This window comes from Nothobranchius furzeri, chromosome 8 (genome assembly GCF_043380555.1).
Source record: "Nothobranchius furzeri strain GRZ-AD chromosome 8, NfurGRZ-RIMD1, whole genome shotgun sequence".
Classification (NCBI taxonomy): domain Eukaryota; kingdom Metazoa; phylum Chordata; class Actinopteri; order Cyprinodontiformes; family Nothobranchiidae; genus Nothobranchius; species Nothobranchius furzeri.
In genome coordinates, this window is record NC_091748.1 from 67,692,282 (window position 1) to 67,823,011 (window position 130,730).

General features: G+C 41.4%; 2 protein-coding genes and 2 long non-coding RNA genes across 6 annotated transcripts; 2 read left to right on the forward strand and 2 right to left on the reverse strand.

Annotated features, from left to right (window-relative positions):
• Positions 1 to 10,077: 10,077 nt before the first annotated feature.
• On the forward strand, positions 10,078 to 96,366 carry anos1b (anosmin 1b). Its single transcript, XM_015970958.3, has 15 exons — positions 10,078 to 10,476; positions 48,331 to 48,378; positions 64,463 to 64,525; positions 65,133 to 65,340; positions 68,276 to 68,460; positions 70,439 to 70,568; positions 74,722 to 74,815; positions 75,389 to 75,584; positions 84,312 to 84,450; positions 86,475 to 86,666; positions 87,747 to 87,841; positions 89,140 to 89,308; positions 89,480 to 89,703; positions 95,579 to 95,722; positions 95,831 to 96,366. The coding sequence occupies exons 1-14, from the start codon at positions 10,300 to 10,302 to the stop codon at positions 95,717 to 95,719; spliced, it is 2,061 nt and encodes a 686-aa protein (XP_015826444.3). The 5' UTR covers positions 10,078 to 10,299; the 3' UTR covers positions 95,720 to 95,722; positions 95,831 to 96,366.
• LOC139071573 (uncharacterized) lies at positions 30,974 to 32,522 on the reverse strand. Of its 2 annotated transcripts, none has more exons than XR_011521418.1 (5): positions 32,483 to 32,522; positions 32,283 to 32,385; positions 32,055 to 32,199; positions 31,517 to 31,641; positions 30,974 to 31,192 (listed from the first exon to the last, which is right to left on the reverse strand). It is a non-coding gene; the product is annotated as an uncharacterized lncRNA (long non-coding RNA). The 2 variants fall into 2 exon arrangements; XR_011521417.1 differs by lacking the exon at positions 32,483 to 32,522 and adding an exon at positions 32,447 to 32,482.
• On the reverse strand, positions 32,836 to 33,338 carry LOC139071574 (uncharacterized). Its single transcript, XR_011521419.1, has 3 exons — positions 33,248 to 33,338; positions 33,120 to 33,161; positions 32,836 to 33,040 (listed from the first exon to the last, which is right to left on the reverse strand). It is a non-coding gene; the product is annotated as an uncharacterized lncRNA (long non-coding RNA).
• A 5,866-nt stretch (positions 96,367 to 102,232) lies between the features above and the next one.
• On the forward strand, positions 102,233 to 113,345 carry LOC107392895 (uncharacterized). Of its 2 annotated transcripts, XM_070554254.1 has the most exons (10): positions 102,233 to 103,825; positions 105,151 to 105,256; positions 106,307 to 106,454; positions 107,913 to 107,960; positions 108,078 to 108,155; positions 108,252 to 108,389; positions 109,992 to 110,075; positions 112,787 to 112,837; positions 112,939 to 113,087; positions 113,169 to 113,345. In XM_070554254.1, the coding sequence occupies exons 1-9, from the start codon at positions 102,430 to 102,432 to the stop codon at positions 113,047 to 113,049; spliced, it is 2,160 nt and encodes a 719-aa protein (XP_070410355.1). In that variant the 5' UTR covers positions 102,233 to 102,429; the 3' UTR covers positions 113,050 to 113,087; positions 113,169 to 113,345. The 2 variants fall into 2 exon arrangements, with proteins under 2 accessions (XP_070410355.1, XP_070410354.1); XM_070554253.1 differs by having other exon boundaries at positions 112,939 to 113,227.
• Positions 113,346 to 130,730: the final 17,385 nt, after the last annotated feature.

The window sequence follows — 130,730 nt, forward strand, 5'->3', positions numbered from 1 at the left end:
GGAAACAGTCGAGGTCACCTGAGTAGAAAGAGTGGAGGTCAGGTGGCTTAGCCACTCTAACACTGTCAGGACTGAAAACACGGACCTCGGTTTTAGAGTTGTTCAGATGGAGGAAGTTTCCAGCCAGCCATTCTGATGTTGAGAAGACAACCGAGCAGAGATTTAGAGAAGTCGGTGGACTTAAGAGCGAAGTAGATTTGACAATCATCTGCATATACGTTGTCCGTTCAGAACCCATCACTGTCACATTTATGAAAGTGTAACCCGGTGTAAAACCATTACACAATTAGAATGAATATTGAAATATAAATGGAAATTTACAAAACAGTTAAAACAGGATAAAAGAACAAATAAGATAAATAGAAATCTAAACATTCATACATTCATAGTTTAAAAAAAAAGAAAAGAAAAAACAAACTTGTTGAAAATAGTCAAATAAGAAAAGCTAAAATCGAGTAAATAGAAAGTTCCAGTAAAATTCAGGTAGCAACTGACTAACCAATCACGTGGCTAGCCAGCTATCACATCAGCCAATAGAATTTAGCACTTTCTGCTGCTCGCTGCGCAGCTTTCACTTGCCTTCAGACCATCGACATTAATATAATGGACATCGCCTTTCCATAGACTCCAATATCACTTTTTTGAGGCCAAATGGGAGGTGGCCACCACCCCCATTTTGACCGTGTCACAGGTTCCGTCAAGACCAGACAATTCCATAAAAGGGAAGAGAGGAGGAACTGAGGGTGGGGCTGTAAGGCTGGGATCAACTGACGACACCCGGTTGAACTAGCTACAAGCTAACCTGAAGCTAACCCAAAGCTAACGCGGAGGTGGGAGCTAAGCTAACGGAGGTAGCAACCTAGCTACAACCGGAGTTAACTGTGCACAACACCAGAGCTTCTGAGTCAGAGATACGCCGGGCTGACCGCTGGGTAAAACCGGGTGGAACACAGAGGTCTCCGAGACCTCCACAAGCTGGCAGCCACACAGCAGACAAGCACTGCTGCGATCTGAGATTCGCAGAGCTGTGAATTGAAGATTCTTGTTCCAGTTCTGGATGGCGAGCCCCAGTCCAAACGAACCATCAAGCCGGTGATTAACTGGTCCGTCACTCACCTGAACTCGACTTCAACCCAAGATCTGACTGACAAGGATTTCATGAACATTTATCAAGCTGACTGACTGAACAAACACAGATGGTGACATTTCATTTTACTTTATTTTATTTCACAAAGTGCTTTGTTATATCTTAAGTGGTTTATAAATGCTGGTAATAGACCGTTGTTATACTTACCTTGCTTGGTCCATGTTGTCACTCCACCACTTGCTCCTCAGAATCTAGAATCTTTTGATCTGGTCCACTCGGTGTTAAACGGCAAAGATTTTCATGTGAACCACCTCTAGTAAAATAACTGAGGTTACAAAAGCCTTTCATGGAACTCACTGAAAGTTAAGCCTGATTCATGCTTCTCTGTCTGCGTCAGTGCGGAGACACGCAACGTCCTTGCGGGCCTGCCGGAGAGCTCCGCAAGGACGGACGGAGTCGAGCTCTCTTTTCTAAACATCCGTCAGTCGAGACGGACAACGCTAGCTTGTGATTGGTCAGGACACCGCTGTTGTCTACAGCGCCACCATTGCGCCCTCAAAAACATAAAGAGAGCCGAGGATAACAAGCGGCAGACACGGAGAAGCTTGAAGAATACCTCGCTAAAAAACTCTAAAAACGTGAACGTTTAATTCTCCAGTGACTGGAGGAGTGAAAAGATGCGCAGCAGGCGTTTTATTTGTGGACGGAAATGACAGGAAACGTGGGTTTAGAGGTGGCGAGCGCATGAAGAGGTGGAGGAGAATGAGAGACAAATTTGTCCGTGTTAAAAAGTCTCTTATATACAAAAAACACTTTATAAACACACTATCTTGGACCGGATACATGACAGGATACCACAGAACAGCGCTACGCCCTCTGTTGTCCTGCCGGGGAATTGCTTTGCAACGCTCCCCAGGAGACGGAGAAGTACGAGAGCAAAACGCTTTCATCAATCCGTGCGTGTCTGTCCCTTGTGGAGCTGACGGAGAAGCATGAACCAGGCTTTAGACGCCAATTTCATTGGCTGCATTTTATTTTTTGATGTATTCATTCTGATCTTCCCACTTATTTGAAAATTTTGTTCGTCCCAGTCATCCCAGAGCATCATACTCCATCTAATGATCAGCCGTCATTTGTTATTCCCCGGTTGAGAAAAGTGGAGAGACATAGCTTTTGTGTTAAAGCTACTTGTGACCGGAATTAGTTACCTTCAAACTTGAGGTTCATTCCTTCAATTTGTTTATTTAGAAATTCTTTGAGCATTTAATGCCTATTTGTGATTGTTTTGCAGTCATTGCCTACTTTGGACACATCTGTATGTGTATACTGGGTCTGTTTATATTGTTATATTTACTCAAGATGACCCTAGCTAATATTATTGGTCAGTCATAGCTTAAGACTTTTTTTTTCTCCCCCTCTCTGTTTGTTTTAATTTGTGGTCATGGTGTGACTATGTCAATTACTCTGCTGTCTTATCTGCCATTTTGTTGTATGATGTGAGGACTCACTCGAAAATTAGATGCCACGTCTCAAGTGGTTTCTTTCCTCATAAAATATAAGTCAATAAATAAATAAAATGATAAGAAACCACATGCCATCCAAACAATTCTCCTAAGGGCAAAATATACATAACAGTAACGGGCCGATGATGGAACCTTGAGGGACCCCCCAGGGAAGGAGGACCAACTGGGATGAATAGTCATCCAGTCCATCCATCCTCAGCCTGAGATAATGGAGGTGTGGTGTGAGAATGTGTGAGGAGGGTCAGATGAGTGTGTCTCATGCTTAATGTGTGAGAGTTGGTAGTTCTGTTAACACTCCTTTTAGTTTTGTGATTGTAACATCAACTTGCCCAGGGACTACAGGTGAAAATTAGGGTTAAATTAGCATCTCTGGGGTTTAGATGTAAAAACTTGAATTCTTTCTTTCATGTTTTTTAAATGAAAGTGTTAAAACACTAGCCGTTAGCTTATCAATCTTGCAAGATGTAAAAAAGTTATGATTTTTATAGAAACACACTTCAACTTGTCCCAATTATCGCTCTGAAGAAGTTCTTCACTTGGATGACATCAGCAACCACATAACTTTGTTCAGAAATGTCTACAAAACCCCACAATTCATCAGCTCCACATTTCCACAGAGAACCGAGAACAGCTCCTGGTGACACTTCTCCTGGCTCAAGTGCTGAAATTTAGAAAGCTGTTTAAATGTGTGACTTGATGTAATTTTAAGAATTAAATTTTAAGAATTGTCCAAAAGCAAAGTTTGAAACAACAACAGACAAAACATTTTAAGAAGTTTTCAATACTCCTAGCAATGGTGTGATATTTTAATGAAATGATCAGTGCAGTATAACAATTGTGCAATCTTTTATCTCCTTTAGTGAGTGTGTTCTTTGGACAAATGCCTGAAACCTATTTTAGTTGAAGACTTTACCAAAAATCAGACGACTACCAGATGAGTTGTGAGTAGCACCAGCTGCAACGGATAATCTCTGACCACTTCCGTAATTGTGGACAGGAATCATAACATGTCGGGATTGCAACTGGAACAGCTAAATACGGCGGGATTCATCAGATGATACACGCTGGATTAGATCTACGACATGTTAAATACACAATAATTATATTTAAAATTGGAAACAGACTCCCAGTTCTGGATTCCAAGGAGACATTTCCCTTTGTTGGGTTTACTTTTGAGGAAGTGAAATTATTTGGTATGATGAAGATCAGTGTCATCATTAGTGGGGTTAAAGGTAGACAATCCTCTGTTAGAGACAGGAAGCTAAACTTTCCATGTGAGCATTGATTAAGTATATCTTGGTCATGATGCTTTGCATTTTATTTGAATTTTCTGTTTGGAAGGCAGCTGCATGGTGGTGCTGTTGTCTCGCAGAACGAAGGTTGTCGGTTTGAATCTTGGCTGCATTTTTTTCACAGAATTGGCATTTTCTCCAAGTGTGTGTGTGTGTGTGTGTGTGTGTGTGTGTGTGTGTGTGTGTGTGTGTGTGTGTGTGTGTGTGTGTGTGTGTGTGTTTGTGTGTGTGCGTGTGTGCGTGTAGACCTGTCCAGAGTGTTCACTCACCTCTCTCTGGCTGCTGAAGATGGACACCAGCTCCCCTGTAGCCCTGTTGAGGAATAATGCTCAAATGGCTGTAAAAATGAGAAGGTTTTCTGGGAGTTTAAAATAAGCTGTTTTAACTGGACGAGGAAATGAGGATGAAAACGCTCACCATGGTGGTTTCAGCTTCTGTCAAGATGTCTTGGTCTGTCTGCGTATCCCTCATGTGTCTCCTTGAGTGCTCCATCCTCCTCTAAGGATCCCCTTATGTGTCTGCTTGTGCTCCTCATGTGTCCCCTGGTCTGCAGCCCCTCCAGATTATCCCTCCCAGGTCATGTGCTCCTTTAGTCTCCCATAGTCACCCCTCTGCAGTTTTTTCTATAGGTCCATCTTTTCATTTAATTAGTCTCTTTAGTGTGTTTCTTTCCCCCACCAGTTTTTGTAGTTTTCCTTCCCCCTTAGAATATTAGTTATTTTGCTTGCTCTTCTTGTCTTTAGGTTTTTGCTCTTAGGTTATGTTAGTTTCCTCTCCCTGATTAGTTAATTGCTTTCACTTGGTTTCTCTCCCCACGCACCTGCAGCTTATCTTCCTCTCCTCATTCCCCAGTGTATTTAACCCTGTCTGCATCTCTGTTTGTTGTTGGGTCATTGTTTGTGTCACCCTTGTCTCGTTCTCCTCTCTAGATTTTGGTTTTTGTCATTGGGACTGTTTGATTTTTGTTTTTAGCTCCCTGCCTTTATTTTGGATTTATTCTTCAGTAAAGGAGTTTTCTTATTTCTCCACCCTGTTGTCATCTGGAATCTCTGCATCTTTGGGTCCTAACCTCCTCTTGGCTCCCAACGTGACACAAGACTTTCACATTGCTTGTCAGGTCTGAGATACGACATTGCCCTGATTTCTAATTTCTTCATCCCTCTTTGTCTCTCGTTATTGAGTTCTCCACGAAGACCCTGAAACATTTGGCTTCAATCAGCTGGCAGATTTAGACTGACAACATATGCTTACCATCGAGAGTCTTTGAGTGTATACGTGTGTGTGTGTGTGTGTGTGTGTTAGCACTGATTTTAAGTTTTCTAATTCCAATGTTTGCTCACATGAATACAGGATCAGTTTCCTTGCTGCACACAACTTACTCCTTGTAAAATGTGAAATATTTGCTACATACAACCATGGAAAGTGCATAAAATCAACATAAACTGGCATTCAAACTAAACATAAAAAATGATTTTGGTTCATTTAGCTTTCCAGAGCTGGAAAAAGATAAATAAAATAAAAATAAACTAAGCAAAAGACATATCCCATTATTTGGAACTTGCGGGTCACTTTCATTCATAGTTTTATCATAAATGCATCATAAAATGGGTTCTTTTATTTTGAACTTCCAGTGTTTTCATTCCTATTCTGCACAGTATCGTGCATTTGTTAGGGTACAAAATATTTAACTCATTTTTTAATTCTTATCTTTATTTTATACATAATTTTTGCATGTATGGCATTACAAAGTTCTAAATTATGTATTTCTATTCTATTCTATTCTGTCCAAAGTGAAATGGTTTTGCCCAAAAAAAACTTTGGAACTAATACTTTTTCCTGTCTTACAGCAGAGAGTTGTTATTTTTTTCAAAATTTTTTATTTTTAATTTGATCCTATTCATTATTTTTAAGGTATGATAACTGGTTAAATAAATCATTGATATGTCTGATCTGATTAGCTGAAATCCCACGTTTTAGATCTGGATTAACAAGCCAAGTCAGACAAATTGACCTACAGTATGGGTGCCTTTCCGTATTAAACAGAACAAAAAGTCTGGTTTTCACTAAAGGGCCAATAACAATTCTGCCAGCACTTCTTAAATATTTATATGACTCCATTTCCCCTAAATCAAAACCTAGGTGACTCTGTCTACTTCTGGTTGCCAGCAGAGATTACTTTTTTTCCGGGGGTACTGTTTCATGTAAACAAACAGGTCTTTCAGCTTCGTGTCTCAAGCATCTCGACTTGGCTCCTTGTCACAAAAACTCCACTTGGCTCTGATGTTGCTGTCAAAAAGAGTTAGTCACTCCTGGCTCTGTGACAAAAACATTTCTCAACACATTCCTCGAGCCACTTTCCTATTAATAAATGGCCTTCATTAGTCAAAAAATCACATTTGGAGAGAGCTCCCATATAGAGAGGGCAGTTTGTTTTTCATGATAAAACTGGGAAAGTTTAAATGTGCCTGAGACTAAAGTAAGAATTTTGTTTGAGGTGTTGAAATCCTCTGCAAATTGGAATGATTGAAAACAAGTTTAGTAAAGATAGATGATAATAGTGAGATAAGTGAAATTGCTTGTAATATGAGTTGATTTTAGTAATTTCTTTCCCCATTTTTGAACAATCTCACTACCAAAGAGCTGCCACCTGCTCTCACCAGCAATCAGAGTTTATGGATGAGTGCCAAAGACGAGCCTAACAGTTTCACTCCCACAGGTGGAGCAGTATAGCTTCTGCTATATTCACAGAAATAAACAATAAAGGATGTAGAAGAATCTGCTTCTAGACCTGCAGAAAAAAACAAGAAAAAAGGGATGCACACAAAAATACAACAGAACTAAAATACCACTGCACCAACCACATGAGGCTGTACAACAGTAACAATTGTAGCTGAAAAGCACACTGTAATAATTTATAGTGCATTTAGTGCCAACCACAGCCATGGGTTATGTGTTAAAAATGCCCAACTCCATACTTGTGAGAGCACCATGTGAGCAACTACGTGCATACACGTTCTTGGTTTCTCTATAGGAGTGTCCAGTAGTGAGTGTGAGGGGTCACAGACCTGCCCACAAAGACCCGTGGAAGATGGAGGAGTTCCAAGCCCCAGAGAGACAGAGGTCTCCCCTGGAGTGCAGAGACCCCAGGGAGGCTGCTGTTGGAGAAGCCCCAACTCCCCAGAGGATCACCTCGGGGGGCCAGCAGCTGCGCCAGAGGCTCAGGAGATAATAATGGCAAGCCCCCAGGCCCACCCACAGCTGCCTACTCCAGGGAAGCCCGAGCCCAGAACTCAGCGGCTTGGGACCCAAGGGCGTCCAACCCCAGCGGAGAACCGACAAACCTCAGGGATCCGGACTCCAGGAGTGAGCAGGCAGATGGCAAAAACTTCCAGCCCCAGACACGGGAGCTGCGAATGAACATGAATGTAATTTATTAAGGAGAATAGAATAGGTGTTCCCTGGGGGGCAGTGGGGTGGCCAACAGTTTTATGGGAGTGTTCTTGGCCCCCCTGGCCACACCTTGGGAGCGCCACTGCTCTGGTAGTATCGCCTGATATTTTTCCCTTCCAGTTTCAAACTTTGAACTTTGACTAAACTGCTTTTCTGATCTAAAACATGACAAACATTGCACACCAGATATTTAGGAGAGCATGTAATACGATGAGCTTACTGAAACTATGCTGAAAGTAATACTTCTGATGACAGCAGGAATGATGAATGTGAAAATGAAGATGCCAGAAGCACAGATGAAGACGATCAACTAGCTGGAAGAGTCGAAAAATGAGGGCACAATTGTTTCCTATGCAAGAAAATTAAAGGAGAGAAAAGTATCATTCATTCCACAGGTGACATAAGATTTCAGCGTATGAAAGTAGAGGTTAATGATAATTAGTGGGGTGGAGGTGAAGAGGTGGTGGTGATTTGAGGATATTGAAATTATATATGATCAAATATAACATTTCAGACACAAAATGTGTTGTAAGAGCTTCAAAAACATGCTTGTAAAGATGAAAAAAGTTGAAAATGCATGTTTGACAGGATATCTATCTATCTATCTATCTATCTATCTATCTATCTATCTATCTATCTATCTATCTATCTAACTATCTATCTATCTATCTATCTATCTATCTATCTATCTATCTATCTATCTATCTATCTATCTATCTATCTATCTATCTATCTATCTATCTATCTGTCTGTCTGTCTGTCTGTCTGTCTGTCTGTCTGTCTATCGAGAGAGATATGACACTGCAAAGACCATCGTGGGAGGACAAACCCCTGCATGAGATGTATCACCGACAGATAACTGAAGTGCCTGATATCAAGAAGTCCTACCAATGGCTAGAAAGAGCTATTCTGAAGGACAGTACAGAGGCACTCATCATGGCTGCACAGATGCACCTGAGACAATCCACCACATAACTGCAGGGTGTAAGATGCTGGCAGGGAAAGCATACATGGAGCACCACAACCAAGTGGCTGGCATCGTGTACAGAAACATCTGTACAGGGCATGGACTGGAAGCCCCAAGGTCAAAGTGTGAAACACCTAGGTGGTGGATGAGTGTGTGCGTGTGTGTGTCGTGGAGGAGAGAGCCAAGCTCCTGTGGGACTTCCAGGTCCAGACTGACAAAATGGTGATGGAGAACCAACCGGACATTGTGTTGGTGGACAAACAACAGAGGACAGCTGTTGTGGTTGATGTGGCAATACCAAGTGATGGAAACATCAGATAAAGGAACATGAGAAACTAGAGAGGTACCAGGGCCTCAAAGAAGAACTCAAGAAAGCCTGGAGAGTGAAGACATCGTTGGTACTTGTGGTCATTAGGGCACTCACGACATTAACCCCCAAACTGGAGGAGTGGCTAAAGCAGAGCCCAGCAAACATCAGACATCTCAGTCCAGAAAAGCGCAGTTTTAGGAACCGCTGGGATACTGCAGAACCCTCAAGCTCCCAGGCCTCTGGTAGAGAACCTGAGCTTGGAAGGATGAGATCACCTGCAGAGGGTGAGATGGGGATTTTTTTTTACATGAAACATTTATTTATTTATTCGTTGCTTAAAAAATATCTTCGGTCCTACAAGTCCAGGAAAGCTAGTTGAAATTAACAATGCTTAACAAACAACATCTGAGGTCATCCGTTAAAGGGGAGGGGAGCTGTTGGGAGATTTAGGACAGCTGAGCTGATTATTTGATTGGAAACAGGTGAGGGAGGAATGAACAGTAAGGGGTTAACTGAGGGAATAAATTTCAACCAAAGTTGAAAATAAACAGTTATTTAAAAAAATAGCTGAACAAACACAAAATCCAGCACCACAAGAGACAAATGATAGATATTTTTAAGTAAAACATTCCACCATAATGACTCAATCAATGTGATTTAAGTGAATAAATTATACCATTTCATACCTGGATCTTGTCTCTACTTGCATGAAATTCAGTCATTAGGGTTTTGCATTACCCTGCGTTTCAGGTCTGCTCTTGGGACCTAATGGTTTATTGTACAACTTTTTGGGGGGAGGGCAGATGAGCCCAGTGAAAATTACTCCCAGTGGTAACTATGGGAGACTTTAGTCTGTAGTTGTGCATTTCCTTGCTTCTTCACTCTGTCATGCATCCAACACAGTTACATCAAATTGAGAAACACAAACCTTCCAGTTTCAAGCAGTTATTTTATGTATTGTTTCAAATTAAATTAAATTCAATTGTTTTAGAATTTTAAAACTGTATAATTTGCCTCAAAAATATGTACAAGGACTATTGGGATTTATACATTTATAATGGTGAGCCTCACTGACATTTATTTTTAAATTGTGATTTATCAAATACATTATTTATGAAATTATATTTTAAAATATGACTTCAGAATATATGTCTTGATTAAAGAAGATGCATGTAAGGTTTCAGTGAACATGAATGTGATTTAATGAGGGGGCTAGTGGGGTGGCCAACAATTTTTTCTGTGATTGCCCAAACCCCAGCTGGCCACCCCTTGGGGGCGCCACTGCCAATGGTTCTGACCCTGTCCAGAGCCTGATGATGTTGATCCTAAAATACCAAGTAAACAGATTAAATGGAGCGGACGGGGGCGGAGATGATGAGCCCATGGCAGCTGCATAAATGATGGGAGCGATGCTTCAGTCCCAGTGATGACGATAATCAGCTAGACTGAGTGGTACGTAAGAACTCCGCGTGGGTGCAGCACCGGTGGTGGGAGTGTCCGCGAGGAGCCGCTCCACACCCAGCTCACGCGCTCAGTTGGGTTCATAAACTCACCAGGTCGTGAGCGCGAGAGCAGAACGCAGAGTGAACCGTGCGCGAGGAGGAAACGAGTGCGGAGTTTAATTAGCGTAGTAGCTTTGTTGTTGTTTTGAAAACAAACTCGCGGGAGTAATGTGTATTTCTCGGGCCGGTTTGGTGCTGCTCTGCGCGGTGTTAGTGGTGGCACTTGCGCGCAGGAGTTCACCGGAACCGGAGGATGTTCAGGACAAAATCAACAGCGCCAGATGCTCATCCAGGTGCCTCAGTCTGCACATGACCCAGCTAACAGCCGCCTTCAGACACATCCAGGTAAAGAAACAAAACAAAAAACCACCTCAGTCAACAGCTCCATGACCACCATGTAAAAGGGAAAGTGATCAGTAATTTCACACGACTCTCCTTTGTTTAATAGTTGTTTTATTTTGATAGATCATTATTAAAAACTGCAGAAAATAATTTAACGTGTGTAAAAACGATTCCGGTGATCCTTTTTAGTCAGTTGCTGACTGTTTCTAACTGAACTGAATAAATAATAAACTCCTATAAAGGTCTCATGGTGTTCAGAAACAGATGAATATGCAAAAAAAATACGAAACACATAAAACACGTTTAATGTATTTTTTTCTTGCACAAAAATCAAATTGAACGGAATTCTATGAATTCTGGCGTCTTTGGTTTTGAAACTTTAGCATCTGACCTATAAAATGATAAAACCAGATTCGTGAGTAAACTACAAACTGTACTTAAAAAGGGGCATAATAAGAACAGAAACAGCTGCAATCTATTATATATTAATTTATGGATATTGTATTTGGTCCATACATAAATATTTACATTCTATTACACTGTAAGAAATGAAATGTTGAATTTATTTAACCAAGTTATGTCAGCTGGTTCCACTAAACCTAGTTGCTTAATTCTAAAGAGTAATAGACAATTTTATGTTTAAAGTAAATGTATATCACTCTTTAGGCAACTAGGTGTAGTGGAACATGTTGACATAACTTGACTTCACTGACTGGTTAGCGCGCGTGGCTTTCACCCGGGAGTCTGGGGATCGAATCCCGCCCGGGCCCTCGTTTCTCCACCTTGCCACATTACGTTAACTCAACATTTAATTCTTTAGAATGTAGGGTTAATTTTTCAGTTTTCTGTGAGTCGCATTGGGGTCCCAACCCCAGATTTAAGAACAATTGTAATATGCTGTAATGTGGTAAATGTGAAAGTGTTGGTTTTCTTTCTATTATCTGTGATAATTTATTTTCTAAACATGCTACAAGGTCTTTACTGAAGCATTACTTTGTTGTATCATATTTCACAGTGCATTTTTGATCAGCTGCATCAGCGAAACGTGCTTCATTATGCACACTGGGCAATAATCCCATCACAAGCAGCACTTAATCCCTAAATTATTAATCAGAGAAACCCCAAGCCTGCACTCGCTGTTTGCTACACAGTTTACATCAGGATGTTTGGGCGAAAATATTTTGATGTTGCTCAGATCCCAGTTCTATACTTGGGCAAAAGATACACCCCAAAATGGTTGCTTGATGATTTTTAATAGTTCACAGAATTGCTCATCTCACAGAAATAGTTCGCCCATGCACTGTGCCCTTTGAAGTGAGGAATGCCAGATTAACAGGGACATTAGGACGTTACCAAGTTTGAAAAACCACTTATCGTTAACGGCTTCAACATGTGCATGCTGTGTAGTGGGTGGGAAAGTCATTACCCACAGAGTTTGGCCCCACTGGCTCTGAGGTGTGTGGATGAAAGTGTGTGTGTGTGTTGCTTTGTGTAAAACTTTGGTCTGGTCCTTGTCCCTCCAGAGTAGACTCAAACACCTGTGTGCCGGATAATAGGGGTGGCCCCTGGATGCCTTTGTAACATTGAGTAGATGCATATGGTAGAGTTTCTTAGAGTGGAGATGTGAGAAGAACATTTGGTTTAAAATTTATGAAGTGAAGAGTAGTAGGCAAGCGAGGGAAACACATACCTGCTAATCGGTTGGTGGCAAACAGACCAGACATAAATCATCAGACTGGATTACGTTTTTTAAAAGCAAACAACATGTTTTGATTTAATAAACGGACCTTGTACTTTCACGGCATATTTTATGGAGAAACATTCTCAAACTAAAGACAGAGAATATTTACCTTGTTTCAATTTTCAAAACTCAGTCTTAAAGTGACAGTGTGTATTTTTCATCTTTGGTAAGTTCTTGCTGTCTAGTTTCTAATTCCATTTTTACTTCTTTTTTTAAACCCAGAAACTTTTTTTTTACCTTGCTAACAGTTTCGTTTGCCGGCTGCAAAACTTCCTCAGAGCGGACGCTGATGGTGGTGTCACGTCCTACTGCGTTTATCCACGGGCAGCAGAGGGCGTTGTCGCCCTCTGCTGCCCGCTCTCCTCTCACCGATGATGCAGTCCCATGCACGATCCAATGCGAGAAAACCATATAATGGACTGGGACAACACAAGGATCATAAACACAGAACAACAGAAATACAAAAGATGGATAAGGGAAGCTATAGATATAAGGAGACGTGGATGTGGGACCATGAACCGAGATGATGGAGTTTCCACATTGGATCGTGCATGGGACTGCATCATCGGGTGAGGGGAGAGCGGGCAGCAGAGGGCGACAACGTCCTCTGCTGCCCGAGGGATAAACGAAGTAGGAAGTGACGCCACCATCAGCGTCAGCTCTGAGGAAGTTTTGCAGTCGGCAAACAAAACTGTCAGCAAGGTAAAAAAAAAAAAACTTTTCTGTGTTAAAAAAAAAAGAACTAAAAATGGAAGTGTGTATTTTTCTTGGCGATAGGGGGGTAGTAGTTACCCAAATCATTGCAAGCAAGTAGGATTTTTGGTTGGATTAAGACCTTACCAACGGATACCCATTAGGGTCAAAAAGCCCTGGGAAGTGCAAACCTCAGCAAAATGACAAGCATATCAGACTCCCTTTCATCACTGGCAGCAAGTGAAGAGGTAAATGTGTAAAATGACAACATTTATTAATGGTGAAAATTTTGTAACCATTTGTTGCAAATCAGTAAATGCATTTTGTCCTCATGGGCTCCCGTAGAAGGAATCATGGCATTTAATATGGCATCAAACAGAGACTTAGACCCGATCCCATGTATTTTAGACCTGACTTTTGTGGTTATATGTTACAAAGCCACCAATATTTTTCAACAACTGGGCATTGTTTAATTCATTTTAACAACATTTCGATGGGTATTTCCAGAGATTAATGGTAAAAACTACACATTGTCTCTTTAATGTTTTAAGAAATACAAAGCATTTCCTGGGTGCGAAAAAAATCCAAATATGGTGTCAGTGAAATAGCTTCTTACATCCCCGGCTCTCTAGGAGAGATGAGGAGGGGAGTAATAAAAGTAATGTGTGGGTGAAATAATAATCAACGTGCTGTGTCACTTAAAAAACAAAGATTTTTATTACAAAACACGGGATATTTACAAAGAACCTAAAAACTATACTATATACAAAACCGAAGGAGCAATATTCAAAAAGGAGATAACGTAAAGCGCCAACCCAGAAGGGGATGGGGATAGACAACCGAGAATATTAATATTTATGAAAAAGGGGAGATCCTAATTCAAAGTCAAAATGCCGGTCCGAAGTCTAGATGCCAAATTGTCAAATCCTATTATCCAATTTCCAAAAGAGTATACCGAAGATAGTGAACGTACCAAATGTTATCAATAGAAGCGACCAAGGAGAAGAGAATAGTGTAAACGCCCCCTGCTTCGCAGAGCTCTGTGCAATAGGAAACTGAGCGCCGACCAGAACTAACCAATAGCGTTAGACTACCGCTTACTTGCTTAAAATTTAAGGAATACCTCAGCTGATGCAGAGTTGATGAACTTTTCATGGACAAGTACGTCTCTAAAATATAAATATATGAGAACACAACATAACATTAGAATAATACTCGTAAAACAACGTGTTTTAGCCATGGTTTTAGCTCTGTTTGTCGGCTACAGAAGCGCATTTATAAACAGAAACATGAAGTCGCCATCTTAAAAAACAGAAGGAGTGTGATATGCTTGTCAGCCACTAGATAGTGCCATCGGATAAGAGAAATACCCTGGAAAGAACCTTTAAGTACCTCTATCTGCTCTTGAATCAAAGAAAAGCCCAAGTCTAAATAGTTAAAAGTTTATGCCAACGTTGTTTCAAACAAGCCGTAGCCATCCAAGTTTGTTTTGACTCAGTAGTGTCCGCGGTAAGGTGTTTCCTGTTTTCAGTGTTGCACTATGTGTAGCTGTTCGGTGTTTGTGGCTCGCTAAAATTGATTAAATTTCTTTGTACTAGAATATCTCTGAGTTATTGTAGCACATAAGCACGCTAAAACACACATTTTCTGTTGTTCCACCCAGCTTTTAGAGAACCATTTGAGTTCGCATGCAGTTTATTTGGTGTTCAACGGGTTGCTCGTCCAGTTAGCTTAGCCTCAGCATGGCTATGGCTACTTCTGTCTCTGGCTGTGTCCGAATCCAGGGGTAGGATGCTTGTGAGTGCCCATTTTGAGGTCGATGACGTCAAAGCGCAGCGACGAGTACTGTCCGAATTCCAAGAATCCTCATTCTCGCGTCCTCAAACGCGTCCTCGCTCCACCCACATTTCGAGGATGGGTCTGATGGATCCTCACAGGAGCAAGGGTATCCCAGCATGCTTTGCGCGCCGGCCGCTGGACTCGACACTCGCAACAACGGCGGACGGAGTGGGACAGCAGTACAGCTTAAAATGTAAGTTAGTAAAAAAAAATAGCAGTCAAAAAAATGAAATACGTGTTTGGGCACTTTTGGTTGTTTTTATATAAGATCTAATACCGCAAATTGTTTTTTTCTTCATGTAATTTAAGGCTAAAACATGCCCCACCGAAAACAGCTTGAATGTGTAATAGGAAAAACCCACCGTAAACTAGCTTGATCCCAGCAGGCTTTTTAAAAGAAAATAGCGGTAGAAAACTAAGCTGAACGCGGTTCTGTTTATAGACATTCTTCGTTTGTATAAGTACATTTTAAGCAGAAATCAGCGAGAACGAGCTTGTATGGTGGTCCCGTCATAATTCCCGTGTGTGTGTGTTTATTTAGCGAATAAAGCTTCTCATCATTTGTTTTAAGGTTAACACCCCACCGTAAACTTGCATGACAGTCTAATAGGAAAAAACTCACCGTAAAAGAGCTTGCATCTTATGTAATCATGTAACGAACGCCAAAAATAACGAAAACTAAGTTTAATGTTTATTTAAGTTAATTTGTAAGAAACCACATTACTGATTTAATGTTTTTAATTTCATTTTAGGCGAAAAAAAACACAGAACACAATTTTCCTCTCCCATGTTGATAAATTAAAATATTGTTTATTGCATGTTTTATCAACTATGATTTATAATCTGACTTTGTTCTTCTATTCCTCTCTATTCTCATCCAGAACCAGTACCTTTAAGGAGCATCTGTAATTTCATTATGCCCACAGTGTTCTCTGTTGTTAAATGACAATAAAGCCTTGTAATCCTAATTCCCTTTGTCTGTAGGACTGCTAGTATCCAGGGTCAGGAGAGGGAGTCAGCGGAAAGCCCACTGCTGAAACCTGGCCCTGGTTTGTCCCCATGGACGAGGTGTTGGGACAGAGGCCTTCCACTATGCCTCCTGTCCTTATTGCTTCCATTCCCGAGGACACTCCAGGGCCAAGTGCAGCAGTGGGTGAGACAGAGGACAGGGAGAGTGGTGGAAGGAAGCCGGACTCCTCATCAGGGAGAAAAAGGAGAAGGGCTGATGAGCTCCTTGACCTGATCAGGGAGGACATGAGACAACAGAGGGAAGCGGAGGAGAGGAGAGAAAGAAGGATGGACAGATTTTTAGCATTGATGGAAAGGATGGCAGAGAAATGGGTTTTTTTTCTTTTAGTTTCTTCTGGTTCAGGTTCAATATATGTGTTTGAATGTTTTTGTTATTTGTTTAAATGTAATAAAATTTCTATTAATTGATAACTCTTTTTTGATCATTAACAGTTTTATTATTCAGTTTTTAACAAGTAACAACATAATAAATAAATTGTAAGGGAACACTGTAAGGAATAAAAGTAAAGATAAAAGTAAAATATACACAGTAAACTTGGAAAGCAGGGAGTCTTTGGTGGTGTTGCTAAATCTACTAAACATGGATCATTGAGGTGGATGGAGTGCAGGAACCGAGATCCGTGGCTGAACGTTTCTGGTTGGCAAGTGGAACATCAGACAGAGTGGTCTGCAGAGGGTGCTTCTGGATGCCTCATCTCACTGTCCACTGCATCGTCCATCAAAAGGGTTTGCTGGGCTGGCTCAATCGACGGCTGTCACATCACTAACATTCAGATATATGCAAAAAAGGAGATCATGAGTATAATACTTGTAACTCTAGCAGATAACAGGACTAAATGATTTTTAAACTTTAAATACAAAGGCCGGTGACGTTTATTGAGCCGTCGCAGCTCCTCAAAAACCACAAATAAGGTGAAATATTGCTGTGGATCCATTTCCAACGTCGCTACTAGCTTGTTAGCCTGTTTGCCGCCGTCACGGTAGCTAGGCAACTGGACCTGGGGGCGGGAATAAAAACGAGGCTGTACTGTCCGAATTCAGAGCCGCTGACTTCCGGTTTTAGCGGTCTAGCAAGGACCAGGCCTTGCTAGACCGGCGAGGACCCGTACTCACAAGCATCCTACCCCTGGATTCGGACACAGCCTCTGCTTGTTCGTCTCCTATCTCTTGCTCTCTGTGTCAGATGTTTAGTTACTCCTTTGCCTCCTTTAGCGATAATGGTACGTGCAATAAATGTATCACTTTTGTAGATTCTGAGGTGAGGGTGTCAGAATTGGAGGCCCGGCTCCACGCTGTTGAAAAGCCTGTAGATAGCCGTAGCTACTTAGCTAGCATGGGGCTAACCAGATCAGAACCCCTCCATAGCGGTTCTCCAGCAGAACCCGAGCAGCCGGGACCTCATGCCACTGGGTGATGGTACGTAGGAAGCATAGAACCCAGCCCGTGGGACACCACCAACCTGTGCACATTTCTAGCAAATTTTTCCTGCTCAGTGACGTAACCACTGACGAGCCGACTCTGATCATTGGCAGCTCCACATTCAGAAACGTGGCATTAGAGACTCCAGAAACCATAGTTAAATGTTTACCTGGGGCCAGAGCGGGCGACATTAAATCTTGCCTGAAACTGCTGGCTAAGGATATGCGCAATTACAGTAAGATTGTTATTCACGCTGGTGGTAACAACACCCAGTTACGCCAATTGGAGGTCACTAAAATTAATGTTGCTTCACTGTGTAAGTTTGCCAAAACCATGTCAGACTCTGTAATTTTCTCTAGCCCCCTGCCTGATCGAACCAGTGACGACATGTTTAGCCGCATGCTGTCCTTCAACCGCTGGTTGTCTAGGTGGTGTCCTGAAAACAACGTGGGCTACATTGATAATTGTAAAACTTTTTGGAGAAAACCTGGTCTGATGCAAAGAGACGGCATCCACCCCTCTTTGGATGGAGCAGCTCTTCTTTCTAGGAACATGGCCAATTTTATTAGTCCTCCATGACAACCCAGAGTCCAGACCAGGAAGTAGAGTCGTAGTTTAACACATCTCCTCTGCAGTTTCAGTGCTGTTACCCACCCACTACCCCAATGAGACAATGTCGTGCCCACGGCCAAACCATGTGCTGACTTATGGCATAGAGTGTGGGGAAAATAACGATATTTCCACATAATCCAGTCCCCTCGGACCACTTTTTGATAACCTTTGAGTTTTTTATAACTGAGTTCTCGAGATTTGTAAGCAAAATTCACTATAGCCGTTGCATCTTTTAAATCAACTCTTCCATCTTTACTATCTTCAGCATCTTAGAGGAATGTAGCAGAGGGCAATATTGTCATTTCTAGCCCTTCACAAATTGATAATTTAGTTCATAATGTTACTTCTTCTTTACGTGTGGCATTAGATGATGTTGCCCTTTTAAAAAAGAAGGTAACTAGGGACAGGAAGTTGTTCTCCCTGGTTTAATTCTCATTTACGAACTTTAAAACAACACTCTAGAAAATTGGAGAGAACACCTAGACAACCAGCGGTTGAAGGACAGCATTTGGCTCGACACACCAGGAGGAGTCCTACTTATCCTGGAAAAATAGCTTTATAAAAATAAGCTTCGACAAGCTAGAACTGCTTATGTTTCATCGCTATTTGAGGAGAATATGAATAATCCTACATTTCTTTTCAGTACAGTTGCCAAACTTACACAGAATCATAGCTCTGAACCATCTATTCCTTTAGCCCTCAGCAGCAATGACTTCATGGGATTTTTTACAAGTAAAGTTAATTCTTTTAGAAACAAAATTATTAGCGTCCTCCCTAATGCGATTTCTTCTTCCTCAGTAAGTGAGGTAGCATCAGAAGTAACTGTAGAACCTCATCTGTTTTTGAACCGTTTTCATCCAGTTGAGCTTTCAGAGTTATCAAAAATATTAGCTTCATCTAAACCTTCAACTTGTATTTTAGATCCAATCCCAACCAACTTATTTAAAGATGCATTTCCTTTGGTTACTGCCCCCATTCTAGATATAATCAATCTATTCTTAGTAAATGGATACGTACCACAGTATTTGAAGGTTGTTGTAATCAAAAGTTTACTTAAACCTTCTCTGGATCCAGATGACCCAATGAATTATAGACCAATATCTAACCTTCCATTTTTATCCAAAGTCCTTGAGAAAATAGTGGTCAACCAAGTATGTGAGCATTGGAACACTAATGATCTGTTTGAGGAATTTCAGTCTGGTTTTAGAGAGTATCACAGCACTGAAACTGCATTAGTGAAAGTTACAAATGATATTCTTATGGCCACAGATAAGAATCTTGTGTCTGTTCTAGTCTTGTTAGATCTCAGTGCTGCTGTTGACACAGTTGATCACAATGTTCTTTTAGAAAGGCTTGAACATGTTGTAGGGATCAAAGGAACAGTGCCAGGCTGATTTAAATCCTACCTGTCTTGATAGATTTCATTTTGTAAATGTACATGACAAATCTTCATACTCCAGGGAGGGTTATTTGTGGAGTACCACAGGGTTCAGTGCTTCAACCAATTCTTTTTACTATATATATGCTCCCAATTGTTAAAATCATTAGACAGCATGGGATAAACGTCCACTGTTATGCTGACAATACTCCGTTATATCTATCCATTAACCCTGATTAACCTAATCGGTTAGTTAGATTACAGGCTTGTCTTGAAGACATAAAAAAATGGATGACTAAACTTTCTGCTTTTAAATCAAGACAAGACTGAATATCTCATCTTTGGACCTGAAATTCAGTAAAGGAAATTGCTTAGTCAATCACCTGACCTGAATGGTATTAAATTAATCTCAGAGAACAAAGTAAAGGAAACTTGGTATTATCTTTGACCAGGACATGCTATTCAAATCCCAAGTTAATCAAGTTTGTAGGATTTCCTTTTGCCACCTTCAGAATATTGCTAAGATTATAAACATCCTTTCCAGGAGTGATGCTGAAAAACTAGTTCATGCATTTATTACATCAAGACTGGATTACTGTAATTCATTACTCTCAGGAAGTCCACAGAATGTAGTTAAAAGTCTTCAGCTTGTCCAAAATGCTGCAGCTAGAGTTCTGATGAGAATTAAAAAGAGAGATCATATATTTCCTGTCTTAGCTTCCCTACATTGGCTGCCTGTTAAATTCAGAATAGATTTTAAGATCCTCCTTCTCACAAATAAAGCTCTTAATAATCAAGCTCCATCATACATCAGTGATCTGATTGTTCCATACGTTCCTAACCGAGCACTTCGCTCTCAGACTGCAGGTTTACTGGTGGTTCCCAGAATATCTAAAAATATTATGGGAGGCAGATCTTTTAGCTATCAGGCTCCTCTCCTGTGGAACCAGCTCCCAGCTTTAGTCCATGAGGCAGACACCTTGTCTACTTTTAAGACTAGTCTTAAAACATTTTTATTTGATAGGGCCTATGGTTAAAATCTGATGTTAGCCCAGATCCGGACAAGTGGGGGAGTAGAGGGAGGTGGAGTGTACAGTCGGTAAAGACGGCTGTCCCTTTCCCTGCCTCCAACATGCTTCCATCTAAAAGGCTAGGTTATCTAGAGTTATCTCTGTAGTTATGCTTCTATAGGCTTAGACTGCTGGAGGACATACTGACCACTTTCCACACTCGACTTTCTTCTACAATTTGCTCTTTAACTGTATTATTTTCTGCTATTTCAGGTGTTAACTTTATTTTTTCTCTAAGTGTTTTTCTCCCCAGAAGAAGCTACAATGATGTTCTGCTGAGCTGTGGTGCCCTCATGGTGAGGGCCATCGGCTTGAACACTGTTGCTAACCACTTAAACATTCTCCCTCTCATAATAATAACATTTTACTTTCCTTGACGTTGGATGTGCTACTACTAGTTTACCTGTTTAATTATAGATTCACTAGGATAAATACAATAAAGTTTATCTCTCACCAAATAGAATATTTACGAATGTAAACACTACTTGGTATATATGTTGTGTGTGTGTTGGGGGGGGGGGGGGGGGGGGGGGGGGTTGGTGTCTGCGCGTGTCTGCTCTGTCTTCTTGATCCCCAGTGAGTCATGGCAGATGACTGCTTATGCTGAGCCAGGATCCTTTGGAGGTTTCTTCCTGTTAACAGGGAGTTTTCCTCTCCATTGTCGCTAAATGCTTGCTTAGTATGAGGATTGCTGTAAAATGATGCAATTTGCTGGGTTCCTTATATAGGAAATTTTTTTTTTCTGATTGGCTGTGGGAAGTGCCTTGAGACGACTCTTGTCGTGATTTGGCGTTATATAAATAAACTTGAATTGAATTGAATCTTGGTTGTTCCACTCCGTCACATCATCCCACCCACCAAAGTGCTTTGATTGGCACGCCACCAGACTGGTCAGGGCTGTGGAGGTCCCAATGGAGTGTGGCTAAATAGACACGCAGAGAAAAACCCTTTTGTTTCTGCTACTGTCCATCTAGATTTCTAGGCAAATAGCTTATCTCTGTCACACAGACATTTACTTTCTAAAATAAACATTTAAATGTAGTTATTTTAACAAATAGTGTGGTTTCTGGAGCAAAAACTCCAACTTTTAAGCATCCAGCAAAGAGTTGCTTGGTTTTACAATGAAAAATAAAAGTTTTTTTCATGAACCATTTCAGTTATTTGTCAAGCGAAGCTTCCACTACTTGACCCGTCCATCAGAGTCCAGGTCCCAGGGGTAGCCAGCCAGCACAGCTAAGCCCACATATCAAACCAAAATCAAATTTAATGCATTGTTAAATGAACATCTTCAGATTATGAACTGGACGATATTTGTCTCTGTACTTTTGAGAGAACTGAACGGCTGCACACATTGCTTTGTACTGGGCAGCACAACAAACTGGCAAAACTACATGTGAATGCTGTTCTCGAACACTTTGTCCATTAGCCATAAAAATCACACATCTGGAGTGATAAACAGTTCAGGAAACATCAATTATTTATTTAAGATGTCCTCAATCAACAGACTGAAATAATTTTTAGGAAACGGATTCTAATTGTTTTTCTCCTTTTTTTCAGTCAGATTCTGAAATAAAGATCTTTTGAGTCCCAACTCATGGTTTACGTCCACATGTGCAAACTAGTTAAAACCTTTCATCACACAACAATTTGGGCCAACATATTCTAAAAGTCCCCACAGATGGACTCCTATTAGAAGGAAATAAAAATGAGATCTTCTCTCATAGCCTTTACAAAACAATCCTACAGGTTTTTAGGCTGCAGACTGGCAGTGTAAGGAAATATTGATGCACTGAAATATCTCAGTATTTTGTGATATGATACTGGTTCCGTATTTAAAATTAGTGTATGGAATTTTTGATTGAGAATTTACATGCGAACATCAACATTTTTGTGCGTGGTGCAACTCCGACCGCTAGGTGGCAGCAGTTTTCACCGCCTTCATTCTGACGGAACAATGAGATCTTGCGATAACACTGGATGTATTGTAGTAGCATCAGGACTGACTTTTCCTATTAAATTCCATCTTGAAAATTGAAAACAGCATGTGATACTGGATCTGTCGGTGGAGTCAAAACTAGAACGTTCTAGTTGGAAGGCATAGTGTGCAGTCATTTAAAGAGGGCCTACACTCGTTATATCAATACATCTGCTGTCATCAACTAATGCCTTGTGAGTAGTTCTTAGTGGAGAAGACCTCTGGCGCTCCTGTTTTAGGAAGTAGAAGTGAACCATGTATTAATGAAGTTCATGCGTTGGTAAAAACAAACTAAAGTAGGTTTCTTCTTAAACAGACAAGTTTCTTAGTGAAACAATCTTTCCTTGTCTGTCAGGCAAAGAAGGATTGTTTCTCTAATATTCTTGTCTTTATAAGAAGAAACCTATTTTGTTAGAAGTGATCTGGACAAGAGGGGGGTAGAAAACGGCACAATTTGGAGTCATACCAATTCATTTTCATGATATGTGAACATCTTGACTCTGATTGGCTAACAGCAACACGACTACCACCGATTTTGCTCTGCAAAGCTGATGTTTTAACTCCACAAACAACACAAGCCTGAAGGAGTTTTGCCATGTTTTGGAGTTGCTAATGCTAATGGTTAGCTTTAAACTAGCCAAGAGGTGCTCTGCTCTCTCCTGGAAGCTATATCAACAACATCCTCCCCCGTCGTGAATCAAGATGGGTGAGTCCATGAATGCTAATTTACAGTTTGATGTAGATCTGTGCGGCTTTTTCTGACCCAAGCGTTTCTCTGCCTACTTTGTGTCGGCAGCTAATGCAGGAAATTGGGTAGAAGACTATTGTCATGTTCAGCCTGCTTGTGAAACTCAGTGACTGATCATATTTCAAAAAGAACAAGTATTATACATTTCTCAGTGAACTTCCTCTTTAAGAAAATTATTTAGAGCATAATAATTTAACTATCATGCAAAGACCATGCTATGTGATTTATTTTTAGCAAAGGCACTGCTTGAGTCTGCACAATTCTCTGCTCACCTGTCTTGATTACTCTGCAGCATCACATATGGTATGCATCAAAGATACACCACTGTATTGATTTCATCACAGCGTAAAATGGTAATTTGGTACATTTAATCAAAGGGCAGCGACATTAAGGGAAATTAGTGACTCAGAATCTCATTTTAGGTTTCCGAGAGGCAGACAAGTCTCTGTGTATATTTGTAAAGAGTCCTTCTAGCCACATCCTGGAGGATTTCATTCCCTTTTATAGAGCAGCTTACAGAACACACAGAGTGACTGATGTGTGGGATAGATGTGTGTTTGAATAAAAATAAAGAATAAAAAACAAATCCCATTTGATGGCAGATTCAACCACAGCAACATCAGTGAGGCCAAACAGCTTTGTCCTCCTCTTGTCACCCACACAGTAAGATAAAAACACACACATAGCTTCCTCTGGCTTCATGTGGGTGAGCCCTGTGCTTTTGGCTCCTTCTCTCCATCAGTGTGTGTGTGTGTGTGTGTAGCCACTAGAATGTGAATCACCAGTTTTCTATTTACACCTCTTTCTGCTGCGTCTCTGGGTTTTCCACTACTTTCCTGTGTATGGTGTAATAGTGTAATTATAGCGCTTTTGTGTGCGAGAGAGTGCACATGTGTATATGTTGTCATGGTCCCAAATTCCTCCTTGATGTAAACTGCTAAGAAAAAGAAACAAAAAATCCCAACTTTGCTTTTGGAGTTGGATCTATTTTTTTTGGGATGCAGCAGATTAGATGAGACATACTTGTGGTGGTGAGCTGATTTAAGTTTAAAGACTGAGAAGAAGGCTAGTGCAAAGTTGAATGATCTGTGTGTGAATATGTGTGTGTGTGTGTGTGTGTGTGTGCACTATTCTGCGGTAGGTAACTCTTATCAGTCCTGAGGTCAGTTACACTCTGACAAAAAGACTACGGCTCGGTCAGGTTGCACGGGGGACAGACGTGGAGATGGAAGCAGATAGACAAACCCAGTCAGGCATAAAGATGAGCGAAGGGGAGGAATGGTGGGAGACCAGACAGGTAGATGGACTGATATGGTGTCAGATTTCCGCCAAAACCCGTGCAAGCGTAGCCAAAACCCGTGCACGCGTATTGTGCACATCGCGCGTGCGAACGGGACTCGCGCGTGGAGGTTAGAACCTCATGAGTGAAAATATACATGGCGAGGAGGTCATTTGTACACTGAGAGGGAGCAAACTGTGTCTGTGAGCGCACAAGGATGTGCACAAGTGACAAACCTCGTTGGCCAACGAGCACACGGCAGAGGAAAACATGCGCGCGGCAGCCTCACTGCGTGCTCGGTGCGGCAGCCTCACTGCACGTGTGGCAGCCTTTCTGCGCGCTCGGTTTCTGATTCTGCTCGCTCGGCTGTTGGGAGTTTTGGCACTCTGGAGGCGTGGAAGAATTAAAGTGCCAGAAACTGAGCAGTTGAACTTTCAATTTGAGAGCAGAATTTCATATCAAGAGACCATCTTTTTAATTTCAGAATACTATTTTATATTATTGCTCTCAAAACTTGTAATGCTTGCGCTCAAAATGTCTGCTCTCTTTCAAATTCACTCTGTTCTCCTTCAAATCTTTGTTTTTGCGCTCAGATTTAACCTTCTTACACTGGTATTGTCTTCTCATGTGACAACTTTTTCTCTACACGGATCAAAACTCCTCCCACAAGTCTGTCCCCTGCTCTCACGGATCTTGTCTGCTCTCGCTCAAAACTTAGAAGTACAATCTCCTAGCAACCGCTCAGCCAATAGAAAGACTTGTGGGACTGGGCGGGAACAAACCTCTTTGGGGTGCGCTCGTTTTGCGCTCTGTGGATTTTCCTGTGTGGCTGCCGCATCTGCGCACTAACAGCCTGGCTAATACCCGCTCTGATCTGGAGCGAGAGTTTCACCTGCACCAGCAAAATGGACCAGAACCAACAAGACGCTCAAGTAAGTTATTTTTCAAGGCTACTAGCTGCAGTTTATTCCATACAATTGTTTTGTTATGCTACTTTTTACGACTCCTCGCATTTAATATTGCAACAGGGGCACATAGCTAGGTGGATTAGGTTATTCACTATAGCTACAACTTTCATAAAATGGCCTCAGCAGATTTGAGTTTTACCCTAACATATCACTCGTCCCCAATGCTAGCTCTGGACCTAGTGTAGATGTTTTTTGTTTAGTATTCCCACCTTTGTTTTTAATAGTTAGCTCTTTGGACATTACAGTAGTTATTCGTTAGCGTTTACTCCATGAACATTGTTTCCTCATCTAACTGCTAACTATCAAAATGTGTTTCATCCATCGACATAAATATATCCCAATGTTTTTCTCGCGCTGTAATGAACAAGATGGGTCATCAAAGTAAGAGAATGTTATTAAAAAGTGGAACTCGTTATAATTGAACGATGGAAAATTTTGACCAAAGCCGTAGGAGAAAACCGTTTTTGATAGGGAAACACATTTTGACACAACACCTGCCCTGACTGGCGCGTCAGCTAGCTTTCAATCTGTTTGTATGTTTCTGAAAATATTAATGCTATGTTAAGTGAGTGTAATCCAGTAGTAATTTCCCCAACAAAATAACAATTTCTATTTTTGCTCAATTCCTGCCTCCTTCCATTTCATTTTGCACTTGCATTATTTCTTTTTGTAATCCTGTCAAACCTAGCCGCTGGTCTTTAAACATAATGAGCCTAACTTACTAATACTGAGTCTGGGGTTACATAAGCAGTAACAAAACAAAAACAGTTTCTGTTTCTAAGTCTCAGCAATGAGTAAGGTTGTATTTCTGGTGTAAGCGAACTAACATTTGTTTTCTGTGAAATGCGCGAAATGTTGTATTACACAGTCTGTGGTACCATGATGCAGCACAATTCACTGTTGCATGTTAAACCACAGAAGATGTAGAGGAAAATGAATGTAATGGCTGAGGTGGAGGACCTGTAATGACACCAGAAAATAAGAAAATGTGTAAAAGCTTTATTAAAAGTTTAGTCCTGAAATTCTCATGGTAATCCAGGGAAGCAGGTTGGTGCATGGTCAGGGAACAGGCGTGGGTCAGGGCCAGATAAACAGCAGGTTCCATCCCAGCTCCAACCAGAGAGTGCTGCTGTTGTGTCCTTGGGCAAGACACTTAACCAACTTTGCCTGCTGTTGGTGGTCGGAGGGACCGGTGGTGCCAGTGTTCAGCAGGCCCGCCTCTGTCAGTGTGCCCCAGGGCAGCTGTAGCTACTATCTGGCTTATCACCACTGTAAGCATGTGAAAAGGGTGTGGCTGTTGTGTAAAGTGCTTTGTAGGCCTTGGACTTGATAAATTTCAATAAATGTGCAAGCCAATTACAATTTTTTTCAATTTGTAGGTGTTTCCCATTTGCTGTATAACCAAATACAACTTTTTCTGTGTTTTTTGTTGTATTTCTTTAGACTGGTTCCATCCGAGAAGTTACGAGAAACCTTATGGATTTACTGAATGCTCATCTACAAGCAGAGGGCCCGCAACAAACACCAACTGTGCCACAGCGCACAACACCAGCGACAACACCTTAACAGACTATCCCTCGGTCTACAGTTCATCAAGAAATGTCAAGGTAAGTTAAGTGTAGAAATGTAAATATTTGACATCTGCATTGGTCTATTCAGTGGTTTGAAATTAAATTATTCCAATGATGCTTTATTATTCATCTTAGAAAGAGGCTTTCTGCAATTGACTGTATTTTTTTTTTTACATAGTGAAATTAAATTCTGAAATAATGTAAGCAGTGTAGTATAGGCTACAGCTAGGGCTGGGCAATATATAGATATTTTAAAATTATAAATATAATTTTAAACGAGAAACAAGATGACTTTGTATTGATATGACTAGTCAAGCCACATAAGCTAGCAACTAGCTTGCTCCGTCTGTAAGCGGTCATTTCATGTATTCTCACAAATCTGCTCAATCAGAAAACCTCTGGGTCAATGTTCTGCCCTAAACTTTGCATTTGGCTTCATGGTTTTTAATTATTTGGGGATATTCGTTCATGTTTCATCAAGCCTGTTCACTGTGGTTACCAACGGAGTTCTGTTTACCCCTCCCTCCCTCGTGTAATTGGGAAACCACTACAGAGAGCCGGAGTGGCCAAATTACCTCAAACATGTTGTAATGGCTTCAACTGTAAACGTTAGGGTTAACATTTAATTTTGAAGGTGAGTTCAGCGCTAAAAGTTTTTCTGGTTCCGTTTTTTTGATGCTTTGCTATGGTCGGGGCTCAGCCACGTGAGTTCGGAATAGAACGGGTGGTTTCTTGTTCACATGTGATTCCCAGGACTTCTCAGGAATGCGGAAATCCCCGAGCATGTGGGCGGCGGTAAAGACGCGCGGAAGAAGTCTGCGGTGTCCGCCTATGCTAAACAATAATTCCTCATCAAACCGCTGCACCAACACACACTGCGCTTCTCTAATAATCTGCTCTCCTCTAATCCTTCCTACTTCAGCGCTGTAGTGTCCTCCGCTGCAGACGTGTCCTTATAACCGCTGCTACACACACACACACTGCTGTCCTCCTCTGCTGCGGAGCGGGTGACAGCAGCTCAGTGCTTCATGTGGGCTAAACAGCAACCAGGATGAAAAGTAATCGCATATGCGGAAACCCCCCGGTGTTTGATCCAACTCCCCAATAGGAGGCGGTAGGTGTGAGTTTCAGCTGCCAATCAGTCCATAGTGTCTGCTCGGCACCAGCCGGACCTCCGAGGGAAGTAGTCTGGAAAAAAAAGTCTCCTTAGAACGAAATACACACATGTGAGCCATATGCGAACAAAACATTTGGTTCCGAACGCATCCATGCCGACCCAGATGTGAAAGCGGCTTAAGTGAGGGAAAATACTAACATGGGACGACTGTGAGAATAAGGAGTAAAATAGTTTAGTTTTAAAAATAGTTTCCAGCTCAAAACAGGAGACTTGACAGGTGTGATCCTGGAATTGTGGATGAAGTCTGTCAGTGAAGCTCTTGGGATCACAGCTCCACCTCTCAGTTCAGACTCCACAGAGCTCCTAGTGTGTGAGTTCTTGTTCTCTTCTGTACTTTTAACGTTAACGCAGGAGAGTGTTTGCTGTTGTATTTCAGTTATAATGTGAACAACCACACAAAACATTAAATTTACTCAAAAATTCTGAATGGATTTTTAAGACCTGCCGTGTGAACGTAGCCTTAAGCCTGATTCATGCTTCTCCGTCTGCGTCAGTGCGGAGACACGCGACGTCCTTGCGTGCCTGCCGGAGAGCTCCGCAAGGACGGACGGAGTAAAGCTCTCTTTTCTAAACAGCCGTCAGTCGAGACAGACAACGCAAGCTTGTGATTGGTCAGGATGCCGCTGTTGTTTACAGCGCCGCCATTGCACCCTCAAAAACATAAAGAGAGCCGAGGATAACAAGCAGCAGACACGGAGCAGCTTGAAGAATACCTTGCGAAAAAACTCTAAAAACATGAACTTTTAGTTCCCCCGTGACTGGAGGAGAGAGAAGATGCGCAGCAAGCGTTTTATTTGTGGACGGAAATGACAGGAAACGTGGGTTTAGAGGTGGCGAGCACATGGAGGTGGAGGAGAATGAGAGACAAATATGTCCGTGTTAAAAGTCTCTTATATACACAAAAAATACAATATAAACACATTATCTTGGACCGATACATGACAGGATACCACAGAACAGCGCTACGCCCTCTGTTGTCCTGCCGAGGAATTGCTTTGCAACACTCTCCAGGAGACGGAGAAGTATGAGAGCAAAACACTTCCGTCAATCCGTGCGTGTCTGTCCCTTGCGGAGCTGACGGAGAAGCATGAACCAGGCTTTAGACAGCATGTTTCTCTGTACATAAGCCGTACCATAGACATCATTGGCTGCTGGAGAGTAACTGCTTCACCGCCATATTGAGTAGGTTTCTAACTCCAAAACCCAATTTGAATCCAGTCATTGGAGCAACTATGCCTGTTTTTGTGCAGCTCACAGTTCCAACAACCAGCAGTTACATCTGCCTGTAAGCTTTGTTTGTTAATAAAGTTATATAAAAATAAAAAAAACTGTTACGTCACGATCTCCTTGCGTTCTACAGGAAGTTTAAAAAATTATTTCAATAAAGATTGAAACACAAACATGAAGCTAAATGAGGAGCTCTATGAACATACTGAATGCCGCTTTAAAAGATACTGAATGTGAAATATGGCATTTCTCTACTGCTGACTGATGAAAGGGAGTCCGATGTGCCTGTTGTCATTTTGCAGGAGGTTGAACGATCTGACAAGGTAGTTAGCCCGTAAAAAAATTGTGCTGCAACACTCCCAGTGCTTTTTTTGGTGGCCTTTACGGCTATTCATTGGTAGGCTCATCACGGAACACAAAAATGTAGCTTGTTTGTTATGATTTAGGTACGTACTGCCCCCTAGTGGCAGAAAACTACAGACTGTCGCTTAAAGAAATAGCATAAAATGGCCAGGGATGCAATTCAATATATATTCTCTTCCACGGTTTTAAAATTTTGAAATAATTATCTATCGATCGATTAGATTTTTTTAAATTAATATGCTTTTATTCATCAACCAGCCCTAAAACCTACTAAAGGTTAAACATTTTAAATTGCAAACTGTACTTAATTACGGTGATGCAAGTAAATGACAATTACACCCCTGCAAAATAGTAAAAGTTCTAAATCAAAACCATTTTGAATTTTTGTTATTCTTGTCCCTGCTATTTGTAATTTTTTTTAAATCTAATTTTGACATATAGTAATCCTGCACAACAATGTGATAATTTGGTTTCTATTAAAATTTAGGAAATTTTGCTTATTTGTTGACAAATTGCAGCTCAATATAGAAACATCATCATTGTTCTCTTGTTGTAATGTCAGGATTTCCAAGAGCCAGACATCGACTGGGATGTTGCTGCAGAGTACAGCCCAGATGTGGACGGTGCTGCTGTGGTCCCGGAGTTCGACAGTCCCCTCACTGAAGAGCAGCATGCTGAACTGCATCCATGCTTTCGTTCTTTTTTAAACACAGAAACAGTTTTGTTTACCTGTTAGTAGCTACAGTTTCGCCGACGGCTGCCGGCTTCTTCAGGCTGACGCTGTTGGTGGCGCGTCACTTCCTTCTCCGTTTATCTGCGGGCAGTTGTCTCTGCTGCCCGCAGATAAACGGAGAAGGAAGTGACGCGCCACCAACAGCGTCAGCCTGAAGAAGCCGGCAGCCGTCGGCGAAACTGTAGCTACTAACAGGTAAACAAAACTGTTTCTGTGTTTAAAAAAGAACGAAAGCATGGATTTAGAAAGACACAGCAAGAACACACCTAAGATGCTGAACTGCAGTTGCTACTGGCACAAAATTGGGAGCGTTCAAACACTAAGGAACTTTTATCTATTGTGCAGAGAATATGTTAATGCTGCTTTGTCAGATTAATGTGTACTTGAAATAAAAAATCAAGAGATCAGTTCCAGTGCTTTTATTAATGTTACAAAAGAAATACATAACATGTATTTGAAATGGCAATAAGCCTAACTTTATGGATTCATGTAACAATGTCGCTTTCTAGCTCCAAAACATTACATTATTTAACAAAACCATGTGTCTTTTTGGATTCAAAGTTAAATTTGAACCATTATACAGTAACCTGAACCCAGAACAGTGGCCATCTTGTTTTCACTTAATGTCTGCTAAAATCAAATCTATCACAGACTGCCTGAGTAAGCTGACTTTCAAAGTCAGTGTATGTAGTAACGTGCCATGTAGGTAAGGTGATTAAGTGTGGTCCATACCGGGTGGTACTGTCGTGATCAACATTTAGTTATCTTGTAAAATTCTCTTTCTGTGTCTGTTAGTGGCAAATGTGCCTGGCCTGAAACCCACTGAAAAAAATCCTTGCACTGACAACTGCTTTGCTCCACAGCCATCTGATGGGCTCCCATCTTGGTCATCTGTTCCTGAAGGGTGAAAAAAAAATCAGTGTGTCACTAACATGATTGAGGTACTGATTACCTCTCTGTAATTAAGGTGTAATGGCTAAATCAGTTTCAAAACAAATATATTTATAATTTATTTTTAAATTTTTTTTATTTGATGGGGGATTGAGTGAAACACAATGGTCTCTCTGACACTTCAAAATTTTCTCAATCAATCAATTTTTATTTATGTAACACCTTCCACTGCCTTTGCAGGAGCCCAAGGCACTGAACATAACAATTTTAAAAAGAGCTAAGCATTATGAGCAGTAAAAGTGGAATAATCCTGCATGGTTCTGTGGCTACCTCCTTCTTCCAGGTTTTGCAAGAGGTCCTGCAAAAAGTTGATCATGTCCACTTCCTTTGTGTCTTACTGATCCATTGTCACTGTACTGAGGAGCCAGTGCCTCCACAACGAAGTCTGCATCCACCTACAAAAGACGTTTTTAAAAATACTGTGAATTAAAAAGATAAAACTGTTAGGGCTGCTTCTGCTTATCCTGCAGAGCTAAATTAATATAAGAAAATGAAGATGTATACCACTAAAAATATGTAAAACTTCATTGCCATGATATTAGAATAAAAAATACATCTGATAGCTTCCTTAAAGAAAACTTAAAATTGCTGTCAGTAAAAAAAATGATAGCTGTAAAAAATAAATTGGGGCAAACATTGTTAAACAAACAGATTATTGTACTTGTGAATCGATTTGATTCTTAGTATTTTTATAAGAATCGATTAGAACTGTTGATGGAACAAAAACAGCTTCAGCTTCTCTGCATTTCCTATATGTTTTTGTAATGGACATATTTTTTTTGCAGAGGCCTAAAGAATTTGTACTTACCTGTTTAAGGTTCCCAGGAAGAAAGAGGGGCTGAAGTGCCTGGTGGTGTTGTGGCAACAGCTCATCCAAACCCTAGATGGCCAGTCCTTCTCTAAGCTGACTTAGCATCGGTATGAGTCTCATCACCGAATGCAAACTGATGGCCCTAGTAAAAAGAATAATGAACTTGTAATAACTCAATTTTCAAAAATTGCATGACTTGTTTAATGCTACATTAACATAGCCTACTCAATGATGGCCCTTTTGCAATTGCTGTGAATTGACCAGTGTAGCCACATGCTACAATGGCATCAGAAAGGTCTGTCAGTGCGTCTTCTTCGGCACGTTCGACCTTCAATCAGAAACACTTGTTAGTACAATTTACAGAAAATAAATTATTCTGTTTAATTTACCTCCTGAATCAGGTTCTGGATTGCCGTATCAGTTACCTCTGGCACATCTTCATTTGTTATTTGTCCATGACGCAAGAAACGGTAAGACCAAGTAGAAAAGAAATTCGGTGCTGGTCCTGCTTGAACCAAGCTGGTGGCAATGATCTCCCCACAGATCCTGAACACAAAACAAGCCAAGTTACACTGCAGAGCAGCATCATACTGTACATACCTGTATCTGTTTTCCTGGTAGTAAGAGATACTATATTTGGGGTTTTGCCTTTGCATGAAACTCCAAATAAGTTCAACTCAAGGCCTCGCATCATTTCTATTGGGAAAAAAGAAATGACAGTTTGCCATTTTCAACTATATTCAAAGTTGGTATGTTGACATTAGCAAGGAATACATACCAGTTAGGAACTCTCGGCGTAGTGCTCCTTCATCAATGTCGTGTTCTCCAATAAAGGAAACAATTAGCTGGTTTTTGGGGGAAGCCTGCTTCTGTCTGGCCCGCTGTTTCAGACCTTTCTGGTAAAGGTCGTCCCTTGTCACATTATGTTAAAGGTTTTAGTGTTGTCAACTCTTTCTTGTAGGAACTTCAGGATGTCTGATAAGCTATTGACAACAACATTGTGTTTATTATTATTTATTTTAAAACCTACACATTAACACAAATGTTTGTAAAAATTCTAACCAGATTAAGTGCTTGGAAGAGTCATCCACATCCAGTATGATGCTGTTCAGATGTGGAAACAAACAAAAAAAAAAAGATTAAACTCTCATAACATATTGTGTACAACGTGCATGGGTAAAAACATGCACCTGTCCTCTTCCTCCTTCACCACAAAAGCTGGCATGCAGTTGTATAGACTCCTGAGTAAATTCTTATCACACAATGGACAGGAAACCTATTAAAGACATTTTTTTAAATCAGTGACCAACAATCATTGTTAAGTAAACAATAATGATTAACATGAAATGTAATTAAAATATTCTGTATATTGCTAACGTGCATGTTTGAAGTTTGATTTAAAGGGATATTCCACCCTAAGTGAAAATTTGTCTACTGTCTAAATTGGCTCCTGCAAATGTGTTACTTCTTACTTTTCATTTGCAGTCAACATGTTTATTGAGCTCAACAGGAATAGCTGGTATCATAATTTAGTAATTTTACAGTTTTGCACACAAAATGCTACTACCTCCCATTAAGTTACATGGTTTATTCTCATCTAAAGCAGACAGACTGCTGGCAGATAAGAATTACTGCGCTGGTTAAAACAATCCTTTTTCATTCACTTATCCAACTCTGGGGAATACGGCACTAGAAAACATTTTTGGATCTTTCCCTGACACATATCTAGCCCCTCATAACTCGATCCCCAGTTCCTGGATAAAACACCGGACATTTTATTCCATGTAGGACCCTAATCCACCTAGCTATGTGCCCCTGTTGCAATATTAAATGTGAGGAGTCGTAAAAAGTAGCATAACAAAACAATTTTATGGAATAAACTGCAGCTAGTAGCCTTGAAAAATAACTTACTTGAGCGTCTTGTTGGTTCTGGTCCATTTTGCTGGTGCAGGTGAAACTCTCGCTCCAGATCAGAGCGGGTATTAGCCAGGCTGTTAGTGCGCAGATGCGGCAGCCACACAGGAAAATCCACAGAGCGCAAAACGAGCGCACCCCAAAGAGGTTTGTTCCCGCCCAGTCCCACAAGTCTTTCTATTGGCTGAGCGGTTGCTAGGAGATTGTACTTCTAAGTTTTGAGCGAGAGCAGACAAGATCCGTGAGAGCAGGGGACAGACTTGTGGGAGGAGTTTTGATCCGTGTAGAGAAAAAGTTGTCACATGAGAAGACAATACCAGTGTAAGAAGGTTAAATCTGAGCGCAAAAACAAAGATTTGAAGGAGAACAGAGTGAATTTGAAAGAGAGCAGACATTTTGAGCGCAAGCATTACAAGTTTTGAGAGCAATAATATAAAATAGTATTCTGAAATTAAAAAGATGGTCTCTTGATATGAAATTCTGCTCTCAAATTGAAAGTTCAACTGCTCAGTTTCTGGCACTTTAATTCTTCCACGCCTCCAGAGTGCCAAAACTCCCAACAGCCGAGCGAGCAGAATCGGAAACCGAGCACGCAGAAAGGCTGCCACACGTGCAGTGAGGCTGCCGCACCGAGCGCGCAGTGAGGCTGCCGCGCGCATGTTTTCCTCTGCCGTGTGCTCGTTGGCCAACGAGCGCACGCAGGTTTGTCACTTGTGCACATCCTTGTGCGCTCACAGACACAGTTTGCTCCCTCTCAGTGTACAAATGACCTCCTCGCCATGTATATTTTCACTCATGAGGTTCTAACCTCCACGCGCGAGTCCCGTTCGCACGCGCGATGTGCACAATACGCGTGCACGGGTTTTGGCTACGCTTGCACGGGTTTTGGCGGAAACCTGACACCATAGACTGACAAGTGTGACAGATGTACTTGAGAACAGACAAGCTGGCAAAAGGATTCAGAGACCACATCAGTGGACAGACAGGTAAGCAGGGAGACCGGCATGGAGGTGAGTGATGGCAGAAGACAAAAGTGTGGCATTCACCAAAGTCCCCTGCAGTCATTGATCAGTAAAACCACAGAGGTGTAGAAATGACTCACCTGAAACCAGGTGAAAATCACAGCTGGAGGTCTGTCTTTGTTCATTTAGATACAGAATGAAAGATGGAGAGTAAGAATAAAAACTATATTGGCCTTCCCGTATTACTTATGTTGCTGTCTGTCATGCAGTCATTACTGGTGTGACACAGTGCAAATGAAATAGAAGTTGATGAATCCACACACATGCACAGGATCGGTACTGAGATGAGGGAGTGAACAGCACAGTGAAATGGCCTGTTCTGTAGAGTCATGTCATTTTTCACTCTGAATGTTTCTTTCAGTGTGTTGCTTTAACCCCAGTCTACCGAGGGAGACAATTTATCATTGCAATTGTTTTCCTGCCAGCTCTATTATTGGTTTCTTTGCTCTAAGGGGTTCTAATTTGCCGATATTTTTAAAAATGGTCTGCTTTCCTTTGCGAATAAAACAGAAACAATGAAAGGGCTGCATTTTATTTAAAAAAATATATATATATATATATTTTTTGTGGTCAGATTTAGATTTTAAATAAAATTTTAAAAAAATCTCATCAGAAGTAAAGGTTTAAATATTTTCTTTTAACTATTTCTCAATATCTGAGTATTTTCTTTCAACATGGGTCAAGTATTGTAGGGCATTATACACTTCCTGGCCAAAAAAATAAGTCACCTCCTGGATTTAACTAAGCAAATAGGTACGAGCGTCCTATTGCATAAAAGAAAGAAATAAAATGATCTTTTATATAGCACCTCTAAAGATAAAAATCACGAGGTGCTTCACAAGAACAAAAACATTCAAAAGATAAAAAAGATTAAAAATGAGATTAAAAATATGGTTAAAATGAGAAAAACTAAACGTGATTAAAAATGTAAGGAAAGGAAAAGGGGAAATCAGTGGATCCCGGAAAAGGCGTAGTTGGTAGGAAAAAAATCTAAATCGGCCGACTTCCGTAAATAACACGTGCTGACTGATTTCCGATCTACTCCTTTTAGAGCCGATCATACCAGCCGATCGTTAACTGCAGCCGACAGAGAACCTGTGTGTAGCTGCAGCATCACGCCTCCCTTACCCACATGCGCGCAGCTGCAAAAGTGTTGTTTTTACTCCGTCGGTGAGAGTGATGCAAAAGCTCCTTAAAATGTGTCAACACAGCAGACTTAATAAGACTATGAATAAACAAACTGCTTGGAGAGAGGGTTACAACCCTTTCCACTTACTGAACTGCCCTTCTAAATAAAACTAACACATGACATTACTCTCGTATAATTACCCCTTAAAACTGTTAAAATAAAGAAATATCATTAATAATAATAATGTTAATGATAATAAATCTCACAATGCACACATTTGTGAGATTTTTTGCTTTCCTGCACTATTTAGAGTGTTTAGAGCTTTTAATGTTATAAATCTGTTTGTTACCGATAGCAGCTACATTTAAGTGTTTCAGTTTTCTTTTTGAATGAATCATTGTGATGCTTCATGTTTCAGCATGTAGGTGTATATTCTCAGTCATCCTGGACATGATCATCTTAAGAGATTTAATTGAAAACATCTGGACTTTTCTGGTTATTACCTCTCATCCGAGAGACATTTTCAGCTCTAAACCTTGGATTGTGAGCAGGAGGCTTAGAAGTTGTGGTCTTATCTTATCCTCAAGGCCTTTGTCTGTCTGTGTGTGCTGGGTGCACGGCTGCTTCTGCATTTCTCTGGAAACTGAAATTCACTTAAATGGATCTCATCAGCTGGTCTCTCAACGCGATTGGTAAAATTTTTTCAACGATGAGAACGGGAGGAGGGTCTCCTGGATGTCCTGCCGGGAGCCACCCAGTTGGACACATCATGGACTCCTGGAAACAGTGGAACTTGATTTGCCTTTCTCAGCTGTCTGTGGAAGACTCCGAAGATGTGTGGATATTCGTGGTGTTGGTGTGAGGTTTCCTGCTCATTGGCCTTGGAGGCTACCTGGCTTACCGGAAAATTAACGAGCTGCTGAGGAATATTGGCCTGATCGCGGAGCTCAGAGATGGTTTGCACTTCGCTGTGAATTCACAGACTCAAATAATTGTCAAGATGAATCGTAAGCTTGGGACTTTGGCGGAGATTCATTCTTTGGCACAAAAGATGGATGCCAGCAAGGAGAAAGTGGACGAATCAGCATGGATTGGGATAGATTAACGTCCATTATTGGGATTTTGAGAGGTTGAGGACCAACAAACTAAGACAGAGAGGAAATTATCTCTGTCTGGACCAAAAACAATTTCTAATCGGAATCTGGCGTCCTTGAGCCTGCAAAGCTACAACGAAAACTCCCCCCTCAGAAGATATGTGGAATGTGCCGTCGCTATGGCAACTCAACTCTGTCTCCTTTCCCAGCCTAGGCATGACAGCGGGAAGGCCGCTGAAATGTTCCAGGGTCACTGCAACCCTCCAACCCTCAAGGCTCCTCCCCCCATCCACACTGAGGTGACATGCGCTGCTTCATCGTGGCTGCAGGAACTGAAATGGGGATATTCCCAACCCACCACCCCTCCTAGTGGACACTTATGTTGTGTAATGTCTGAAGTCTGTTGCATATCTGTCTGAGGTGTTTTTTTGCTGAGCAAAGCTGCCCTCCTGGTGGGAGGGTAACTCTGAAGTGCCTTTTTTCCCTCCACCTGAACCAATCCTAATGTAAGCCTTTTATATCTATTAAGGTAGCGCGACTCAGGGTTGCGAATGACCACAGTCACCAATTCTTGTCATGTGTCTTGCCCATGTATGTCTGATCTCTGAATTGTGTGTACTGAAACTCTAATTTCCCTCTTGGATTAATAAAGTATCTTTGATTGATTGATTGAAAAACAAACAAACTAATTGTGCTGCAAGTCTTTTTTTTCTCTTTAAAAAAATAAAAAAATATTTTTCTAAATCAATACAGGCCATTTAAAGTGATTTTATTGTTCCTTTATTCCCAGTTCATGTAGCCTGTTGAACTCATTATGACTTCATAGAAAATCTATGGCCAATCCATGTGATCGGTATCGGTATTCTGCACTCTTGGAAATCGGTATCGTGATCGGCAGCAAAAAACCTGATCAGAGCATCCCTACCTATTGCCAGGGAAAATACACACCATCAGTAAAAACAACCATGTTAAAAGACACCTTTCCTGGTCGTGTAAAAGATGTTAGTCTGTTTGAGAAGGGTCAGATCATCGGCATGCATCAAGCAAAGAAAACATGATAAATGACCCACACCCATGGCGCCTTTTAGAGTCAGATGACTCCAAAGTGCTTTACACTACAGTGTATCATTCATCCATTCATACACACATTCACACACTGATGGTGATGAGCTACATCGTAGTCACTGCTGCCCTGGGACACACTGACAGAGGTGAGGCTTCCGAGCGCGAGCGCCACCAACACTAGCAGGTGGGTTAAGGTTGGTTAAGTGTCTTGGCCAAGGACACAACAGCAGAAATCTCTGCTGGGAGCCAGGATTGAACCTGCAACCTTCAGATTACTGGACAACCCACTGTACTTCTTGAGCTACTGCTGCCCTAAACATCAAAGGAGATTGCAAAAACTACTAAAATTGGGTTAATAACTGTCCAATGCATTATTAAAAACAGTAAGGAAAGTGGGGACCCCATTGTCTTTGAGGAAGAAATGTGGGTGGAAAAAAACCATGAATGATTGTGTTACGCGGTCACTTAAACTTTTGGTCAAATCAAACAAAAAAAAAAAACAACAGTAGAACTCAGGGCTATGTTTAATCGTGGAAGTTAGACCATTTCCACACGCGCAATGCGAAGGGAACTCAAGGGATTGGGAATGAAAAGCTGTGTAGCTGTAAAAGAAAACCACTAATCAGTGAGGTAAACCAGAAATAAATCTTCTATTTGCTAGGGAGCATAAAGATTTGACTCTGGAGCAGAAGGTCATGTGGTTTGATGAGTCCAGATGGACCCTGTCCCATAGTGATGGGTGCATCAGGGTAAGAAGAGAGGCAGATGAAGTGATGCACCCATATTGTACAAGCCTGTTGGGGCAGTGCTATGGTTGGTGCAGATGGTCAGGTCTAGGTTCAGACTCCCAGAATGAGGTCAGCTGACTACCTGAAAATACTGAATAACCAGGTAATTCCATCTTCCCTGATGGCACAGGCATATTCCAACATGACAATGCCAGGATTCATCGGGCTCTAATAGTGAAAGAGTGGTTCAGGGAGCATGAGACATAATTTTCACACATGGATTGGCCACCACAGAGTCCAGACCTTAAGCCCATTGAGAATTTTTGAGATGTGCTGGAGAATGCTTTGTGTAGCGATCAGACTCTACCATCATCAATGCAAGATCTTAGTGAAACATTGATGCAACACTGGATGGAAATAAAAATTGTGACATTGCAGAAGATTATGAAAAAAGTGCCACAGTGAATGCACACAGTAATCAAAACTGAAGGTGGTTCAATTAAATTTAAGAGTGTGTGACCCATTTTTTTTGGCTGGGCTGTGCATTTGTTTTATGACTTTTGTTTGACTGCTTTCTCTAATAGGAACACACTTTTTTTTTATCTGGCTAAGCAGCAAAACAAATAAATAAATAAATAAACAACTAATCAAACAACTTGGCTAACGTTGTATAAAAGTAATGAATGAAAATAAGATATTTGGTATTTGTGTCTTTGATTTTTAGGGGCCTCTTGTCAGTAGGCAGCTAATTTTCTGTATTTGCAGACTGCCTAACTTGCGTTAAGCCTGTGCCATTCCAGATTGTCAGCTGCAAAGTAACATATTGTGGCAAACAAACATGTTGCCTTTAAGCATTAATGAAAAAACATTTCATTTTACGCAAAACTGTAAAACTTGCCTAATAGGCTGCTAATTTTTAACCACAGAGAGTGTTTCAGGCAGAAAGCCAGATGCAGCAGTAATGGTGTGAGGAGGCTTAGGCTTTTCAGGATTGTTTACTCGCTGTGACATTTGTTATTCATAGGATGTGGAGCGCCACAAAACTATCATAGCACTAACACAGTAAGGAAATGCTCATATAAACCAATTAGTGGGCTTCTGACTAGAATATCCTCTCCTAAATGTGGTATTTTTGGGAAAAGACGTTACATTATGTTAAGTGGAGGTTAGTCACAACCTGACACACACACACACACACACACACACACACACACACACACACACACACACACACACACACACACACACACACACACACACACACACACACACACACACACACATCTGTCTTTCTATCATAGTGGGGACCCTCCATTGACTTCAATTCATTTTTGTGATTCCACTATGCCTAACCCTAACCCTAACCCTAACCAGTGCTGATCTATTCCTAACCCTAACCTTAACTAAAACTTAATTTACACCATTCCTCTTACTGGTATAGTAAGCTTCTGGTAAGCTTCTAAAAGAAGTGAGGACCCAAAAAAATGTCCTCACTTTGAAAAATGTCCTGACATTGTAGGGAAAAGGATCAAAGTGTTCCTCAATATGTAGTATGTACAAGAACACACACACACACACACACACACACACTGTATGTGCGCTCCTGGTCATCTGGGTATGATTAGCAGAAGTAATGCATCGTGTTAAATAGACTTTCTACTGCACCTCACTACAAACACTGACCACAACACACTCCTGTGCACACACGCTTTTATCACTGCACCTGCAAGAAGTGTGAATTATATCTATTTCTCTTTTAAATACAGAAGGTTACGTGGAGCTGTGTGTGTGCACATTACTCTTGAGTGTGTGTGTGTGTGGTTGTTTATGTCGTTGGCTAATATCAGGTTGTTTTTCTTAACGAATGATTGCTGTCGACTCGGCAGCCATCAGAGACATATGGAAGTCCTTTAGTGCAAGTGCTCCTTACTCAACCGGTCCGCTCTGTTTCTGATGACTCTCCTGTGACAGATTTCTCCTGCAGTTTTGAGAACTAACAAAGAAACCCAAGACCCAGTGTTTTTAGTATCATCATTGTACATTTTACCCATTGAAAAATCATTCATCACATCATATACTTTATATATATCTATTGATAAACATGTGGTGCAATAGAAAAAAAACTGATCAATAAAAACTTTGATAAAAAGTTTCTTTTTTTATTCATTAAAGCCCATAGCTTCATACTAAAGTCAGTATTTACTCCCAACAATCAAAAACACCGACCCAGGCAAGCGCCGTCACAAAGCCCTCCCCTCCCAAATCTTAGCAGAGCAGGAGACTTAAACAAGATGTTACAGCAAGGAGAGACGGAGGAAATTGCTCCAAAAAAGGTTACAGTAGTTCACCAACCTGGAAATATTTGATTTTTACAAGTCTGACAAAAAACAAATAACGATCCTTTGTAAAAAATGTGCAGAGAATCACTAACCAAGATTGGTAACACAACCAACGTGTTTTATCATAAAGCATTGACATAACATGGTCAGGGCTACTCTAAAAACATTTTATACATTTTTTTTAATAGTTAATAATAACTGTTAAGTCATTCACTGCCAGCAGTTTTCTGAACAGAAAGCCTCTGACTGACAGTGCTTTAGAACATTTTTACAGTTTTTTGCATTATGAAGAATCAGCGTGTTTCCAGCCTTTTCCGTTGTTTCACAATCCGTTGTTGAAGCTTTTACAGTTTGCGCCTCGCTTAAGGCATAGCAGCACTCCAAAACGATGTCCTAAATCATGGAGATATTGTCTGCTTCCTGATTAATGATTAAAGTCCCATAGTTGTTACACACACTGGCGTGGTGAAAATTGTCCTCTACATTTGACCCATCCCCATTGGGAGTGGTGAGCTGCAGACACGGCCACGCTTGGGAACTAATTGGCGGTTTAACCCCCCAATAACCTCTTAAAGCTGAGTGTCAAGCGAGGAGGTATTGGGTCCCATTTTGATAAAGCCTTTGGTATGACCCGACCGGGATTTGATCTCCGATCTCCCAGTCCCAAAGCGGACACTCTACCACTAGGCCACTGAGCTAGTATGATCACGTGACGTGACACACACAGGTGAAAATCCCAGTTAAAAAACACATTTGACAACTTTAGTCCTATGCTGAGGGACTTTTGTTATATGGGGAGAAATTTAGGGACATGAGAAATCTACACGTGGTTTATCATTCTATAGGTGACTTGGATGTCAAAAAGATGTTTGCGTTGTTCTTGATGAATAAAGGCAGCCTGGATTGTCTAATATAGCATACCAGAAGCCTGTGTAGTCTCTGACCTGCTTTCTATGAAGATTAGTAATGTTGTAATGGCCACGGAGAAATTGTTCTGTGAAAAGCTGGTATAACATGTCATAGGCATAGACACGCCCCCCCTTCCATTTGTATATCCCAAATTACTTCAATGTCGACAAAATATAAATATTGGTCACGGTAATGCCAACCGCAGAACAACACATGTCCGAGTCACTGCTAACACTAGCTGAGATACTGTTAATGCTAGCCTGAGTTGCTGCTAATGCTATCCAGGGCTACTACAAACACTTGCCCATGCTATGATTAACTCATTCGCTGCCGGCCGTTTCCTGATCGGTAAAGCCCTTCGCTGCCAGCGTTTCTCACAGTTTTTACTGCTTTTTTTAAGAGTCACAGAACGTTGCGCGCTAGGATGATGTCGACCCCAAAACAACCAAAACAAAGCGGAGACTCTCCTCTTATATTAGGAAGAATCAGCGCGTTTCGAGCTTTATCCATTCTTTCATAATCCGTTGTTGAATTGTGATCGGCAGAAGCTTTTCCGTTTCGCGCCTCACTTTTTTTACAGCAGCGGCCCAAAACGATCTCCTAACACAGGGATTTTCTGCTTTATGATCACATGACATGTGACGTATTCGGATGAAGATCGGCTTTAGAACTGAGATATTTGTTCTCACGGGGCGGGAGCTCGTTCCGATGCCCACACAGTAAAAAAATGCAAATGACTACTTTAGTCGTCATTGGCAGTGAACGGTTGGATTTAAAATGACAACTTTAGTCATTAATGGCAGTGAATGAGTTAAGGCTAGCCCAAGTTACTGCTAATGCTAGCCTGGACTTGTACACAGAGTTTTTAGCTTCAGGCAGTATAGAGCCATTGGGGTAAACTGGCCAGTCAACACACAGCTCATTTATTATTCATTTTCTAGCCTAGTGGGTGGGGCAAACCAGTCTTTCCAATGTAGGGCTTTATAATGGAGTTGTGTTTGACCATTTATCAGGTCTCTTAAGCATTTTGAACCCCAACAAAATTTTATATTCTATATAAAGGCTCAAAGAGTTGTTGTAGGACACCTATTATTCTGTTATAGGTGAAGTTACACTTGTAAATGCCAACATCCAACAATAAAATTAAATATCAACAATATTGAACACTAGCATTTGTGTTCCCATTACTTCAAGTCTTCTCCCTTTTCCTGTTTATTAATTCATTTTTTCCCCATCCCATCTGTTCCTTAGTGCTTCCTCGCAGTCTCTTATTTCCAACTTCGTTTCTCTTCTTACAGCTTCCTTCTGCCAATCCTCTCCATCTTTTCTTCTCTGATTCTTCTTTTTTTGCTTGTGCAGCTGCGTCACCACACACACACACACACACACACACTGAGATCCTACAAATTCCCATTCTGACCACTGTTTCATAGCCATAAGGTAGACAGACTCGTTTACACTGCTGTAATTGTTCCTGACAGCCGATATGTCCCATGAAAGTAATTGGGATGAATGAGGATACATATGTGAGCATTAATGTGCATCGGGAGCTGATGCACAGTGACTGAGACCAGAGGAATTTAATGGCAAAGAAAGCAAAAAGAAAGAGTGTGAAGCAGAAGATGAGGATGTGAGGCCAGCAGGGGGAGAAACGATCAGTGCTCTATCTCCTCTGTGAAAATCTGGAGATGTTTAACTGGCTTTTACACTGTCTTCAGTTCTTTGACTATACAGTTTATCATCACCATCATTTTAAAGTCCTCTCTAGTAATTTTTATAAGAGATGACAGAAATGTGCAGAGTTAAAGGGTCCAAATGAAAGACAGGGGGAGTGGCAGAGTGGCCCAAGAAGGATAGTATGGTTGAGTAGCTTTAGAAGAATGAGGAGGGAACGTGATCTCTGTGCTTGTGTAACTCAGATCTTCTTCCTGTTGTTCCTCCATCTCTCTGCTGGTTGAAGATAAATAATGGACCCAGCCTGATCAGCACGACAGTGACGAATGACACTGCCAACATCACAGCACTTTTAAAAGAGACATATTTCATAAGCTGACATATTTTTCTGAGATCTTAATGAAAAATCTGTGAGATGCTGTAATGAAAACATGACTGGGTCATAGTACCAAGGCACTTGTATTCTGTCTTTTTCAGTTTTAGGTTGCAGCCACTCAACCTTTCTCTTTGGTGATGTGTTTCTCTTCTGAGAAGAGTCTAAAAAAATTGTAGGCAAATTGACAAACTTGCCTTCTAGAGGCTGCTGGTGAATTTCCCTTTTAAAAATCTAAATCAAATTAATCAACTTTAGTTCATATGTGGCAAGACCATTGGGGCATTTAAAGGTTCTACTTGTTAAAAACATCAAAGTGGGAAAAATAAAATGCATCAGCTGAGATGTAAAACATAAAACACTCATTCTATTATTAAGTAATGTGAATCATTTAACTGCTGACAAAAAAACTGTAATAAATACACAGAAAACTGCTGTTCAAAGTTGCAAATAATAGACACCATCCAGTGCAACCAAGTTAGCTGACTTTTATATCACAAAATGACTGAGAAACAATTCTAATATAAATAAAGGGGGGGGGGGATAGATTTCTGTGGTCTTTTTTAAATTTTACTCCCATTGCATCCTTCCCCACAGATTACTGTGCAGGGGTCTCATTTATCAAACATTGCGTAAAATCGTTACTGAAACCGTACTTAAGCTCAGCAAAAAAATGTACTGAAGCCAAGAAGGTTTGTGACTTATTAAACACGGAGTACGCACAGCTGCACGCAATCTCCGCTTCATAAATCGGAGACTAACGAGAGTGTTTCTCAGCTGCATTTTAGTCACATCCCACCCTCACCACGCCCACTTACTGCCATAAATAGTCAATGCAAAGTGCCTTGTGGATCTCATGCATATACATAAGCCGGCTGTTGCAGCGCTCCGCCAATGACGATGGCGACCGTAGAGCAAGGCAGATCAAGGAAGCGCAATTTCACAGAAGCAGAAATTCAGGTGCCTGTGGGTGAGGTGGAGAAATGAAAGGACGTGCTGTTGCAAAACAAATAAGAGAAAATCCACGGAGTGGCACAGCGCTGCTGAAGCCATCAATGTTGAGAATTCTTCAGAGAGATCTGTGGCAGGTATAAAAAAAAAGGTCCAATCAGGGTTCGATCCCCAGACTCCCAGGTGAAAGTCACGCGTGCTAACCAGTCAGCCAAACAGAGATCTCCCTTGTCCAAGTAGCCAGGGCGCATGATCTATCGGGTGACAGTGACAGGACAAACACTGTCATAGACGCATGACTTTCTGTCTCAATCTGTCCCCCTGTCCGTATTCTGCGCTTCAGGCTGTGTGTGTGTGTATGTGCGTGCTTGTGTGTGTGAGTGTGCGCGCATGTGTGTGTACGCGTGTGTGTGTGTGTGCATGTGGGGTTCTTGTTCTGTGTGAAAACGAAGTAGTACAAGTGATAATGCTGCAGGATTTCATAATTTTATCCTTCTCAGCAGCAGCACTGCAGGTGCTCTCCATGTCCAAAATGTGCATAAGCCAGGTCCTTAGTCAACTTAAAGTTGCACACATTTTTCCGCTAAGTTTTCTTTCATAAATCCCAAAGTTTGCGTGGAAAGTAGCTCACGCAGTCTTCCGACCCCGTTTTGTGCGTAAGCAATCTTGATAAATCAGGCCACTGTTCATTAGGGGTGTAACTGTGATTCTCCACTGCATTCTCATCTATCTCTTCAGCTGCTTTAGCTCTAGCTTGAGTCTTATCTCTTGTAACAAGTGGCACAGATTACCATTTAAGCCAAAGGTGTCTGTGGCATTTACAGTGATGTCATTTTGAAATTAGAGGTTAGTTATAGCATTGGTAACAACCACTCTTCGATTTCAGGAAAATAGCTGAGACCGTTAGGTTTTGCCGTCAGAGAGCACAGAAGTTATGTATTTTTGCATATAAAGTCTTTAATTTTCTCAATTTATATTTAGAGCGCAGATTAATCATTACTGGTTGACCTTTCTTAGAAGTGCCTCATAGTTAAGTCCTTCTTAAACTTCAGTACAAGTCCTTAACCCACCCACAAGCTGGAAATTAGTTGCTACAGTTTTTATCCTTCACATGATGCTAATAATGCAATTTTTATGTTGGATCTTGAGTGAAAGAGTTCATTCAAAGACTTCTTGAAAATAAAACCCTTAACATTTTACCCAAGCACATTTACTCTATTCTAAATTCATAATCCTCATCATACAATGATGATGATGAATCCCAAATTCTTGCTAAAGAACAAAGGCTGTGGAAAAAAAGGTGTGAGCATGCATCTTTGGGTGTGGAAAAAGATTTGCCTGCTTCAGACTAAATACAGCTCACCCAGGAGAGGGTTTAAGAGCCGTTAAGGCGGCTTATCCAGCGCTCACACACACACACTCTCACTGGAGTCTCATAAATCTGAAGGCTCACACACATGACAACAGACCAACACAAATGTGCACACAAAAGGATTCTAATAGTTGTTTTGATGTTGCATCATGGCATCATGGTTGTGCTGATTAAGACATACCAATTCAGAGAGAATGGCAGGTCTAGCAACATGCACAACTGACCAACAGTCTCAGCATAGGAAGTTAAAAAAGAGCAAGTTGGGTTTTCAGTGATCATTTTAAAGCATTATCCTCAAAAGATACATTAAAACTCAGGTTCTACCAAAAAGAATAAAAAAGAAAAAGAGAATGTAGATGTGGGAGTGTTGTTGGGATTTTAGTATTCATGTTAGTCATGTTACACAGGCTTTTAAAATAACTGGTTAACTGGTTAGTGTTAAGCTTGGTTTATGCTTGACGCATTTACTTTCCGCTTGGTGATGCGGCTCACGGATGGAACGCGATTCACAACTTGCAGCGTTTATGGTTCATGCGGCTTGTCTCTGCGGTGAGCCAATATTCTCCCAAGCTGTAGGGGGCAGCATGGAGCTCTACGGCATGCATCCAACACTACACCATAGTAGAAGTAAAAATTACTGTTGTTTACAACATGGCATTCCAGCATTTATAACAGCGTCCTCGTCTTTTCCGACAGTGCGAGCTATTTCTCTCCAAGAATTATTAACAACATGTTGATCACGGTGATCTTTGAGAGCTGTATCATACAAATGTCTGTATTTACGAACCTCTGCCATACTAGTTCTTGCCAGTCCGCCATGTTTTTCCGCGTCCACCGTCCGCGTGGTTAGAAAATTTCCTAGGTGCAGCCTGTGTGAGAAGGTGCTCCCCTGTCTACTGTGTGATGGAGGGGGTGCTGGTCATTGTCCATGATGGATAATCATCTCCACCTCATCTCCACCATGGAGACAACTAATTGGGACAACTTGCACACATGGGCACATACTGTGTGCTATAGCCCACCCAATCAAATGGCTTCCCTTTTAAAAATAAAAATAAAATAAAAAGCTTGCCCATTTTTATTAGGCCCGGCTGAAAATTAGTTTATGAGTTTGGACATTGGACAAATGAGCCACACTACCAGTGGCCGCCAAATACTTTTGTCCTATAAGTTTTTGTCCATTTTGCCCAGACCATGCTCTGCATGACATGAATACACATGTATATAATGTATAGGTAATAAATGTGATTGTTTTCAAAGTAAGAACATTTCATAGAGTTGTATTGGTTTGTTGTAATTTGTACTTGGTATTTCTGTCCATGTGCTTTTGAGATGATGTCTCATCCTGTCAAGGTGGTTATGGCAGCCATGTTTATTGATAGCTTTGAGTCACTTACCATTTAACACACATAAACCAAGATTTCACAATGTGACGTGATCTCTGTCTGAATCTGCAGCCACAAAACAGTTGATTTTAAACATTTTCAGAGTATAAATATAGAAATGATAGAAAGGTTGTTGGTATGTTTGACCACATATTTTGCCCTGGACGTATAATTTGGTCAGTGACCTTTCATGTAAAATTATTATTATGATTTTTTAGTCTGCTCTCGTGTTAGTAGTCTCATTTTAAAATACATCAAATGCTAGAAATGTATTCTGTGTTCTTTAAAAATATATTCATTTATTTTTTTCTCTTTCAGAGTGACCAAGTGTTGGTTTGGTGTGAGAACCACAGACGCTGCACTCAGGTAATTACAATATGTAACTACTGCATGTTATCAGCGATAACCACAACCTCAGACCAATGACCAATGACCTGTTTCCTTTTCACAAGTTAAAGGATGAATGTGGAACAGTTTAATAAAAAAACTATGTTTTATAAAAATAATACCTCCACAGGGCATTTAGATGTGTGCAGAATGAAGGTACAGTATTTGCTTTAAAAGCTATTTTTATTTTGAGGGGCAGGGCACTGGGTTTATGTTTACATCTACCAGCCAATAGAGGGCGCCATTGCAGGTTGCCAAACTGTCCGCTCGGCATAGCGAGGTTGGCACTGTGGGAAATGGTCAAGCAGCTGCTTCTGAGCCCAGAAGATGTCATTATCGTTCTCAGAAGAGGAGCATTCATAACAGATCTACAATCAGAGTGAGTTCAGGTGAAGCCTACAACAGATGGATCCAAATAAAAAAAATTCACATTTCGGCAGCAAACCTGGTATCCCAATGGCTGGAAACCTTGTTCTATTGCTGCAACTACAACTTGCACACACTAGATGTCACTTTGGCATTCGTGTTCCATATTCCACCTTTAATTAAAGCAACCATACAAAAGCATGACTCCAATTAGGGGTGCACTGATTGCAGTTTTTGGCTGATCACCGATCTTGAGTAAACCTGACTTGCCAATACCGATTTCGTCTTAACTAAAAGCAGATTAAGGTTTCAATATCCTTTTACTGTGAAAACCAATATGAATACTCATGAAACAATACCAGTTTCAACTGTACATGAGGTAATGTTCCCAGAACATATTTAGCATTGCTGTTTGAACTACAAAATCATATTTGTTCCTTTAGACTTTCATTTTTCTAATTTTGAAAACAAAACTTTTGTACCTTTTTTGACACACTTGTCCAAAAAAGTATTCTAAAGCAATGATTTGCTTAAACATTAACTAGGAGTGCACCGATTGCAGTTTTTGGTCGATCACCGATCTTGGAAAAAAAAAAAAAAAACGAGATCGGGGCCCATAGATCTGTTGGCTGACAGATTGGTGCACCCCTAGTGACAAAGCAAACAAATAGGAATGCACATTTTTTATCATTCAACTGTTGTTTACATTCATATAAACGCTTGCTGGAATGCCCAGTGTAGTATCGTGCTGGTGATGCAGCATCTGATGTTGGCAGAATCGGTGCCTAGTCTTTTCTGATAATGGCTTCCAGGTAAGATGCATCAGCAGGACTAATCTGACAAAGTTGATGTCTGAAAGCCTGCCGCACACAAGAGCAAACTGCTGAGCTAACAGTCATTCGAGGCCATTTGTTCAGCAGATGCCTCGTTGTGCGTGCCTAATTTCTCTGCCTCACGAGACACTGAGATGAAAATCAAATCGGTTTGATATTTTTTGCCTCACGGGGGTCAAAAACTCACTGTGTGCACACTACATAAGCTGCCGGCTAAGGTGAAATATTCTAGTGGCCACTTAAAGTGCATTCTCTGCTTACATGATTCAAAGCTGGCAGCCCCTGTCTGCATGTCAGCAAAATACCTAACCCTTTTTAAATCTGATTTATTATCTATTGCATATTGGAATATTCCGTCTAACTTGTTATTAATGTGTTACCTGGACTTCCTGTCTAGGTTCAGAATTATTTAGAAGCTTAATTCCAGATGAAAAGAGTCTTATTTTACCTTGTTCTATATTTTTGAAACTTGGCTACAAATTCACATGGCAGCTGAATAAAGAAAAAGGTAGATGTAGGCAGAGCTAGAGCTGTTCAGCACACACTCAGTGTGTGTGTGTGTGTGTGTGTGTGTGTGTGTGTGTGTGTGTGTGTGTGTGTGTGTGTGTGCATTTATATTAGGGTCAGCAGGGGTTAATGTCAACAGCAGCCAACAGCACACCACCCCCAGAGATCTCCACCACCAGATCGTTGCAGGGAATATCACACAGACTAAAACATCAGACATCCACTTTCAGCTATTCTTACCCCCAACCACCTCAAACCAAAAGCAGGAATCTAAACAGAGCCTCTGACCTCAAACTAACTTCAATCCATACTTTCTTTTCACAGGATCTGAAAAAGAAAACGATTATCTGCTTTAATACTGTCTCTTATACCATGTTTGTTATCAGAGCCTAAAAGTCACCGCCCTGCTGTCCAAAGAAAGTTACGGCAGGCCAGATTAGCTCAGTCTTCTGTCGTCGAGGGGTCTTGCCATTTGTTGGACTTCACTCATGGTTGCAAATGGAATAAAAGTGTTTACATGAGCAGGTCTCATTAAAAGTTTTTAGATGGATTATATTTGTCGAGATGGAGCCACTAAAAGCAGTAACTCATAAACCCAAACCTGTAAAATTTCACCTATAATTAGCATTATTGTGAACAGACAGTTGGATTCGAATGTGTTATAATTGGTTTACTCTAAGAAATGAGCCATGAATGTGAGTCATACTTAGCAGGGAATCAAAATCTGGCACAGCAAAGATTTTACTTGCTGCTCTTAAGTGCACACACGTGCAACTTAATTCTGACTTTTACCCTGAAAAGAGAAACAGTATGTGCTGTAAATGCTGCATTCCCTGTTTGTTTGAATTTTTTAACAGAACAACCAGCAGGTGTGGTTGCAGCCCTTGGTGATGCACCTGTTCTTGCAATTCAAAATGTCTTCTGTGAAATAGGCCAGTTATCCATTAATTCTATAAACAATAAAACATTGGTGGCCAACATCCCTTTTTTCTTGCATGCAAAATAGAAGATGTACCTTACATACCATGTATGTGTGAGAAAAGGTTTAAAAGATTTGTGTCTCACATCAAAGTTAAAGTCCCTGAAATGGCAAAAACCAGACCTTTGATATTCATAATCAGTGGTGAGGATTTGAAATCTTTGGGTGACTTTTGCCAATTCAATCTTTTAGGGCCATAGTTAAAAGCGGCCCTAGAGTTCAAAGCCACATTTACTATGTTGTTGTTGAATGTAGGCAGCTTGGGGTGCCTAATGTACACCCCAAAAGCATATGCCATTTTTCCAATGTAAATCAGTAATGTGACAAAACCCACCTTGCCTGCTGGTGGTGGTCGGAGGGACCGGTGGCACCAGCAGCCTCACCTCTTGTCAGTGTGGCTATAATGTAGCTCATCACCAGCAACATGTGAATGGGTGAATGATACACTGCAGTGCAAAGTGTTTTGGAGTCCTCTGACTCTGAAATGTGCTATATGGAGTCTAAGTAATGCCGATATATTTCCAGACCGTGGGTCCCTGGAAAAACGAAAAAAAATTAATGCAAGTCAATGGGGCTAAAACCTCTATTTTCTATTCCCGTTTGTTTTGTGCCACAGATTTCACATATGATGACCACAAATTGTAAAGATGCATTCTGATGCAAAGAAAGCGCTTATTTTCAAACAGGGTCAAAGGTTTCTCCTGTTTCTTTGCCTGAGCAAACCAAACTAGTTACCTCTATGAAGTCATCTGCATGCCCCCTCGTCATCTTACCCTTATCTTTGTATAGACATGCTTTTCAGTCCATCGGTCCAACCGTGCTCTTATGCTAAATGTTTCTCTGGTTTCTGGTCAGGTCCCTGCTTAGTTTAAGAATGCTGTAATCCACCTGATTCTTAGAAAACCAAGTCGACTCCTCTCTCCATAGCAGCTTCAGACTCATCTCTAAACTTCCGTTCATCTCCAAGATCTTGGAGAAGGTTGTGGCTAAACAACTCACAGCTGCTCTTGATGAACATGACAGTTTCCAGCCAAGTTTTCATAGAGCTCATTCTACTGAAACAGCTCTTCTCAGGGTCTCTAATGACCTTCTGAGTCACAGTGATGCAGGGGACTGTTCTGTTCTGGTCCTGCTGGACCTGACTGCAGCCTTTGACACTGTTGACCATCACCTGCTACTGGAGAGGCTGAGAGACTGGGTAGACCTATCAGGAACTGCTCTGGAGTGGTTCTCCTACTGAAAGCATCAGTGGTGCGGAACTGCTTCAAATAGAATCCATTATAGTCTATGGAGTGTTTCAAATCAGCAGCGACGCTCCAATTTCCAGGCGCCTCCCAGAAGCGGCACGCCGCGCCGCTAAAGATAAGACCGGGTTCTATTTTTGCAGCGTGCTGCTTCTGGGATGCATTAATTTCTGCACTTAACATAGGGCTAGACGGGAAAACACACGGTTTCAATGTAAAATCACCAGCATATTTCAAAATAAAAGTACTGCAGTGATTAAATTTCATATATATGAAGCTTACATGTGACCCGACAACTTATTTACTCACAGCATCGTTCCAGAACTGCAGCAGTGTGTTTTCATGGCTTTATTCTTGGCAGTAGAGAGGAACAACATCATATATGGCATCAAATGGCAATACCAAACTTGATTTCCTTCTTTTTGGTTTAATGGCGGATTGCATAAACAAATGGTGACCTGAAGTCTCGAGGGATAATGTGATCTCACGAGTCCAGTGAAGAGCAGAGAGGAAGCCGTGTCACTGCTAAGACTCTCCCAGTGTGAAAAGGAGCACTTTGAAGTTTGCGAGTAAACCGTTCCTCTTCCTTTTGTGCTGCCGATGCTTCCAGTGTGAAACCGGCATTAAACTATTTAAAAACCTGGATGGCTGGGAGCGTTCTACAGCCGAATGAAGATAAGACTGAGATCCTCATCTGTGCCCCAGACAAGCTGGTTCCCAAAGTCAGAGACCCTCTCAGTCAGCTTTCTTCTCACACCAAACCCTCTGTCAGGAATCTTGGTGTGACCTTTGACCCAGCTCTCACCCGGGATTCTCATGTCAATTCTCTTGTTCGCTCTTCCTTCTTCCATCTCAGGAACATTTTTAAGTTGAGTCCCATTCAGTCCCGGTCTGAACTTGAGACAGTTATCCACTCCTTCATCTCCTCATGCTTAGACTACTGCAACTCTCTTTTCACGTGTCTGAGCAGAACCTCCCTGAACCGTCTACAGGTGGTTCAGAATGCCTGTGTTCGGCTTCTGACCAAATTATCAAAACACCCTCACATCACCCCGCTTCTCCTCCAGCTTCACTGGCAGCCAGTCAACTTCAAAGTCCATTTCAACAACTTGGTTCTGGTTTTTAGGGCCTTACACGGACAAGAACCTTCATACATTGGTGATCTTCTCAGTCCCTACACCACATTGGTGATCTTCTCAGTCCCTACACCCCCAGCAGGTCCCTGAGCTCCAGTGACCAAAGCCTACTGGTTGTGCAGTGCACCAGGCTAAAGACCAGAGGTGACAGATCATTTGCTGCTGTGGCCCCCAGACTCTGGAACTCTCTCCCCCTGAGCCTGAGATCAGTGGACTCAGTGGACTCCTTTAAAAAGCAGCTGAAAACTCAGCTGTTCAAGCTGGCTTTTATGTGACCTTCATCACTACCCTCTCCTTATTCTGCTCTTTCTACCAACTCCACCTTTCCCGGGACACACTGATTTCCCTTTTTCCATTTCTTTACATTTTTAATCACATATTTTTTTTCTCATTTAACCATGTTTTTAATCATTTTTCAAAAATCTTTTTTATATTTAGAATTTTTTGTTCTTGTGAAGCGCCTCGTGATTTATTTTCTTTCTTTCTTTCTTTCTTTCTTTCTTTCTTTCTTTCTTTCTTTCTTTCTTTCTTTCTTTCTTTCTTTCTTTCTTTCTTTCTTTCTTTCTTTCTTTCTTTCTTTCTGTCTTTCTTTCTTTCTTTCTTTCTTTCTTTCACGGAAGCAAAACGTTCTGCGAGCATCCCACCCGCCATGGCTGGAAATGTTTTTTAATTGGAAACACTGTCGAAACACATCATTACTTTTCATTAAAATGTGCAATTCTGGACGTAAGACAAAGTGGGTTAGAAAATAACAATTTTAGCCCCGTTGACTTGCATTTGTTTTTTCGTTCTTCGGGGGACCCATGAGCCGATCTGAAAGGGAGTTCTCTAAACAAGTGTGGAATATTTATCATTTAATGGCAGCTGAGATATGGTTCATTCTGAGAAAAGCTTATTTAACAATCGACATATATATACTGGACAATTCATGTCCATTGCCTCTGTTTCTGACTCTAAATAAGAGTTGCCACTACCGCCATTTTGACTGTGTCACATGTCCCATCACATCCAGACAATGTAGCAGCTTAGCTAACCCAAGAAGCTAAGCATGGGCTCTGGGGACCGGGGTAGGCCACCAGCTCGGCAGACTGGTTGCCGTGCGAGGCTGCAGTCATGCTGGTCGCCTGTGGAGATCTAATACGGACCAGGACTGTTAACTTACAAGCAAAGCCACAGACTGCTGCAATCGTAGCCGGGCCTCGTGGCCTTTTACATCAGCTCTTGCTCAATTGTCGGAGATCAATGGGACATTAGCTACATGCTAACCCAAAGCTAACAGAGTTTTTAGCAAGAAAAAAACAGTAGAGCGATTCCAAAGTAAAGGCACGTCCGGCCTGTTTAGTAACAAAATCATTACTAGGTAAGCCGACCAAGGCTATCAGGCTTTGCTCGTCCATTGTGGTCAAAGAACTGTGAGTCCATCACTGTGTTGACATCCACAGAGCGGAGTCGACAATGGCGGACTTGTGGACATTTGACCGCTGTGGAACAGCGAAGCCCGATAGCCTCTGCCATCCTTGGTCAGATATGTAGCTCTAGTTTTGTTACCCAGCAGCCACACCACCACATTATATTTCAACCCGTCTTAGACCAAGCACTGTTATGGTAAATGCACAGAATTTTCCCCCATTCAACCAGCAACCTATTAGCGAGAATAATGCGATTGAATGACTCAAAATTTCCCTAGTTGGCTTCAATTTTACTGCAGAATTATGAGGGCTTGGATTTAGCTCCTTATATTTGCATGCAGTGTTGGGAAAGTTTGTTTAAAAAAAGTGCAATATTAAAAGTGCTAAACATAACAAAATGTATAATCTTTCAGTTAATTCCCTTTTCAATTTTTCTGAATGAACTTTGACTCCTGAACACAGCATAGACGTAGAAGAGTAGACGCCACACCAACCGCTACTGCCTATGTTAGCCCGCATTTGCAGGTTCTACTTTTTATAAACTCTATGGTTAACAGGATGTTTTAGCTAGGCTTTATCTCCGGAAACCTCTGTGGAGATCTGGAGCAAGAACGGCAAAAGAACGCGTTCATAAACCCGTTCACAACACCAGGACGAATGCACTCACTTTTGTCTTCGTCAGGCAAAATACCGACGAGTTCGTTTCACGTTCACGAAAAAAACGAACAAATTCACCAACGATTGTTCAATGAACGCGTTCGGGCACAGCACTGTTTACATGTCCCTACCCAATTTAACGTTCACAAAATATATACGTTAGTCATGATAATCTAACCTTAGAACAACAATAACCCAAGTTATGGCAAATGCTAGCTTGAGCTTCTGCTATTGCTGGCTTAAGCTTCTCTCAGTGCTGACACAAGCTACTGCTAATGCTTGACCAAACTACTACTAACGCTAGCCTGAGCTACTATAAACACATTCTTGTTGGACAAGAGAAAAGCAACACAGAAGACCATCGGGGCATCAATCACGTTTCAGGATGTACTGTCCAAACTTTTAATGATTGATTGGTTGATCCATACCACGTGATCCTTGTTTTCTTCCTCATTTGTCTACGAAACCCTCTCCCCTCCCCTCCCTGACCGGACACACACAATTTCTAGTTTTATGCAGCGTCAATGAGCTATTGGGGTTAAGTCACCAATAATCTCACTTGTTATCCATGCCCCAGCCAAGTAGGGAGGGGCTCTTTCTGGTTCACCTTTAAAATAGAAAAAGGTTAATAAGCGTCTAAACGTTGAAGTTGTTTTTCTTTTTTTCATTAGAAAAAGCTTTCAAAGTTTGTTTCCAAGTTTTTTTCTTTGTTGAAGCAAATTCAGTCCAAACATGATTAGATTTGAACCTGACTTCCACTGCAGGATCTCATAAAGCCTTTTGGCAGTGAACAAACGTTGAAGAACTTATGACAGACTTTTACAGAAGAATTTGGGGACTCATAATAATTCTCCCTCAGCTCCTTCTGAGTCCTTATGCAAGTTTGGAAAGGATCAGAACCAAACTGTTCTCATTGGATTCAGCAAGTGCAGCACAGAAAATATCTGATCACAGTCACAGACGTACTCACATAGTGAGTGTTAAAAGTTCAAATTAATTTCCAATACTGTTTTAGAGAAGCTAAAACCTGATGTTTCATTATTTTTCACTTACAGAAAATTCTCTTAAAGCTGTGTTGTGTAGTTTCCAGAGAATACTAGATCTGAGCCCAATGTCCCATTGTCTTTTGCTCTTAATTGGGGGGGGGGGGGGGGGGGGACGTTCAAACCTATTTATCATTATTTACTAAATAATTTACCCCATCACCTTGAACTCCAGTAACTGAGGAATATGAACGTCACAGCATGCATTGTTACAGGGTAGTACCAGCCCGAAACCCTTTTAGATAAATACGATTTTACATGCAATCATGGCAAGAATCAACTGAATGGTCAGGAGATGAAATAATGAATAGCAATTTAAAAGACTGTTTCATTCTATCAAAAATATAATTTAATGCAGCTTTAACAAAACTTTTAGGTTTGTGTCCTTTTTATTAACATTTTGTATGAAATCAAATAAAGTTGCTTTGCTTTTAATGGTATGCATAGCTTATTTTTCAAGTAATAAAGCATCTTTAAAGCCAAAAATAGGCACAACTTTATATCTGTATTTTCTTTTATTACATCAATTTTTTGGCCTCTCTTTCTTGGAAACTCACAGATCGAGCAGATGTTGCACTAACACATGTGGTTTGTGTCACATCATCACTGCACTCGCTCTCATGGGAACACATGTGAGCTCACAACCAAACTCCAGCTTTCCCCCGGTTCTTCCATCTGCCTGGTTCCTTCGTCTTTTATCTGTCTTTCTCTCTCTCTCTCTCCGTTCCATACACTTACAGACCATAAACACACTGAGTACACGTGGTAATGTAAACCAGGTGTGTAAGACAGCAGGATGTCGAACAACACGCTGAACAAAGGATCCTCTCTTAATCAATCATTCCTCCAAACTCACTCTTAAGAATTTAGCCTCATTTGCACCAAGTATGTACTTAAACCTACAGGTGAGACTCATTTTGGTTTATCTGTTTCACTGCAGCTTTGTAAAAACTAAGTAATTTTATGTTTTACTCCCCTGTTGTTGTATAAAACCCAAACTGGTTGTGTGTAAATATGCAGTAAAATCTAACCCAAGCTGTATAAATGAACCTGCATTTGTATAGCGCCTTTCAGTGTCAAAGGACTCACCATCGCCCTCTGACCACTATCAACTGGCAAGGTGGATAAGTGTCTTGCCCAAGGACCTGTAACCTTCTGATTACTGGACAACACGCTCAACCTCTTGAGCTACTTCTGCCCGTAATTTTAAATGATCGCATGGGCTTTGACTGTTTTATGGTGCATTCCTGGTGTTTGTGTGACAGCAAAATGACATCTTCATTACTAATTTAACTTTTAATTCATGTGGGTTAAACTTTATATTCCTAATCTGGGAAATTTGAAAAGTTAACAAGTTTATCACTAGCTACAAAGGTTTTTCTTTTTTTCTTTTATCTTTCTGCTCTTAGTCACGTCTGTTTCATTCATATAATATATCTAATGTTTGATTCTGTTCATAACCTTTATGGGCAGGATTTATAGGGACAGCCAAGGTGTTGAGAGGATCCATTTTGGTGGCCGTTTTAAGGATCGGGTCTCTGCTTTTTGTAGATGATGTGGTGCTGTTGGCTTCATCGGAATGTGATCTGTAGCTTTCGCCGGAGCAGTTCACAGTTGAGTGTGAAGCAGCTGCAATGAAAATCGGCTCCTCTAAATCTGAGACCATGGTCTTGAGTTGTAAAATGGTAGAATGCCTTCTCCAGGTCAGGGATGAGGTCCTGCCTGAAGTGGATCTCAGGGTCTTGCTCACAAGTGAGGGAAGGATGGAGCAGGAGATCGACAGGTGGATTGGTGCTGCGTCAGCAGTTATGTGGGCATTATGCCGGTCTGTCATGGTGAAGAGAGAATTGAGTCGGAAGGTGAAGCTCTTGATTTACCGGTCAATCTACATTCCTACCCTCTTCTATGGTCACAAGCTTTGGGTAGAGACCAAAAGAATGAGATGCAAGTGCCCAAAAATAGTTTATTCGCAGGGTGGCTGGGCTCTCCCTTACAGATATGCTCGGTCATCCAGGAGGAGCTCGGAATAGATCCGCTGCTCCTCCACCTCAAGAGGGGCCATTTGAGCTGGTCCGGGCATCTGGTTAGGATGCCTCCTGGACGCCTCCCTGGTGAGGTTTACTGGACACGTCCAACCGGGAGGAGACCTAAAGGAAGACCCAAGACACGTTGGAGGGACTATGTCTCTTGGCTGGCTGGGGACGTCTTAGGATTCTCCCTGGAGGAGCTGGCCCAAGTGGCTGGGGAGAGGTAAGTCTGGGTCTCTGCTGAAGCTTGGTTTATGCTTGACACGTCCGCGAGGTTCGCACGGCTCCGCATGGCAAAATTGCGTCATTTTAACAACCACCCCCCTCCACCGCGCCTCCGCATCGCCCAAACTTTCTGCACCGCGCACCTAGAAAATTTTCTAACCACGCAGACGGACGGACACGGAAACACATGGCAGACTGGCAAGAACTAGAATGGCAGAGGTTCATAAATACAGACATTTGTATGATACAGCTCTCAGAGATCACCGTGATCAACATGTTGTTAATAATTCTTGGAGAGAAATAGCTCGCACTGTCGGAAAAGACGAGGACGCTGTTAAAAAATGCTGGAATGCCATGTTGTAAACAACAGTAATTTTTACTTCTACTATGGTGTAGTGTTGGATGCATGCTGTAGAGCTCCATGCTGCCCCCTACAGTTTGGGATAATATTGGCTCACTGCAGAGACAAGCCACATGAACCATAAACGCTGCGAGTTGTGAAGCGCGTTTCATCCGCGAGCCGCATCACCAAGCGGAAAGTAAATGTGTCAAGCATAAACCAAGCTTTAGGCTACTGTCACTGTGACCCAACCCCAGATATGCGGAAGAGGATGGATGGATGGATGGATGGATGCATGGATGAATTGATGGATGGATGGGTGTTTCAGTGTGGTACTTCCCACAGCATTTACCTTATAATATGTTGCTTCCATAAGTCACAAAATTTGCTCCGATGTGTGGGTTCAGGGACGGTGGACCTTGGGGGGTATTTTGATGCTGATGGTAGATATAGTTGCAATATAGTGCCTGGTTTACATGGATAAAGTTGTATTTTCCCCCATTTAACTCCTCAACTTCCACACCAAGAGAACAGCATTTTAATACATTATTATTTTGCTTGTTTTTTGACTTTCTAGAAAACCTAGCAAGGCAGGGCAACTGACAGCTTTGCCTGTGCTCAGGACAAAATAACATTGTAATATTAGCCACCCAAATCCCAAATTATGTATTTGCCTACATTATTGACCATGTTTGAATCTTGGGTCAATGAAGTAAATAACAGCTGGAAATCCTTTCAGCCAGTTCAAGTTCAAGTCTTGACCTGTGCTCGTCATCCAAATCATTCCTACATCCGTTGGCTCTCTTTTTTTTGTCTTTTAACCCCCAAAATAAAAATTCCCAGTGAAAAGTTTTGCTTTAGTATTTACTGTGTTTCTTTACAAGGAGAAACATAAAGATTTTTAATTTTGACTTGGAAAACGAGCCTCAAAATGCTCCTAAATCAGCTGAAGATCAAAAGCGAAAAAGCAGACAAAACCTTTAAAGTCTTTTTTTTAGATAAAATTGAGAAGTATTACAGAAGAACCAATAAACTATGAACAGCTGATGACAGGTTGAGTACATAAATAAACAAAAGCAGTTTTTCTCACTGAGTAGACTAAACTAGTGACCAGTTTTGGAGAATGAGCACATCTGGTGGTTGCCTTTCCTTGACTCTCCCTCCCTCCTTCTACCTTTTTTCTAGACCTTTTTCACTCTTCGTCTTTCATCTTCTCTCTCCTTTTCAACTGACACTCACATCTCCGTCCACTCTAACCCCACCCCCACTCCCGTTTCCTCTCCTCCCTGTTTCAGAGTGTGGCTGTCATCCCTCCATTGTGGCAGGTGAGGCCATTAAACAGCAGGAGACAGCAGAGGAGGGCTCACAAGCAAGGTGTTTGTGTGTGTGATTAATTATCGCAAAGATATCTGAGGAGCTCCTGAGCAAATTGTGCACACATTCAGACACAGAGTCATTAATCTAAGTTCTGTTGTTACATGCGTTGGAGTGTTAAAGGGTAACATTGGCGACCTTTGACCCAAACCGTGTCTACTGCACTCTCTTTCACTCACACATAACTCACGGTGTCGCCTGCAGGTCCATCGGTGTCTATTTGTCTCTCAGCGCCTCGTCCGCAGATGCAGTGTGTGTAATTTTCTGTGATTTATAACAGACAAGTGATATTTGGATGTGTAAGGTATGTAGCTCCTTTTACCACAAATATTTTCAGCTTTTTCTCTCACACCTTCCTCTCCAAGTTGCATCAGTGATGCCTCAGTAACTCAACAACTCAGCGAAGGAAAGAAATCGTTCAATCTGTTCTTGAACTTATAGATGATGTTTTCCCGTTCATGCAGAGTGAGTTTAATTTAACCTTTATTTACTCCGGAAAAAGCCCATTGAGATTCAAAACCTCTTTTTCAAGGGAGTTCTGCAAACTTCAACTTTAGGACAAACTACCTGAGTCCCAAAAAGAGCAAACACCATTTGAAGTCACGGACAACCAAAGATGTTTGGATGTAGAAAACAGCAATTGATGTTTAGCGCTCCCTGGTTTCCTCTGACAACATGGGTTTCCAGTTTTGACAGAAGCATCTCGGGGAAAATACCCGAGGGGAGGGATGAGTGTTCCTTGACCGTGTTTGCGTTCAAAACCATGCTAGTTCTGTAGTTAACAGCTTCAATTACCGGTGGTGACATAGTGTCACAGCCCATTTCAAGTGTCTGCAAGTCTGTTCTGAAGTTCTGAAGTCACAAGTTTGACAACCCCAAGTGACATTCGTATATAAGAAATTATTTTACTTCTGTATTTTATTTGATTTTATAAAATGTATTTATTCAGAGTGGCTGATGGCGAAAATGGCTGCCTCGCCTTTGTCATACTGTCTGTCTGCGGCTATAAAGTACATAAATGGTAAATAGCCTGTATTTGATATAGAAACTTCTAGAGTCCTGGAACCCCCCAAAGCGCTTCACAACACAATAAGGCATTCACTGACTGATCAATGCCTTTCAGAGCGGCTCCACCCAGCTGGCTGCTGCTGCTACCATGGAGCCTGTAGAGACGCTGGACGGAGACAGTATGCCCTCGTACTTCTCCGTCTCCTGGGGAGTGTTGCAAAGCAATTCCCCGCCAGGGCAACAGAGGGCGTAGCGCTGTTCAGTGGTATCCTGTCATGTATCTGGTCCAAGATGGTGTGTTTATATTGTGCTTTTTTGTATTTAAGAGACTTTAACATGGACAAATTTGTCCCTCATCCTCCTCCACCTCTTTATGTGCTCGCTAAACCCGCGTTTTCAATCATTTTCATCCACAAATAAAACGCTTGCTGCGCATCTTTTCAGTCCTCCAGTCACGGGGAATAAAATGTTCATATTTTTAGAGTTTTTCTGCGAGGTATTCTTCAAACTGCTCCGTATCTGCCGCTAGATATCCTCGGCTCTCTTTATTTTTGAGGGCGCAATGGCGGTGCAGTGGACGACAGCAGCATCCTGATCAATCACAAGCGTGCATTTTCGACAGAAAAGAGAGCTTGATTCTGTCCGTCCTTGCGAGGGTTCTCCAGCAGGCTCGCAAGGACGGACAATGGCGTTGAGTGCATCCGTCCTAACGCAGATGGAGAAGTATGAATTAGACTTGATATGTTCTTCTCCGTCTGTGTCGGGACGAACACACTCAAAGGACGCTGCTGTTGTCGACAGCGCTGCCATAGGGAGCCTAAGTCATGCCCATCTACTTCTGGACCATGGGTCCCTGGAAGAACAATAAAATGAATGCAAGTCAATGGGGCCAAAACTATTTTCTAATTCCGCTTGTTTTGTGCCATGGATTTCACATATGATGTCCATGAATTTTAAAGACACATTTTGATACCAAGAACTCGATTATTTCAGTACAACATAAGTGCGATCCAGGTTGTAAGGCAAAGCAGATTAGAAAATAGCGTTTTTAGCCCCGTTGACCTGCATTCATTTTTTCGCTATTTTGGGGAGCCATGAGCCGACCGGAAAGGGAGGAGACTTTGGCCACCTCTTGCGTCCTCAAAAACAAAGAGAGCCGAGGATATCTAGCGGCAGCCACGGAGCAGCCTGAAGAATACCTCGTGGAAAAACTCTAAAAATATGAACGTTTTAATCCCCCATGACTGGAGGAGTGAAAAGATACGCAGCAAGTATTTTATTCGTGGACGGAAACGATGAGAAACATAGGTTTAGAGGTGGCGAGTGCATGAAGAGGCGGAGGAGGGTGAAGGCCAAATTTGTCCGTGTTAAAAAGTCTCTTAAATATAAAAAATACAGAAGAGGGCAAATTGTCTCCATCCGTGCATCTCTCCCTCGAGGAGCTGATGGAGAAGTATAAATTAAGAGGTAGAGCTTTGGGTGCAACATTATCAAACATTTTCTTTCCGTGTAAATTAATTGACCCAAATATGCAACACTGAACTCATGCAATGATGTTAGTTTTGCTGGCTTTGGTCAGACAATGTTGCACTGTTATCATGAGATAACTCATGAGATGTGATGAGTGTAGCCACCTTTTCACGTATTGTTCAGTGATTCAACATCTGGAAGAAGAAATTAGCTCCAGTGAGTTAAAAAAACTGAATGTTCAGCAGGTTCATTCCTCAAACAACAAAACTGCTAAAAGACTCATCTTGACAAATGAAATGTTTTTATATTTTTATATAAAAATTAAACAGTATCTAAACACGTCCATCCAACCTATCCAGACTGGGTGAGATTATCAGCTTGTGTAATTTATCTAGTATCTTTATTTGGTTTTTGTAAGTTTTGGGATCAGTGGGATGGAACAGACTGCAGAGGTGATTGAAGCCAGCCGCAACAGGAAGCTGGAGACAGACAGGCAGAGAAAAAGAGGAGGAGGGAGAAGGTTGAGGGTGAAACCGCAGTTTTTATATGCTGTCTGGTTTTAATTTGGTAAGAGCCATCATTCACCAGTTCACTGAGGTGGCAAACCAGATGAGTGTGTGTGTGTGTGTGTGTTGTTTTAGAGCTTTGCTGGTTTAGATACTGAGATCTGTTCCTGGAAATCATAAAACTGTTTATTCTTTTTAATAGACCTTTTCTCTCCCTCATTTTTTGAGGCTTTTTGCTGTCTTGTGTGAGTGGATGCTACTGTTTAATCAAAATAACCGTTAACCCTTTAACTTCCACTCCATGAAACGAGCTCTTTTCCATTCAGGACAATAAGGGTTCTAATATACTGCAGGTTTTAATAATGAGAAAATATGTACAAACTTTTATTCCATATGTATTATATTTATACACTTTTTACTTAGAATATTTTTTTAGTTTGTTAAAGCTACAATCTGAAGTAATTTGTGTCAGATGGTGTCATCTAGTGGCTGACAAATATATTGCACCTTAAAATGTTCTAATCCCGTCTGTATATATGTGTGTGTGTATATATATATATATATATATATATATATATATATATTCTCCAACACTCGCACATGCTCTGTAATTGACAGTTGTACGTAGGCGGCTTTTGAGCGCTATTGGTTAATGCAGTCGTTTTCAATTGCATCAGGCTATACGGGACGGTGGTGGGCTTAGCAAAAAAAAGTCGCGTTGCCTACATTATATCACAGTACAGGATAGTACAACCACTTTTACGGATTTCTAAAAGTCATACATAATTCCAGAAAGGGGGAGAACTCCCGATTGCATCTTTAAAATAAGTCATTAATACATGTAAATGACAATTTTACTAATTAGGATAAAACGTTAAACCCGTTATTTTTTCCATTTGTGTGTTTACTGACCTGTTCTGTTTGTTTGCTTATGTTCAGTGCCTTCAGCCATGCAAAGAACTGTGGGAAACCAGGAAGGTGCTCTCTCTTAAGTCCTGTGAGGTAACATGAAACAAATATCTCTGTGTTTTTTTAACAGTTAATGTAACTTTGGTGGTATTGTCGCTTTTGCACAAAAAATTGCTTTTGTTGGAATCCTGAAGATGTTTTTCAATGCAAGCTTGTTTGTGTGTGTCACAGATAACACTCGAGAGATTTTTAATGTATACATGAAAGGGTTTTGTGTGTTTTGTATGTGTGTGTGTGGCCCCCAAATGATTATTTGTAGAGGCCGTCGCTGCGGTTTTCAGATAGATTAGTTTTTCATCACAATAGCTGAAGCATTTTACTGTCTCGATGGTTGACTGGCTGCCTGGTTAGGACCACAGGGTAATTCAGAGCTATTAGCTAAAGCTCGTGTTTACATCTCGCTCAACTGCAGCCGTGTGAGCTGCCAGAAACACTCACACAAATACACACACACTCACACACAACCTTTTAGACAAACTCTCAAGGGTAGAGTTTTCAACTCTCAGCAGGAGTTTATCAAAGGAAAGGAAACGCTTTCAACTCTCCTGAGTGTTTTTATGCCCTCATGTGTGCGTTCTCAGATACTGCATAATGTTATGACAATGATAATATTACCCCCTGTGTTCTTACCCTCTCTCAGAAACAGACAGAGTGTGTGACGAGCAGGGAGTTTCTGGCCTCTCTGAGGTCCTCACGTCAGGGGGACTGCCCCGCGCCACAGCGCGCCACGGGATTCGCTGCTGCCTGTGTGGAGAGCTGCTCGTTAGACCGGGACTGTCCGTCCTCGAGAAAGTGCTGCTTTAACGGCTGCGGACACACGTGTCAAGCACCAGCCAATTTATATAAAGGTATTCCCTCCAGCAGCTGCTTTTAATTATCCAAAATACAACATGTGGTGATTTACAGCCGATCCACTGAGGTGATGCTAATTAAGAGTAATTTTTGTTTTCTGAGGCCTTGATTCACTTTTCTCATTACACCAGTGTCCTGTCGGGTCACAATAACTGCGGAACAAGCTTTTAGTTTATCGCTTGGGAAAGTGAACTTCAACATCTGGCTCTTGTAACGATGATGTTTAAACATTTTGATTTGCTTTGATCAAACATGTCTTTCAAATTATTTAAATTAAATTGCATCTCAAATCCAAAACAGTCCCACTAAGGTTGAATTACCTCAGATGTGGTTAGGGTATGGCTGGTTTATTAATTCTTCAGAAAGTTTAAAATCTGAGAGGATTTTTTTTCTGTTTTTAAACAGTGGTGTGAAATGTATCCAAATATGAATAATAATGGAGAGTAGCCTTCAGGAGGGATCAACTAACTTGTGTTTTGAACACTTTTCTGTGTTTTTATGTTTATTTTATACTTTATTTTTATTGAGGATGTTCACTAAGATACTTGTTCTTTTTGAAATACCATCGGTCACTCCAAGTTTCAAATGCATGCGGAATGCGAAAAAAGTCTTCTACCCCTATTTCCTGCATTAGTCACCGATAGAAAATAGACAGGAAAACAATTTGGTCAGCTAGTAAAAGCTAACTGTTAGCATTAGCAACTACTCAACCTAAATATAAGAAGAGCTCTGACCAGCATCTAGTGGTGAAATGGGGGAACAGTAACACTGAATATCTCAGAAATCCATGTGTGTTTCTCATCCAGAAAATATTTGTCCCCAGTAAGTAATTAGTGGAGAAACAGCTTTATCTCATAACTGCTGTCAGAACCTGTAAGAGACACCTGTGACTGGCAATCTGACATTGTAGCATGGCTGATCTTGTGTTATTGGAGGACTTGGCAGAGGGTGCACTCCGGAGGGAATGTGTCTTCCGTGCATGCACTGATCTGTTTCCTGATGGAGATCTAACTAACTCCAAACAACACATGCATACAACTCCTTAAAGGGGCATTATGGAAGTTTGACAGCCAAAACATGCATAGAAATAATAAATTTCTTCTTCATACATTCTCCTGCAATGCCCTAGTCCTGTAGAATGAGCCCTGGCATTTTTACTGTGATTGCTTGTTTTTCTGTAAAATCACAGAAAAAGAGAGTTGCTCGGGTCGAGCAGGCTGCTTCATGCGCGTTCATGCTCAGGCATAGCCTGTAGCATTTGCTATCCGTAGCTTTAGCAGCAGAGAGAGAGGTAGTGGGACTTTGTCGCTGTTCCTAACGCCTAGTGACAAACCTAGCTACATTTCTGAGGACCCTTAGCTACTTTCTGTAGAACTTTCTTCTAGATATTTCTTGCAAATTAGCAACAAAATAGTTATTTTCGCTCCAAACCGTTCTTTGAACGTTGTTTCAGGTGTCATCAAGGATATAAATGTTACAGATACGAAAGACGTCACTGGCACTTTAGCTCACCTTGTAAGATGTCGGATTCCTGTGCAGAAGACCCGGGTTTGATTCTGGATGTGAACATAGTTTATGTGGAGTTTCTTTTTTACATTAATGGTATTTTTTTACAGTAAGATGCCCAAATTTTTATTTGAGACTCGCCGAATGGCATTGAATTCACAGATAAAAAAGATGTGGGTTCAACTTTCATTTTGGAACAATTTTTCAAGCAAGGGAAAGGCATGTTCTGAGCATGCAGGAGGACTGACCCATCATAAACCTTTGTCTGCTGTGCTGAAGAGAAAGGTACAGAACCAAATTATTTAATTAATTAGCTGCGCGTTCTCCTGTCCTCTGTCCTCCTGGCCACACACACACATACACACACACACACACACACACACACACACACACACACACACACACACACACACACACACACACACACACACGCACGCACGCACGCACACGCACACACACACACACACACACACACACACACACACAAGGGACTGTCTCAGCTGTTATTTTCGTTAAGGAGTGTGCACGTACAGCATGCGTGCCTCGTGCACGAGCCTACTATTGAAGCTGCCATTACGCTTTTGGCCTGAGGGGGCAATCGCGAGCATAAAAATTCAAAACTTTGTAAAGTCCCTTTAAATGTAAAGTGTAAATGACAGCCCCGTTACTAAACTATTTATCTCATTCAATTTTACGTCGAAGCATTTTTTCTTTACTTGCGACAGAGACTTCTCTGTCTCAACTACGTTTAACCTATGCAACTTGTTTGTTGCCTTGATCTTGCTGTCAATAAAAAAAAAATTCCCGGGAGGAATGCAATGATTCCCCCCGTGAGCTGAGGACATGGTGCGACCAAATATGGTTAATCGAGGGTGTGGGTATGTAAATGAGTGTGAACGGACACAAGCATGTGGAGATGACATTTATCACATGCAGAAAAACGTGCATACAACTGGCCATCACACGTTTCCTAAATCAGGATTTTGGCCATTCGTGTGAATAATCCAAATTTCATTTGTAGGATGGACAGTTTCTATGAATGTTTGATAAAACTTCAGTTGCCTGCTTTTTTTTCTCCCCAGATATCAACACACAATTCATTGATACTAGAGACCCCCTGCAGATGTGTTGTGAATGAGATCTTTAACATTGTTGACAAAAGACAAACATATTCCTCTAACATTTTTGGATATCCTGACTCTAAGCAGTTTTCCCGCACTAGTGTGGTGCTGACTACCCAGAACTGTAACACATTCTGTAATTCTTGACTTCTCTCATTAAATGTATTTATTTATTTTTCAGTATAGTCAATGTTAGTTGTGTCCACATGACTTAATCTCAGACTACTTCTCTGCTGTGCTGCTCCATCCATAATGTTATTCAAGTGTGTTTCACTTGACATTCCTGTGTTATCTCCTTTTTCAGGTGTTCCTCTGAAGCCTCGCAGAGAGATAAACTTCACTGAGGATTTAGAAGGTCGTGTGAAGGTGGCGTGGGTGTCAAAGTTCAACGTCAGCATGGAACCTGTCATTTACATGCTTCAGTCTCGCTGGAACATCGGTATTCACCCCAGTGAGGACCAAGCCTCTCCATGGGCTACCATTGCTATGGTAATTGCTACCATTAACAGGCACTCATCGTGACTTTAGTAAAGTTTTGAGATGCTGAAGTCATTAAAGGAAGCATATTATACGGAAGGAAGCAATGTAAAAATTTCAATTGTATTTTTAAAAGTTCCCTTGTCACTGCGCGTTATTGGAAGGTTTAGTTAAATAAGGTATCTGATTGCCAGATAAAAAAAAACAGCTTTGTGTCACTGAGTCTTAACTATTAATATTGACGGTAGGAGAATAAAAGAAGCTATAAAAACGATTTCCTGCTCCGTTAACAGCGAAGCCACACCACAACATTTATAACATAGCTTTAGCTCATAACTCTCAATTTGCCTGGAATGATGAAAATTCTCAGCTATGGAGATGGATGCTAGCTTCAACTTCCACCTCATCAGTCTGCTGCCTCACTGTCTAAACCTCTCCTCCCCAGCCAGTCTCATTCTCTGCCAGGGTAAACCTGTGTGTGTGTGTGTGTGTGTGTGTGTGTGTGTGTGTGTGTGTGTGTGTGTGTGTGTGTGTGTGGGTGTGTGTGTGTGTGTGTGTGTGTGTGTGTGTGTGTGTGTGTGTGTGTGTGTGTGTGTGTGTGCGTGAGGTTAGGTAAATAAGCAGAGCTTAAAAGAGAACCACAGGCAGCCTCAGTCGTTCCACCAGCTGAGTCTGAATGACTGAACGCTCATTATTGACTTAAATAGATGACAGTGCATGTTGGCGTGTGTGTGATTGAGAGTGGATGAGCAGCCTTTAAGTGGTGATTACATTTACACTGTCAGTGAGAGAAAGCATGTGGCTTTTTGGTATTTTTACTCATAATTCAGGTTCTGTATGTGGATTATTTTCACTAGCAGCTGATGACGTTCCATTCTGACTGACTTTGTGTGGTTTGTTTACTGTTGTTCTATTAGATCCGCAGCATCCTTTTAGTAAATTTTATCTCCACAATCACTGTTAACCCTCTCAGGCTCAAAATAAGTTTTGATAAAAGGACGTACAACTAAGGCCTTCAGGGGTACTTCAGAGTTAAAAAATGCTCATGAAATACGTATGTGGAGTAACCAGGTAGGTAGGTTTTAACTGTTGCAAATCTGCAACGCCTGCCTCCAGAGGGTTAAATTCCCAGTCTAAATAGCTTTGGGCGAACGTTATTTCAGACATCACAGTCACTGAATTAGAGATTTAGTTGAATGTATAGAGGTTGACAAATAAGGGCTTTTCTTGTGACTGTGTCTATTTATGGAGGCCGTGGTCAGCCAGTGGCTGATATAGGCTGCCATTTTTAGGCCGATTTTCATGACTAGTATCTCAATGTTATTTGCATGCTTAAATGTCACTAATAACAACAGTAGGCACAAAACACTTATGAACTTGAATCAGTCTTGAACTGTTAAATCTTAATTTTGTGCTGCTCAGTAATAAAATCAAACATTCAACCCAAATTTTGTCAAACAGATCAATCAACTGACCAAGTAATAAATATATACAACAGAGGAATAAGAAGAAATATCAGTTGACAATAATGTTTTAAAGTATTAATAAAGCCTGTGGAACATAAATATACATTTAAATAAAATTCTGCAGAAGAAGGGCTGCCCACATATGTGCCGGACTTTAAATCAGCTAGCTAAAGAGCTATATCGGCCTTTAAACCCATCCATCCATTGTCCTCCTCTTATCCGTGGTCAGGTTGCAGCCTAAGCATAGAGGCCCAGACGTCCCTCTCCCCAGACACTTGGGCCAGCATCTCTGGCGTTCCCTGGCTTAATGAGAAACATAGTCCCTCCATCATGTCCTGAGTCTTCCTTTAGGTCTTCTTCCGATTGGACATGCCCGAAAAACCTCAACAGTGCTTCCAGCCAATATCGCTCAAATTATGATTCATTAAAGCAGATATCATATTTGTCCTGGATAATTCAATTATTGATGGTAACACCTCAGCACTGTTCAGTCAATCAGCCATTTTTGTGTGATGTGCTTTCAGATGCTCTCAGAGCACGTGGTTCTTTCAGATCTGAGACCCCAGCGCTGGTATCAGTTCAGGGTAGCAGCCATCAACAGCCACGGCAGCAGAGGCTTCACCACACCCAGTAAACACTACATTTCCAGTAAAGGTAAGAAAATTCCCCGATTGTAAATCTTTTCTCCTAAGAAACATGTTTTGAGTGTCCCACATAGTGTGATGATTCCTTCTGCCCGTTTTCCAAACCCAACAATGAATTTTCATTTCCTGTCACAAAAGACAGCAAAATACACTTGTGTTCATTTTGTGTCACTTTATTAAACCTCCCCTTGGACCTGTAAGCAACTCAAAAACACCTCCCCTCCTTTTTGTCTCTCTTTCTTTTTTCTTTTTTTTTCTTTGCTCACAGCTAAGGTACACCCAGTAAAATACCATCAGGCAGTCCATAAATAACACACAGGAAACAGAAGATGCACACGACTTCATGTGCACATATTTGGAAATACACACTGTACTCATTTATTTGGTTTAGAGCCACAGTGAAATCCCTGGTTCTGGTTAGAGCGACGGGGTGAAAGTGTGAGTAAAGACACTCTGATGCACTCTCAGACAAACACGCACAGACCGTAGGAGGCTGTCAGTCCAATGCTCGGCGCACTGAGGTCATACTGATGTCAGGCCAGGATTGCCTTGTGATATGAATCCCCTGCCGGCATGTTTGGATGTGAATAGTGATTTAATGTTGGACTGAGTTCAGGGGAAGGGTTTGAAAGCTGAATGGTGATTATGAAGAGGCATCCGAGATAGCACTGAGGAGGAATTTTTCATCTGCTCTGCTCATCTTCTGCCTGAAGGCCAAAACAAAGGAGGCAGCCTCCCAAAAAGATACACCAGCTGAGTTGTGTGTTTTATCGATGAAATTGATAAAAACAGTCCAAAGTTTGGGATCAAAAGTGTAACTACAGGCAGGCTCACGATCAAGTGAGTTTCGAAAAAACACGACGGTTGTGAAACTAAGAATATCTAAACTCTACAAGTGGAAGAAATGTCCCCACCATTCTGTTTATTATCAGCTGTCTGCAGCGCTTTGCTGCTACGAGTCTGTCCTGCTCAACACTGTTGCAAAGTATGGCAAGCCACTGTAGCATGTAATAACAAACACGTCTAACTGTGACCATAATTGAAACTGGATTATTGCTAACCCGTACTTAGTAGATATGTTACCATTACATTTTTAGCTGTAAAAATTAAATGTTATTAGCATTTCGAGTAGCTTGCTGCAGAACATGTTAATGAAATACATTAAATTTTACTGATCATAGTTTAATTACAGATATTTTTTAGGTGATAGCATGTTGTTTTGCACGCTATTGAACTGTTTCCTAATCATGTTTTGTTGTTAAAGTAAAGGAAGGAGAGAGAAATGTTTCCCTAGATGTTTTTTAATTTTCCTGTTTAATTCAATTAATCGAGTCGAGACACCATCCGATTCATCGATGATCCAAATAATAATTTGTTTCAGCCCTAGTCTTGAATGAATTCAGGTTTAAGGTATTCTTGTTTTCAAGTTAGCAGTGTGTACAACAGGTCTTACTTTTTAAATGTAACCGTTGTCCTTATTCTTTTCACTATTATTGTTAATTTCTTGTAATATATGTATGGCTTTTTTGTTTGATTATGTTCAGGAGCTGACACTATAGTGACCTCTAGTACCTACGTGGTAGAGTTGTTTTAGCTGATGGTTGTTATGTATATATACGTATGAGTGTATGAGTGCATTTTGAGATGCCGGGGTAGAGGTTAAAGACACACTTGAACATTCCTAATAGAATCTGATGGCGGTCTGTCTTTGGTTTCTACTTAATTTGTCTGATTAGCCAGAGGATGGAGGTCAGGGGTCGTAAATCAGGAAGCCAGCAGAAGTAAAACAGTTCGTCCACCGTGCTGTGATGCTAGTTAGAGTGAGAATCTGATTTTGAAAAGCTTCAGTCTTTTAAATAATTGTATTTCCAAAACAACCTGCCAGCAGGGATTACACCAGAATGTCTGGACCAGAAAATGTCTCTTGATGATTTTATTTTGTGACACAAATGACGGTAAATGCCGGAATAAATCATTTTTGGTAAGAAATACACACACACACAGACCAGATGTACCAGCTCCCAAAACGTTGTCCTATCTTTGATCTGTTTTGGGTCAGGAGAGCGCCGTCTCGGGCCTGTGGGAGGCCATGGGGATGTAGTCCTAATCAGATACGTTTTGTAGTTTTAATCAGATACAGCATCAGGGATTTAGGATCTAATAAGGTACAGAGTCAGTGCTAAAAGACCGTTGACCTGAAGATTTCATTTCACAGGCGAAAAGAGTTTAGTGTAGGACATTTTTAGTAGAGCTGCAGGGTTCTTCAGTAGCTCTCATCTTTGATGCTATAAATCAAATTAACTGTGTTGATTTAAAAAGGACCAAAATTTGCCTTTAATTTAATTGAAGTTTTTTTGTTTTTTACTGCTGCGTGCATCTAATGCGCTTATTGGGAGACTGGTTAAATATACCAGCCATTTTAAAGGGATTTTTAAATATATATATATATATATATATATATATGTTATATTTTTAATTATATGTTAGCTTTGGACAGTTTTTCTCAACATCTCCCACATGTTTATAAGGAAATTAATTCTTTTGACAAAATAACGATTATTTAGTTTAGAGACAGCAAAACTTGCATGCTGCTTCTTCATTTAGATATATGAAAATAATTATTCATTTCCTTAGCTAATGCTACAATATAGAAAAGCATGTTTCCGATCGATAGTTGAATCTCAGATAGAGGAGGAGCAATGTGGTTTTCGTCCTGGCCGTGGAACTGTGGACCAGCTCTATACCCTTGCAAGGGTGATGGAGGGGGCATGGGAGTTTGCCCAACCAATCCACATGTGCTTTGTGGATTTGGAGAAGGCTTATGACCGTGTCCCCAGGGGCACCCTGTGGGGGACGCTCCAGGAGTATGGGGTGGGTGGCTTTCTGTTAAGGGCCATTCAGTCCCTTTACCAGAGGAGCGTGAGTTTGGTCCGCATAGCCGGTAGTAAGTCGGACCTGTTCCCAGTGAGGGTTGGACTCCGCCAGGGCTGCCCTTTGTCACCGGTTCTGTTCATCACTTTTATGGACAGAATTTCTAGACGCAGCCGTGGTGTGGAGTGTGTCGAGTTTGGTGGCAGGAGAATCTCGTCTCTGCTTTTTGCGGATGATGTGGTCCTCCTAGCTTCATCCAGCTCTGACCTTCAGCTCTTGCTGGGTAGGTTCGCGGCCGAATGTGAAGCGGCTGGGATGAGGATCAGCACCTCCAAATCTGAGACCATGGTTCTCGACCGGAAAAGGGTGGCTTGCCACCTCCGGGTCGGGGGAGAGGTCCTACCTCAAGTGGAGGAGTTTAAGTATCTCGGGGTCTTGTTCACGAGTGAGGGTAGGAGGGATCGGGAGATCGACAGGCGGATTGGTTCGGCATCTGCAGTGATGCGGACGCTGAGCCGATCTGTCGTGGGGAAGAGGGAGCTGAGCCAGAAAGCCAGGCTCTCGATTTACCGGTCGATCTACGTCCCAATCCTCACCTATGGTCATGAGCTTTGGGTAATGACCGAAAGAACGAGATCGCGGATACAAGCGGCCGAAATGAGTTTCCTCCGTAGGGTGGCCGGGCTCAGCCTTAGAGATAGGGTGAGGAGCTCGGACATTCGGGAGGGACTCGGAGTAGAACCGCTGCTCCTCCGGATCGAAAGGAGCCAGTTGAGGTGGTTTGGGCATCTGGTCAGGATGCCTCCTGGACGCCTCCCTGGGGAGGTGTTTCGGGCATGTCCTGCCGGCAGAAGGCCCCCGGGTCGACCCAGGACACGTTGGAGAAGTTACATCTCCAATCTGGTCCGGGAACGCCTTGGGGTCCTGCCGGAGGAGCTGGTGGACAAGGCCGGGGAGAGGACGGCCTGGAGCTCCCTAGTTGGGATGCTGCCCCCGCGACCCGGACCCGGATAAGCGGAGGAAGACGAGACGAGATGTTTACATGCACACTTAGTGATTAATACATTGATATAAAAGCCATTCTATATAAAAATGTCACATTTAGATAGCTCAATAAAAAATATCCTTTTTCAGACTAATAATTAACGATGATTCAAAGATTATTCATTAATATCTTGTAAATCTGTGTTTTACTGCTTTTCCTCTAAAATAGGCAAATCTAAATGTTACATTTATGTCAATGTGCTTCAAAATTTTGGTAAAGATGATCCTTTTTTCTGACTCTCTTACAGACCCATCACCTCCAGAACCTCCAACAAATATCAGAGTGAGCAATCAGACTCTGGATTGGACGGCGTCTAAATTATCTCCTGAGTTCACAGAAAGGTGGCTAAACATTTACATACATATGTATATGCTGTTGTTTTTTATTATGCTGCTTTGCACCTATTCAGCACTTCAGGCTATCAAGTAGTACTACCAAGTGTACATAAATGAACAAACGCCTCTTTTATCTGCCAGTAAATTCCAGTTTGTCTTTGTTCAATTATCCATCCAACCATTTTCTATACCTACAGCGAGAACATGCAAACTTCATGCAAGAAAGACCTTCTTGCTGCAAGGCAACAGCACTAACCACTGTGCCACTCTGCAGCCGTTGTTCAGTTAAATATTCCAGTATCTTTTCTAATCGCATGCTGCAAAAAAAGGTAAAATAAAGGTCAGGCCATGTCCATGTCTACAGAGATTACCCAATAACATGTAATAACAGATGTGATTATCAAAATTGCAGCTTCTGCTCACTACAAAGTACATAATATGCCTTTAGTGAACATACTTAGAATAAATATGAGTGAACGAGTCCACATCCATGTGCCTGTTAGAAAAACCCTGCACTACTTTTATTTCACAGTTTGTTTATAAAAGTTTTATGGCTGATTTGTAACTTTTCCTCCTCAGGTTAACAGGAAGTGGGGCCACAGTGGCCATCTTATTACGCTGGGACCCCCCCAGAGAGGGAGACTTGCCTGTCCACAACTACAGAATCACCTGGATGTCTCGACATAAACTCCCTCATCAAAAGCGTTCACATGCAGTGCACAAATACACACAGGAGCTGAGCAAAAGTGAGACCAACAGCGTGCTGACTCGAGGGGTAAGAGCATTTTCTGTCTACTTTGGAATGCTCAAAAACAATAAATATTCCAGTCAGATTCTTCTGTGTCATGTCTACATGTCAGTCTTTTTTTCAAATCTGTTCATAATCATGCTTCTTCTTAGCCTGGCAAGGCATCCGCCTTATTAGCTGAAGTAGCTGCTGGCTTCTGATCCGCCAATCCTTTTAAAAATGTCGCACTGCATTCTGGGAAATTTTTGACTGAGTTAAGAAAGTAGCTAAAATGCTACCATATGTTAGCTTTGGACAGATTTTCTCAACATCTTCCACCCCTCAATTGCTGTATGCAGGGGGCTGCCAGAGATTTTGGGCCCCATGAAAAAATATCAAGTTGGGCCCCCTGGGGGCTCGTCCATAGCTGGAGCTGGGGTTCCACCCTCCCAGATTCGAAGGGAGAAAAAAAATATAATATATATACTTTATATTACTGTTTCAGTTTTGCTTAATTATGTAGGTCTACATGCATTCTTACTTATTTACATATCATTTTCACCAGCTGTCTCTCATTAAACAGTGAATTTTCTTCAACAGAATTAGCAATATCACTGCTGGTAAAAGCAAGAAATGCACATGCTGAAAGGTGTTGATCTCCTTTTCCCTTTTACTCCCTTAAAATGTGTTTATTTATTCAAAAATGTTATTTGAGGATAAAATTCTAATTTGGATATCTAATTAAATTTCCATGTTGTGTCAAAGCTTTACATAACTACATTTTCAGCTGTCTTTCATCTTGAAATCAAGTATTTCTGTATGACTGATAAAAATTAAAGATTCACTTCTCACAAGGTGACTTCTTTATTAAGTCTCCTTGGCTTCATCATAGACACAAAATGAATAAGCACACAGTTCAAACCGGAGTCAGTTAGGGTTACGTAAAATTTTAAAGTTGGACAACTTTGCATGAATACGTATATACTTTGTCTTGACCAAACCTGACATTGGGAAGGTCCAGGCTTATGTGTTACAATATAGGCTATCATTTGTGACAAAATCTTTATCCAAGTTACAACAGTCTTTAAAATTAATGCACAGCAGGGAAAATGCAGCACAGACTCCTGCAGGATATTAGCTGTAGTTCTCCATCATCAATACTAGATTTCATATTTTATTGTGTTCAATGTTATATTAAGTTTGTTTATTACAATTAATAATGGCTTTTGTTTCAGCTTTGCTCTCTGATGAATTATTTGGAAATTGTTGATTTTTGGTTTGTGTTCTAAAAGCTACATAAACAAATTACATCTTGTAAAACCTCCCATAATTCAGTCAGATTTGAAACATTTCATTTCAAGGTATTTAGTAGATGAAGAGGTTTTTTTTTCTTGTATGGTGCCTTCAAAAATGTGCTTCACAGTAATAATCTCACAGTAATTTATGTTACATTAACAGACTAAATAACAATGCTTCAACCTGCCCAGCGTCCAAAACAACCTATACATTTTTACTGATTGATATTTATAATTATCATTATGTGGAAAAACAATGTGTTCATCACCAAAAATAGCCTTTTTATATTCCTTTGTAATAGTACTGATAGAGAAGAGAGCCTTAAGTGATTCCCACAGACCCCCTTAAATGAGGCTGCTAGCTAACATGCTACATTGCTCACCTTCTTGAGGTTCATTGGGTTGTGAGGGGACACCTGCTGACATATCATCAGCTGCTGATTCTGATAGGGACAAGGACGACAACCCATTTACCATAATTAGATGAAACATAGTTCCTCTCATTGTGGATATCAGAGCTAGCAAGCAGGTTGAATTTAACCACTCACTAACTAAACCCACCTTTCTTTGAGAAAAACTGTGTGACATACTGACGCCCTCTCTTCTGCCTGTCCTCTTTCCCCTTTCTTACTTCGACCCAGACTTTGTTTTTGCAAACATATTTTTACTGCAGCCTTGGCGCACTCTGCTGTCTGCCTGCTGCGTGAGCTGGCTGACTGTACCATTTTATGCCGGGGTGGGGGGGGTTCAAATTAATTAGTCAAAATAAAGTAGGGACCTCTGAATAAATATAAATTTCATAAAGACTAAAAGATTGTTTGTTTATTCAGCTTTGAAACTTTTTTGGGCCCCTGACAGCTGTGGGCCCTTAGAATCTTCCTAATCTTTCACCGCTTTACGGCGCCCCTGGCTGTATGTAAAGGGATTGTAACAGTGTTCTGTTTGAGCTGTGACAGCTGATGTTCACGTAGTTTACATCTTTAAAAAGACCATAAAAAGAAGGATTAGCACAAACAGATCACATCATCCACCTATGTAAAGAAATGCTGGAACGGATGTCGGTCACGTATTTCACTCAAAGAATCTTGGGGGCTAAGAATAAAATGAATATTTGTAAATATATAGTCTAGTCGCCACCCACAGACACAGGTCAGTCATGGGGTGGAATATACGATTGTGTCTCCACGTGCAATAAGACAACGCTAGGACCGATCAGAGTGACACATTCATAACGACAAGAATCAGTCAACGTCAAAGAATACCATACTCTATCTGCTCATTTCTCAAAGTAAAGCCCAAGTCTAAAGCCTGGTTCATGCTTCTCCGTCAGCTCCACAAAGGACAGACACGCACGGATTGACAGAAGCGTTTTGCTCTCATACTTCTCCATCTCCTGGGGAGTGTTGCAAAGCAATTCCCCGCCAGGACAACAGAGGGCGTAGCGCTGTTCTGTGGTATCCTGTCATGTATCCGGTCCAAGATAGTGTGTTTATATTGTGTTTTTTTTTTTTTTTTTGCATATACAAGACTTTTTAACACGAAAAAATTTGTCTCTCATTCTCCTCCACCTTTTCATGCGCTCACTACCTCTAAACCCACATTTCCATCCACAAACAAAACGCTTGTCTTCTCACTCCTCCAGTCATGGCGAATTAAACATTCATATTTTTATAGTTTTTTCGCAAAGTATTCTTCAAGCTTCTCCGTGTCTACCACTAGTTATTCTCGGCTCTCTTTATGTTTTTGAGGACGCAATGGTGGCAGTGTAGATGACAGCGGTGCCCTGACCAATCACAAGCTTGCCTTCTCCATCTCGATGGACGGATGCTCAGGAAAGAGAGCTCGACTCCGGCCTGCTGGAGAGCCCTGCAAGGACGGATAATGGCGTTGCGTGTCTCCGCACTGACGCAGACGCAGAAGCATGAATCAGGTTTAAATCGTTCAAAGTTGGTGCCAAAATCAAACGAGTGCTGTTTCTGAGCTGACATCTTCGTTGTTTTGATCTTATTCAGCTACGCTGTCATCATACAAATAAAAGGGGGAAAAAAAGCTCTGCCATAATGGTGCTAAACCCGCCCAGTGTCTCTCTACATCGAGAGCCTGGTCTGAACTTAGTTGAGACCTGCTGACACTATAATGGAGTATGGCTAGACCAACCTGCAGAGCAAAATTTCTGCTACTGTAATGGTTCATGTAGATTTCTAGGTCAGCCTGTTCTACAAATTTCATATATCCTGGACTGGATTTTGCTAAATGCTACACGACATGAAGAAGGATTCATTGTAACATGGATTTTGTAGTAGGAAAAATATTTCCTGCTGTGCAGTTTAGTCTCCAGGTGCACGATTTGAAGATCAGTTCATTCCTTCACCCCAATTTCAAATCATTTCATGAGTTGCCATACCAACAAAAAAATTTCCCAATCCACTTTTATCACTTTTTTTTAAAGACCATGTTTGTCAGTATTAGGGTTGCAACAACGAATCGATAAAATCGATAAAAATCGATTATTAAAAGCGTTGGCAACTAATTGCGTCATCGATTCTTTGTGTCGCACAACTCTTCCAAAAGCCCCCGCCCTCCGTTGCGCGCAGACTGGAGCAAGTCAGATCAGCGCGAGGGAGAGCCGGCAGGTGTTTGGAAGAGGAACATGGCCGAAGCAGCGAGACCCAAAAAAGTAAAAACTTATAAAGTTTGGGAGCATTTTCAGTTAAATGAGGCAAAGACATTCGTTACCTGCAACGTTTGTAGGTCAGACTTAGCATGGCACGGGAGTACTACTGTGGTGATGCAGCATCTTAAACGCAAGCATGTCGGAATCATCAGCAAGGAGGGAGAGAGCTCTGTGTCCGGGTAAGTTAAAAACTTTTCAAAAGTGATTCACCCAAGCCCCGGATTATTACACAGGCTAGACATGACCTAAGCTAGTAAAAAAAAAAAAAAAAAAAAAAACTCCCTAAAGAGGGAGGTTCTCTGAGCCTGCCTGCGGGGGTCATCTCTGGATCCACCATTTCCTCTCCTCATACTGGGCTGGATCAGACTCATAGAGCCTCCCTCCTTAGGGAGGGACCTGGTTGATTTTATAGTGTTGCGTTCAGCGGGCCAGTGTTGGTGGTCTTTTCACCTTCTCGGGAGCACCCCAGGAAGAGCAGGAGCTAGGGGCTACCCCCCCGCTACCCCTCCACTCTCTTTGCTGGTTTGGATGTGCATATGCACATGCGCTTAGTCTGCCCGCCTGTGATGCGCATGAAGACTAGGGTTTCAGATAGCCTGTTTTATTGTTTTTATATCGGGGGCTCTCTTGCTTTTAATGTGATCCTTGCTTTTAAAGAAAAAGTTTTAAAAGTTGGTATTGTGTGTTTTTCTAACTTTTATCCTTTTTCTTTCCTTTTATGTGTGGGGGTGTGACGGCTACCAGCCTGGCCATTGGGATGCAGGAGCCAGGATCACCCAGTCCTGGTGATCAACCTGACACCGCCCGTCCTCCTCCTCTCTTCCAGGCTGCTGAGGAGCACAGCTGAGCTGAATCCTGCTGATGACCAACACCTGGGATAAAAAGGCTGTGCCTTCAGCAGTCTGGGTGGCAGCAGTGCAGGGGTTCTGCTGTCCTCCAGGCCTCGTTTTGTTTTCAACCCCTTCGAGTTGAAGAGTTTTAACTTTTATAGTTTTAACTCTGAGTGATCCAGAGGGATCGTTTTAAAGGTTAACTCTGTGATACAATTTTATTGACTAGTTTTAAAACACCTTCTGTTCTGGCAAAACTTTTAACATAAGTTTTAACCAGGTGTTTTATGTCAATAGATTGTTTTAAAACTTTTATCAACTTAGTAGATTTTGAAACACCTTCTGTTTTGGTGAAACTTTTAGTACGTTTTAACCAGGTGTTTTTAATGTTGGTAACTGCTCTTTTAATGTTAACCTTAGAGTTTTTTTTTGTTTTGCATTACCTTAATAATGCTCACCATCTGCTTGCACTTGTATTTTTGAACCTCTTATAACAATTAAACCCATTTTAACTCCACTGCCCATTTCTTATGTTGCCCCTCCTTCACATTTTAACACCACCTGTTGGGGACGTATCATCTAAAAGTACTTAAAACACATTGTTAAAATGGCCAAGGGTTTACGTTTAAAACAGACATCCGAATGCTCTCAAACACACACCAAGTCCACTGACTATACATGAGTTTGGGAGCCAAGAGGAAACCAGCACTCTGGTCCCTCGTCTGTTTAAAAACCTCTAAAAGTTGAGCTTCACCAAGCTTACAACAACTAAAAGCCATTAAAACACGATTGGAGCACATGAGAGAACTGGCACAGATCCAGTCTCTCCCTTCCTCCTGGCAGCGCTGCCTTTTATGCCACTCAGGAGGTGATCAGCCCAAGTGAGTGCAGCTGTGCAGGTAGGAGGAGGAGGAGGCAATGCACTGATTGTCCTCTGCAGAGTCAGCTTTCTGGGACAAAACAGCAGCAGCTGTAACACTTGGACCAAGCATTTTAGGTCACAGATAGGTGTAGCTTAGGGTCTCATCCACCCTTGCTCACCCCCTTCCAAAGTATTCTGAAGGCTTCATTTCTGATTTTTCATTTTTTGAAAAATGAGGCAGAAAGAGGTGTTGTCTGGCGAACCGCGTGGCACACATGGAAGATGCTGGGTGGAGTCAACACTTCCTTACTTGCTATGCATGTTGATATGCTTACATTTTTGCATTGCAATGCAACTTATCTGAAGCTGCAAGACATTTTAGGTGATAGCATGTTGTTTTTCTGCTATTGAACTGTTTTCTAATAACGTTGTGTTTAATAAAGTGAAGGAAGGAGAGAAAAAATGTCTCCCTAGCAGTTTTTAAAAATTTCCCCATGTAATCCGATTAATCGATTAATCGTGTCGAGACCCCATCCGATTCATCGATTATCCAAATAATCGTTTGTTGCAGCCCTAGTCAGTATAAATCTGGAACACGACACAACTCAAAAACAATCTGTCGTCTGACTTTTTGGCTTTTGGCATTTAATATTTGTAAAAATATGAAAAATGTATATAAATATAAAATATATCAAAAAGCTCAGTTTTGCAAATCAATGCATTGTTTTTTTATATTTTATTTATTTTTTCATTTTTACATTGAAACCTTCCCAGCTGTAAGGGAGTCCTACTGGGCTGTACTCCCTTACTCACAGGTACATATGGATCTCACATTTAACACTTCCTCGCTATTTTTTATTATTTGTCATGAAGTAATTCGTCAACTCCAGCAGTGTCCTGCTTTTGCCCGTGTGGCCAATAAAACAGAAATCTCAGAAAAGACATTCGGACGGAGACACAAAGGAGCTATTCTGACATCATGATACAGGATGTGGATTTAAATAATGAGCAAAAAATGAGCCACAGGGGGAGAAAATGTATTCATGCTCCACATACCGCAGAAGTTGATTAAAACGCTGTCTATAGATAATTCGGCCTCTCAGAATGTGGTTTTATGATTGTAAGTTCAAGGATATTTAGAAATATTTTTGCAGAAATTATTGTTTTCCAAAAGCTCCAATTACAAAAGTCCTCTGCATTCTTTTTGCGTCTGCTCTTTGTTGATTTAAAAAAAGACAAAATCATCTGAGGACAGCTTCACCGTGAACTTAATGGGTCATAACTTGGTTAAAGTGCTGTGACAGCATGCCTTTTTGACATCGCTGCTCTGAAATGACTTCTGACGACTGACAGAAGAGAGAAGTGGCTTTCCTGCATTTGGATAAGAAATTTAACTCAAAGCATCTGGGCTTGTTCTGACACATGCCACTCAGGGCAGCATGTGGGCATTAGTATTGAGTTTAACACTAATCTCGGGGTTTTAAATACAAAATCAATACCAGCAAAAAGATATTCAAATGGTGGTGAAACTATAGCTGTCTGCACATTTTCATGTGTTGTGAGGAGATTTAGGATACGAACTCATCTCTAAATAAATCACTGCTGTCTTATTGTTGCTCAATTTAACAAACGATATTTTACCCAGTGGCTGGACTTTGCACAGAAGGATCTACTGATCCTGGTGTGATGCAAACATTTGCAGTGAAGCTAAGTCCGGCTCCAACATACCCATACTCATCCTAAACAACGTTAACTGAACCTTTTTATGCGTTTCACCAACAGAGAGGTAAATTAATGACTCGTTAAAGTGGTTTCTGCTGATTTAGATCCTCTTGGGCTGATTATTGACTTGAATTAAAAGATGAATTGATCTGAGTTTATTTAGGTCACACGCAGAGACACTCTGGACCCAGCTATCCTAGGTAGTGATGGCGATCCCAGACTGCGCCTGGTGGAGCCATTTATCTGTAGCCTGGTCCTGTGTTCTGCATGGCTGGGAGGTCTGGAATTTAAATGAGACCACCCCCCCGGTTTCCTTCTAGCAGCTGCATAGAGACACAAACAGCAACATCACAACAGGTATGAAGGAATAGCATGGCATGACTGTTAAAAATGGCTTATGTGTCATGGAAAGCTCAAATAGCCACTACACAATAATTCATTCCTGGACTGTATAAAAATGTATTCTGTCAATCAGAGATTTTTGCAGGACTTGGGGGACAAGTTGTGAATAAATCTGATGGTAAAGGAGGGATTTGGAGGAAATAGTTAAATGCAAAAGAGCCAGAATCAGTGCTTATAAATATACATGTTATTTTTTACTTATGATGTCTACTGGCATTATGCACCAGAATAGAAATCCAGACTTTTGCTTTGTGCGTGGACAGTTGTGCAGGCCATGTGCTTTGTCTATGTTGAAGGTAATGGATATCCTTCAGTCCTGTTTCTTCTGAAGGTCACCTTGCTTTGTCTCTTGTTTAAATCCCAACTGTACATGAAGCACACACACACACACGTACACACACATATCGTCCAAGCATCTCTTTGTTGTGACTGGTTCAGATCCGCATACAGACAAAGCTGATTGACTGAGAGCCTGCTAATGAGCTGTCAGTGAACCTGATGGGTAAAATGCAGAACAGGTCCAGACTGTTGCTCACAAATGACAACGAACTCCAGATTGTTGGTTCAAATACGACTGATGTAGCATATAGGAATCCTAGAGTAGAAATAAGGAACACAAACAGTTAAAAGGATCTTTTTAGCATCTCCTAGTATGACGCAACAGTGGTAAAGGCAAGAAACGTTGAAAAACATCAGTAATAAAGTCCCATTATTCATCATCAAACACTGGATTTGACCCATCCCCGTGGGGTGGAGCGGTGAGCTGTAACTGTGGCTGCACTCGGGAACTATTTGGTGGTTTAACCCCCCAATCCACCCCCTTAAAGCTGAGTGTCAAGCAGGGAGACATTGGATCCCGTTGTTAAGGACTTTGGCATGACCCGACCAGGATTTGAACCCTGATCTCCCAGTCCCACTCTACCACTGGGCCACCGAGCTGGAATATATAAATAAATATTTTAGTTTCTTTATAATGTGTGGTTCATACAGGCACAGAGTGAGCTGTGGTTGGAGGGCCTGCTGCCTGCTACTTCCTACATCCTGTCCATCCAGACGGTGGCCTACTGGGGTCAAAAGAGACTGAAGAGTCACAGATCACAACTTGTTTTCACTACGATCGCTCATGCAGGTAACGAAAACAAACTGGTATCATGAATGTAAAGCTCTCAGTTGGTCTGGTGAAATATTGTGAATATTTAACAAATTGATCCAATTTACTGATGACTTCAATTCAAGAATGTTTGGGATATTCTCAGGTCTTTGTTTTAATTTAGCTTTCAAACTATTTTATTAATTGCAAACTTTATCTTTTAATTTGAAACATTTTCTTCTAAATTATTAGCAATAAATCATTCAAAAATGTATTTGTGCATTTTAAACAAACAAGTATCTTTTTTTAATATGTTCTTAGCTCATATTTTAGTTTTTATTGTTTTCATCCTTTCCATAAATACTTGAGTCTGTAACAAGGAGAAGCAAATAGGTGGATTGTGTTGAGCTGACTGAGCTGTACCACCTGCTGGTGTTCAGTTTGTGTTTATGTGATCTAATCAAATGAATAACTAAAGTTATTTTTCATAAAATTTACTAGTCTTGGAGCATTTCTGGATGAGTGACTTTACAGAGAGTGAGTTTAGCTAAAGTTGCAGCTTTAGTCTCTTTTCCTGATGACCAGTAAGTTGCATTCCTGATTCTCTTATTGTGGAAACATCAACACACATGTGGTATTAATATTAACAGGGTAAGGATGTGTTGTACTGCTCTTTCTGCATCATGCTCTGCCTCTCGTGTGCTCCTTTACTCCCTCCCATTTCCAGCTGTGTGAGTGAATCTCCAACACAAGATCTGTTGCTTAGAGAGTGGCTGTAGAAGACGTTTGGATTAGATCAGGGGTGGCAAACTCATTTTAGCTCAGGGGCCACATTGAGGGAAATCTAGTCCCAAGTGGGCCGGACCGGTAAATCCGCGAGTACGACACCTAGAACGAGGGACAGCGAGCAGGCCTTGGTCAGAGGATCGCAGAGCGCGTGATGGGGAATATCTGTTCAGGGGTGTGGCTAGATAGGGGGGAGCACCATCCTGGAAGAAATGATAAACAAAGACGAGGATTTTGAATTGTGAGCGATAGCAAACCGGAAACCAGTGAAGGGAGGCCAGAACCATTCCTTAGTGATTCAAAGAGCTTACAGATCACATGGCTAGATCAGTTCCATGCAGCACTTAAAGTATATTTGACTCATTTTACTTAACATCGTTTAGCTTTCACCAGCACATCAATATCAGAAGTCACATCCTGAGTGGCAGCCAACTTCAGGATGTGATTCAAGTTCTTGTGTGAGCCTTGAGCGCAGCTTTGTTTTATTTATACTCATTACAGAGGAAACTTGCTCACAATGATAAGTTTATTTTCACTCTACATTGTAAAGTATGTAAATAAAGTTTACACAACGATCTCGCGGGCCGGATCCGGCCCACGGGCCGCATGTTTGACACCCCTGGATTAGATACATCCACTATCCTGTGTGCACAACAGTTTCAGCAACGACTCCGACCCAAAAAAGAAGAATCTGTCCTTCCCTGGTTCTGATGTGATCGGATGTTGTTCAAAAAGCCCTTGGTTATCACCTTAACACTTTTCCTGTTAGCTCAGAGCTGCTGAGTTTTGCTGACTGTCAGCGTATTTTTTCTGACATGCAGCTGCACTGAAACATGAAGTACGGTGGAGAGCTACTTAATGATCGTCCAAGCAGCAGCAGTATTTATAGGTGACCTTCAGGTCGGCCCAATGGAGGGTTACAGCCAGCTGCAGCTCAATTACCAAACCACAGAGCAACAACTTTATATGGAACATACTAGCATGCATAATTCAGAAGTATTACAGTTTGACACAGACCATGCATCGACCTGCCACTCGGGTTTGATGATGGTCATTTAGAACCAATCAGCGTTTCTAGAGTAAACCAGATCTGGTCTCCTGCAGCCTTTTATTTTTACCCTGGAGAAAAAAAAAAGGAGTTTCAATATGCAAGAGAATGCATTTATTAAGAGTAATTGTGTTTTTTGTTTCAGTGAAAGACTTTAGATCTATAAAGTTGTAAAACATATTCAAACTATTCTTTCCCCTTTTCTTTTTTTACTTTTCCACCACCAAAGACGAGGACTTCTCCAATGAGCTTCCCTCTTCCTCATCTTCATCGTCCCTCCCCTCTTCACCTTCCTCTCCGACTCACCCTGATTCTCCCCTGAATCCCATCACCTCTGCAACCCTGCTGCTCGAGGTCGCTGCCCCTCATTACCATGACAACCAGCTGCAGGTGAAGGTGTTCTGGAAGTGGCCTTATCGTGGTGAGCTTTAGACACTTAAATCTTTGAGAGCAAATACAGGCACAGTGTACGGTATGATCAAATATTAGCGTTGGCACTATAGAGATGTATGCCAAGTAGGTACTCTAACCACTGGGCTACCAAGTCTCTGGACATGACGCATGGTTTTAAAGCAGTGTTTTGACCACAGTGCAGAATTTGTCAAAATATCCACTCTGGAGGTTTAAATCAGTCGAAGGTAACATTCTCAACTGCGGCATGAAATCGAGCCCTCTATGCCTCGCAACTCTGAGAAAGTGGGCGTTAGTAACCTACTTCCAGGGGAGACGCGTTCCAGATCTGAGACTAGCTTCAATGGGAGGAGCAGGGCCTAATGACGCACTTGAGCTACTTTCTCCTGTATGCAGACCTAAAATTAAATTAGAAAAAACTGAAGATGAGGCTGTAAAATGCATGAATGCAGCCAAAAAGGGTTTGGGGGTATTTTTAATGGGGAAATGACAGGATCACATGGGAAAAAGCTCAAAAAAGTGGATTTTTCATGATATGGAACCTTTAACTCATTCGCTGCCAGCGTTTCTCACCATTTTTAAAGTTTTTTTTAAGAGTCACAGAACGTTGCACACTAGGATGATGTTGACGCCAAAACAACCAAAACAAAGAGGAGACTCACCTCTTACATCAGGAAGAATCCGTGCGTTTGAAGCGTTATCCGTTCTTTCATAATCCATTGTTGAATTGTGATTCGCAGAAGCTTTTCCGGTTCACGCCTTACTTTTTTTTACAGTAGCGGCCCAAAACGATCTCCTAACACATGGATTTTCTGCTTCCTGATCATGTGACATATGCGGATGAAGATCGGCTTTAGAGCTGAGATGTTTGTTCTCACGGTGCGGGAGCTCGTTCCGATGCCCACACCGTAAAAAAATGCAAATGACGACTTTACTCGTCATTGGATGTGAATGAGTTTATAAATAATGTAGAAAACTCATTGACTACTTTTATCACAATAATTGTTATTTCTGGACTGAATGAGGCTCTAAATAATTCTATTGAAATAGTTTTTGGTTCCAAAAAATATTTTGTTTTGTTTTTTTACAGCCAGACAGAAAAACAGAGGTTCATACATACTGCAGTGGCATCCTCATACCTGCAGCACAAATCTTACAAACACAGAGGGAACAACAGTGGTGCAGGTATACTTACATTATCTGTGTATGCATGGAATGGTGGATTTCTCTGTTACTTCTGTGTCTGAGTGCATTTATGTAGACAAGAGATCAGATTTCATCCTCACAGTTCAGAGCCAGCTGAAATTTTGTGTTCAAATTTCTGCAACCATCTCTGTGTCTGTCTGCTGTCACTCTGAGCGTAACTGTGAACTCCCAGGCTGAAATTCATCTCTGTGTGCATGTGTTCAGTAAGAAAATGGTCTGAAATAATTTTTTCAAATGTCTTTGCAATAGTTTTAATTTTATGCCCCATTATGAAACAAGTGTAGCTTAAAGCAGAAATGTGGAGTTTTTTTCTCTAAGGACACCATCTAGAGGTGTAAAAAATGTATTGCACCCTAAGTCCTGCCTATTTCCGTGATTACGGCTGGAAGCAATGCCTCTTGTTCGTGTTAGTCGGTTAACAGAGATAATACCTATTGATTTTGACCTTTATAATACTCACGTTATGCTATTGATACAAATGTATTTAAAAGACTTACTGATGCCATCTCTGCATCAGGTACATCCTCAAATCTGTACGTAAGCCGATTTCTACAGCCGCATTTCTCAGTTCAAATTGCACAGGGCTCTCTGGGATGAGGGACAAGCTTAGCCCAAAAACAAGATGTATTGCCTTTATTATATATCACAGTACAAGGTAAGACTATCACTTTTACAGGTTTAAAAAAATCCTACAAAATTCCTAAAAAGAGGGAAAACTCTGGATTGCTGCTTTAAAGATAAAACAGGCTCAACAAACACATTTTACAGTTCTGTTTTACTGGAGTTAGCACAGTTGCATCCAATTGATCACTTTTTTGTCAGAAAAAAATGTTAGCGCCCTAGATCAGCGTTACCTACTAGGGTCAAATCTGAAATCAAGTAAAGCTGCAGCAAAGACAAACCGTTTGTGCTAAAACTGGACTCGCCTCTCAGCCAGTGTTGCACCAGTGGTTACCTTTCATCCAAGACATGTCACATAAAACTGCTGTGTGCAATTTGCAGAGTTTACAGAACACGGTTTCAGGCTTTTTAAAACCGTTACAGCGTTTGTGGCCATTTCAGGCTGCCAGCTTAAAGGCTGCCAGAGACTTTCATGTTTATTTTAACATGGAGCTAACAAGAGCTTTCGTTAGACAGGTGCTGAGACAATGGCTGGAGGTACTGTGCACATTTAAAGCAGCTTTGGAAGACGTCAGTTTTAAAAAATGCTTCAACAGGAAGCAAGACTTTTCTGATATTTTAGCTTGAAATTGTTTTATTTTTCTCTCTCTCTGAAGAGCACTCATCACATCATCAAAGGCCTGCAGTTTGCCTGTAAGTACAGGGTCACAGTGGCAACTAAGACTGATCCCAGGTCAGAGGCTGTTGCCTGGGTTACCACCCCAGCTTGCGCCTCCATCAGGGTCAGAGGAGTCAAAGCTTTGGCCTGCAAAACTGAAAGTACAGGTAATCAAACACAGATGTACAGTTAGTGCTTACTGGTTTCTTATTTAAACATTACAACTAAAATAACTTTGACAGTCATTTTTGAACAAGTGTCAATATATTCAAATTCCAGGGAGAATATTATGTTGTAAGTGAAAGACATTTGGGGATTTTTTTTTTTTTTTGTATCAGAGCGACCCCTGTCCAGTGGGAAGGTGATACTGCGCCCAGAACGACTGACTGCTGACTTTCAACTAGTCAATGACACCCTGGTCACTATGTTTCGCTGGAAGATGGCCCATCATGCGCTGGACTCAGCTGCTGTTGAAGGCTTTCAGTTCACTTGGACCCTGCAGTCTGAACTCAGCAGAGCGAGAGATGATGCACGAATCTCTCAGACGCAGACAGTCTCACCAGTAAGATAGAGATACACGAGGAATGATGCATTTGTTTGTCCCAGTGTGACATTTTATTGTAAAAATGCTTTTTCTTACCTCTTTTTAAAAAAATACAAGAAATAGCAATATGATTACACATCAGCACCTTTAATCTAGTTATGATATTAGAAGAAATGCCAAATGATGTGTAAGATGCAAAGACATTGACATTTATAAGTATGTATGTGCCCAGGGATTTCTTGTTTTTAAAATCTAAATCCTGACTGATTAGTTGTATAATTATTAGGGCTGAACAATATCAGGAAAAGACTGAATTGCAAATTTTCTAGGAGAAATTGCAATTTCAGTTTGATTCATGGTTTTCTTCAAATCAAGGTTAAACGCATTATTCACAATATCTTCATATAAAACATACCATAAAAAATGAAAAGCTATACATTTTCTCCCATTTTGTATAATGTAAGAAAATGTAAAGCTTTCAAATTTTTTTGCTTTAATATATATATATAATATATATATATATATATATATATATATAATATATTATATATATATATATATATAATATATATATATAATATATATATATATATATATATATATATATATATATATATATGTGTGTGTATGTATGTATGTATGTATATGTATATTTATATATATATTTATATATGTATATAGGGAATATATTCTTTTTTAATCTATTACTAATATAGTCTTGGTAATCTCACAACCTCAGTATAGACACAATTGTGGGGACCCCAGTTTGTGAAGCACTAATTTAGAGGAAGTGTTTCTACTAATTAACTCTATTAACTGTATAAATCCAGTTCCTTCATCTGCTTCTTTTCCTCCTCTTTATCATCCTTAATATTAAAATTCCCAAGAAAACAAAAAGAAAGATTAAGATTTTTTTTACAACTTCATTACGATAAAAAGAATAAACATTTTCTTCTAAACGGCTGCAAAGAACTAAAGTGTAGTACCAGTTTTTAGACACTGGATGGCAGCAAATCCCCATCTTCCCATCTTTTCAAAATGCTGTTTGAAACCAGTTTTTGCCAGCAAAGGGTGCAAATTCCCCATTCTGTCAAGGCAACAAAACATAGTGACTGGTGTTTTAGTTCTGCACTGATGTTACAATAATAAGAAATAATCTTACCTCTCTATTATAAAAGATGTGCAGATCAGATAAAATGCTCAGAAGAGGTGCTCCTGGAGGCTGCAGCAGATCAGTCACAGACTCCATGCAAACTTTCAGACAGTCTGCAGTTTGTGGTTTTCAGGAAGTCTATTTTGTTATGGCAACTAAAGAGAGGAAGCAGGTCAGTCAATATGTTCAACAATTTTAAGTTTTTAACATTTAAAAATGTTGGTAATGTCTGACATGTTTTCATAAACAGTGGTTTTTAAAATAAGAGAAGTTTCCCTTTCAAGTCTACTTGGTGTCATTATGGTAAATCCTGTTCCACTGCTGGAGAATCAGCCTCTCCCTCTCTGTCACTCAGTGCTGAGAGACAAACAGATAATTCGTGGCAGAGGCAGACATTTAATATCTGCTGTAGTAGCAGAGCTATGTGAGGTAAAAACAGGAAAAAACTCTAATGTACAGCTCTGTCAGCTTAAGAACTGGGCTCAGCTGCAGTACCGGTATCCGCCCTGCCTCTCCCCCACGCTCTTGGCTGCCGCCATAACAAATGGGAAAACCCCGGTTGTCTAAAATAGTTGACACAACAGATCCTGGGTCAGTCAGGAGTGCTACAAAAAAAACTGCAGCTTTGACGATCGTGATTGTGTTGTTTGAAATCGTAATTTCAGTCCAAAAACAATTGAACGTTTAGCCCTAATAATTTATGCGCAGCTATATGCACACAAGGACAGAAACTCACTGTTGGATGTTTTTCTGTCTGCTTTTAGGCCACAACACAGTACTGAATCTGACATGATTAGGGTACTTAATGATATTTTAGTTGCATATGATTCTGGGCCTCGGGTACTGCTGAATTCAATTGGACCTATCTGCTGCTTTTGATACTGTAGATCATGGCCTTCTTTTGCAACGGCTCAGGTCGTGGGTGGGGGTGATGGTGACTGCCCTTGTTTTGTTCTTATCTATCTAACTGTTCAATTAGTGTCTGGCTTGAGGACTGTACATCTACCTCTCACCTTCTGCCATGGAGTGTGCCGCATGGCTCTGTCCTTGGGCTGCTTCTTTTTTCAATATACCTTCTACCCATGACCAAAATTTTTAGCTTGCATGGAATCCAGCATCCTGGACAAGCATGGAGGAATGGATGCAGATGTCAGAATCTGCATAGGTAAAGCAAGGGCAGCCTTCCAGCAGCTGAAGAACATCTGGGGATCTAGTGAACTAAGTACCAACACCAAGATCAGAGTCTTCAACACCATTGTGAAGCCAGTTTTACTGTATGGGGCCATGACCTGGAGAACAACCATTACCAGTATGAAGAAAACCCAAGTCTTCATCAACACTTGCCTCAGGATCTCCTCAAGATCCACTGGCCAGTGAAAATCAGCAATGAAGAGCTGTGGAAAAGAACCAGGCAACAGCCCGTTGTGGAGGACATCCTTCAGAGATGCTGACGAACTGGTCACACCCTTTACAAGCCTGCTTCCAACATCACCAGACAAGCCCTCACATTGAACCCCCAAGGGAAGAGGAAAAGGGGGCGGCCTAGAAATACATGGCGTCGTGATGTGGAGACAGATGTCAAGCAAAAGACATTGGGACAGCTGGAGAGACTAGCCCAGAACCGAGATGCCTGGAGGAAGCTGATTAGTGGCCTATGCCCCCATAAGGACCACAGATGTAGATAGCTAGCAAGATAGATAGATAGCTAGCAAGATAGATAGAAAGATAGATAGATAGATGGATGGATAGATGGATAGATGGATAGATGGATAGATAGATAGATAGATAGATAGATAGATAGATAGATAGATAGATAGATAGATAGATAGATAGATAGATAGATAGATAGATAGATAGATAGATAGATAGATAGATAGATAGATAGATAGATAGATAGATAATCAGCTACCACATTTCTTGACTTCTTCCGGCTCTTGGAGAGTACAGATGCTTTTTTCTCCTCTCCCTCCCTTCTTATCCCAAGGCTCTTTGTCCTGTCTGTGCACAGCGCTTTCTGCATTTTTTCTGGAAACTGGAAATTATTAAAAATGGATCTGGTCAGTTGGTCTCTCAACATGATTGACAAAATTTTTTCAATGATAGGATTGATTAATTGCACCATTATTGGATCTAGAGGGGTTGTAGACTAACAGAACACTAAGGCAGAGAGGAAATTATCTCTGTCTGTCCCCAAAACAATTTTTATCTGAATCTGCCCTTGGAGCCTGTGAGGCTGAAGTGATAACACCCTCCTCAGAAGAAATGTGGAATGTTGTCGTCGCTATGGAAACTCTTTCTCCCTATCCCAGCCTGGGCGGGACTGTGACCAGTGAAGGCCGTGGAACCGTATCTAGGAGTCACTGTGCTCTCTAACCCATTATCTCCCTCCCCTGTCCAAACGGAGGTGATAAGCGCTGCTCCATGCGGCTGCACACACTGAAGTGAGGAGAGTCCCAACCCTACCTCCCCACCTAGTGGATACTTATGTTGTGTAATGTATGAAGTCTGTGTGCATATCTGTCTGAAGTGTTTTTTTTTTTTGCAAAGCTGCCCTCTTTGTGGAGGGTAATTCTGAAATTCTGAAGGGTAAAATTAGATGTCGACTAGGGCTGGGCGATATGGCAAAAATAGAATATCACGATTTTTCAAATATTTTATCACGATTTAGATTTTATCACAATTTTTTTTATCCACGAATAGCATAACTTCAATTGCGTATTAAAGAAGAGAAACATTGAATAAATAAACATTTATTCATATTAGGGATAATCAGCACAGTGCTAACACACTTATATTTTAAACTCACACCAGAGATGATAAAAGCCCTGAGAGAAACAATTACAAAAATCAGTTTTTCTCGTTTTTCAAGTAACTTAACATAAATTAAAATCATAAACATATTTAAAGTGCAAACATGTCAATTGCAAACGTATTGTGCAAACATTAACTTGTTCAAAATACTATGTAGCTCCCAGTTGCTCATGTAGTGGATAGTTGAGCTCAAATACGGCTCTGATGTGCGGCTGGACCAGAGATCGCTTGTGGTAGCAAATAACTGTGCATTCTGAATATTTTCTGCAACTCTCACTTTGCATTCAGCGTACATGCGTGGAATGGCAGTGTTCGAAAAATACTTGCGGCTGGAAAACTCGTAGCGCGGATCCAATGTTTTTATCATGTTCCTACTGTTCGCACGGGACACAAATCTTTAACCAAGTGGTACGTCACTGCATCTGTCACGCTGTTCCATCGTCTGCTGTCTCTGTCGTAAGGAGTGAGTTTTGTGAGTGTTTCTGTTAGCGTTTGCTGCCTGGAAGAAGCACTAGCCGCTGCAGTCGCAGGCTTTTTAGCTTTAGCTGCCAGCTGGCTCTCACTGTACTGTTTGGGGTGCCTTCTTTTCAAGTGATTAAACAAGTTTGTGGTGTTGCCATCACTTGCCTTGACGCTCTCCTTGCAAATGACGTTTCGCTGCTCTTTGTCATCTGGTGAAAAACCAAATCAGTTCCATATAATGGACGAGGTGTTCCTCTTCGGAACGAAAACCTCGTTGTCACTCTCAGCCGCGGCCAAAGCCATGTTTGTTCACACGCAGGTGAAAACAAGCGGGGCACTAATATATTACTATGACTCACTCTGATTGGTTAAGGGTCAAACAAAGGCGTGTCATTCGCCTGAGGTCAGTTCCCTTTTCATTCAGAGGCAGAATTTCAACAGCAGAGCTGTGAATCGTGATAAAAAGGTCTCTTAAAAATGACAGACCGTCAGATGTGTAGATCGTAAAACGGTCTAAAATCGTCATATCGCCCAGTCCTAATGTCAACCTATTGAGGGTTCCTCAGATAAACTCAGTTGTGAAGTCTTGCTTTTATGAGCTACGTCGTCTGGCTCGTCTTAGACCATTTTTAAAGCATCGGCATTTAGAATCGGTTTTACACGCTTTTATAACCTCTTGTTTAGACTATGCAAATGCCCTCATTTTTGGAGCTTCAAGCTCAGCTCTAAATCGTCTATAGGTCGTCCAGAATGCAGCCGCTAGGTTCCTGACAAAATAAACTGACGTAGCCACATTACTCCAGTCCTGGAACATCTACATTGGCTTCCGGTTGTGTTCTGGGTGCAATTTAAGCTTCTGACCTTTGGGTACAAAGCTTTAAAAGACCTAGCACCTGTATATCTTTCCGGTCCGCTCACCCCTATGCTCCGAAGCGTTTATTGAGGTCAGTAGATCACCTCCTCTTCTGCACTCCCAGGATGTGCTATAAATTGCGGGGAGAGCGAGCATTTATCTATGCCTCCCCCAGCTGTGGAATACACTGCCTCTTGGTGTAAGGCAGGCTCCTTCTCTGGCAGTTTTTAAATCGCGTTTAAAGATTCACTTCTATGGATTGGTTTTTAGTTTGTGATTTGTATTATTTCTTTCATTTTAATGTGTTATCTGTGTCTTTATGCTTTATTTTTGTTTGATGGCTTTTACTTTTCTCTATCTGCCTGGGAAGCACTTTGGTCAGCGCTCGTGCTAGATTTTAAATGCGCTTTATAAACAAAATGATGATGATGATGAATAATGACACAATTTAGAACTCAAGACAAGGTAGGAAATTTCTGATGCAGCAAACAGATGATTGGTTTTAGTTTGTCCCTGAGCTACAATGACATTGATATAAAAATGCATCCTTAGTGAGTCCTTAGTGTTTTTATAAAATTTAACGTTTTTATTTATGCATTATCTGTCCTCCACAGTCTGAGCGCTCTGTGACAGTCAGTGGTCTTCAGGCAGACAGCACATACCAACTGCAGCTTCAGGTTCTGACTACAGGAGGCAGGAGCGGGGCTGCGGTCTCAAAAACAATCCACACTCCAGCAATCAACAGCACCCTTTGACAGGTAGCATCATCTAGTAGTGTCTAAATTTAACCACTGTCAATTAATATGGAAATTTGTTGTTTTTTTCATGTCGAAGAAGCTTCATAATTAGATTGTCTGTTTTTTAAGGCCACAAGTTGAAAACTGCACCTGTCTGCTGCACCTCAGCCATCTTTACCAACGACCACTTTTTTACTGTCTTCTACTGTGCACCAGGACTTCGGCTGCAGACAGCTTGTGCAGAAATGTAAAATACAAAAACTTACTACATTTAAATTTAATTGTTAATAACCTTTGAACTCTTCTATTATCATGAAACATCATTAATGTTGTGAGGCTGTACACCATTGTAAATCTAGTGACCTGAAACAAATACATGAACCTGTACATTATGACAGTTTTTAACGTCTCCATAAGCTCCTACAACTGATCTTTGCAGTGAAAATGATTTCATTTCATTTTCATTTAAATAAAATGTTTCTAATGTGCCTTTGTGAAAACCCTTAGTGATCTCAGACTGTGCCGGTAATGCAGAATTGTAAGTGAAATGTGTGTGGGTGCATCTGTTTGGTGTTTTTTTAAATTAACTTCTTAACTACTTAACATCATTATAGCCAAGGACACATTTTCACTTTGTCTTTGATCGTGCTAGTAAAGAATAATAGAGCACTGATTTTATGTGAAACTGGTCACTGTTTTTCCCCTTCAGAGATATTTTCTGCATAACCCAGATTTGCAAAAATCAAATGTAACTAAGCTCAGATGTTTTGAAATGTATTCCACTTTTTTAGCCTGAATCTGATTGAGGAAGCCTATGCTTCAGGTTTGCTGGTGCTTTCAAGCTTGTAATTACAAAGGTAACATTCCCTCTTATGAAGCTGTGCTAAATCCCTTACTTTTTCATTAACAGTTTTATTTATTGTTTTCTTGTCTTACTTTCTTTTTGTAATTAAAACTTATTAAGATACAGTGCCTGTGTTATTATTGTGGGGACTACTTCTTTATTTTACAATGACACAGAGAATAAAGGCATTTGAAACTAACGAGTAGTGTCTCAGTCGCCAAGGAAATGTCTCAGAGCAGGCCACCTCCTATCCTACCTCTGGTCATTAACAAATTGTAATAATGTACACTAACACACACACACACACACACACACACACACACACACACACACACACACACACACACACACACACACACACAGCGTGCCTCTGATCGATGTGAAAGCAGGGAGGGGGGGTGGCATGTGCAAAATGCCTGGGACAATTATTACAATAGTGTGATGGGACCTGTAAATAATGGTGGGAACAAATGTAAAAAAAAAAAGAAACAGTGCTACAGAAAGGTGAGCACATAAGTCAGTGTTTCTCAACCTTGGTCCTCAGCGCCCCCCTGTCCAGCACTGTTTCTCTGCTGCCACACACCTGACTTAAATGAATGAGTGATTAACAGGCTTCTGCAACACTTGATGTCATTTTAAGGAGGCAATGCAAATATGTGAACCAGGTGTGCTGTAGCAGAGACATGGCAAACATGCAGGGGGGGGGGGTGGCACTGAGGACCAGGGTTGAGATATACTGCCATAAGTGAACACTCAACAAGATTTGGGCACATTTTAACTACAATGACAACTTGAAGGCAGAATGTGGAATATGCAAAAGAGAAAATATATCCAGGTGGCTAATAGTTTTAAGATGATTCAGCTCTTTGTCTGTTTTTGTCATTTAAAATGTGCTTTTGTACAGTGGGATGTGAACGTTTGGGCAATGAGAGTCAGGGTTCTGGTTGAAGGTATTTTAGCCCATTCTTCTTCACAAAACTTCTCTGGTTCATTTAGATCTAATGGCTTCTGAGCATGGAAAGCTCTAACTCACACCACAGATTTTCAAAATTATTCAGGTCTGGAGACTGAGATGGCCGTTCCAGTATGTTGTACTTATTCCTCTGCATAAATGCCTTAGTAGATTGTGAGCAGTGCTAGGGACATTGTCTTGTTGAAAGATCCAACCCCAGCACAGCTTCAGCTTTGTCACTGATTCCTGGACATTAGTCTCCAGAATCTGCTGATATTGAGAGGAATCCATGTGTCCCCTCAACTTTAACAAGAGTCCCAGTCCCTGCACTGGCCACAGCATGATGGAACCACCACCATGTTTTACTGTAGGTAACAGGTGTTTTCCTTGGACTGCTGTGTTTGTTTTCCTCTATGCATAACGCCCCTTGTTATGCCCAGATAACTCAGTTTTAGTTTCCTCAGTCCACAGCACCTTATTCCACAATGTAGCTGGCTTGTCTAAATGTGCTTCAGCATACCTCAAGCAGGTCTGTTTGTGCTGTGGGAGGAGAAAAGGCTTCCTCTGCATCACTCTCACATACAGCATCTCCTTGTGTAAAGTGTACCAAATAGCTGAACGATGCACAGTGACTCCATCTGCAGCAAGATGATGTTGTAGGTCTTTGGTTCAGGTCTGTGGGTTGACTCTGACTGTTCTCACCATTCTTCACTTCTGTTCATCTGACATTTTTCTTGGTCTGCCATTTGGAGCCTTAACTTGAACTGTGCCTGTGGTCTTCCATTTCCTCAATATCGTCCTCACTGTGGAAACAGACATCTGAAACCTCTGAGACAGCTTTCTGTATCCTTCCCCTAAACCATGATGGTGAACAATGTTTGTTTTCAAGTGAGAGTAGTTTTGAGACCCCATGTTGCTACTCTTCAGAAAATATTCAGAGGAGGGAAACTTACAACTGGCCCCTTAAATACTCTTTCTCATAACAGGATTCGCCTGTGTATGGAGGTCAAGGGTCACTGAGTTTACTAAACCAATTTAGAGTTCCAATAATTAGTTCAAAATGTTTTGGAATGAATAAAATGACAACAGTGCCCAAATGTATTGCACACATTCAGTAAATCCTATAAACTTTGTGTCACTTCTCAAATATCACTGTGTGTGTCTCCTATATGACATATGTAACTGAAATATTTTATTGTAACAACCAATGATTTATACAGGAAAATCATGAACCAAGGCTGCCCAAACGTTTGCATCCCACTGTAGCTCTGTGCTTCAAGCTGAGTAAAATAAGTTATTTAAATAATAAACATTGGTTCATTTTAGTGAACCGAGCCAAAAGACCCGGTTCTATTAAAAGGGCCAGAGTTCCATCACTACCAATGAGGCCAGTTTGGTGTTTTGCCTAAAAACGTCATCCCCCTCGATGGGAGCGCCGTTGAAAGTGTTTTTTGTTACAAGCAGTGACTGTAGAAAAAGGTTACAAGGCGTCTTTACCCATTTTGATATGTTTGTTTTTAAATGGGGATTTGTTTTTACCTCTGAAAAGTATTTTGTCAGTTATTTTATTGTCTTATGAATATGATCTCTATAAACGTAATATGTCCTTTATATGCGTACAATGTGTATCATAATTAAAGGTGCAGAATGTAAGAATATTGTCAGAAATTTACAGTGAGAAAATCCCTAAAGAGTCTAATTTTTCAATCATTTTGGAAGGAAGGTTATACCGAAACATATTTCATATCCAGCTGGCTGCAGGATTGCCAGTTTTTCTCCTTTCAAAACAAAGGAAGGAGGGGCGTGACTACTGTTTACTATTAGCGAGGGGGTGCAGTGCCTTCTGTGAGCTAATGCTGTAATTTTAACATTGCAATTTGATGACAACTGTCAAAAAGCTCCAGATTTGTTTTAAGTGGTTGCAGTAACTAAATTTCACTACAGGATGTCATTTTTACTTAATTTCTACATAATGCACCTTTAAGTGATGGGGTCACTAAGATTACTGAAAAAGACTACGATAGTCAGCGTGTCATTTTCCACTGTTATTCAATAAATTACAGGGCTGCCATCATGCACGGAATGAGCATAAGTTCCACGCAACTATTTTCTCACACTCTCACAAGCTGAAAAACAAGTGAATCTGTCTGAGCTGCACATTGCATCACGTTGCTCTACACTCCCCTAGCTACAGGGGCTACAAGGGGTTATTAACGCCCTCCAGTGGCGAAAAGCCAGAACTGATCTCATTTAGAGAACATTTTACCCTCCTTTGTCATGTTTTTATTTGTCCTCTTGCAGATATTAATATTAAAGAGAAGAAGAATAAGGGCATTGCAGTGAATGAAAAAACTACTGGAATAAGTAAAATAAAAATAAAAACAAATACAAGTTAGAAAACGAGTAAATACTTGATCACAACAGCTGATTTAATTTGATAAACCCGTTTAAACAGATACATGAAAATTTTAAAGTAAATGCAATATTAATTAAATGGGTTGAAGGGCAACATTGAAGATACATTTTAAGAACTACCTTTTGAAATAACAAATAGAGATTGAATAAACACGTTTACAAATCACTCTTTTTCGCAAAACCTAACGATAGATGAAGTATTTATGTTAGAGCAGTCCAACATAAATACGGACAGTATTAAACTCTAAAATTAGTACATCTATTTTCTGTAAGATATGGCCACCTTCGTGCTTTAAGCTCACCAATTTGAAAGACATAATATAACATAACTGATCTGTAGTGAAAATAAATGCAAAAATTAACACGAAAACACTTACATGTTTTCATTACTTTTACGACTGGGGCACATATTTCGGCACAGCACTTGCTGGTTGCGAAGAAGAGACCGACGTCGTGACGCAATCAACGAGCGACGGCGGCTTGAATTATTGTTTCTTCAAATTGTGGCCAGACAGATCTCAGTTTAATATTTTATAGGCAAGGTGGTGTTCAGCGACCTTTATTTCGACTTTTTGCAGCATTTACAGCCTTTCCAAACTTAAATACCTTCGAATACTGACTCACAGCGCCTTCATGTTGAGACGTCTTCTACTTCCCTTTGAAAATGGAGGAAATCGCTGCTTTGTGTTTTTGCTGCAGCTAGCTCGGTCGGCTAGCTCCAAGGAAATGGAAAACTTATGAAGAACTTTGTGAAATTTCCTATTAGACTTAATTAGTTCGCTTGATGGTATGTAATATATTCAAGTTTTACTTATGCACGCACTGTTTTGTCGAAATCCACATGTCAGAAATTACCAGCTAACAACCAACTGTTAGTTGTCTGTTACTCCAGTTGTCACAGGTCCATCTGTCATTGGTAAAACGACTATTCACTGGTTTTGAAAGTAAAAATTTAAAAATAATTGAGCCTTGCTGCAAAATGTGGCTGTTTGCTCTAAATCACGTGTTTTTAATTCAAGTAATTTAGCAGTCGTAGTTTACATAAGCCTATAGTTGCTGATGACAACAAAATGAAACTCCACTAATGTACCTGCTTGTAGCTGAAGATAATAGCATTATAATGCGGTGGTGTGAGTTTGTAGGATATAAGCCTAAAGAGCTGCAAGTGAAATAAGATGACTTGTGTTTTGCACGTTAAATCATTTATAAGTCTTTGCATTTGTCTGTAGGTTTGCAGTAGGTTTTATTGTTGTATAAAAAGTATATCCAACTTGAAAGCAGAAAACTAACACGTGACAGTTTAAAATGAAATTTATAATGTTGCAGTGTCATGCTTTTGTGCAAATTATGTGTGCAACTGTATTTTAAATTGATGGAAAACCAACAAAAGTCCTAATCCAGAAAATCCCATTCCACTTACTTAATCATCTGTAACAAATGTAAACGGTCTATATTTGTATAGCACCTTCTTATTGTTCTATAACCCCCCAAGGCACTTCATAACACAATCAGTCATTCACCCGTTCACACATGCATTCAGATGCTGGTGGGGATGAGCTACAATGTAGCCACAGCACAGCTGCCCTAGGATGCACTGATAGAGAGGCAAGGCCTACCGAACACTGGTGCCACCGGTCCCTCCGACCACCACTAGCAGGCAAGGTGGGTTAAGTGTCTTGCCCAAGGACACAACAGCAGAATTCTCTGGTTGGAGCCAGGATCAAACCTGCAACCTTCCGATTACTGGACAGCCCGCTCAACCTCCTGAGCTACTGCTGTATTTCCCAAGACAAAAATGTGTAAAGCAAATATATTATGTTCCGTTTTATAAATAAACCCATGACCTCAGTGCAGGTTTTAGAGACTCATCAAAATAAATCGGGTCAAAATTAGAAAATAGTAACAGTTTACCAATTTACACTATTAAAACTATTTGGGTAAAAATGAGAGTTACTTGTGAATAGGAGCCATTTGTAATGTTATACAAAATGAGCACCAGCTGCAGTTGGATTAGGTATGTAGTGTAAAGAATTATAACAGACTTGGAAAATGGTTTTGTGGGTTAAATGTATCAGTTGCATGTAGGAATGCGCTCATTGACTATTTTCATGTTCTCTACAAATATTAATGTGAACTGTTTCCAGTGTGATTATTTTTGCTTTTTTCAATTCTAGACACAATCTCTTATAAAAATGTCTTAACTTGCTGTAGTTGGAGTTGATCACACACTGCTAACTTCAAACCAAGTAACTATAAAAATCTGTTTGTCTCCTTAGATTAGGAGACTATGGTGCTGTTGTATGATTGAAAGCTCCGTCATCTTCCTCTGTTCCCCAGAACAACCACTTTTCTGAAAGTCTGCAAGAGAATAAATACTTGGAGGGAAGTGTGAGGAAATTATCAAGGAAGAATAAATAATCCACAATAGTAACCAACCATATAACTGACTGGGAGACGAGGACAGAAGTGTGGAGCGGAGGCACTGGGGATGGGGTTGGAGAGCCAAAGGCGATCGTCATGGTTCACAGCAATTCTTCTTCTCCAATGAAAACAACGCCGTCTGCCTCATCTCACCAAACAGGCCGAACTTCAACCCCTGATTCTTCTCGGGCTCCATCTGATGGAAATCCTCCTGTCCCGACCACAGCAACAGCATTACAGTCTAAGTCAAGACTAGCGTCTGTCAGGGGGTCTGCACAGACACCGACCCCTGCTCAAGGCCTTGTCAATGGCCGTACATCAGGCAGGAAAAGGACTCCTAAGGCCTGTGATTGCTGTGGCCCCCACAGTGCAGGACACAATGTCAAAAGCTCAGATAGAGGGAGGGGGGCGCAGAGAGGAAGGGGAAGGGGGAGAGGGAGAGGAGCTGTCAAGGACCTTGAGGATACTCCTAAAAGGAAAGTGGAGCAGTTGAAAGTAATCAAGAACTTCGATTTAGCCAAGGCGAAGGTAAAGACAACAGAGAATAAAGATAACCCACAGGAGGCTCTGCAAACATCTGTACAAGTGGCTGATACACAGCCACAAACCCTCCCTCCTAAGCCTGTCTCAGCCACCTCACAAGATGGACCAATTACAAACTGTGCTTCTGCAAGTATGGGGGCTGCACAGGGTGTGTTGATGACACAGTCAGGGGTTGTTGGTGCGGCAGAGAAAGGAGGTGGTGAGAAAAGGGACGGTGTCACAAAAGTGCCAGTACAGGATAGAACGAGCTCTTTAGCAGGCAGAGGTCGAGGTAGAGGGCAAGGGAACCTCATGGCTGCATCAAAAGTGGAAGTTAACATTCAAGTAAGAAGCAGGGGAAGAGGTCGTCTCGGTTCAGGAACAGGTGCCTTAGCTCACTCAGCGTTAGTGATGGAACCAGAGGGAAAACAAGACTCACGGGTGGACCAAAATGACACCGGCTTAGCTAAATGTCTGCTTGGAAACGGAGACATGGTAAGCCTGTCTGACTCGGATGAAGAAATGAAAGACGACACCATAATTGTGAGTGAACCTGCAGATGAGCTTCTGTTAATCTCAATGCAGTCAACTCCTGCTTCAAGATTAGAATCGTCCCAAAGCCTTGATTCTGAGATGCAGGTGGACCACATCTCTGACCAAAACCAAATTTCTGCATCTCCAACGCTGCCCAACGGGAACACAACCACACCAACAGACCGAGAACACACATCCTCACCTGCGAACATGAAAACCTCTAGCTCAGCTTTGGTTCCCCCTCCAGACCCCATAACAATGAGCAGCACAGAGTGCCTCGGGGCATTAAGAGACCACAGACTGTACTGTCACCCTGGAACGTGGGCAAAAGACGAGACGAAAGAAGTGGCGGTCACAAATCCAGCTGAAGAAAACGCGATTAGTGCAGATACTCAGAGTAAGAAAGGCCTGGAGCAGCTCACCGACATGGTTCATGGTAAGATCTATAAACCTAAACTTTTTATCCTTAACAGGTGTTTACATGATTCTATATAGAGTATTGGGAATTCCCATCCTCCAGAGAAGGATCTTAACCTCACTAGAGGGGATATTTCCCATCTTGAGGGGTTGTCTTACACAGCTGCATCGTTCGAGGTGATCTACATTAGGGCTGAACGATTTTGGAAAATAATCTAAATGCGATTTTTTTTTCTTCAATATTGCAATTGCGATTTAATTCACGATTATTTTCTCAAGGGGCTTTTCTCATTCTTAAACTAACGGAAGCAAAAAAAAATGTAACTTGTACTGAATATAACAAGTTTATGGATCTACATATTTATCTACATATCAACAAGTTTATTTGTCTACATGAACACTCACAACAGGGTATTCGCGGGTCCTTAAAAAGTCATAAAAAGACTTAAATTTGCTTTTCCAAATTTAAGGCCTTAAAAATCCTTAAAAATTACTAATAATCCTTAAATACAGTTTCCAAAGGTCTTAAATTATCAAAGACCCAATAAACAAGATTATTTTATTTCAATTTTCATGAATTTCTAGTTAGTGTTCAGCATTTTTTGTGTACAATGTTGGCGTAAGCGGAACCATACACATTCAGTTGGTTGTGAAAGGGGGCTTTTTTAGATGAGCACATTAGCTGTTTAAGCTAGTGGGAGATTGCACCATGGGGACGTGCAACTTTTATGGTAACTGGATGGCTAATCCCACATTCGCAACGTGGTTCGCACCGGTTCCAGGCAATAGCTGGAAATTATAGTTTAAATTTAATTTAAAAAAATAGCTTAAATTTGGTCAAAGTGGCCTTAAAAAGGTCTTAAAAAGTCTTAAATTTGGCTCCCTTAAACCTGCAGATACCCTGCACAAGAAAAAAACAAAATTTTGTATTTTAAGGTGCAATGCTTTGCAGCCAGGAGCACATCCATTGAAGGGCCATAGGTATTAGCATCAATTGTGAAAATTGATTAGCAGGAAGTGTGTCCCGTTTATTGAAGTATTTTGATTTTAGAGTTTTTGACGTTTTCTCCATGCAGATCTTCCGTAGTTCAATTTCGTTCATAGCTGCTAGCCAGTGGAGTTATAGGGTGTGTCCGAATCCACGGGTAGGATGCTTACGAGTACGGGTCCTCACCGGTCTAGCAAGGCCGGGTCCTTGCTAGACCGGTAAGAGCAGAACCCAGCGGCTCTGAATTCGGACAGTCTAGCCTTCACCTCTACGGTGGCCCGTAGGTCCCGTCACAGCCGTGGCGGCAGCTATTAATTATATGATCAGTTTTAAAATGACTTCTGTTCTTCTTGCAGAGTTTTTGGAGAGCTTCTATATAAAATATGGCAGCTTCATTCCTCTTAGTGAATCTGATGTCCTGGAGCATCTGAAAAAGAAAGGCATCTCTGACTTCAAAAACAGGTTCACACACGCATGCGTGCGCGCACACACACACTCACACACACTCAGGCAGGAAAAGGCATCATAAATCTGACTAAAATAAGAATGAATTGCACCATTACTGAGACGTAATTAGTAGCAGATGTGGACCAATATGATTTTTTTATTGCCGATGCCATTATTAAGAGGTTGTGTTCCGCCAATGGCCGACAAGTGAACGTCACGGCCAATATCTAGATGTTTTCCAACTTATTTGCTTGTTAGACTGTCACTAATAACATCAGTTGGTGCAGAATGTTTCTGAAGCTGATCGGTTTTTGAACACTTCATTTACCAGCTGTTAAATCGTAATTTTGTGCACTGCTCAGTGTTAAAATCAGACCGCTTAATAAAGTTTATTCACACAGCAGGATTTGGAATCTCATTTCCTGATATTCGGACATTTCTCCTCTGATTGGATAACAGCAACACGACTCTACCACTGACTCTCCTCTGCAATGTTGATGTTTTATCTCCACAAGTAACACAAACCTGAAGGAGTTCTGCTTTGTGGTGGAGTTGCTAATGCTAATAGTTAGCTTCTACTAGCCGAGACGTTCTCTGCTGTTTCCTGGACGTTAAACCAACAACAGCCTTCCCCGTCGTGAGTCAAGATGGGTGAGTCCATGAATGTTAAGTGACAGTGTGACGTAGATCTGTCAGGATTTTCTAATCTTAGTTTCGCTATCTATTTTCTATCAGAAGCTAATGCAGGAGATAGGTGGGGAGACTATTTTTATGTTCGGCCTGCGTGAAACATTCAGTGACCGATTATAATCAGAAATAAAATATACATTTTTTTTCTTCAAACGTTCCACATGACTCAGCCTCTTACATACCAGCTCAGTGATTCCTACTGAAGTCTTCCATATTTTCATGCAATTTTGTTTGTTTATTTAGTCACAACAGCCCAATGAAGTCCAGAAACACTCCTGTCTTATTTCACCTCACCCTAACCTGTCATTTCTATAAATGTCAGTGAAGATGAAACAGACTCTTCCCCTGTAAGTATCTGTTTTCTGTCTGCTTTAGTGGACTGGACATTAAAAGACAGATGACTCGGTACCGGGCCGGGCTAGCGGTGGTTCCTGTAGCCTGCTTTATGGTCACATGTAATAAACACACACTGCGTCTGGAGGATCTCAACACGCTGGAGGATCAGAGCTGGGTCAATGACCAGGTAAAGAAGGGAAAGGGTTTACTACAATGCACTAAACCTGCTTTATTTTTGGAGAAAAGTATTTTGTGTGATGAAGATTAATCAGTTACAAAGCCTCTAACAACCAGGATTCATTTCTTAGATTGAGTCCCAGGCCTAGATTTCACATGTTCTCACAGAAGACCAGCTTTGTTTCCTTAAAGGGGCATTATGGAAGTTTGACAGCCAAAACATGTATAGAAATAATAAATTTCTTCTTCATACATTCTCCTGCAATGCCCTGGTCCTGTAGAATGAGCCCTGGCATTTTTACTGTTATTGCCTGTTTTTCTGTAAAATCACAGAAAAAGAGAGCTGCTCGGGTCGAGCAGGCTGCTTCATGCGCGTTCACGCTCAGGCATCGCCCGTAGCATTTGCTATCTGTAGCTTTAGCAGCAGAGAGCGAGGTAGTGCCAACTCAGCGACTTTGTCGCTGTTGCTAACGCCTAGTGACGAACCTAGCTACATTTCTGAGGACCCTTAGCTACTTTCTTCTAGATATTTCCTGCAAATTAGCAACAAAATAGCCATTTTCGCTCCGAACCGTTCTTTGAACGTCGTTTCAGCTGTCATCAAGGATATAAACATTACAGATACAGCAGGCGTCACTGGCGCTTTAGCTCACCTAGTAAGACGTTGGACTCTCGTGCAGATGACCCGGGTTTGATTCTGGATGTGAATTTAGTTTATTTAGAGTTTCTTTTTTACATTAATGTTATTTTTTTTACAGTAAGATTCCCAAATTTTTATTTGAGACTCGCCAAACGGCATTGAATTCACAGATAAAAAAAGATGTGGGTTCAACTTTCATTTTGGAACAATTTTTCAAGCAAGGGAAGGGAAAGATCTGAGCATGCAGGAGGACTGACCCATCATAAACCTTTGTCGGCTGTGCTGAAGAGAAAGGTACAGAATCAAATTATTTAATTAATTAGCTGCGTGTTCTCCTGCCCTCTGTCCTCCAGGACCGACACACACACACACACACACACACACACACACACACACACACACACACACACACACACGGGACAGTCTCAGCTGTTATTTTCGTTAAGGAGTGTGCACATACAGCATGTGCGCCTCATGCACGAGCCTACTATTGAAGCTGCCATTACGCATTTGGTCTGAGGGGCAATCGCGAGCATAAAAATTAAAAATTCCGTAAAGTCCCTTTAAAGGTGCAATTTGTAACACTGACATCATGTGGTCAAATGTGGTTACTGCAGTCCATTTGTTTTTTGTCTTTAAATTTATTTATTTTTTTTACCATGTCCTGTTTTTAAAAAAATATTATTCTGTCTGTATTCTTCCAAAGTGAAAAAGCACTGGACATGCAAATACGTCCATTGCATAATTTTCAGGGGAAATGACTACATAGGCTGGTTGCGCTGTATTTAAATGCCATTTTCACTCCCTGCTGTTTTTTTCTGTTTTCAGATAATTAACATGTACGGAGAGCTCATTATGGAGGCAACAGAGCACAAGGTAAGTTTCATTATGTTTAACGGGCTAATTCACAAAAATGTGTTTTTAAGCTCCATCTTCACTAGATTAGCTAAAGGTTGTTGGGGAGTGTAAAAAGTTTCAATGTCTCTCTTTCAGGTCCATTTTTTTAACAGCTTTTTCTACAAGCAGCTGGTCGCCAAAGGTTATGAGGGTGTGAAGAGATGGACTAAAAAAGTGAGGAAGTTTACTTATTTGGACCTGCTTGCCGATGATGTCGAATTGACTCAGAAAGTTTTCTGTTGTAAATTTTTATTTTTTTATTTTTTTCAGGCTGACTTGTTCTCCAAATGGTTGCTGTTGATCCCAATTCATTTAGAAATCCACTGGTCTCTTATCACAGTAACCATGGCGACCAAAACCATCAGCTACTATGACAGCCAAGGCATCGTCTTCAGGCACACCACAGATGTGAGTATCTTTGCTCACAGTGGTGCCTTTAAGTTGTTCACATTCATAGAAAAGCTGAATTTGGCAGAAAGTCATCATGAGAGTCTGAGCAGGTTGGTTACCAACCCTAGAATTAGGCAGGCTTTTGTAGCATAGACAGTTCATTGGAAGGCTTGAGTCAGCTAACAGTGAGATAAACAGCTGAAGATCAGAATGGTCCCACTTCCTGTCAGGTTTCCTTAAACTTTATTCAAGGGAGGGGAGGGGGAGGGGGCACGACATGTCCTCCCTCACTTTTTCAATTCAGTAAATTTTTGTCCCTTGCACTTTTTACTGTCCAAAGCCAATACCATGCTGTATTAAATAAACACTGTGTTGAGCACTAGGACCAAGCGGGAAACATCTGCTTGTGTTGAAGCCTGTTTCCCTTTAGAACCATCCACAAGCTCATCTAGTGGCTCTGCTGAAGTTTGCAAACGTATGATTGACCTGCGTACTTGACAGTTCAGCATTTCTGACATTGCATTAAAACTATGTCCATGACCTTGAATCAGCACTCTGTGTTGTACAGAACCACAGTACTTTGTTAAATATGTGAATATTAAAGAACAGTCATATATTTTATTCACTTTATGATCACACACTTTTATGTTAATGTGTTTAGAACAAGAATTCAGATTTCAGAAAAATAAAAATGGAAGAACCTGTTACTGCCTAAGAATTAATGAATCAATAACCACGAATGTTTTTCTTCACTGGTATGCTGTTGGGTTTATCAGTATCGTCAGAACACTTTGAAATATCAAGCTACTGTGTTGTCCCCACTTCAATCTCTGGAGGCATCAGCGGCGAGAAACGGTTTACTCTTGTGCTCTGCAGAGCGTCAATCCACACCGGGGGACAGTCTCCAATGCGGAGCGGCTTTTCTGCCGGACTATCATGGACAAGATCATAAAATCCCTTGAGACTTCAAAGCTCACTGTTTGTTTATGCAATCTGCCGTTAAATCAAAAGGAAGAACGAGATGATGTTTGATATCACTGTTTGATGTTAAATATAACGTTGTGTCTCTCCACTGCAAAACACGCCGCTTCACTTCTCGAAAGATGCTGCGTAAATAAGCCTTCAGGTCACATGTATTGACATAATCTACATAGATAAGAAATTGCATCTCTGCAATGGGCTTTTATTTTGAAAATGACCAGACGTTTTACACTGATACCGGGTGTGACTTCCTGTCTAGCCCTAGGCAGCCCAATCCTTCCTTTAGCAGCGCAACAAGCCACTTCCTGGATCAGCTGAAATGTTCCATGCTGCAGCGGTTTGGATTAACTGATAAAGCAGAGATAATTTAAAGCAGAGATAGTTTGCTGCTCATCCATTCCGCTGTTGCATCCAGTGTGGATTACGGGTTAGGGCCTCATCACCCATCCATATTCCTCACCCTCTTAGGTATGTCTTGGGACATATGTGTAAATTTCTGGGTTTGTTTTATCACTTGACTGTACAACCTGTCTTTAGAATGTGGATATATAGAACTTTTACACTGTCAGTGTTTCTACATGACTGTTCTTAATGTATCTGTTTGTGTGTGTGTGTGTGTGTCCATCCATCCCCTTTCAGAACATTATGAAGTACCTTCAGTCTGAAGCCAGAGAGAAAAAGCAGGCAGCTTTCCAGAAAGGCTGGAAGATTACCATCATCAAGGTGACCCCAACCCCTGACATGTTCAGATGTTCCATTTTGTTGCTTAGACTTACTGTAATGATCCTCCTGGATTTAGCTGAATTTTTATTATTTGATCATTAATTCTGCAAAAGCAAATCTGCAAAACAAGCTAGCTTTTAAGCCTGGACCACACTGCGTTTTTCAACCGTCCTAGACAAATCTCCCTTTGGGAATAGAATCATGACAAAAAACGGTGACTGTGAGGGTGATTTGCAAGTCTGTGGCCGTCCAGTGTGACCAGCTCTGCGACAGCTTATCGAGCACCTTCATGGTCAAAGTCAGCCTCCAACAGTCTTCAAGCACTTCTTGAATACCTATGACACCCCTATGTAATCGACCAATGAAAGGAAAGGGATAGAAGGAGTGGATCCCAGAGGAAGGCAGAGTTGGTAGAAAGAGCAGAATAAGGAGAGGGTGATGGACGTCACACCAAAGCCAGCCTGAACAGGTGAGTTTTCAGCTGCTTTTTAAAGGAGACCACTGAGTCCACTGATCTCAGGCTCAGGGGGAGAGAGTGCCAGAGTCTGGGGACCACAGCAGCAAATTATCTGTCACCTTTGGTCTTTAGCCTGGTGCTGCACAACCTATAGGCTTTGGTCACTGGACCTCAGGGACCTGCTGGGGGTGTAGGGACTGAGAAGATCACCAATGTATGATGGTGCTTGTCCATGTAAGGCCCTATAGACCAGAACCAGGATCTTGAAATGAACCCTGAAGTTAACTGGCAGCCAGTGAAGCTGGAGGAGAAGCGGGGTGATGTGGGTGTGTTTGGAGGACTTGGTCAGAAGCCGAGCACAGGCGTTCTGAAACACCTGTAGACGGTTCAGGGAGGTTCTGCTCAGACACGTGAAGAGAGAGTTGCAGTAGTCTAAGCGTGAGGAGATGAAGGTGTGGATAACTGTCTCAAGTTCAGAGCGGGACAGAATGGGACTCAGCTTAGCAATGTTCCCGATGGAAGAAGGAAGAGCTAACAAGAGAACTGACATGAGAATCCAGGGTGAGAGCTGGGTCAAAGGTCACACCAAGATTCCTGACAGAGGGTTTGGCGTGAGATGCAAGCTGACCAAGAGAGTCTCTGACTTTGGGAACCAGCTTGTCTGGAGCACAGATGAGGATCTCAGTCTTATCTTCATTCAGCTGTAGAAAGCTCCCAGCCATCCAGGTTTTAACAGAGTCTAAGCAGGTGTGTAACAGCTGCAGCTTAGACATCTCATGGGGCTTAAAGGCGATGTCATCAACATAAAGATGGTAGGAGATTCCTTTAGCCCTCCCACTGTCTTTATGGGTGACCCCGCCATGTGGACCCAAGGGATAAACCATCAACCCTGCTCAATGGTCAACTTTCCTCACGGGGTCACACCCATTAGGACAGTGGGAGGGTTATAAGAGGAGGAAGCAGATAAAGGAGGAAAAGTATAGGCCCCAGCACAGAACCTTGCAGGACACCATGGGTGAGGGAGGTGGCGGAGGACTGAAACTTGGAGATGGCAAGAGACGGAACGCTCAGACAGATAAGAGGAGATCGTGACGTATGCTTCTCAGTAGCCTGGCCTGCCAGACTCGTCCTCTGTTTAATTCTGCACAGAGAGCTAGTCTGGTTACTCACAGGCAGAGAGCCACATGGGGGGTGGGACTAGCCAGCTCAAAATTAACCAATCAGAAAAAAGGCAGCGCGACACTGTACCGCGCGACACTGTAGTTTTTCAACTGGAGTCAAAAATGGCGTCTGGCGACAGCACAGACATCCTTTTTTAGAAGAAAGGCTTTTAGCGCTTCTACTTGTTGTGGTTTCAAAGACGTGTTCAAGTCATTTAGAACAGAGGAAAGAGCCGCAGCGAACGCCGCTTTAGTCGCCATGTTTATGAGAAGCTCAGCCTTCCAGTGTGTGTGTGACATATGCTGTTCTTCGCTGATTGGCTCATTTAGAATTCTCAGGGGGTGGGATTATTTAATTAGAAGAGTTCCCAGACCCATTGCTTCCCATAAGGAAGCATGGGGCTGGCTGGTCAGGCTAGCTTTTCAGGGGGTGTCTCGCTGAAATCTCAGACCGCACAGTGTGCCACCTGGCTAGAGTTTTCACAGTCCATCATGAGCAGTCCTGTGTGACAGCTGAAAACGCACAATGTGGTCCGGGCTTTAAGCACAATCATCCCTGGGCCGCATCGGCCTGATATGGGAACCCACATATCCAGAGGATAAGAGAGTGTGCGGAACACCAGTGGCCATTTTCCATCATGTTGTCCATGACTTCAAATGGTGTTTTTCTTTTGTGGACTCTGGTATTTTGTGCTAAAGTTGAAGTGGTAGCAGCCGGCTGTTTCTCCTCTGATATTATTGAGCAGAGAACTTCTCACACCAGTGGTGTTCTGTTGCTAAATGACAAGTGTGTAATGAATGGAGGATGGCTGAATGGTTGCTTTCAGACCAAGCTTTGTTCTTGGTGGAGGATTTTACACAAATGCAAGAAAACCACTTTATTCGTTTTTATATTTCTCATTTTAATCTCCACAATATATTTACAGCTAGGCTATGTTAGAGCATGAAAAAGAGTCTTTTTGCAGATTTGCCATCGCGGCTTTAATGCTGAAGCGTCTTTTTTTCTTCACATCTCAAAGTAAAAGAAACAAAGATCATGTAAGCAGACAGAAGTTGTTGCTGCTTTTTTTTACTCCAACTTGGTGTCTTTTCAGGGCATTCCACAGCAGAAGAACGACAGCGATTGTGGAGTTTTTGTCCTTGAGGTTAGACGTCATTACTTTTTACTGCATGACTTGTTTCCTTTCAGAAAAAGAAACAAAATCTTGTGGGTGATTGTACGTGTCCATCTCTTTCTCCACACCAGTACTGCCGCTGCCTGTCATTGAAGCAGCCTCTGCTGTTCAGCCAGGATGACATGCCTCGCATTCGAAAGCGAATCTACAAGGAGCTCTGTGACTGTCATCTAAACAACTGAACAGCCGTCCCCTTGTGCTCGTCTGGTTCCGTGAGATGGTCTGTCCAAGTTATTCCCACGTCGTCTTTGACTGACAGTCGGTTATATGAGCTAACGCAGCTTGGCCATCTGTATTTCAGGGAGTGCTAACTGCCGTCTGCCTTTCTGACTGACAGCAGCGCGGCCGTCACTAGAGACTTGGGAGTTCAGATGGTATTCTGTAGCTTAGCTGAATATTTCTTGCAAAGAACTGCTGAAGTGGCCCCCTACTGACCCTTAAAAATGTTGGACTCTCACATTATTTGCGGTCCGCTGTAAAGACTTAGCACCCACACACTTCAGGTCTGTTTTCTGCATTTACCACAATGAGAGGATTTTTAAAAGATCGACTGAACAACGGAGCTCTGACTGACTGAAGAAACTGTTACACCATCATGCATCACTTGGATGGACCTTTTATCCCCAACAGTGGCCTTACCGCTTCCAAGATGGCCATTTTAACCAGAACTTAGCAGTTTTTATTTAGTGCTGGACTTTTAAGTGAAGCTGTAGTACACGTAACAGTTATTAAATGCATGTTTCCATAACATGCTTCAAAAACGTATATTTTCCTTCGAACAGTTGGAACAGATGTTCGCCTAAGACTTGAAGAGTCCTGATTAAGTTAATTCTTGCACGGTTACAGGCCTATCCAGTGAAGTTCAGACCACAAGCTGGTTGTTCTTATTTAGTTTTAGTTTTCTATTTGTTGCACACGCTAAAGGCTTCAACGCTGGGATCGTATTTCTGTTTCCAGCTCTGTTTGAAGTTCCATTTGAATCCGATTTATTTTCTGTCACCACATCATCACAGTAGGTTCTGAACAAAGGCTTGTCATTTTTGTTCCCTCATAACTCCCATCTGATGTCTTTTCAGGGTCACCTTGTAAGTAAAGCATGTTGCAAAAGGAAATATCCCACATGAGTCTATTTTTTTATCATGCCGGTTAGTAAATTTCACCTTAAACTTTACATCTGGCTGCTGATTCAAGGACCATCGTGTTTTACTCGTTCCAAGATGTTCCTCTGGCTTTATAGAAATGTGTGGCCTGTAAGCAGACATGGATTTCAGCTTTTATTTTATTTTTTTATTAAAAGCATCTGTCCAACCTGATTGATGTTATATTTACTTGTGTATTTACAGACTGTATTGTACCTTTACTAGCCAACCGTGTGTGCTTGTTTCGGCTAAAAACCGAACAGAGTTTTCAACTGTTTTTATAGTCATTAAAATATTAAAGCAATGTTTTAGTCAATTCTAAGTGATGTTCTGTCAGCTCTGGGCCATACATGCAGATGATGTCACTAAAAGTGAGCCAGTGACTGTACAGTACATAAACGAGTCTCTAGAAATGGGAAGATTTCTCTGACTAAAGCAATACTCCTGGCTAGCCAGCTGACGTAACATTAGTGGCTGATTTCCTGATTTTTTTTTTTTTTTACTTGGAAAAGCTGAGTTTGCTTTAAAACATCCTGCTGCATTAGAAAGTTATAATAACTGTTTTTAAACTCATTGAATTGTGTATGAGACTGTCTATTCCATCAGGTGCTGGTCATAAAATTAGGAAATCTGACATAGTGGTTTTATTATAGTAATTCCATTGTATATTCATCCATTACAGACTGATATATTTCAGCTTCGCTGCTTATGACTTTGAACATCAGTTGAGAGTCAGTCTCATGCAGACTGACCAATGAAGAGAGGGCCTCAAGTTAAGACCCTCTCCTCATTGGTCAGTCCACACGAGGTGGGTCAAAGGTTACCCTGAGCGGGTTACGTGATGTCAGGCATTCAAGTATTGAGTATATTTACTGCATATTACAGTAAAATATTCTGTATGTGACCATATTATGGTGATCCTTGGGTCGTGATGATGGGGCCCTCGAATATTGTTGCCCAGGGTACAACAAAGTGTTAATCTGGCCCTGCTGGCAGAGTCCAACCTTCACCGGGAACAGGTCCGACTTACTACCGGCTGTGCGGACCAAACTCACGCTCCTGTGGTAAAGGGACTGAATGGCCGTTAACAGAAAGCCACTCACCCCATACTCCTGGAGCCAGCTGATGCCACCACACCACCCCTCTTCCCCCCACAGCCCTCAGTGTCTTAAGTGAAGAGCGCACAAGTCTCCATCAAATACCAAGGAGACGCCATGCCCCCACTGCTGTCCTGCAGAGGTCAGATCCCCGTCTATCAAATAATCAACACGGCTGGCCGTGGATAGCACCTTCTCTACACGGAAGAGCTCGCTCTTGTCATCCATATAGAGGAGTTTTCCTCTTTAGGTGTTTGAATCGCTCTTAGTCCGACCGCCTACCTGAGACCATGCTGCCATGGAGACCCTAACAGGGACTGATGGCCCAGACAACACAGCTTCCAGGAACGTGGAGGTCCTCAAACCCTCCCACCACGATAAGGTGGCGATTCTGCGGGAGGGATGTTTTTTTTTTTTAATTGTTTTTTTTGTGTGTTTTTTATAACCTGATGGAAGTAGTCTGAACAGTTTATGGCTGGGGTGACTTGAGTCCTTGATGATCCTCGCCGCTTTCCTCAGGCACCGCTTCCTGTAGATGTCCTGGAGGGAGCGAAGCTCACCTCCAATAATCCTTTCAGCACACCGCACACCCAAGTGAGCCTAAACCTAAAAAAGCACTTATAGAATATGTGTGCATCTACTATTTTTTTAGATTTTATTTTCTTGACTTCCTAAGTTAAAAAAAATTAATTTTCTTCTTAAAAATATCCCACCTCTTCTTCAGTCCCTTCGGGTATTTTCCAGATGTGACTGACGCTTTAGTCTCGCTTACCTGTGAGGACTCTGGTTCAGTCTCTCTGCCAGAAACCAGAGAACTCCGAGCTCTGGCTCCTGTGATCGAGGTTCCACTTTTATTTACTCCTGAACTCTTTCCTGTAGGAACTGATGATTTTTCTTTAACCCTACATCCATTATTTTTCCTCTGATGATGCGGGGTTTGCTCGTACGAGATCCCGGAGGACGTGCTTGGAAGAGCTTCATTCACACTTGTCTTCTCATATGAAGATCTTCCGTCTTCATCCTCACTTGAACTCACGTTTTCAACGCTGCTTTCTTCTCTTCTCTTAGATGTTTTACATTTGTTCATACAATCCCACAACCTTTTAACTGCATTTGCATCTAATTCTAACCCATTGGCTAATCCTTCTTCAATATCTGACCAATTTATGTCCGCATCAACCTCATCACCTGAGTTTAAAGATCTTCCATCTTTCTCACTCAGTTCCTTATCTTGTGAAGCTAAAGGTGCTTCAGATCCATCCTCCAAGATTCCCAGTGACTCATCGTGAGGAGAGGACGAGCTAGCAGGAGCCACGTTGTCACAGACCAGATCCTCTAGACCAAGCTCCAACAAAAGTTTATCAAATTCATTTAGCCTCTTTACCTCAGCCTGCCCACTTGCAAGTCCATCTTTCTCACTCAGTTCCTCATCTGAATTTAAAGGTCTTCCGTCTTCATCCTCACCTGAACTTACGTTTTCAACGATGCTTTCTTCTCTTCTCTGAGATGTTTTACATTTTCCTGCAACATCCCACAACACTTGAACTTCATTTGTATCTAATCCAAACCCATTGGCCACTTCTTCTATAATATCTGACCAATTTATGTCTACATCAACCTCATCCAGTTCCTTTCCTGAGCTGGACGGCGAGCTAGCAGAAGCCACGTTGTCACAGACCAGATCCTCTAGACCAAGCTCCAACAAAAGTTCATCAAATTCATTTAGCCTCTTTACCTCAGCCTGCCCACTTGCAAGTCCGCCTTCCTCACTCAGTTCCTCATCTGAGTCTGAAGATCTTCCATCTTTCTCACTCAGTTCCTCATCTGAGTCTAAAGATCTTTCATCTTTCTCACTCAGTTCCTCATCTGAGTTTGAAGATCTTCCATCTTCATCCTCACCTGAACTTACATTTTCAACGATGCTTTCTTCTCTTATCTGAGATGTTTTACATTTCTTTACAAAATCCCACAACTTTTGAACTTCATTTGAAGCTAATTCTAACCCTTCTGCTAATCCTTCTTCAATATCTGACCATGTTATGTCCACATCAACCTCATCACCTGAGCTTAAAGATCTTCCATCGTCATTCTCACTCAGTTCCTTATCTTGTGAAGCTAAAGGTGCTTCAGATCCATCCTCCAAGATTCCCAGTGACTCATCGTGAGGAGAGGACGAGCTAGCAGGATTGTCACAGACCAGATCTAGACCAAGCTCCAACAAAAGTTTGGCTTCCATTTCATCTAGTCTCTTTAGCTCAGCCTCCTCATTTGTAAGGCCACTTGTGTCTTCAGGTGATAAATCCACATCGACCTCAAAAACGGAGCTAATTGTCTCACCTGCATCAGAATCATCAGGCTTGTGATCAAAGCTGTCCGCCGTAACCAAAGATGTTTCCTCTTCATCATCATTTAAAACATCCTGTGTTTCATCCTCACCATCAGAGTGACAAGAGCTGGGCGACCAGCTAGGAGAAGAATTACCTTCATCTGGTTTCTGCTCTGAAACGAACGTTTCAGCCGCAGGGCTCACAGACGTTGAGTATTCAGCGTGACTTTCGTCCTCAGGCAATGAATCTTCGTCTTCTTGTTCGGAGCAACTAGTTTCATCTTCATCATAACGTTCAAAGCTGACGGAGAGCAAATCATAGTTTTTCTCTGAATCTGAATCTGTGTCGCCCTCACTCAGTTCTTCTTCTGAAAAAACGGATGTTTCATCATCTATGTCCTCCAATTCTTCATCAGTAGGAGACATTTCCTCATTTTCTTCTGAAGAAAGTGATTTTTTGTCTCTTTCCTCACAGTTCTCCTCTATAATTGTGGAAAGACCAATCTGATTGTCATCATGATTCCCCCAAATAATCTTAGTCTGAGACAGACCAACGTCCTGCCCCCATTCGGTATCAGGATTAGAACCGCTGAGAGGAGCTCCATTTTCACAATTTAGCTCCCTCACATCTTTTTCTAACCCGAGTTTGCAACCCATTCCTTCGTCCATATAAGGCAAGTCGTTGTCATCGTAAGGCAACAAGTCAGACGTCGAGTATTCAGCGTGACTTTCGTCCTCAGGCAATGAATCTTCGTCTTCTTGTTCGGAGCAACTAGTTTCATCTTCATCATAACTTTCAAAGCTGTCGGAGAGCAAATCATAGTTTTTCTCTGAATCTGAATCTGTGTCGCCCTCTCTCAGTTCTTCTTCTGAAAAAACGGATGTTTCATCATCTATGTCCTCCAATTCTTCATCAGTAGGAGACATTTCCTCATTTTCTTCTAAAGAAAGTGATTTTTTGTCCCTTTCCTCACAGTTCTCTATAATTGTGGAAAGACCAATCTGATTGTCATCATGATTCCCCCAAATAATCTTAGTCTGAGACAGACCAACGTCCTGCCCCCATTCGGTATCAGGATTAGAACCGCTGAGAGGAGCTCCATTTTCACAATTTAGCTCCCTCACATCTGTTTCTAACCCGAGTTTGCAACCCATTCCTTCGTCCATATAAGGCAAGTCGCTGTCATCGTAAGGCAACAAGTCAAGGTCGTTTTCTGGCCCAGACCAGGTCTCATCTGCATCATGAAGCATTTCAGAGCCGTCAAACACGTAATCGCAGTCTTCTGCTGAAACCGGAGATGTTTTCGCTTCTCCTTCCTTAAAAGCCTCTAATTCTGTAAAACTGGGTGACGTTTCCAGCTTTTGACCTAAAGAGAGCGAATTTTCATCGTTCTCATCGAAAAGCTCCTCTGTAGTTGCAGAACAGTCGCCCTCACATAAATCCTTTGCTGAAGACAAATCGTCTGACTGAATTTCTCCAAAATCTTCCTTAAAAGCATCTGTATCTGGTTTATCCCAGGAGAGATCGTCTTCTGAATGAAATAACGACAGATCACCTTCAGCGGACTTTACAGACGAGGAATAACTCGTCTCTTCTGATGCTAAACAGTTTCCTGACGTAACGCCGTCGTCCCGAGAAGCCGACACATCTTCAAAAGAAGAGTGGAGAAAAGCAGCTTCTGGACTAAAGGAATATCCGTCATTTTCACCAGACGTCGCAGACAAGTCGTCAAAGCATTGTTCAGAAAAGTCCTGAGCAGAGATCGGTATTTCTGCTGCCTGGTCTCCGAACGCCGTCTCTAAAACTGCAGAGAACAGTTTTTCTCTGAAAATCGCAAACGTTTCCTCATTTCCAGTCAAGTCTTCGCTGGGAGACTTCGAGCCAGATTCTCTTAATTCAAACACGTCCAAGTCTGACGTAGTTACTTGATCTGACGTAAAATCAGAAAATGGTTTTTCAGTCAGTGGTTCTGTGTCTTCATGGGCCACAGAGACGCTTGTCTGGTGGCCAGAATCCTTCTCTTCATGGAAAACCGATGGTTCGACATCTCTGAGTAGACCAGTTTCTAATTCCAGTCCAAAACCACCGTTGCTTTCATATTCTGGTTTTTCTAAAGTGGATGAACCGTCTTCTGTTTCCCCGTAAGGATACTCAACATCAGTTCTGTTTGCTTTCAGAGGGAGAGAATTCACCCCTTCATCGTCTGTAATCAAAGGTTCGACGTCTCTGAGTAGACTAGTTGCTAATTCCTGTCCAAAACCACCGTTGCTGTCGAATTCTGGTTTTTCTAAAGTGGATGAACCGTCTTTTGTTTCTCTGTAAGAATATTCAACATTCGCTTTCAGAGAGAGAGAATTCATCCCTTCATTATCTGTAATCGATGGTTCGACGTCTCTAAAATCAGACTCTGATTGTTCTGTAGAGGTTAAATCCTCTTTTTCTGCGTCTCTATGAAAATGTCCATAAGCGTTTCTAACCGCTTTAGTAATTACAGCACCTGCTACGAACCCACTAACAGCAAACATGGCTGTACGGGTCGTTAAGAGGTTACCGAATCCACGCATCCTTCCTGCGAAGCTCTGCTCCACTGACTGATAAAAAGGGTTCTAGTGCGCTATTTATAGGCTGGCACGATGACGTCACAAAGGGACGTGATCAGAGAGGATCAAAGGGTGGAGAGGAGCAAGCAGACGCAGTCAGCAAGCGTCACGTGCTTCAGCGTTTGTGAGATCGTCGTACACGTGACTCGCTTTATAAGCTTTAAGGAATCACGTGTTAACAGATTGTTTCATGGATTTTTTTTTTTACTTTAAGCAACCGAATGACTGGTGGTTACATGCGCACATTACTATGTAGATTATTAGAATAAACAAAGTTAATTTAGCATTTTTATTAGATCTTATGACTTCCTCGTGAGCATAAAGTTGGTGTAAACTATTAAAAGCAGGATATTTAGGTTAATAAAATAGAACTGAAGTGTTTTCAATGTGCATTTGTTTATTTAACATAAGCCCGATAAGCTGTACCTTCTGAAAATGTAAATTACACTGTTATTTTAATTATTGTGATTTTTCAGATCACGACCGTTGTTACCAAGTCCCTTTGTCAGACATTTATTTACTGAAGAGTCACATGTAGAATTTACTAGTATTAGTTATTAGAACCAGTGAATCCATAACCCAACTGTCATATTTCTGATGTTGCCTCAGCTGTGACGTTGATGGACGACGCACCGGACAATCTGCGTGAAAGACAGAAGACGGGAGTTGCCGTGATTCTGAGGGCGTGGTGATTGGACGCGCTCTCCGCTTTGCGGTCAGGAGATCCCTTTGATCTGCTCAAAAGTAACTGATGAGGTGAAAAAGTAAGAATCCAGGCAGCAGTTTTTCTGGAGAGTTTAGAGGAGATGCAGAAAGATGAGAGACAGACAGGACAGGAAAATAGTTAAATAAAAACAAGAAAACAAAACAAAGTGTTGAAAAGTAAAATGTAGGTAGATCTATCTCCACTACACGTTTTTACCTGTATAAAACAATAAGCTACACACATGTAATATTTATACATCTGATACAATTCAGATCACCTTCAAAACTCAGTCACACACCCAGGGCCGTTTCAAGGCATTTTGGGGGCCAAGGCAAAATGCCCCCCCCCCCCCAACTGGGTTCCCCAGAGGCCTCTGTGTAATCCATACCCTCTCCAGGAGTGTTAGTTATACAGTGTTTGTAAAAGCCCCTCAGATATTACTGACATGTTCTAATATTATCAGATGAAGAGCTAAATTATCAGACATGCTGTCTCATCTGCTGCTTTTCTAAACTTGCAAAAAGTAACAAAACCATTTGAAAGCCACTATTTGTGGATTCTCTGAAAGTTTCCATAGAGTGTGAGACAACTTATGTTTTCATTGATCCTATTGTCTAATCTCACAGCTGAAACAAGCATCCTTAATAATCTGTGCACAGGAAGCGTACCGATGCTGTAGTTAAACAAAAGGTATAATAATTTATTATTAATAAAACCTTGTTGCAGCACTAAAGCAGAAAAATGAAATTTTGCATTAAATATGCAAAATGTTTACATATGAACTGTTTTAGAGCCCTTTTATTGGCAGAATCTGATATTAATTTGGTTCCTACAAAAAAATGGGTCCCAACGTGGTTTGTGTGGCGTTGCCATAGTGTGACGTCATAGGCACAGATCCCCTGTCCTCTTTTTTGGAAATGGAAATATGGTCACCCTACATTAAACAAACTGTCCACCCGGGCTTTTGCGCTGCACAGAGACGCTTCGCTGCCTATGACTGAACGTCAGTTGAGAGTCAGTCTCATGCAGACTGACCAATGAAGAGAGGGCCTCAAGTTAAGACTCTCTCCTCATTGGTCAGTCCACATGAGGTGGGTCAAAGGTTACCCTGAGCGGGTTACGTGATGTCAGGTATTCAAGTATTGAGTATATTTACTGCATATTACAGTAAAATATTCTGTATGTGACCATATTATGGTGATCCTTGGGTCGTGATGATGGGGCCCTTCAATATTGTTGCCCAGGGTACAACAAAGTCTTAATCTGGCCCTGGTGGGGAGAGAGAGATCAGGTGGACTCAATTACTAATCAGGGAGGAAACTAACATGATCTAAGAATAAAACCTAAAGACAAGAAGAGCAGGAAACATAACTAATAATCTAAGGGGGGGAGAAAAACCACAAACACCGGTGGGAAAACACACTAAAGAGACTAATAACATGAACAGCTGTAACTAAAGGAAAATGACCTAAGAGAAAAACCTAAAGACCAGAAGGGCAGCAAACATAACTAATATTCTAAGGGGGAAGCTGAAACTAAAGGAAAACACTACAGAAAGAAAAACTACAGGGGAGTGACTAAAGGGGGCCAAGGGAGCACAGGACCTGGGAGGGGGATGCCTGAGGAGGGAAACCTAGAGGGCTGAAGATCTGGGGGCAATTGGGGAACACCAGGAGACACAAGAGGAGGATGCAGACAAGGACACATGAGGGCGCTAGGCGACACAAAAGGAGAACCTAGAGAGGGATGGAGAACACAAGGAGACACATGAGGGGAGACGCAGACGCAGACCATGACTGCATGTGACCCTGTGATGGACCTGTCCAGGCTGTCCCCGCTGACTGTTGGAGACACCAGCTCCCTGACCCCCTGCTTATGAATAGCTGTAGAGAAGTGAGTGAAACCTTGTTTACAGAAGGTCATCTGTGTACATTTGTCCTATAGATGTATGCTTTACACTTCAGAGCAAAGTAAATCATTTTTGTAATCAAATTTAATGCCACAGCGTAATAAAATTCATCCAGTTCAGGTAAGCTCCTTTTTGTTTATTTGTTTTGTAGTTTGCTTACATGTAAAAGGAAAAGAAGGCTGTAGTAATACGAGACAGTCTGGACGTAGTATGTGAGGTCCATTTCCCTTTCCCAATAAATCTAATTCAGCTCGGCCCAGGCAGGTTAAGTGCTGCTGAAGGCTGCTTTCTCCTACTAATGTGGGGAAACTACAGCTAATAGAATGAGCTGATCTCTGTGTGTGTGAGAGGAAAAGGCAAGCTGAGCTCTTCTCTTAGCCGAGCTTTTCTTCTTTTTGTTTAACTTCCTCTGTGAGGCTTAAAAATCCAGCCTTTAATCTTCCCTGGGTTTAATCCATCGACTCCAAATCTAGATTTAGCGATATCTACTGTATAAATTTCTTTATTTGTTCCTTTATATTGTTTGTCTCAGTAACTGATTTCTAATGCTTTTCTCAATCATTCATAAACGAACCATATGACTTGTTTCTTTCTATAAAATGCAAATCTATTCATTCAAGGATTATTGTAGTGTGTGTGAATTGGGTTATTAAAGATGTGTGATGTAACTTAGTTTCAATTTGTAGTCCTTAAAATAATATAGTAAAATTGTGTGTGTGTGTGTGTGTGTGTGTGTGTGCGTGCGCGCGTCTATGCAACAATTTTGAAAAAAGGGGCCACCTAAATTGACTGAAGCCCATGGACCCACATCCTCCTAAATCCGGCCCTGCATATGAGTTTTACTTTGTGTCTAATTTAGATTCAAAACCATCACGTAATGATAAAAATGCATCACATGATGATAAAAATGCTGATGAAAATTAAATGAACACATCAAAACATACATTAGAGATAAGGTTCTGTCTGGATCACATAACACTTCTGAGTCTCATTTATGTTCAAATCAGTGCAAAAAGGTCTTTGAGTTTAATATTTTTGTTTTGTTTCCCTGAAGGTCATTCTGTAACAAATGGTGGAAAACCGGAAAAGCTGCTTCATGAATAAATCCCGAAGGTCCTGCAGAGCATCTTTCTTGACAAGTGGAAAAGGAAAAAAGCACAGCTGCTGCAGAAGAATAGGAGATAACTCAGATTTGCAGTGACTTTGTGATTTGGCCAGAGTACTAAACCCATTTCTCTTTAGACTTACTAAATCCACAGAAAATGTTTCAAGTCAGTGTCATTTTACTGATATTTCCCTCCAAAAAAAAAAAAATCACTGTATGCTGCAGATTCAGATCTGTTTTCAAAGGTTTCCAGCTTAACCCACATACACACTGACTCATGCACTGATTCAGTCCAACAGTCGAGGTTAGAGCATCTGTGAGCACCACACCGATCCAACATTAGTTCTTTCTCCTGCTGCTTCTCGCTGATGCGTTAAATGATATTAATCTATATTTCAATCGGCCTGCGTTTTTCTATCTCCTGTTTTGAGTTGTCTGAACTTGACTCTGAACGATCAGTGGGCCCACGTGCTGATCTGGGCAGACTGCTGGCAACAGATGGACATCTTAATCTCGTCCTCTTGATTCCAGCCTCCAACTGCACTTCTGGCATATTATTATGGTGCCTGTGCTGTTTAACAGAAACAGCAGCTAGATGGAGATGTGCACTTCCGAGAACAACGTAAGCATCAAAATAAGCTAATGAGGCTGCAAAACCTGACAAAATAGTAATATGTTGATTTTCAGTAACCAATGATTTCTTTGCCTTCATTTCTGATGATTCACTCAACCAATGCTTTATCTTCAGTTTGGGTGTTTTAGAATGTCAGTTTTTATTAGAACTCAGATGACAATATGAGGGTTGCACAGTGGTGCAGCAGGAAGGTCCATGGGTTCGCATCCCAGTCTGGAATCTTTCTGCATGGAGTTTGCATGTTCTCCCTGTGCATGCGTGGGTTCTCTCCGGGTACTCAGGCTTCCTCCCACAGTCCAAAAACATGACCGTCAGGTCAATTGGTCTGTCTAAATTGTCCTTAGGTGTGAGTGTGTGTGCATGTGTGTGCAAGGTTGTTTTTTCCTATGTGTCTTAGGGGTTGTAGGAACTAGTCGACTAGTCGACTTCACGGCTCTGTAGTGACTTTTTTTGCCTGTCATCGACTAGTCGCTGTCACGTGATAATGACTGAAAAGATGCAGTCCTCAGAAAAGACAGCAGGTGATGAGCCCCTGCGCGTCGGGAGGCGGAGGCGACGCGCTGTGCCAGAGAGTCGGTACTGACACCGGCGGTAAAACGGACATTTAACCAAACTGTGACCTTTTCCCTCTTGCAATTTTACCTTCCGCTCACCCCCATCCTAATCTTAACCAGTTTGCGCATGCAAAGCTCTGATCGTTGACGCGCTCCAGACATCTGCGTCCTGAGCACCGCCAAATCAGTTGTCACCACCTCAAAAACAAATTAAACACGCGATCGTTCATGTCGGCTCATTTCCTTTAATGTTTTCTGTCTGTTATTTGTGCCTGCTGCGTTTTGCTGCTGCGGAGCAAGGCGCATCACCTGTTTTGTTCTCCGGTGACGCACCCCCAAAATTCCACTATCTCCGCTCCGCTCCTGCACGAACTCCGCAGCAAAAACGGTCCCGTTGTAGTCGGCCGGCGAGCAGCGGTACTCCGCTGTTTTTGCGGTCGGTAGATCTTTTAGAACTGCAGTTGAAAGGTAACTCATGAGGTGAATATAAATGAAGCCAGGTAGCAGTTTTTCTTTAGGATTTAAACAGGTAGGACAGAAAAATACTCAAATAAAAACGAGTTAGTTTTTGTACCTGGTGGTTGCAACAAACAGACACCATTGAAGGTAATCAGAAGTGAGGAACAGAAAATGAAATAATTATTTTAATGTTTAGAGCAGCAGGAACTCTGAGAGGCTTCAGGCGCATCAGTGAGTTTGCGGCCGCTGCTCAGAGGGAGGGGGGAGAGGGCTGAAGTAGGATGCAGAAACTACCGTTGTTAAAAGAGATGTGTTAACTTAGAAAATGTGGGCGCAATTTTAATTCTCAAAAACTCCAGCAAACCTACCTGTTGTTGTATGTTTTCTGTGCCTTTTCTGGATAGCTGCATCGTTGGGTCCAAACCTCCTACTCAATGTGACAGACATACTATGCAAAACTCACTTTTTGCTTTCTTTTGTGCTGCTATGTGTGTCTCTGCCTCTATAAACACTCTAAATGTGGAAAACACAAAAGACCATTTGTTTTCTGTCAGTGTTCAGGTTTTGGAATTATCAGCTTAAAACAAACCGTTTTTAATGGTCTCCATTTGTGACATCACAAAAGGGGTAAATGCCATAGAAACACCTCACTTATCCAGGCTGGAGGAGCAGCGGCTTTACTCTGAGCCCCTCCCAGATATTGGAGCTTCTCAGCCAATAGCAGCCTGAATGAGGCGTTTGTGGGTGTGGCTGGCTCCAGCTTATTTTCTTATCTTGGCTTTCTGCCAGATTTATATTTGGTAGGCCTACATAACATGAAGCATAATACACAGCTTATAGCTGCTCTTTAAGTGAATGAGTGTGTTTCCACTTACTGCAAAGTGGCACGTCTTCCTCATGTCCTACAGAAGTGTAGTATTGCATTATACTGCAAAATGTATGCTTCTGGTCTATTTTTACCTGCTATGTTTCCAAAATGTGTCAAGCTTAGCAGTTCGATTGAAACAGACAGGAAGTCAAACACAGGAACTGTGGAAAACATCCAGAATCTTTCAAAATAAGACACGTGCAGATTTCCAGTTGCTTAACTGTAAAAAAAAAGGTCATTAACTGTGAAACCTTCATAAAACCAACAGAAAATAAACCACTGACCTTTTGGATATGTGCTGCAGTGTTTCTCCTAGCTTGTTATGTCCTGAACTTGTGAAATCATGCGTGATCTTGCAATTCTTTTGTGACTTTGTGACCCACTGAACTTGCAGGATCAGCTGCGTGGAACACGTCTAAAACGCTCCCAGTGAGAAGAGATGCACCACTGAGCTTGTGGGATAAAAGTGTTTATTACGTTGCGCACCATTTCCACATCCACTGAAGAGCACGGAGGATCTCTGGTATTGTTCTAGACTGGTTTAGATCTACAGATCTGTTCTGTGGAGTACCCCAAGGTTCTGTTTTGGGTCCACTGTTGTTTCTCCTCCCATCTAGATTACTGCAATACACTTTTTACACCTTTTAACAAAAAAGTCCTTGACCGCCTTCAGTTGGTCCAGAACTCTGCAGCGAGGCTCCTAACTGGAGCAAACAGAAGAGCACACATCACTCCTATTCTAATGTCTCTGCACTGGTTACCCGATAACTTTAGGTTCATTTTAGAATCCTGACTATAACTTTCAATGCTCTACGTGGTCAAGATCCTCCCTATATTACTGAACTGTTAAAGCCTTATGCTCCAACTCGAGCCCTCAGATCCACACACCAGAACCTTCTAGAAGTTCCAAAGATCAGATATAAAAGTCAAGGTGATTGCTCCTTCCAGACTGTTTGAAATGATCTTCCTTTATCCTTACGCAGCATTGACAGTCTGGACACTTTTTAAAAACAGCTAAAAATAATTTTATTTAAAGCTGCTTTTACCTAAATCTTGTGGTTATATATAAACTATATATAAACTATAAAAAGGTATAATTGTATTCATCCATCCATTTTCATCAGCTTATCCAGGGTCGGGAGCAGGGACACCCAGACTTCCCTCTCCCCAGCCACTTAGTCCAACTCCTCCTGGGGAATCCCAAGGTGTTCTCTGGCCAGCCAAGAAACCTAATACCTCCAACGTGTCTTGGGTCTTCCTATGGGTCTCCTCCCGGTTGGATGTGCCTGGAAAACCTCACCAGGGAGGCCAGAAGGCATCCTAACCAGGTACTCGAGCTACTGATGTGAAGGAGCAGTGGATCTTTTATGAGCCCCTCCCGGATGACCAAGCTTGTCACCCTGTAGAGAAAAATAATTTCTGCCGCTTCTGTGCATGATCTCGTTCTTTTGTCACTACTCAGAGCTTGTGAGCATAGGTGAGGGTTGGAACATAGATCGACCGGGAAATCGAGAGCTTTGCCCTCCAGCTAGGCTCGCTCATCACCATGACAGATTGGTATAATGCCCACATTACTGTAAGACCAAAACCGCCTTCATTGTGTTTATTTCTAATTTTTCTCTTTTTTTTTTCTTGCACCGCACCAAGTACCACAGCAATTTCCTAATGTTGTGATTTGCGCACATATGGCAATAAAACCCTTCTGATTCTGAAAAACAAGTCACGTTTCAACCCTTTAAGTTTCAAGTGACATGTCAACATGTCGCTTTCTAGTGCCCATTGCTGGTTGAATCATGCACTGGTACAACTAAAAGCAGAAGCCAAAATCTAAATAATATGAAGCAGTTTGAATAAAAAGTTTAATATTATCTTGCATTTGCATTGCAATACTATATATTAAATTATTACCTTCATTGTACAAAAGACAAATGCAAAAATGAAAATTGTCATAGCTTTATTTTTGGTGTGGCATTTAGATGGTTACGTGAGTTTTAAAATAAACGAGTAGAAATTTCTATAAAGAAATTATTTGACATCCTTTGGCAGATCAAAACCAAAGCAGTGCAGATCAGATTGCACTGAGTATCCGTGCCTCTATGGTGTCTGGCATTTACAACCCACAGAAAATATTACAGATGTTATTTGCATAAAATCAGAGGCACTACAGGTGCTGGCCAGTAAATTAGAATATCATCAAAAGGTTGAAAATATTTCAGTAATTCCATTCAAAACGTGAAACTTGTACATTATATTCATGCAATGCACACAGACCAATGTATTTCCGATGTTTATTACGTTTAATTTTGATATTTATAGGTGACAACCAATGAAAACATCAAATCTGGTATCTCAGAAAATTAGAATATTCTAAAGGCCAATGAAAAAATGTTTGTTTCTCTAATGTTGGCCAACTGAAAAGAATGAACATGAAAAGAATGTGCATGTATAGCACTCAATACTTAGTCGGGGCTCCTTTTGCCTCAATAACTGCAGTAATGCGGCGTGGCATGGACTCGATCAGTCTGTGGCACTGCTCAGGTGTTATGAGAGCCCAGGTTGCTCTGATAGTCGTCTTCAGCTCCTCTGCATTGTTGGGTCTAGCGTATTGCATCCTCCGCTTCACAATACCCCATAGATTTTCTATGGGGTTAAGGTCAGGCGAGTTTGCTGGCCAATCAAGGACAGGGATACCATGGTCCTTGAACCAGGTGCTGGTGGTTTTGGCACTGTGTGCAGGTGCCAAGTCCTGTTGAAAGGTGAAGTCTGCATCCCCATAAAGTTGGTCAGCAGCAGGAAGCATGAAGTGCTCTAAAACTTCCTGGTAGACGGCTGCATTGACCCTGGACCTCAGGAAACAGAGTGGGCCAACACCGGCAGATGACATGGCACCCCACACCATCACTGACGGTGGAAACTTTACACTGGACCTCATGCAACGTGGATTCTGTGCTTCTCCGCTCTTCCTCCAGACTCTGGGTCCTTGATTTCCAAAGGAAATGCAGAACTTGCTTTCATCAGAAAACATAACTTTGGACCACTCAGCATCAGTCCAGTCCTTTTTGTCCTTGGCCCAGGCGAGACGCTTCTTGCGCTGTTTCTTGTTCAAGAGTGGCTTGACACACGGAATGCGACACCTGAATCCCATGTCTTTCATGAGTCTCCTCGTGGTGGTTCTTGAAGCGCTGACTCCAGCTGCAGTCCACTCTTTGTGGATCTCCCCCACATTTTTGAATGGGTTTGTCGTCACAATTCTCTGCAGGGTGCGGTTATTCCTAGAGCTTGTACACTTTTTTCTACCACATTTTTTCCGTCCCTTCGCCTGTCTGTTAATGTGCTTGGACACAGAGCTCTGCGAACAGCCAGCTTCTTTAGCAATCACCTTTTGTGTCTTGCCCTCCTTGTGCAAGGTGTCAATGATTGTCTTTTGGACAGCTGTTAAGTCAGAAGTCTTCCCCATGATTGTGGTGCCTTCAAAACAAGACTGAGGGACCTTTTAAAGGCCTTTGCAGGTGTTTTGAGTAAATCAGCTGATTAGAGTGGCAGCAGGTGTCTTCTATATTCAGCCTTTTCAGAATATTCTAATTTTTTGAGATACCAAATTTGGAGTTTTCATTAGTTGTCACTTATGAATATCAAATTTAAATGTAATGAACATTGGAAATACATTGGTCTGTGTGCATTGCATGAATATAATGTACAAGTTTCACGTTTTGAATGGAATTACTGAAATATTTTCAACCTTTTGATGATATTCTAATTTACTGGCCAGCACCTGTATGCTTCAAATATTTCATTAGTTTATCTCCTGGGTTGATCATGTTTCTTTACACACAGCAGGAAACTGAGGATATTGAAAGCTAATGCAAAGGTTCATGCGTGAATATGGATGTTTTACAGCATCTTAGTAGGAAGTTTGCCTTTATTGGTTGAGCATGAGTATGTGCATGTCTTCAGCTGGTCTCTGAAGATTCATGATGGCTTGAATAAAACAGCATGAAGAGAAATAAAATTGTACTGCTTTTTGTATCATTTTGAAAACATTCTCCCATTGTTGAAGTCTGATTTTCTGCCCTTCCCAATGAAGCTGTTTTTCTGCAAGTGTGTGCACCTGGACGCTCCATTGTCCCCTGATTGAAATGATAACTACATCTAGCTCCCCATGCTGTAACTACTGGTCATGCTGAAGGTCTAAAGAAGAAAAATACTAAAACGAGATTAAAAATCAAGGTTGAGTGAATTAAAAAAATACCTAGATCAAAAAATTTCTATTTGGGACGTCACTCATGTCTGCAAAGATGTTAAATCTAAACAGAAGCAAGACAAGACGATAATTATCAGCACCAAGAAGTATATTCAGAAATGTGAATTTTAGTGCCTGGTGGTGGAAATGAGAATAAACTCAAGTTATTAGAAAAAACAAAATGTGAAACTTCCAGCTGCAAGTTGTTATGGTCGTCGTTGTCGT

Excerpts from the sequence above, each read along its gene's own strand:
- anos1b (XM_015970958.3), top strand. The coding sequence starts at position 10,300 with ATGTGTATTTCTCGGGCCGGTTTGGTGCTGCTCTGCGCGGTGTTAGTG. Across the intron at positions 48,379-64,462 it reads ACCACAGACGCTGCACTCAG|TGCCTTCAGCCATGCAAAGA; the intron begins GTAATTACAATA and ends GCTTATGTTCAG. Across the intron at positions 64,526-65,132 it reads TCTCTCTTAAGTCCTGTGAG|AAACAGACAGAGTGTGTGAC; the intron begins GTAACATGAAAC and ends ACCCTCTCTCAG.
- LOC107392895 (XM_070554254.1), top strand. The coding sequence starts at position 102,430 with ATGGTTCACAGCAATTCTTCTTCTCCAATGAAAACAACGCCGTCTGCC. Across the intron at positions 105,257-106,306 it reads ATCTCTGACTTCAAAAACAG|TGGACTGGACATTAAAAGAC; the intron begins GTTCACACACGC and ends TGTCTGCTTTAG. Across the intron at positions 112,838-112,938 it reads GTGGAGTTTTTGTCCTTGAG|TACTGCCGCTGCCTGTCATT; the intron begins GTTAGACGTCAT and ends TCTCCACACCAG.